The sequence below is a fragment of the Uloborus diversus genome, chromosome 3 (assembly GCF_026930045.1).
Source record: "Uloborus diversus isolate 005 chromosome 3, Udiv.v.3.1, whole genome shotgun sequence".
Classification (NCBI taxonomy): domain Eukaryota; kingdom Metazoa; phylum Arthropoda; class Arachnida; order Araneae; family Uloboridae; genus Uloborus; species Uloborus diversus.
In genome coordinates this window covers 76,013,289-76,157,467 of record NC_072733.1, presented here as the reverse complement: position 1 = coordinate 76,157,467, position 144,179 = coordinate 76,013,289, and the positions used below count along the sequence as shown (strand labels likewise).

The window sequence follows — 144,179 nt, the reverse complement described above, 5'->3', positions numbered from 1 at the left end:
GTGTGACAAATCAGAAATACAGCACTGTTTGTATGAAGAAGAACAAAATTTCATTTAATTACACTATTTAGCATTTAAACACAGAATTTTTGTTGGTTTGTATGTCATTGTTGAAAGTCCAAAAACCATTTCGGCAACAAATTTCCTGAAATCATCAGCATAATAAGAAGCATAACAAACATGAATGGCATATTATGTATGGAAGTTTATTATTTTTTTTAAACAACTTCATTAGTTGTGATAAAGCTGTCAAGCTAAGAAAACTTGGAAAATGATTTCTGGACATCCTTGTAAACTAAATATTGGAGATCATTCTATTATACAATTCTTTAAGCGAACAGTACAATACTATCCTGAGTTTTCTAGAACATCTGCATCAGGGCTATAATTCAGTTAGTAGTTGAGCTTTCTTCAAGTTGCAGAATATCTGGAAGAAACTTAAAAAACATTAAGGGCAAACAAATTTAAAAGCAGAAGTAAAATTCTTCAAATGTGCTAAATCATCAATACGGCTGAACACAATTGGCAGGAATGTTTTTTTAAACTAGTTCATAAAATTATAAATGGAAAATAAATAAACACACTTTAATTGAAATAGAGCTGTATTTCAACTACTTTGCATTAAGTGTGTTGTAAAATTTAAGTTCAAATAACAGGGTGTGTTTTAAAAACACTTGAAAAAGTAACACACATATTACAGGGGAATATTTTACCTAATTCATCAATTTATTTTGACTAGCATAGATTGCTTTTCATTTAATTACGTACACAAAAAGTATGTACATATTTGTTACAGCGCATCTCATCTTTGCTCTTAAGAAGAGAAATCATCAGTTTATGATGACTAAAAGTAATGAACGTTCGTGATTCTAAATTTTTTAGGAACCGTGAGAAAACTTGCTTGTTTTTTCTGCACCTCACTCAGGAATATCCACAACAAAATTGTAAAGGGAGGTGGGGCACGTTGGACAGTGGGGCATGTTGTACGGGTTCCAATTATTTGAATAATATTAATATTTTTATTTTATTTTTTGACCAACAAATAGCTCCTATGGGCCTACAAATCCTATAATGAAATCACATGGTACAGTTATATTGAACAAATTTTATTCCAGAAAGTGTTATTTCAGCAGTCCTGAGTACTTTTCAGAAAATTGTGAATTAATTTTTTTAATGGTTTTAGTCAAGATTGCGGAAAAAAATTGAACTCCTGTTTTAAACTTTTACCTGAATGCCACCACCTCATCAAAGTGCTTACTTGTGATTGTGATTGAAAAAATGTGAGTGCATACTAAAGAAATTTATTATAAACTGTTTTTGTTTGTTTTTAATATATAAATTTAAGTGAAGTAAAAATATAGAGAATGCAATATACTGATGCTTGAATTTAAATTCTTTAAAATAAAGCCACAGTTTTTAGTAAATTCGATATTTCAGCTGGCCACATGAATCAGTTTTGAAAGCCGTATGTTGGGCACCACTGTTTTAGAGCATTTGAATTCCCCTTTATTTCAATGTTCTATTTCCTGACAAAAGTATTGACTTTCTAAAGACTTCAACAAATTAAGATAAGCTCTGATAAATTGAATATTTATTTATTTATATATTTATTTTTATGAGTGGTTGAAAGGAACTCGGATGCAATTGAATTACTTTTTGAGTGGGTGAGGTAAAATCATAAACATGTAATAAATGAATATAAATAATGAAAGAAAATTTACTTTTAAAGTTGATGCATTATAATAATAATATAAGAAAATAAATAACTCTGATTTAAGGAAGCAGTTACTAAACACTTTATTTTGCATTGGTTGAAAACATCGGATAAATATCAAAATATCCAATAGCTTCGTAGAACAGCTGTGTTTCCGAACGCTCGTGGTGACACCGCGGTAGTTCTTAATTCAGCAGCAAACGCCGTTCCAGTCAAAGTGTAACTTTCGTGATGGGAAAGTCACGTGCGTTACAATAGAAAAATGAAACATGACCGGATTGGACGCCGTGGATTGTGGAAGTGTTGCGTGGTGGTAGAGTTCTTCATTTTTTGGGGATTTCGTTAGTTTGTTCGTCTTTCTGCTTGTTCCTGCTTTTATTTTTGTTATTTTGCTGCTGTGCGTGTAATGCATAGCATCTGTCTTTGATTTCCTTCTGGGGAGGAGTAAGTATGGCTAATAAACGAAAAAATGGCCCAGATAGGGTCATGGAGGAAAATGAAAGATAGGGCCGGATTCAAGTGAAACACTACCCAATCGCAAAAAAGACAATCGCAATCGACGAGATTTGCAATCGCTGTTGGCAGTCGAATTCAAGTGAAACAATTTGGACAATCGCAAGTGAGAAGTCGGGGTAGGAGCTACTGGTCGATGATAATCGCATGTACTTGGAGCGATTAACTGATGTCAACCAATGAGAGAATTAGGTTTGAGCTCCCTGGGTTTGAGATGGTTAAAATCGTGATGCAATATTTGTTTTGATGTTGAATTCATGTTCGCTCTCGTAATGGATATATTCCGTGCTATTTTTTTTTTCAACTTTCAGTTCTACAGTTGGAAAAGAAAGCAAACTGGATAAAAAATGTTGCCGTTTAAAAAATGCTCTATATGTTCCACATGCACATTGTATTTGTTTTGAATAACACGCATGATGTTTAAAGGAAAATTACGATTTGATAATCATCCGATGAAAATGAATCTAATGAGGATCAAAGATTTTCAAATAATTTTCTCACAACGACAATTGAATAATACTTAGAGAATTTTGAATTTAAACTGCCTATTGTAATATCTGTTTGATTTTAACATGTTTTTTTTTTTCCCTACGTTGAATACATTTGCACAAATAATAAGTAAAAATATGTTTACTTATGAAGCAAAATGAGAGTTTTTGTTAATAGTTTGGGTTATGTACAAGTTTAAATTCAAAAGTTGGAGCCAATTTCTAGAATAGTTACAAATAATCACATTGATAAGATACACCTAGTTTTGAAATGCTGATACACATTGTGCAGAGATAAGTTCTTTTTACTTCAACTAAACACATTTTTACTGTATTTTACTTATTTTAGTTCATCTAGATCATAATAGGTCTCTTTGATTTCGTTTAAACAGGGTGATTGCAGTATATCTTCTTTGTTATTAAGGGAAGTCAGTTGCTTTTTCATCAGTAAAATGTAAACTAATTTCTTGTTACCCTGAAGTAAGTGTAGCTTCAAAAAAGAAATTTTATTTAAATACAAAATTATAAAACTAATTACACCTACATGTACTGTAATACGAACAATGAAAGAACACAGTATGACCAGGGCCGGGCCCGAATCTATCAATTTTGAGGCCCCCTGTCAAAAATCAGCACGGCGGCTAACTGCCTACAAAATTTCTATGTAACTAAGGGCCGGGGGGCACTTTCAGTGGCATGCCCCCCTCCCCACACACACTGCAGGGTCTGCGAGTATGTAGATCCGGGCCTGATCAAGGTCGCACAGAGGGCAGGAAAGCAGGGGCAGGGCCGTCCAAAGAGACTGACCATGTTATCTTTCTTTTATTAAAAAAGACAGGAATGTGTTAGTATTTTAAATTAAATCTGTACTAATAATAAAGCTGAAAGTCTCTCTGTCTGGATCTCTGTGACTCGCATAGCACCTAGACCATTTGGCCAATTTTCAGGAAATTTAGCAAAGTTTGTAGCATGAGGGTGTGCACCTCGAAGCGATTTTTAAAAAATTCAATTTTGTTCTTTTTCTATTCCAATTTTCAGAAAATTTCTCCGAACAAATTATCACAATGTGGAATAGTAAATTACGAAATCATCATAACGCGGAACTGTAACATGGGCAAGCAAATTGGCGAGAAATTCACCATACATTATTTAAATATATACATAAAATAAATATGCGAACCAAATGACCTTTTAATTTTCTACTATGGGCAAAGCCGTGTGGGTACCACTAGTACTGAATAAAAGTAAAAAGAATACATTTTAATGCAGCTAAAGCTCAGTTTAGAGCTCGCTGTCATGTCTTCACTCCCGCCCGGCGGGGGATGCCCTGCTCATCCTTCTGTTTGGACAGTCATGTGCCAGGCAAAAACTTTGAAGCTGGCTCACAAGGGGCCTGCTAGCTCTGGAAATGGACACAAAGGGGTGTTTTTGGGCATTGTAGCATAACGAGAAATTTTTTATATGGAGGTGAAGGTTTACTTATAACCGTCAGGCCAATTTTAGGTTAGGAGATACAAGTTGGAAGCTTTGAAATTCTAGGAATTTGGAATCTTTTTCCCTCCAGACTATAGCTGTTTCAGGGATACGGAGTAATAGTGGAAATTGGTTTGCTTTTGGGGTAAAAGCGGGGCAGCTGAGAGCCAAGGCGAACCTGTTGTTAGTTTGGTCCCCAGCCCCCACTCTCCTCATAAAACTCTGAGCTGTGACCCCTAGTTTTCGACTAGGCTGCAATGGTCTCTCGTTGGCCATGCGTAAACAAGTCTGAGATTTAAAAATTCAAATGCATTGCTGTAATACAATTTTCCCATCACTGCCGCACGTAAAGGCATACATTGGCCTTAAACCAGCCATGTACTTCATGTAGTATTACAGAGCTACATGCTGTATAACCCGCCACAAGTCGAACCGCACCATGCTGCGGACACTCACCGGTGAGATAAATTTACTTTGTCTACCAGTTTGTTGGCGTTCTCAGCTCCAATGAGTTGATATCTGCCTCCAGCTCGGTTGTTCACACTATTCCAGACTGATGAGTTCTAATAAGAACCAAACTGCAGTCTTTCGATGTGATAAACGTCTGGTACAATTGCAGGTTATTCTCTCGTACATCAAGTGCCGGATCCAGGGCGAAGGAAGCATGTTGTAATATAACTAGATGCAAAACTTAGCTGCAGCCACCGACTGTGCAAATTTTGAAGTAAATGGGCAAAAACATAGCCATCGAGGATACAATGCTGTTTCCATCCTATCAGAGGCTACGGCAGAAGTTGTTTCTGCACATCTTGTCAGGGGCGGATCCAGACTATGGATTTGGGAGAGGAACTTTTCTAGCAAGTATGTGTATGGGGGTGGGGGAGTTATATGAAATTACTCATTAAAAAATAACCATAAATATTGAGTTTTACAACGTATCTACTGCTTCTTAATGCCTCTTATGAAAAAAATGTATTCATTACAAATTCTAAAAGTACAATTCTTAAATAATTAGTTTAAAAAGTTTGTTCATTTTTGTATTTGTATGTGCTTAAAGGAAATAATATTTGCATCAGTGGTTCAACCACAAAAGTTCTATAGAGGGTGCACTTTTAAAATTTTCACCATCTGATAGGGCGATTGTTGAAAAAAATATGTTGAAATTTTAGTCTTAAGGACGCAGTTTTAGACGGCCTCTGCACTGTCAAAAATGAAACGCTCAATTTTGACGATTTGGCAATCCTCGAGCACTATTTCGTTATTTTCGACGATCCTTTCGTAACCAAATCACGTGATATTTGACAAAACCAGAAATCTCAACTTTTTGACGACATTATTTCGTCCCGATTTCGTCATATTGCAGTGCATTCTGGGAGTTTTCGTTTCAGTCTTGTTCTCGCTCGTTAAATTATCCTAAAGGATTCATAAAAAAAGGTTAGTATTTATTAAAATTTGTATGTGCAATGTGATTTTTCTTTTATTTATTGTTACATTTTTGTTTAGTGTTGTGTTTATAGTTGTGTTTAAAACACATTAAAATTGAAAACGAACCGTTCGATTAGGTTTAGAATTCTGTGTGTGTCTCTCCTTTGAGTTACCTCCACGTTAGGCTTAACTAGCGTTGTTTTTTTATTTGCAAAAGGAAATGTTGGTTTATTGACATTAGTTTCCAAAAACGTACTTCCTCTATTTCGTTAAAAAAATGTCAAACATGACCACAGAATTTGTTAAAATTTAAACTTACAAAAAAATTCCACCGTAGCTAAACTAACGCAGATGATAAATACAACGCTTTTATAAAAGGAATAGAACTTTGAAACTTATAATTTCAACGTTGAATACATTGCATGGTTATGTGTTTTCATTCTTCTCCATGAATTTTACAAAAATAATTCTGTAAAACGAAGTGTATTTTTTAGTTTAATAGTTCAATTTTTTTTCACTGTGCATTTTTATTTTCTTAAACAAATATGTACCCATCCCCCAATAAGTATTGATATTTTTTCTTCTTCCACTCTACATGTAATGTTTTATTCAATGTTATAATTTATACAGCTGCTCCCAAAAGTGTTCGTACACTTATCATTTTCAATGAAATATTGCTCTACCCATTAGTAAAAATTAATATTTTGGAATGGGTAAACAATATTAAAAAACTACATGAAATATTTTAATAGCAAAATAAAATATGATTTTGAAGAAATTAATAATCAAAGTATCAAGAACTTTATAATACAAAAGTGTTCGTAGAAAATATTTTAAAATAATTGTTTAGCAATCTTTGAATAAAACCGATGAAACTCGAGGAAAAAAGCGCTTGATGCAATAAAAAATAAATGCAAACCGCTTATATCAGCTTTTGGATCCGAAATGATACCCTCTTTTTTTTTTTATGCTCGTAGACAGGACTTATAAATGCTTACCCCATGTTGTTTATATAATCTCTTTCCCTACGGCAGATGTTTCTAGCAATAAGTGCTTATGTTCATTATTTGTGGAGCCTTTTTTTTTTTACTTGCATAAAACATGAAGTAAAGTAAATATCAATTTAATACAAATCATTTTAAGTTAGAGAAGATATTAATTTCCGTAAAGAACTCTATCTTTGTACTTGATATTTCAGCAGAATATTTTCAATATTTTTTTTTCAATTTTTCTGCAAATTAAATAAATTAATGAAAATAGAGTTTTAATGTTTAACCTCGATTTAAAAAAAAAAATACATATATAGTAGCATGTTTTGAAAATAATAATGATAAGCATTTTTTGTTGTTTATTTCTACACTTAATACACTAAATTTATAAGTTTTTCTATGTCAATTTGTGTTACATGATTTGTGCTAATTATGAGTTCTTCTATTATACATAGTTTCTACGGCTAAAATTAATGCAGCATTAATTTTATTGCAATATTTGCCGTTTCAAGGTATTGTCAACAAAAAATGAGAAATCCGGGTCTACATGAAACCAGACTAAGAAGCATTTTATAGATGAACTACCAATCAATCCAAATGTAAATTACAGTTGTGATTTTTGCTGGATGCAAAGTAAAATATCTGAAATTTTAAAAGACACAAACAAGGAAAAGCACTATGTTATTGGGTTTCCCCTGTCTTTGGCAACTCTTCTCCCTTGGCGTGTTTTTTATTTACTGCGTGAAAATTACATATTTTAGAAATCAAGTATGCTTGGGGAAAAGATAATACTTCCTTGGTAATACTCCCTCCGTCTCAAACTAGTAGAGCGACGTTTGAATATTTTTGCACCAGTGATTAATTCTGACGATTTTATGATTTTGTTTGAATATTTTTTAAAGATTTCAAGGTACTATACTATCAATTAATCGAGTGTTGGAGCCTTTGGTTTTTGACTCTAATTTGGTAGTGGTTTAAAGAGGTAAGGCTCGGTAAGTAAATGTTGCTTATTGATAAAATAACACAATAAAATTTCTGAAAAAAGTAAAAATAAATCATAATCATCAGTTTCATTACTACTTAATTTGTTAGTATCTTAATAGAACTAATTTGTGGTGGAGGGAGTACTTCAGAAAACATTCGTCAAGAAAACTGCAAATCTGAAAACGAAAGTCGGGAGAAAACGGTGTATTTTGGCTGTCGGCTGAAATAAAAAATAAATTTAAAAAAAAATCACAGATCAACAATTGTCGCACCCTTGATTATTTTTATAGCTCGAAAAAAAAATGAAAATTCACTACTTGATATGCAAAGGAGTTAACTAGTTTAATAGCTAAGTAATGCTGATTGTCGATAAATTGAAGAAACTCTAATTCCAGAACGCTATTCAGAAATTAATTTCAGATACCAACTGAGAGAAATCATTGTCTGTCTGCCTAAATAAAAATTTTGCCCATCCGCTGTAAAAATAACTCACTCTTGCAATCTGCTTAGAAAAATAGCTGTCACCGTCGAAATAATCATATTTTGAAAAATATGAAAATGAAATCAGATGCTCCTTAAAGTCACAAGAGAATCGTAGCTTTTTAATTAAAGGGGAATAATTTTGTAAGAAATTGTGGAAAATTGCTTTATTTCAGAAAGAAGCTGCTGCATTTAATCGTGAAACTTGCCTCGAAATAGGAAAAAGATCAATGTGCAAGAGAGCATACACCCATGGACTTACACATTTACTTATTATACATATATTTTCTTTTTAAAACTCTTTTAGGATGGATCCAACATCATGGAGATAATCAGAGCCAAGACAGACGAAGATTTTTTCCCATAATTATAACAATATTCAGAGTGTTCGTATATTATACATTGATTTCATGTTACAAATGTTTGGAAATAATAATAAAAACTTAGGAGTAAAAAGCAAAGGTATATTTTCTAATTATTTAACAAACATTACACTAAATTAATTTTACCAAAAGATTTATTTCACATCTGCATTTTTTAAAGATTTATATTTTCAAATACCTTTTGCAATTTTGGCAGAGAATTGTTTTCAAGGTATGAAGTATGAAATGCATGCAATAATAAAGTTCCTGTATTAAACATAAATTTGGCCAAATAAACATTCTACATACAAGCAAAATTAATAAAACAAATAATTGATTGGAAAAAGGTAAGCTTTTTCTTAAGATTATCTAATTTTATTTTCTGTATCTAATTTTAGAACAAAGATATACTAACTTAAAGTTGTCCGTTTCATTGTACTTTTTCTTTGAAATTTGTGGTATTAAGTTGGATAAAAATCTTTTTTTTTTCTGGAATTTTTTTACGCAATGCAATGAAGAAGAAAATCTCCAGCAAATTTCTCCCGAGCATATATCGATGTAACTGCATAAAAGTGGCACATGATTTTTTTTTCCAGAACCCAATGTCTGCTGAGGAAGTAGCACTTTTATATTCCCAGTAGGGCAGGGCAATGTAGGAATTTCTACATCGTGATGCATCGCCATCCTTACATCGCGATGTAGTCCAAACAGTTTGAAATATTCTTCCCGCTTTAGGGGCACCCCCCTCCCTCATTAAGGGAGTTTTCCTTACAAAAATCCAGGCTTTTGTCAGATCTTTTTCTAATTTGGCACATAGGTCCTTTAATCACATGGGGTAGTACCCCATATGAATACTACCTCATGGGAAACTATCTTATGTGGATTTCCAGCATCAAAGGACATCTGGACCAAATCTGGAAAAGATCCGACGAAAACTGGATTTTTATAAGGAAAACTCCTGTGGGGTTTGGCCCACATAGCGGGACGAAAACTACAATATGGGAATTCCCGAGCAGCAAAAGACAAATGTACCAAATTTGGAACAGATCAGACGAAAACTGGGTTCTTATAAGACCCCCCCCCCCCCGACACACACATGGTTTCCCACTCCATAGCGGGACGAAAACGGGAATTCCCGAGCGTCAAAGGACATCTGTGACAATTTTGGAAGAGTCCTGATAAAACTGGTTTTTTTATAAGACCCCCCCCCCATTTGGTGGTTGTCTCCCATAGCGGCGCGAAAACTACTTTATGAGAATTCCTGAGCATCAATGAACGAACCTCTATGCCAAATTTTGGAAAAATCCGACAAAAAATGAATTTATTTCAAGGAAAACCCCCATCGGGGTCGCCCTCCCCTCCATAGAGTGACGAAAGCTAACCTCCGTGAATTCCTGAGCATCAAAGAACCTCTATGGCAAATTTAGAAAAGATCGGACAAAAACTTTTTTTTATATAAGGAGAACCCCCAATGCGGGGCTGCTCCCCCCCGAACCATGGAGGGTTTAAAACTACCATGTGTGAATTTCCGAGCATCAGAGGACCTCTGTTCCAAATTTGGAAAAGATCTGATAAAAATTGTTTTTTCATAAGAACCCCCCCCCCCGTATGGAGGTTGCCCCCCATAGTGGAACGAAAACCACCCTATGAGAATTCCTGAGCATCAAATAACGAAACTCTGTGCCAAATTCGGAAAGATCCAACAAAAACTGGAATTTTTTTGCAGGAAAACTACCATAGGGGTTGCCCCCCCCCCCCCAAAGAGGGACGAAAACTATCTTGCGTGAATCCCCGGGCATCAAAGAACCTTTGTGCCAAATTTTGGAAAAATCCGACAAAAAATAGATTTTTTTCAAGGACCCCCCCCCCCCCCCCCTCCTTTTAAAGTGATGAAAACAACCCTGCGTGATTCTTGAGCATCTAAAAACCTCTGGGGCAAATTTAAAAAAGATCGGACAAAAACTTTTTTTTTAATACGGAGAACCCCCAATGCGGGATTGTCTGCCCCCCCCCCCCCCACATAGAAAGACATAAACGACCTTGTGTGAATTCCCGAGCCTCCAATAACGAACCTCTGTGCCAAATTTGGAAAATATCCGACAAAAATTAGATTTTTTGAAGGAAAACCCCCATTGTGGGGGTTTAATTAGATAACATGGGAAGTTTAATCTGCAATGATTTGTTTTACCTTTTTTAAGAAGTTGTTTGTTTGCATTTTTACATAAATAAAAATTTGCTTGACATATTTTATGTGCCTCTTTTATCGACAATTACTTGTCTTTTTATGGGGGGGGGGGCGGCAGGCCCGTTATTTCATTTTTTCTCCAAATAGGGCAAAGAGTCTGTACTCAATAAAATTTTTACAGAAAACCAACTAAAACGACGGCCAGTCATGTGTAAAAACATGAATGTTCAAAAATCAAGACGGGAGGGGGGGGGCGTCAATTGACCCCCTGACCCCATAAATGACGGGCCTGTGAAAGTGACTATACACATTAAAATGGTAAACTACGGTGGCAAGATTCTGAAGTTACGATTTGATCACACGTACACGAATCTTATAAAATACAGTCGAACCTCGTTATAACGAACTTAAAGGGACCATTAAAATCGATTAAAAACGTGGTTCGCTTTATCCGGAAAACAATAAACAATAAGACAAGGATTGCAAAAAAGTTCATTTCAGCAGTTATTTGTTTTAAGCGTCTTCGAATTAACGAGGTTCGGCTGTATTCTGAAAAAAAAAAAAAAAAATGTGCTCCAAGATTTAAAAAAAAAAGAAATTTTCTTAAAAATTTACAAAATTAACGTCCTCATATATGACGAAATTAATTTGACGAAACTAATGCTCTCAAAACTACGAAAATGATTGTTAATTTGACGAAACTAGAATGAAGAAATATTTTGTTACATTTGACGAAATTCGCATCCTCAAACCACTAACAAAAGCAGTTTCTTCAATTTGACAAAATGTTCGCTCGGAGCATATCCCTGGAAGTGGTTTCGTCAAAAGCGAAGAAAATTTCCTCAAATTTGAAAGTCCATTTTTGAGAGTGTGGTGATGTTACGAAAAAGAAAGGTTTTGGGGCCGCCTGCGAAAAATAAAGTTTTAAAAACGCAATTATAGGCGATATTTATTGACGGTAGGGTCAGAGATGGGATTTTTTTGGGGGGCTGCCTCCGTTTTTTTGTAAAATAGATTTAAATCGAAAATCCCTCCGCTAAATTTTCTGAAATTGAATTTCCAAAAACGCAGTTACAGACTAAATTTGACAATACTTCGAGCAGTACGGTTCTGGGGCTTTTCCCAAAAATTGTTTCGAAATTGAAGTCCTAGAAAACGAAGTTTTTGAGCGATATTCGGTGATAAAGGAGTTAAACGCTTTCCCCATTAAATTTTTCAAAACCTTAATTTTTTAATGTTCAGATTTTCTACAGGAGCATTCGGACCTTTGTCCGGAAATTTTTCGTTATCGACATCTTAAAAAAATGACTGTAGACCATATTTGGTAACGTCAGGGGTTTGGCAATTTTTCAAAATTGAAGCGCCAAAAAAGCAATTTTAAACGATTCTCGATGTTATTAGAATGCGAGGTGTTAGGTAGTTCTCCCCTTTAAAATTTTCAAAATTGAAGTCCTGAAAACAAGATTTGAGACGCGCTTTAAAGGTATTGGCAGAGGAAGCGGACTTCCGACATTATGAAGACTTTCTTATTTTTAGACCGACTAAAAAAGGCGACTGTTTCCAAGGTACGTTCTATTGTTCTCTTTAATTATAGGAAATGTTTTACAAAAACATTCTACTCGGCCTTCTGGGGGATCACGGATCCTGTCGCCCTGTGTCCCCCCCCCTCCAGCCTCCACCTCTAATAGCGCCACTGAATTGCAGTAGCTTTAAATATAATGATCAATCCTTCACCAAATAAATGCAAAAAACAGTTTAAACAGGTTTGTCTGTTTAAACTGTTATTTAAACAGACTGTAACTGTTATTTATTTATTTTTATGCAGGGAAGAGGGGGAACATTCCCCAGTTCTCCTCTTTAGATCTGCTTTTGCAATTCTCTCCTATCTTTTTCTTGCGCCTTTCTTCAAGCTAAAGTTCTATATAACTGGAGAACTTCGCTGTAATACGTTGTGAAAATTTTTAAGTACACATGAGAATTTAGAGGAAGGGGAACGTTCCCCCAGTTCCCTTCCAGGGATCCGCCTCTGCTATTGTTTGATCGAATTTTCTGGAGCTTTTCCTCGAGTTTAAGTTCTATAAAACAGAAGATTTTTTTCTTCACTCTATTGTGAAAATTTTTAGGTATATATGGGGGTTTTGAGGGGAGGAGAAGGTTCCCCCAGTTCCCTCCATGGATCCGTTTCTGTTGTTGCGTAATTGCTTTTCCTGGTGCCTTAGTTCACGTTCTAAAGTGTGTGTTGGGGGGGGGGGACATTCCAGCAGTTCCTCTTTTTAGATCCGCTTTTGAAATTCTCTCCTTACTTTTTCTGGCGCCTTTCTTATAGTTCAAGTTCTGAAAAACGGAATTATTTTCCCGTACTCTCTTTTGAAAATTTTTAGGTACACTTGGGATTTTGGAGGGGGAACGTTCCCCTCCCGTGGATCCGCGCCTGCATCTTGTTCGAGCACTTGTCTATTTACTAAAAGGTCTAAATTACCTACGGAACCATTTCTTGAAGTGTATCTGGTTAATACAGTCGAATTTGCTTATAACGAGCCCTGTTTTAACGAGAACTTGGATTTAGCGAGGGAATCAAAAAGCTTTGGCTGGTACAATGTTAAGCCTATAAGAGCGTAACTCACCTTATCGAGCAAACCCCGCTTCAAGAGAGCAATATTTTTGTCAGTCATAAAATTTCTGTCAATTTCCACTGCAGAAAACATTATTCTATTTCTCGAAAAATTTCATTAACATTTTAAATTAAAAAAAAAAGACATAAATCCTGAGAAAAAGTGACACAGACTTTTTTTAAAAAATTTGTGGAGTTTAGGAGGATTTAGAAATTATATTTGTTGAAGCGAATGTTAAATCATTTCCGAGATATACTTCCAAGGATATTGTAGCTCTAAGCCTTAAGCCTTGGACATACTGTCAGACCGGCTTAATCGAATGTCGTCGGTTCCAAGAAATATTATTTGATTAAGCGGGGAAATTTTATTTATCTTTTTAAATTTACAACTTGTCTTAAAACAAAATAATAAAAAACAAGTTTTTAAGGGAAATAATTAGTGTTATTTCTTAAGTTTTAGAAATAAGCTAAATAATCAACAAAATAATTTCTTATATAAACAAGTATATTACAAGCACGTATGAAAATTATGAAAAGTAGCTTACAACTTCAGTAATGAAATCTTTATTTTTGGCACTTTTTTTTTTCAGAACAACATTGTTTTTTGAAAAATTCCATAATAGGCGATTGCTCGCTCAAGATCTTTTGGGAACACTTTCTGACACCCTTTTCCCCCTCCTTGTCTACCGTATCTTACATTAAACATTTGTCAATTTATCATCGTCTAAATTGCGTACAATATTTATTTGTGTTATTTAATCAGGTTATCGACTGCGCTATTTTTCTTAATGTAAAGATAGTTGGCAATAAATATTACTTTATAGTTTAACTCGATGCTTGCTTGCAACCGGCTCAACCAGTTAACCGATCACGTGCTTTAATCAACCAATCAACAGCTTAAAATGGTAACCGAAAGATGATAGAACGTTACGGTTAGTAACCCGTTACTCACCGGTTGACCGGTGAGGTTCGTCGAATGCAAACAATAAGTGTTCTTACTTAATTTTTTTCTAATGAATTCAAAATGTTTCTCATCAAAATTGTTTGTGAAAGCTGATTAATATTTTTCGATTATCCGGGGAAATTATTTGATTAAGCGGGGATCTTTAGTATTGCATCTATGGGGAAATATTCGGTTCCAGGAGGTTTTATTCGTATAAACGGGTGATTTGTTTATCCGTTACCCGATTAAGCGGGGCTTACAGTATTCAATAGTTTCTAAAGTGCAGAAAAAATTAGAACTATTTTAAGAAGCAGATGAAATTGGCGATGTTCTTCATATCACGAAATCCTTGAAAAAATAACAAGAAACAGAGAAATAAGACAGTTCAAAGAAAATAGCTAACTTTGGTGTTATATTGAAATATAAAAATAACTCAGTATGTATAAATTTTCATGATTTTTTCCACAAACCCTTTTTTTTTACGAGCACTCTGGTATATATAACAAGCAAATGCTGCAGTCTCTTTGCGCTTGTTTTTAGTGAGTTGGACTGTACTACATATATGGGAGCAAGCCCTTGCTACGGGCGGCAACTTCTGAAAGGCGGCAAAATTCACCATAATTATTTTCTTCAAATTTGTTCAAACTTGATATAAAACCTTGAAGGTAGACGGGTAAGGACTAGTGATGGGCATAATCGAATCACTCGAGAACTCTTATTGTCACGAATTCTTGGTTATTGATTGACTCAGCTGGAGTTCTCGATTTCAAAAGATCTGGATTATCAATCGCTCAAGTTCTCGATTTGGAAAGATATTGATTATCAAAAGGTCTCGATAATGCCCATCACTAGTGAGGGCATCAGTTTCAGCATTTGCCACAGACATATAAAAATAATAGAAAAATTAAACATCTGGCACTGCTCGCTTTTCACTATCACCCCCTCCCAAACCAGTATTAAACGACTGAATTCGAAATTTGCCCCCCTTGTCTGACTACGTTTTGCATATGCACCTTTGTGAAGTACTGCCATTATTTTTTTCCTCATTGGAAAAAAAAAACGGGATTTGGATCGTCATTTATTTTTTCATTTATTTACAGCGAAATGTTTCTGCCAATTACTTTTTTTGAAATCGTGGATATGCAGTATATATATGTTACTGCAAAACACCAAAATTAAAGAATGTCGACTTTTACTGACGATTCACCAGAAATATTAAGTATATCACCGATGCCTTTGGTATGTGTATGTTAATATGCACTGACTAGTGTCGACATTTACCAGATTTCAGACTTTCACAATTTACCTTTTAATGGGAGTACAATGCATGTCATAGTAGGAACTTATGCCGGGGCCATGTAGCTAAGTTTGATGCATTTTGTTATTGTACCATAATGCGTATAATGACTATGCAGAATATTATGCCATCAAGTATTAAGTCATAATTAAAATAAGTACTGCATTTGTGGATGAAAACAATGTTAAATTGAAGAAGTATCGCATATTTTAAGTAAATAAAACCAATTTTACTTCCAATGTAAAATGAAGGCTACTGCAAAAATGCTACGGTAAACAAAAAACGAGTCTTGCATTGAGTTGCCAATTTAGAATTGAAAATTTTCAACAATAACATTCCATTAATTCTAAAATCAACTTTGCATTCAAAACAGACGCCATTGATGTTTTTCTGCACTTGCGAGAGATTTTCCAGACTTACAAGAGCTCGAGAGCAATTGCAAATTTTGCGAGGGAATCGGGACTGAAGACAATCGCAATGTTACACTTGAATTCAAATTGGGGAAATAGCGATCGCAGCGGTGCATTGCGATCGGCCGTGTTTCACTTGAATCCCTGTCACTAAAAGAAACGAATATGTTTACGAGGCAAGTTTATCTCGAACGGATAAAATTCAAGCAGCGCTGGGAAATGGAGCAACTAAAAGTAAAATTGTCATTTTTGGAATAAATAAAGAATTACCGAAGAACAAGGGAATGAACTTCCATAATGAAATTGGCAAAATTGTTAAAAAAGAAGATGATGTTTATTTCACCAGAAATGGAAACATTATTGTTACAACAAGCAGTACTGATACCATTAAGAAGGTTAGTGAAACAAATTTATTCTTAGATATAGAAGTCGGTACAAGGTTAATAGAGGATGCAATAAGTACGAAATACGTGATTAGGAACATAGATGTAGACTTTTCAGTGGGTTTCATTGCTAAAGAACTTTCTGAAAGAGGTATGAAAGTCACTCAAGTCATCCGGTTCAAAAAAAAGGGGCTGAAACGCCTATACCTGTGGTCCTAGTAAAAGAGCTGGGCATCACAAACAGAGCTGAAATTAAAATAGGTTGGGTCAATTATAAAATCAGTAAATTCATAGAAAAGCCTCTTATTTGTAAAAATTGTAAAAAAAATAGGGCATCCTGCCAAATATTGTAAAGGAACGGTAAGGTGTGCTGACTGTGGGTTAGAACACGAAAATTGCTGCAATTTAACTACTTGCTTTCGATGCCAAGGCAACCACAATGCAGAAAATAAGAATTGCCCTGTGTTAATAAGATTTTCAGAAAATAAAGGGAATGAACGAGAAAAAAACACAACGTATGCAAATATGGTTAAAGAAGGTAAAAAGGAGGAGGAAAATAAAGATGCAATAATTAATAATTTAAAAAAAGAGCTGAAGGATAGAGAAAAAGAAATCGCGTATCTAAAACTTGAAATAAAAAATATTAAAGAGGAACTACAAATTGTTAAATATAGCTCAAAAAGCAATATCACATTAGAGAATGAAAAGTTGAATACTTCTGAAATTGCTATGATAATGCAGTACAGAGATATTATGGGAAGTAGAAGTTGTGATAAAATTCTTCCAAATGCGGGATCTATTCTGTCGGACTCTGAGAATATAGAGGGTTTTCCCTTTGATGGCGATCCTATGGATGCTGAGGATGTGGTCCACAATCCTGATTAGGGGGTTGTGTCCTTTTTTTTGGTCGTTTTCTCGGGTTGTTTTTTGTTATCACGGAACTGCCGCAGTTTGGCTAAAAATTTTATTTATTTGAAAAACCTTATTTCTTGGTTATCTCCCACTATTATTTGCCTCCAAGAGACTTGGAGCAATAATTGTGACATCCCTGTAATCAACGGGTATTATAGTTTTTCAAAAGAACGTTCTTCCCTCAGTAAAGGGGGAGGACTTTGTATATATGTTAGAAGCAATTTCTCAACCTGCGAAGTCAAGATTAACATCTTAAATTCTAATTTTGAAATTAATAGCATAAAAATTTTATATAACAAAAAATACTATCAAATCATCAATTGTTACAGACCGCCAGGAACCTTCACAGATGCTGATTTAAATATTTAAAAAAAAATACAAAAGGGAAGAAATCAGATTTTCACAGGGGACTTTAACGCCAGAAATACCATAACGGTTGACAGGAAATCTTTTCCCAGCTCTACCAAATTCTATGAGTGGATTCAAGATAACAACATTTGTATAATTAATAAAAACATTCCCACTCGTATAAACAAAAAAAAAAAAAAAAAAGACGATGGAATTCTTGATTTAACCGTAGTAAGTGCTGAACTGGTCAGAGAGTTATTTTGGTTTAGAATCGAAGAACACGGGAAAAGTGATCATTATCCTATCATACTTAGAAATACAGAAAAGAAAAATTGCACCAAAATCAAAAGATACGTTAATTGGAACAATTTTAAAGATAATATGAGTAAAATTATGAATAATATAGATTTCAATGGTTTAACTGTAACACTTATATTCAATTCACTCACCTTATTGATTCTAATGTTGAAAATGTTACTAAAGTGATTAAATATAACAATAATAACGCAAATGACAACTGGTGGAACAGGGAGTGTGCAAAAAAGAAAAACAAAAGAATCAAGCAAAAAACAGAGCCTATAGATCACAACAAGTTGCTGATTGGATTGAATATAAAAAAAAATTAGCGATCTTCAGAAAATGTATAATTGAAGCCAAAAGAAAATACTGGGAACACATAAATTACAAAATAAAACATCCTAAAAATGTTTATAAGTCTGTTAACAAGCTCAAAAACATTATGAATAGAACAGCCATCAATAATCTTGTTTTAATAAAAGACAATATTGAATATTTTGAAGAAGACAAACAAGTGGAGCTTTTTGCTAAACATTTTGAAAAGAAAATAGACACAACTAAAACAACTTATACAATGGAAAGGAAAATCAAAGGCAATACCCACATTTTTACAATAGAAGAATTACAAAAAGAGATTAAGGAACTTAAAAACACAACAGCTGGATCAGATAAAATTTCGAATAAAATTATTAGGAATTTACCAAAAAAAAAAAAAAAATTGAGATTTGTCTAAATATTTTCAACTATAGCCTTAAAGAAGGAAAGATTCCAGATAATTGGAAAACATCAATGATAATACCTATATGCAAACCTGGGAGAAACCCACAAGATATTGATAGTTACCGACCTATTGCCTTAACCCAATGTTTTTGCAAATTGATGGAAAAGCTCGTCTTGAAAAGGCTAACATGGTGGGAAGAAGAAAATAAAATATTCCCAAATTACATGCATGGATTCAGGAAAGGAAAAAGTGCCGAAGATTGTGTAGGGCAAATAATTAATTCATTAAAGTTTTTAAGAAAAGAAAAGAACACAGTTTTTCTTGTATGTATGGATATAAAAGGAGCATACGATAACATGAACAATGAAATCCTAGTAGAAAACTTAGGACATTGAAAATAGAACAGGACCTTATAAACTTAATTAAAGAGTGGCTGCTGAATAGGAAACTGGCAGTTAAATGGAGAAGTAAGATATCAACGGAAAGAAATGTCGATTTTGGACTGCCACAGGGGTCTATTTTATCGCCTTTTTTGTTTAATTGTTTTATGACTGATTTTTACTGTAGTAATGATATTTGCAAAGTATATATATATGCGGATGATATCTCCTGTATAATCTTCAACAAAGACAAAGACACTGCGACAACGGCCCTCAAAAATTTTATAACGGATATTGAGAAATGGTCAGAAATCAACAAGTTAACATTCTCAGCGGAAAAGAGCAGCATCCAAGACATGATAGCCACGAGAAATAAATATACAGATATCATAAAGATAAATGGAAAAACCATTCCTTGGAAAGTTCAACATAAATTACTGGGTGTCCATATTTATCACAACCTGTCATGGAGAAAACATACTAATGAAGTTGAAAGGAAAATCAATAAGAGCAGTAATGTCATTAAGTATTTGGGAAGCAGAACAGGTTTCAATAATGATAACCTTCTTAAAATCATCAATAAAGTAGTACTGCCGCAAATTGATTATGGAAATATATGTAGAATTAAAGACACTAAATATAACAGAAATAAACTAGATACTATCACAAATAAAGTTATCAGGAGCGCACTAAAACTTAATAACTTTCTCACCGAATGATGTTATTAGATATCTCACTAATATTGATATGTACGAGAATAGGTTGAAATGGAAAATCATAAAGTGGAAGCTGAAAATAATGTATAAGGAAGATAAACAAATCAACACTGAAACACATAATCAGATAAGTTCAACAGAGGTGGAAGAAGATGTTATGAACTTCTGTAACAGCTTTATGAACTTATATAAGACCAATCACTGGAAAGATAAAAAGCTGGAAAACAACCCACCATGGTTCAACAAAAAACTTAAAATAATCACGGATGAAAGAAGATTTCAACGAACACAAGTTAAAGAAGAAATAAAACAGGACTTTCTAGAATTTTTAAATGAAAATAAAGTTAAAGAAGTCTGGGCTACAGATGGTTCCAAAAACCGGAATTATGTCGGTTTTGGGATCGTGAATCAAAACAAAGATGTTAAGAGAAAAATTCAAATTCCTAGCTTTTGCTCTATTTTCACAGCTGAGCTTGCTGCCATCTACTATGCCACCAAATACTTAATTAATGCTGAGTCTCCCACTATTATTCTTACAGACAGCCTTAGTGTGATTAATGCTATTAGTAATGAAAAAAGGAATCAAGACCCCCTTGTTAGAGTTACAAGAATTTATCTAGAGAAATTAACCAATAAAAATGATATTACTTTTGTGTGGACCCCTAGCCACTCAGACATTGATTTAAATGAAGAAGCAGATGCACTTGCAAAAGAGGCAACAAATAATTCGATCATCCCGAGTTAAACATCACAACTTGGAAAGATGCATGTAGATTTTTAACAAGTAGACAAAATGAAGAACATCAGGAACAATGGAAGAAATCTAAATACTTTGAAAAGTTTAAAAATAGAAAAATTCCTTCCGTTAAAGCAAAACATACAATTAAAAATAGAAAGATGGAAATCTTCCTAAATAGATTAATTTGTGATAGTATTATCACTAAAAACAAGCTTTTCAAACTTAAGTCCTCTAATTCCCCAAATTGCGATAAATGTGGTGCGATGGAAACTGTGGATCATATTCTGCACTTTTGCAGTAATACAAATAGCCATAGAAAAAAGTTATTGGACTATATTTTCAAGAACAACATCAGTTATAACGGCAATTTTTTGGCTCATGATACGATCTTCTCCCCTGGGGTGGCCCAGGCTTTATGCTCTTTCTTTTTTTGACAGCTCTTTTGGTGTTGCATGCTTTCTTTCTTTTTTCCCTTTGTGTATGTTGGTTGTACTGCTCTCTCTTCGACTTTTCATTGCTTTTGTCATGCATATTGGTTCTATTTTTTCTCTCTCATTTGGTTAACTACTTGTTTGTCTTTGCTTGTATTAGAATTTTTAAGAACATTGTTTTAGTAAACTCCTTGGCGGTTGGACCTGGTTCTGGCTACTTCTGAGGAACTTTTTGAGGGACACATCACATATTAGTAGCAGAGGCAAGGCGTGAAATAAACACAGTCCTCTCTAATTTGTAGAAGTCGGAAGACTCGTATTCAAGTTCAAGCTGACCGGATTGGCCAATACAGACTTTGTGACGTTTGTGATCTCGCTAACCGCTTCTAGAGTCCCTATATGAAAACGTAGTTTTTCAGAGTTGTGACAAGAGCACAGCTATGCTCGGAAAGCGCAACCGGCTACAGGGTGAGGATAGGGTTGCCGCCGAGCTGCAAGATTGGCTCCTTGTTCGCTTTCGAGTTTCATTTAAAAAAATAGTCACAAGCGGGAGCGGAAAGAGTGGCTGAAACGGGTTTAGGATGTAAGAACGCGGATTCGAAAATGCATGCTCTCAATAAGTGAAACGCTCGATTTTGATTTAACATTAAAAAAAGACAAAATGGCCCTGTGTTAGCAGAATTAAAAGCAGATTTTTTTCTTAAACCTTATTCTCTTTAATACGATTGATTTAAAATTAATCAAAAGATTCCGAGACAACGAAAATTATATTATAGTTTTAATTGATTCAAAATGAATGAAGGAATAAAAACCGATTAAGAAAATGAAAACAAATAAATAAGTAACAAATAACGAACATAAAAAATTGCTTGTTTTTGCTACATTAAATTAAGCTTTATAAAGATTTTTTAACATAGAAATATTTCCTGTATTGTTATCAAAAACATTACTTTTTTTTTCAATAAAAGGAAGAAAATACAATTTTCTGATTTAAATGGAACAAAGTTTAGCATTAGCTTAAAAATTCCGAAAGGAAATATATGCCTGGAATGCCCACCTACGGGGGGAGGGGGTTGTGGGGTGCTGTTAGGGGTGTGGCACCCATGTATATGCAAAGGAAAGTTTGAAAGAGTAATACTAGAAATACGTAGAAGCTTAAAACAAGGTATCCTATCCAGGCCCAGAGTTATACATTTTGGGCCTCCCTGCAACAAAATCTGTGCAGCCCCTCCCCAGAGGCCATCAGTGTATATTTGTAACGTTAAATAAGTCTTAGTGCTAGGTTTTTTTCAATTTTTTTTCTTCAATTTCATAGGCCGTTGGACCCCTTAAGACGTGGGGCACCCCACACTGCGGGGATCCTATCTCGTACCCCCCCCCCACTCCAAAAAAATATTAAGAGGTCATTTTTATTTGAAACTACATGCAGATAGAAATATTCAGAAATAAATTAGGTAGTTAAGGGGGGGGGGTGTATTTTGACACATTATATTTTTCAACATTCGTATATGCATAAGAAACGGATGTCTCCATTGTTTTATATTTATTTCTTGAAAGTACACTATCTATTATTTCAAATTTTCAACAACATTTTAATACCAAAACAATACTAGAATGAAAGGTAGTTAGGTAGTAGACATTTTTTTAATGAAGCAAAATTAAAACAATTCAGAGCACCAAAAAAGGACTTGTACTTATTTTGAATTTTTATGAGAAAGCAAAAACTAAAAATTAAAAACAATTTATCATGAGGAAAACTCATTTATTTCATGCTAAGTCTTCACATCAATAGCATGATCTTATTGTTGTAATCTTGTTGTTGTTGTAAACAACATAGATCTCTGTTGTTGAATTTATTTTTTGGTGTTATTGTATCTATAAACTTTATTTAAAACACAAAATTTCCAGCATTTTCATCCGGAAAAAAAATCATTTTTTTAATGAAGCAATCAAAACCAGAGTACCAAGACAGGATTTAAAATTAAATGTTCGTGACTATTAAATTTATGTGGCAAAGAACAGTCTTAGTGTTTTCTGAAATGAAACGTAACTTCAAAATAGTTGATGTACAAAATGTGTTTATTATTACAAAATGTTTAAAAATCCTCACTTCAAAGTGTCGTTTCCCATAACTGTTAACAAAACATTAGTTTAATTAAAAACTTCAGTTACTAATGGGCTAATCTTCAAAAAGTGCAACTTTGCTGTCACATGCCTTTTACAGTTAAAACTAAGGAATAACTTATTACTTTTTAATTTCAGCAAAAATATATCCATTTAAATCTGCCGACAGTTTTTTTTTTTTTTTTTTTTGTAATAATTTTTGTTTCTTTTTTTTTTTTTTTTTTTGGTTCGCAGCATGTGAATTCTCACCTCCAAGTATTAGAATTTAATTGATTCAAAATAAATGAAGAGATAAAAAAAGGTAAGAAAATGAAAATAAATAAATGAACGACAGATAATACACATTAGAAATTGCTTGTTTTTGTTTCAGAAAGGCAAGCGTCATAAAGAGTTTTAAATCTAAAAATATTTCCTGTAACCATCTAAAAAGCAATATTACTAATTAAAATGGTTTGCTATTGAAAAATTGCATATTTAAGTTTACCCTGTACAATATTCTGATTTAAATGCGATTAAGTTAAACATTAAATTAAAAATTTGAAAGATAAATACTAGAACTAGGTAGATGGTTAAAACGAGGTAACCCCCCTCCCCCCTCCCAAAAAAAGAGAAAGAAAAGATACCAAGATCCTCTAAATATTTTAGTGGTTTAGTAGGCACTCCTGCTTAAAATATTAATTTGAGTCGTACTTCTTACTCTTTCCTTCCCCCTTGTCACAAAGTCACAATTTCACAACCCCATCCCCCTTAAACATCAGTTGTGTTGCAGTAATCCGCAAATACATCTTTATTGTCGATCAGGATTGTTGAATTCATTGAGGAAAGAGGAAGTGCGCGATCCTTTCGAATCAGTGTGAAATTTGTGAATGGTAAGTGCTCCCTGTTTTGCCATTAAAGTGCGTGTTTGAAATTCTGTAACTTTTGATTAGTTGAATATAATATACCAAAGTAGCATTTTAAATTGAAGGAAATTTAAAGTTCTACATTTTTGTTGCAGACAATTTTCATCATTATTGATCCTGGGAGGCACTAGGAGCAAATGTTTGAAAAAAAAAAAGACTTTTTCCGAAAATCATTAATTTTTTATAACATATACCCAGAAAATTATTGGAAATTTGACAAATATGTGTAGAAACAGTTTCATAGGAAGTTTGTTTAGCTTGAATTTTTATTTTAAACGCGTTTTTTCCACAGTTTCCGCCATTTTCTTGAGAACCCAAAATTTTCTTTCCCCTCCCTCCCACCTTTATCTCACCCCCAAGGACAGGGACTTTTAGTATGTTTACTTACTAACTACCCCTAACAATATTCCGAAGTCAAAAATTATCGCATATTCCATGCACGACTGAACTATCTCTCCATGACAGGTGGCCTAGGGAAGGCAATATCGCCGAGCCAAGGTTTGGTTTTCACGCTTGAAAGTTGTACCGTGGACCCTCTTCTCTCTACTTGTTTACTGAATTTTGGCCTGTTTACTGAATAGGATTACTAGGCCGTAGCAAAGCTCCTGCTGTTTGGGGGCCCCAATTGGCTAAAACTATTCTAGCAAATGGAAAAAATTGTAATGTTTGACTACAAGAGGACCTCGAAAACATATTTGGCTTAAAGCCCAAATATCATATTCGGGGCCCTTGGTCAATAGGTTTTGGGGCTCTAGGGACCCCAGAAAAATATTAGCATTTAGAACGAAATTTCATTTTTGGAAAATTTTTACAAAATTGAATGAAAACAAAGCTCAAAAATTTTCGAGCCCCTTCTGAATCCGGGCATCCTCGGGGGTCTTGCGGTACGTAGTTACGCCACTGAGTTATGTAGTTTATCGTTAGCCAACATTTGATGATCTGGATGCCGTCGGGCCACAATTACGGATCTACTCATTTTTTTTTTTTTTTTGGCCCAACTTGTCTAACGTAAATATTTTTTTCATATTCAATTTGAAATCCCTCTTGGGGCCTTTATGTTGAGGGAGCCCTCTTTTTTGCAACATTTGAGCAGTAAAAGATGAGATAGAGAGAAAAAAGGAAAGGAGCCGCATTTTTTAAAACTTTTTCTTTCCTTTCTTTCTTTTTTTTTTTGTCAAAAAGAGAACTTTTTTCTTACATATTTTCAATTTTAAGATTTCTCCAGGGCCCCCTCAGAACCTCTGGGCCCCTGGGCAACTGCCTACTTTGACAATTTAGTAATCTGGTCCTGTTGACAACAGCACCATACGTGAAAGTTATGAATGGAATGGTGAGAGGACAGCTAGATTTAATATACTAGTTAGAGTTCAAAACTATTGGTTAGGGTCTCGTGGGGTTAATGGGTCATAAAATCGTAGGTTTTCAACTTAGGTGAATAATAAATACAATAAATTCTTTAAACACTTAAAGTTTTTTTGTTTTTATTTTACATTGCATTATTCAAGAACACGGTACATTGAGTTTTAGAAAAACAAATATTGATTTAAGTAGTTTTATAACACCTGCTTTTCTCTTTGTATTTATGACCACTTCACCCCATGGGGTGGGGGAAAGTGGTCATAGCATGGGGTAAAGTGGTCATAGTTAAAAATAGATGCAAAACCATTACAAATAACTCTGATAATTGTATATTTCGGCTATTTTTATAGTTACAAGTATAATCACAAGCATATATGTGTATACACGTAAACATAAGTCGTGTAAACATTAGTAAACACGTTTATATATGAGTAGATACATGCATGCATCAGATACATGCATGCACGTGCCTACTCAAGTATATACGTGTATACACGAGTATATAAGCATGTATACGTGATTGCCTACATTAGTGTATACATGTCTACACGAGTATATACGTGTCACGTGTATGTATGGGTGTATACGCGTGTAAACGAACATCATATGCGTGTATGCACTTGTATCTTGAGTATATACGTGTACAGTAGACGTATACACGCATAGTGTACATACACACATATACGAGTATACACGAGTTAATTCGTGGACACACCCAGTGCATGTTTGTACGTGTCTACTCACACACACACACACACACACACACACACACACACACACACATATATATATATACAGTAAAACCTGTAAAGTTTACCACCCTTGTAAGTTGACCACCTCTCTACGTGGACCACTTTTGTCGGAAACGGAATTTTTCCTATCTCATATAGTGAAGGAAAACCTCTGTAAAGTTGACCACCTCTCTATCTTGACCACCTGTCTATCTTGACCACTAATGTACGCCAAATTTGGTTTGGAGTATTGTAAAAAACCCTTTGTAAGTTGACCACTTGGTTTATTTTTTTCAACTTTCTTCAGCAAATTATTTTATTTTATTATTTGTTTACTTATTTATTTATTTATTTATTTATTTTTCTTTTTGATAGCTTTCTAAGAATGTTTTTAATGCTTTGATGACAGACTAGCATTTTACTAACTAAACAGCAGCTTAAAGCTTATGCTGCTCTTGATTCTCAAAACTTGTTTTTCATTTGTTGCTCTACTTGAGATAGCTTTTTGTACTCTGTTCAATGAAAATAGGTGTCAGTAGTAAAGTTCAAAATCTTTTCTTTCAGTTGCAATATGCTGTGGCAACACAGGAATTGTGCAAAAAGAGCTGGCCTGGATCTATATACTTTGGGTCCCCCTGCAACAAAATATGTAGGCCCCTCCCTCCTGGCCAGCAGTGTCTATTTGTAAAGTGCATAAGTCTTAGTGCTAGTTTTTTTTTTCTATTTTTTTCTTCAATTTCTAGGGCCGTTAGCCCCTTTAAGGACGCGGGCACCTCGCACTGCGGGTACACAGGTCTGGGCCTGCTAATGAGTAAAGTTACATGTTTCTGGTCCAAGGGATTAAGAGATAGGACATTTTAACTTTTTCCTTTATGAACTGGGAGAGTCGAGCTTGTTACTCTTTCTGCTATACATAAAAAGGCTTCAAAAAGAAAGTTAGTTGAACTTGAGATTAATAAAAAGTATGAAATATTAAAATTAATTGAAAATGGAGAAAAACAGAGAAAATTAGCTGGTATATATGGAATTTCTAAACCTACAGTGTCTAATATAGTTAAAAACAAGAAAAAAATAGCAAAATTATTTGAATAGTATTTTTAATTATTGTTTCACTTTCAATAATGTTAAACACTGAAAGTGAGTTGAACAGAAAGAGTAAGGGTGAATTCCTCAAAAAATGAATACATGGTGCAAGAAATGACAAAAAAAAACCGCCCTTTATAAGTTGACCACCTGTCTAAGTTGACCGCCAAAGTGCTGCACCGCGAGTGGTCAACTTACACAGGTTTCACTGTATATATATATATATATATATATATATATATATATATATATATATATATATATATATATATATATATATATATATATATATATATATATATATATATATATATATATATATATATATATATATATATATATATATATATATATATATATATATATATTGTGAAGCACGAGTATATACGTATGTATACTGCAAACGCGATTATATATCTGTATAGACGTATATACGTATATTTACGTGTATATATACACGAGTATATAAGTTTATATACAATATACATGTGTGCCTACAGAGTGAATCCAAGCTCTTGGGCAAAAATCTGAGGGGTGTGAGAGGGTAGGATAAGAAGCAAAAAATTATAAGGAACTTACGTTCGCTGACGCGCTACATGCACACAAAGCCAGAAACTGATGGATGCAAAACAAGTAACAAATTTATTACACAAAGATAATTTTACCTAACAGTTTAGTTTTTAAGAAATATTTAGAGCAGTTGTTAAAAGTTTCGGCCTGTAGTAGCTCTAATACAAGCATCGCAACAAAGGCACAGGGACTGATGAAAGTTTTTCAAAAGTCTCGTTCTTGCAACAGAAAGTGCTTTGTGATTGCGACGCACATGTATTACATTTGCAGGCCGCACATTTCATCAATCGCTTTAAAACTTTTTTGAGACTTAAAATGTTATGTAAAATTGTCTTTGTGTAATAAATTTGTGACCTGTTTTGTATTTATCAGTTTCTGTCTTTGCGTGCATGTAGCGCGTCAGCATTGTGTTTGTGACCATATGTTCCTTACGATTCTTGCTTTTTATCCTCCCTTCTAACACCTTTTAATAATTAGCAAAAAAGTTTTAACTCACCCTGTATACTTGTATATCACATGCTTGTATCCTTGCATGTAAGTGTCTATTGGAGTACGTACGCGTATATACGTGTCTACCTGAGTATATAGGTGTTTATATATATACGAGTATAAGCGAGTATATACGTGTACAGTCGAATGTATATCTGTATAGATTACAAATACTTGCAGATAACCATTTACGTATTTATTGGTGCATTTATGTCAATACGTCTATGTACGTGCCTACGAGTATATGCGTATGCATACGCATATACTCGTATATTTAACCCCGTTTACTGTAAAAACAATATGGATTAAGTGAAATTAATATTTAATTTATATCTGCCTTATACTTAACGATTAAGTGACATTAGAAGAACAATATTCGTTAAGCCTAACATTATGACCACTTTACCCCATCTTACTTAAATTGCTCTAAAAAATTATCTAAAATAGATTCAGCTAACTGTTAATGAGTAAGAGTTCTTGAAACATGTAGGAAGCTTCCTATGCAGTCAATCTGTTCATAATTCTAACAAACAAAATTTCCCAAGGAAGTTAAAAGAGGTGTTTAGATTTTAAAACTTTTCATATTCACACAAAATATTTTTGTTTACCGAATAAAATGTTACCAGCAGTAAAATTTTGTATTCAAAATGTAGTTTCTAACTGCCCTCCTTTATAATAAAAATCTCACATTCATTCGAACATTTATTTCCAAGCTATAGCCATTTATTTGACGAATGACCACTTTACCCCATTGACCACTTTCCCCCACCAGACCCTAGGTGTAATTAATTCATTCAGCATAGTCTCTCGTTCTTAGCAAAAGTAATTTCAATAATAAAAAGAATCTATCGATTAACTGGCTAAAATTCATGAAGCAGATTTAGTTTTTGCGATAGTTCTTTTTAACATAAAATGTTTCTACTACTGACTAATCAGTTTCCAATGGTGGATAGGTAAATCAGAAAAGCAGTGGATTACCGATTATTCCTGGATTCTACCAATTACTGCTGATTAGCCAACGCATTAGTAATTTTAACCCTTTTAAGTTAAGATCAAAGACCTTGAAGAAATTAGGTATCCTTGTCCATAGGAACGAACTGAACACCTGTTGGAATCATCAGGACAAAAAGTTAAGTCCATGACAAAATATTTTTTATCAGGACAACTACGAAATCTGCCGTGGGGCGGACAAATGCTGAACCTAATTTTAGTGTCATTCCAACACTAATAAAAGGACTTGAATAAATAGGCTTCATTCAAAAGTGCCAAGTTCATAGGCTCGTTCGTTCACAAATAAAAGAACAAATTTGATTGTCCCAGTAGGTGATCACAGAGTACAAACCTGTATCGGTTCAAACTATCATGAACTTATCGATATTTTATCAAGAAAGTACCATTGAATTATACACTGTAGCGAATTTCGGAAACGTTTCTGGATGTATCGGAAACGTTTCCGAAATAGTAAAAATCCTTTATCCAATAGCGAACTTCTTATAATTCAGAAAGCTTTTTGTTAATTCAAGAAATCTAGAAGCGAAAGCGCTGTCGCAATGCTTCGAAACGTATTTCATCCTTCCAACACGGGCGCCAGTGAGTCGGAAATAACGAGAACTTTTTTTTTCTTATCTATAGTTGCTGCATTTAGCAACTGTTTAGCATTGGATTGCTTGTTATTTCATGTCTAGATAGTAGTAAAATGTGTCGAAACTAATTTTACGCCTTTGCATTTTGGATTGCCCTTGATTTTTTAGACGATGTACGCAGCTATTAAGTTAGTTAATAACGATTTGCTTCTTTACAAATTCCAGTGCGACCATGATTAGACATAAATTGTGTGCTCAATCGTGAATAGTTTCAATACCCGTGTTTATACTTTATGAAACGAAGCCCTTTGGATTACTTATACGGTTGTAATGGAGGTACTTAGATTTTATTCCGCTTGTTCACTTGTAAGTATTAATGAATATTTTAAAACATGTTGTTATATACATTTATATTTTTGTTGATTTGCATTTGATGAAACTCCAATTATAGCTGTTTTTGGGTTTATCGAATTTATTTAAAGTTTTCCTACATACCTATGTGCGCAGTGTACTATTTGTTGTAACCAATTGAAACTGATTAATTACGCAAAAGAAATAAGATTTATGTTTGGAAAGCAATCACAGAAAAGTTATTCTGAAATACTCGAAAATGGTTTGGATATACATACATTGGTCCAAAAAAAAAAAAAAAAAAAAATTATCTAGTATTGTAATATGATTCACAAAAAATGTGCCAGTATTATTTATCTTTTTTCTATTATAATTTATTCATTCATTTAAAAATATTTATACCATTGGAAAATGACATAGTTATCTATTAGTAAGCAACATAGTTATGCAATTAATTCATCTGCTTATTCATTTTGTTAAATGTTGTTTACAATAAAAAAATTGCTTGACATTGGTTGTTCCGTAAATAACATTTCCTTCGTGTATATACTAGTTTAATGTAGGATAGTCAGGAAGAATGAGTGAGTGGCAAAAATGGAACAGCTGCATTTACATGCCGAAATAAAAAGTAATATTATTTCATGTCATTGTTTTAAAAGTGATCATTTTTTAAATACTATGTTATTAATATGCAATGTACATATCGGGAGAAGACGAGGGACGTTCACCACGCAGACTGTGCCATTGACATTTTCAGGGGGTTGTTTTTTAGGGGGGAGGGACGCTTTATAGCATTTTATGGGTGCACCATCACTCTTATGGTGTGGGGGGTGGGGTTATCGTATATATGAAATGGAATAATGATGTAATAGAATTAAATCTTTTAATAAATAAAATATATATTGCATTTTGCGCACACTGTAAAAATAAAATCAGTAACCTATTTTAATTAAATGTTATAATATGCAAATTGTCAGGTTTGATAGTTCGTCTTTAAGGTTGCATGTTTTCATTCTCTTGTAAACAGTGTAGCTAGATTGTATGAAGTAAAAGAAACAAACTATCTCTTGTAATTAGGAACATAGTGCTTCAGAATTATCTAAATGACGATATCTCTTTAAATATCTGCATTAGCGAAACGCTTTAAATTAGTTAAATGTATTAATTTCTTTAACAAATAGATTCATATATGTATTTAAAAGTGCCTTCATTTTCTTCGTTTTACGAGCCTCAATTTTACCAAAAGCAAAAAAAAAAAAGACTTAATAAAATAAATAATTTTGTCTTTTTACAACTTTACACCATATTAAAGTATTTGACTTATAATTTATATGATACTTTGATTTATAATGTATATGATACTTTGATTTATAATGTATATGATACTTTGATTTATAATTTATATTGTACATGAAATATTATTTATCTCAGCAGAGCATCATTAGTACGATTTATTTTAGTTGCAATGTACCTGCCCTTAAGGGAAAGAACCTGCAAATATAACAAACAAGAATTATTTCTCAATAATATATTTTTGTATATATATGAAATACACAAGCAATGAATAGCAATGAGAAAAATAAAATTAAAAGTAGCAATTATTAGAATAAAGTTGAAAGGTTGAATTCGGAGCTCATCAGCCGTGGAAGATTCGATAAATATGGTCAAAAGACCAAAAGATATTAAACTACTTACTAAATAGAGAGTGTTTAAGCTCTAATATATGCATTACATTGGGCCATACGCACCATATGCTAAACTATATGCAATAAACAAGAGCTTAAACCTAAAATTAAAAGTAGGGGTTTTTTACCTCGACTAAATTAAGAAACAAGTCCCTATAATTTGTCTTCCTCAGGACAGTACCTACTGCATGCATACTAGTTTAATGTAGGACAGTCAGGAGGAATGAGTCAGTGGCAAAACTGGAACAGCTGCATTTACATGCCAAAATAAAAAGTAATATTATTTCATGTCATTGTTTTAAAAGTGAACATTTTTAAAAAACTATGTTATTAATATACAATGTACATATGGGGAGAAGACGAGGGGCGTTCACCACGCAGACTGTGCCATTGACATTTTCAGGGGTTGCTTTTTTAAGGGGGGAGGGCGCTTTATAGCATTTTATGGGTGCACCATCACTCTTATGGTGGGGGGGGGGATTCTCGTATATATAAAATGGAATAATCATGTAATAGATCTCAATGTTTTAATAAATAAAATATATATTGCGTTTTGCGCACACTGTAAAAATAAAATCAGTAACCTATTTTGAATAAATATTTATATTTGTGATGAGCTGGAAAAGGGCAAGAACAGAAGAATCAACCCGAATGGTTCCAGCAGGGGGACTTGGTGTCATATTTAAATTCATCAATTTCTCTGTTGGTACTTTTCGGTATACTTTGTTCGTCAGAGAAATTGACTTGAGGTGAACGAATTCCGGAACGCGAAGGGTAGGTAAGTCCTGTCAAATTTTATCCGAAGATAAAAGCTATCAAGTTTGATACAAGATATGTTTTTAAGTTCTGCATTAAAAAAGCAATATGTTGATAATTTTGTCTTGAAAATATTGAGAGAAAAACTGAAAATTAAGATTGTTTAACAAACAATACCACTTTTGAGAAAGTACCCCCCTCCCCTCCCCCGACGATTTTGTGATTAGGAATGAAGCTACTATATTATTTCATAAATTTTCAAAATTTTATAACTGCATATGTTATGCTGTTAACCATGCTATTTGTCATTAGAAATTCAGAAGAAAAAAAAAATCCACGAATGATTCTAAAATTGCTTGTTTTATTGCTCTTAGATATGAAAGAATTGAAACTGATATGGTATGCAATACTATCGTAAAGAATTATATTTTAGAAAAAAATCACGGAAAAAGGATTCTGAAATTCTCGGAAACGTTTTTGAAAACTGTTTGGAGAATTCCGAAATACTCGGAAACGTTTTTGAAACTTTCATGAACCACAGCTGCACAGAATACTCAGAAACGATTTCTAAAATTACGGAAAGAAGATTCCGAAATACTTAGAAATGTTTCTGAAAATTGCAGAAATAGAATTTCAAAATACTCAGAGACATTTCCGGAAATTACAGAAAGAGGATTCCGAAATACTCAGACACGTTTCTGGACATTACAGAAAGAAAATTCCGAAATACTCAGAAACGTTTTTGAAAATTTCATGAAACGCAGCTGCACGGTATACTCAGAAACGTTTCCGGATTTTTTTTACAGTGTATATACGGTCTAGGAAGATTGGGCGCCGGGAGCTTTAGGCGCGGAGCATTTTGGGCGCCGGGAACTTTGGGCGCTGAACACTTTGGGCGCCGGGAACTTTGGGCGCCGAGCATATTGTGCCCAATATTCCCGGCGTCCAAAATGCTCGGCACCCAATGTTCCCGGCGGCGAATTTTGAAATGCTCTCAATGCTTGCGTTCGACGAGCTCAACCGGTAACTACCGGTTAACCGACCACGTGACATCTAATGATCACGTGCTTCAATCAACTAATCAGCAGATTAATACGGTGGCCGGTAGCTGATAGAACGCAGCGGTTAGCAACCGGTTACTCAGTGGTCGACCGGTTAGGATCGTCGAACAAAACCAATTACATTACATTGGCGAAACGAGAAATAAAAACGAGCGCGTTCTATTAAACAGCATGGTAACCTGGATACATTAAAGCAATCCCGAGTAAAATGTAAATAGAGCCGCCCCTTTAAATTGTGAGGTAGAAATTGCAATGCGAAGTATTGCTGTTTAAGTTTTAGTTCGTTTTAATTTCACGATTGACTGTTTTTTGTGTTGTGAAATATTTCCGTTTTCGTAGGGTTTCTTCTTAATCTTAATTTACGTCTGTATTGTTGTTATGTTGGGAAAATTCTGCTCGCTGTAAACATTCGCAATAAACTCACATTGAAAGAGACGCAGAACAGATTTTAACATGATAGATAATACATGCTGTTTCAAAATGAGTTTCTTTGACTCTTGATTTTTTTTTATATTCTTGAGAATAGTAACTGAAATACGATCTGAGTGTGCTTCTCTTATGTTGTTGATGTTTTAATTTATCGGTTTTCTCTGAACAACGTTGAAGATTTTGGTTAGTTCATCAAGTTTTTTAACGATAAAAATGTCATGATAAAATCTGTAAAAAATACTACCATTTAATGATCTAAGAAATACATTTTATCTCAGGAAAGAATATAATCCTTTTCATTTAATTTATAATTTCAGCTTCATCTGTCTCAGTTTTTAGTTTATAAAAAAAAATAAAAAGGGGAAGGGATGAGTGGGAAGATATTGAGTCACTGCTCCTGTGCTCTGTGGGGCTAGAGAGAATTTGAGCGACCAGTGTCAGGCAGGTACCACGGTACTTGGAAATTTCTCACAGCCACACCACCATGCTCAGTTTTTAGAATGAAGCTAAACTAATCATTCCCTGCCCATTAAGCACATGTCACGATAATAAAAACAGCAGCTCTAAAGCATTTGACCTTATTTGTCATTTAAATTTTTAACAACGAGCGTACATTTTAAGCACAGGGATGTTTTTAATATCGACAGCCTCTGTGAGTCCGGGCCGCTATGCATTTGCCTCATATGCCCCCCTTGTCGTCGGCCCTGCCAATGAATGATGCAGTAAAAATATTTACGAAAAATGTCATGTTATTTAACAAGAAAAATAGTGTTTAATAACGAATAATTTTATTAAAATGAAATGTAAACTAAGTAAGCAAACATTTAAGCAGTAAGTGACGCCCCTAAACCAGTGCAAAAGAATTTACCATAGCTATTCAATAAATAAAAATTAAACTTACTTTTCCAAAAGGAACCCAAAAAAAATGTATTTAAAAAAAATTATGAACAAATCGCAGTAACAATGTTTGTTTCTGAATTGATTACTTTATTGACAAATAATTAAATGGATTAATAATAACCTACCATAAATAACAAGCACATATATGCATAACACTTTTTTTTTTGAAAAAAGGTTACTTTCGGTATTTTTTTTCCTTGAAGTGGTTTGCTTTCTGATTGGAATTGAATGGGAAAGTTTACTTTTGTTTTGTTGCAAAATAAACTTCAAATTATCCGGCATGCCGGAAAATTCGAATTTCCTGGCATGCTGGTCAACCTTGCTTTTTTCCTGCATGCCGGATAATGCGGGGTAATACGGTAATTATACAACCTTTGCACCCCCCCCCACCCCCATTTCCTGGAAAAAATTTAAATGACACGTTTGGCTACCACCAACTACTCGCAATCAGTTCATTGGCCCCGGGAACTATTCCATTTCGATTGTTTCATGCTACGAGCTTGTGTCGCTCCTTAACTGTACTAAATCATTATAGTCTAATAGGTGTGAGTTCATTTGTATGCTAATGATAATATATTAAGAGCTCTAAAAAGGTTTTTTTTTTTTTTTTGGCCTTGTTAATCTTGCCTGAATGAACTGATAATTGATAACAATTTGCAGATTGCACCAAAATCTTAATTATATTAAAATGTTCCCTACTAGGGGCTAATGGACCTATTGGTGCGTTAATTTTAATTTAGCTACCAGTCTGTTGGCACTCTAAGCATCAATGAGATGACATCTGCCTCCAGCTTAGTTATTGACTGTTCTGGACTGATGAGTCCATAACAATGACGAAACTGCAGTCTCTGGATGTCATAACCAGGCTGTCGGTATAAGGCATGTCTACCTTAGCCCTGGATAACTTACTGTTGAATATGATTGTTCCATATATGTTTTTCTACAACAATGTAATTGTCTTTAAAAGTTGTGCTGTAATTAAAGTCACTGAAATAAAGTACTTTTTGAATACATATCTGTGCATTAAAAACTTTTCAAAAACTAATTAAAAATTATTGCAAAATAAAAATCATCTTAGGATCCTGATTTTGCTTCATTAGTTTTTTAAAACGAAAACGTGGACACTTTAACCACTTTAATTTGATTTTATAAAAGTGGTTCATTATCTACATAGTTTAAAATTAATATGAAGTGTTGATGTTCAATATTTTTCACAGATCATCCTTTTTGTAACACCCAGCATTATGATTAATTTTGTTTATTTAAGGGTGTATTCAGGGGGCTTGTCATTGCTCCCCTCCAGCTTTTGGAAATAACGTATTTTGAATTTTTTCTCTATAATGCAATGGTATGTACCATCCCTCCTGGAGGAACCTTTCCTTTCTAAATTCTCACTGCGGGCTTACTTAAGGGTCATATCTAATGAGTGGGTTTTTAGTGTTTAAACAAAATCAGAAATTTTTCTAATACTATTCCAAAGCTTGCTTTATTGCATTTTTTTCTATTTTTTTGCGGAAAAATTAAACTACAGTAAACTCTCTATTATCCGCGAGTCATTTAATAAACAGGAACGTGTTTTTGCAGTAAGAAGCAGAAACAACAATGACTGTTTTTTGTCTAAAAATTGTAAATAAACTTATTTATTTTTGTTTCATTTATTTATTGTACTGTCCGACCATCACGAGAAAAGCCACTGCCGAAATGTCTGCGCCTATCTACTGCCCTAGCAACGAGGTGCGTCTCATTTTCCCAAGGGAAGCTTAATGTATGGAAAACCTGTATGACTGCATAAAGGCGAGCAGACGAGAGGCGAAATGGCCCCAGAAAGCCTTCCTGCTAACCCTTACAGAAAATGAACTAAGTCTGATTCTATGGCAGTAGACGGGCTCAGACTTGACGGTGGGAGCTTTTCTCGTGAAAGACAGACAATACTTTCTACATAGTACATACACTTGTTCTTTATTTGTGCAAAAATACTAAACTTTTTTACTTTACTGTACAAATTTTCAGTTTGAAGAAAGTATTGACGCATCAATGCAACTATATTTTTGTGGGAGGACAATTTTTACCTTATTGTCCCTCATTTTAGCCTTCTTGGGGTTTATCTGCGATTTTTATTATCCGCGGCACTTATGACACCCGACCCGCTGATAATCAGAAGTTTACTGTGTTATAAGTAGACGTTGTATTATTTTTTGAAGAATTATACCACCTCTGTGCTTTAACTGCAGTATTTATTTTTATTGTAGTTATTGCGAACATCATATGTTTCAAAACAATATAGAGTTCCCTACAGATGTTAAATACCTATCACATACAAAACATTTTTTTTTTTTTTGAATTTGAAAGTACCAGACTTTTGTAACACATTTTAAAGGTGTCAAAAAATATTAATTTAATAGGTGCGTATATATGAATGTGCATGCATGAGTACACGCATCTATTCTTTTGATTTTGCTGGGGTATAGTACCAATTTTTTTTTTTTTTTTTAATTTAATAAATGTCATTTTTTGCATTTGCTCATGAGGAGGAGCACTTAAAGCGCAACTTTCTCAATTAAACTAACTATCATTAGACTATATGAAAGATATAGAATTTTATTCATTATTTAGATTTCACTAGATATATATTTGGTAAAACTTTTCCCAAAACAAAAGTCTCGTTACAACATACTTTTGCAAAAGAAATGACTTTTTTATGGAGAGTTTGCAAAAGGGAAGTGTTCTTGATGCTGTATTACCCTGTGTTACTTCCATGGTGGTTTCAACTTAACAAAAGATCATTAACTTTCCCTTTTCAATGAACTCCCAAAGGAGAAGTATACTGCCGTGGGCAAGTTACGGGTAGCATATGAAGATTTTTAATGTTTTTGTATTTTTGTCACCTATTGTAGGTTAGCTTTAATTTACAAGCTTGCTTATTTCTTTCATGCTGAGAAAAAGTGCAAAAAAAAAAAAAAAAATCTTATTCCAACATTTTTCTATTGTTAGTATTGAATACAAAACAAGTTGCTTCAAATATCTCGAAAACTACTCTCTGCAGATACTGCCATTTACCTGCCCACTGCAGTATAAATGTTTGAAGGTGCACTGAATTTTATTAGTGCTAAACTCATCAGTAAAAACTTGAAATTGAAACAACCATCAAACAATTAATTTTTAGAAATATCTTGTTTTTTTTTAATGTTTATTTTTGAAAGGGGACACATCTGATCTTTCACGATACCATCTGGATGTGTCCAATTCTTTATGCATGATATTTAGTATTACGTAGCAAAATTCTGAAAAGAGGCCTAAATTTTATGCATAAGGATAACATTAGAAACACTATCACCTCACTATAATCCTAGATCACAAAAGCTTTAGTTTGTAGAAAAACAATCCAATTTTATTTATTAAATTTATATAGGTCTTGCATATTTATATTCTGACGGCATTGAAACTTCATTGACTCAACAGGCCTTTGTGAGCCCAAGAATCTCTTTTGTACAAAAATATTCTTATTTTTCTATGTCTTATACAAAAAGTGTACATTTTAAGTTGAAAATTTTGACAACTCATTATGCCCCTTTTCAAAATTAATACATTTGATTCAGTTATAATTAGGTTGCCAATGATATAAAAAATTTTAAATTTTGAAATAAGAAACAGATTTTAATTTAAATGGCATTAATTTTTACTATTTAAATTCAGGGACCTTTGGGAGTCACTGTAGACCCTTTCTCAGCTATTGATTGCCAGCCCTCCATAAATATTTCACTTATATTCCAAGCTTGGCCCACTATAGTTGGAGCAAACCTAACCTGGGAATATTGTGAAGGCTACGCAAATCCTAATCACAGCATTACAAAGCTGCCGGTTAGGTTTACCCCAGGCAGACATGGCCTCTTGTTGATCCTGTCGAAATTTAAACTTCCTATAAGCAGGCCTGTCATTTAGGAGGGTCAATTGCCTCACCCCTAGCTTTGAGAAATTAATGTTACATATAAGGGGTTGTAGTTTTTGCAATAAAATTTGCATTAAGTAAACTCCCTCTCCCACCCCTCAAACCCTGGAAAAATTCAAAATGACAAGCCTGCTTATACGAAGTGTTAGCAGTTCAGGAATACTAAGAAATTAAGAATTTCTGTACTTATTCATGTCTTGAGCAAACCAATGGGATTTTAGCCAATTGTAATAATTACTGTGAATAAGAAACAATTACCTTTTCACAGATTATAGGTAGTTCAAGTATTTGGTAAATATTCACTTCAAATTACTTCAGAGTTACCAGAAGATCAGTTTTTAGTGGCTGATTTATGGGTTTAAGGGGCCCGTTGAAATATATTTTTGGGGACCCCTTTGTCTATAATTATCATCATAATTGGCTGGATAACCCATTGTGAGCCTTGGCCTTCTTCAGAAGATCCCGCCAGGCTGTCCTCCTCTTTGTCGTTGACCTCCAATTTTTGATTTTAATATGAAATCAAAATCAGTGTCCACACAGTCGACCTATCTCATTTTTGGTCTACCCATTGGTCGCTGTCCAAATGGGACCCCACTGAAGACCATCAACGCAGCTCTATCATTTTCCATTCTCGAGCGATGACCAGCCTATCTCATTGTTTAGTTTGGTAAATTTCAAAGTACTGATATTTCTAAAAAGTTTATTAAGTCTTTGTCTATCATAGAACTAAGTAAAAAAAAAAAAAAGGCTGCGCTGCAATTTTGAATCATCTTTATAGCCTTATGGTCCTGGGAGCCCCTGGAACATGGTAGATCTGCCACTGCATCTTTAGAATTTTTTTTTTTTTTTACTTGTCTTGATGCCTAGATATTTTGGTCTAAACTTGGATTTTTTTAATGCAAAACCGAAATACATCATAGCTTCAGAACAACAGTAACATATCTAATCCCAGATATAACACTAAGATATCCTGCTGTTGCTTTGAGGGGACAACATAGGTTTTTTTTAAAGAAACACAACTGAGATTTTATTAGTATTTGAAATAAATTGATATGATATTCCGTTATCATTCTTTATTTTCAACTTTAACTTTTTAATCACCAGTAGGATTGCTGGAAAGGTAGGAAAAATTCTTAAAATTTTTTGACTGTTCCACAACCCAACTAGTTTTTAACTCATAAGTAAAATGCATTTTCATATTTTACGGAAAATATTAAAGGAATATCGTCTGCAATTTGAATTATGCCTAACTTCAACACAGAAGAATCAAACAGAAGTATATTTACGAATTAAAATACATTGAATCAATACTGAATTAAAAGAAATGTCAAATATATCCTACAAAAATCATATATTTTTTACTTTATATTAGTCAACAATATAACAACTTTTTAGTAACGCTAACAAAATTCGTGGTTGTTTCACAAAATAAGATTGCATGTGACAAAACATAAGTTTCAAGGATTTTAAATATAATACGAGTTAAAATCTGAAAGCCATAACGTATGAAGATGAAGCCAAGCCTTCACGGCTGCACACGGAGCATTTGTAAACAAAATTTATAAGTCTAAATACAAAATTTAACTATTGTAATATCCATCCACGACTTGCAACATTTAAAAACTTGATTCATATTGTGTTCAAAAATTTGTTTAATTAGACCAAGAATATCGTTCAGAGTTTAAAAAATACAGAACTTTATGACAATCGCGACTATTACAATGAACTTTGTTTTCAATATAGTGCCTAGAAAGAGTAGTGTGCCGACCGGCGCTTTTTTCCCCACGATTCTTGAAGACAAATTGTATGAAAACCGCTAGATGGCAGCGCGGTCGAGATGTACGTTCAATTTCGCGGAGTTTACATTAGTAGACGGGGCCGTGGTAGCCTGATCGGTAAGGCATTGGACTCGGGGCCGGAGGGCCTCGGGTTCGATCTTTGCTGGTCGAAGACCCACCGTCGTCATTAAAGGGGACTGGGCGACGTAAAATATGCTCGTGGTCTCAATGTCCTCCAAGTGAAACGATACCTCTGGGGGTGCTAGTACCAGGTAGCTATTAGCTCTTGGACTAGTTCTAAATTCTCATTAACTGCTCGATCCGGTGATGATGCTGCCATCTATCGGTATATAAAAACAATGGAGGCAAGGCACTTAGTATGCAGTCCTCGACATAAATGCAGTTGAAGTCAGTTGTGACTCTTGAATAGAATAGAATAGAATACATTAGTAGAAGCGGGATTTTATTACAATTTAGTTCCGCGTTTCTCTTTTTTACCTTTATTTCGTGAATATTTCATGAAACAGCGTTTAAGGCTTTTAATGGAGGCATCAAAGTTGAACATTTGAAGAAATAGAGCTTTATCTTGTTTCGTACCAGGGTGCAAAAGTGGGTACAAAACATGCAAGGAAAAAGTTACGCTTTTTAAAGCTCCAGCAGATGAAGAAAAACTAAAGTGGAACTCGTTAATTCCCAAGTTAGATAAAGTTTTTGATAAATATTGCTCAATTTGTGCTCTTCATTTCGAAAAACATTTTATTGAAACGCATTTTAAGCATATTATAAATGGTGAGGAAGTTTTGATTCCTCGGGGAAAAACTTTTTTGAAAGATGAGGCAATTCCGACAATTTTCCCAAGTCTGCCAACATACTTTACTAAAAAATTACCAAAGAAAGGTCCATCAGGAATTATGCAGTTAAGAAAAATGTTCCCTGTTTGAAAAAAATAAAATTTGATCTTTCCGCAGATGAAACTGAAATAATCACATATAAATCTATTATGAATGAAATTGTTCATATTAATTTGCCTAACGAATATTGGGTTTGTATGAAATTTAAAAAATCTCCAAATATTGTAGTTTTTGTATATAATGAAAATTATGTGGAAAATAATATTGACGATAAAAAGATCATTATTGAAGTAGACACAAAGACAAGGATGTTTTCAAAACAAAATTTTACACAGTTGACTGAAAATTTGATACTTATATTTTAAGGCAAATGTATTATCAATCGAGATGGCTTAGGGCGCAGTTTGTTGTTGTTTTTAATGCCACTTGTGAGACTCAAGCCACATTCGTGTAGCCAGCATGAGTTTAAAGCAGAATGGAGCGACTCCTAAATCAATGAGGCCCCTAAATGAGAAAGAGCCCGACTTGGGCACGATATATGGTAGCACCACCTCTACAGTTTATAGATCTGGAGAATAGGTTGGAAATCTCCAGCAACGTTACGCATGGTAACTGTTAGCGACCGACCATTCGACTTTCGGACAAACGGAATCAACGAGCACGTAAGTTATACTAAAAAAAATTTGTTTTTTAATTTTAGCCTTTTAAAATCCTGTACGAAATTGATAATTATTTTTGTTATCGTCCCCCGTTATCGAGATAAAAGGTATTTAAGTCTCCCGAAATTTTAAGAAAAGTGGCAAATTTAAACACTTGGCGAGGGATTGAAGGTACCTATTTCTCACAGACGATTTCCTCGTCTGCATGTGGCAGAACATCCATATCTACAGAGCGTGAGAAAGATGTATCTCCCCATCGAAAGTCGCTAAATTTGTAACAACGAGACTCGCTTTTCTTAAAGTTCCCATAGGCTTTAAAATCTCATATATCGACAACGGGAAAATATTTTTTGCGTCCAAAAACATGTATCACAATGTTCTTTTGATCGCTACGTATTTAGATTTTTTAATTGCAGCACTGTCATGTTGTTTCCTGATTAAGGGTAGGGAGATTCATAAGCTGCGTTTCTTTTTAAAAGAACATTTTAAAGCTATCATAAGCAATGTTAGAGAAAGGAGAGGGACGAGGAGGTTCCCCATTTGTTTTTAGTTTTTATGGATACATTTCTTTCGCTATTTTACATATGAGATAAAAGATAAGAATATACTTTTTTTTGACAATGATAACGTCAGATTCAAAAACACTTCTATTTCGATAATCATCAACAACAAATCCGTTTGCTGACAGGTTCTAAAGAACGTTATAAAAATAAGCAAACTAGCAGTTTGACGTTGATAAGTATTACCGAAAATGCAACAAATAATCAAGCCAGCTGTTTGCCAATTGCAGTTATTTGCAAATTAGTATGTTATATGTGATAGGAGCAAGTGACCCTATTATTTTTTTTAATGTAAGGAAAGTCCTTGAAAATTAAAAAAAAAAAAAAACATGTCGGAGTCGGTAAGTTTTCAAGCGACTCCGACTCTTCGACTCAGACTGAGAAGCCCTGATAATTTTAATTAGCTTAAGAATTTCGAAGCAGTTTTATTTTTAAAATAGCGGTACCCGCAGGACTTTGCCCGGAGGAGAAAATTAAAAGGTCATTTGATTAGCTTGTATATTTACAAATAATGGATGATGAATTTCTCGCCAATTGGCTATGTTCATTCGCTCTTCCCACGTTACGGTTCCACGTCATTATAATTTCGTAATTTGTTAATTTTTCTCCGGAAACTGTTCTTGAAATTGAAATAAAAAAAAAGAACAAAATCGAATTTAAAATCGCTTCGAGGTGCACACCCCCATGCTACAAACTAACTTTGTATCAAATTTCATGAAAATCGGCCGAACGGTCTAGCGTCACAGAGATCCAAACAGAAATCCGGACAGAGAGACTTTCAGCTTTATTATTAGTAGAGAAATAAGAGACGCGCAGTTATTGAATACTTAGGGGCCATTCATTCATTACGTAAGGATGATTTTGGCAATTTTTGATCCCCCTCCCCCCATGTAAGGGTACGTAAGATTTCCCCCCCCCCTATTACGTAAGATTCCATTTCGTTTTTCAAAATGATAAAATAACAAATCTTGGAATCGTTACATCACTGGAATCGTTATTAAAGTCACATTATTAAATTTAACTTTTTGCGTAAAGAAATAGTTACTGAAAAGTTAGAATCTAAACTGAATGTTTTTTCGACATTTTTTTTTTTTTTTGATGTAATATTAATTAAAAATAAAACATGCCATACATAATTCGACTCTTTTATTATATTTTACACTATTCATTCTTTGTAAAACAAATAAAAAACATCTTATCCTAACACGTTTCTTACCTTCCTCACGAAAATGGAACATAATCTGTGCCAAATCACTTGTTGACCGCGCAATTTCTAATGTGAAATACCGACTTGGAAAATATTACGTGAGAATGAGTTTGACCTCCCCCCCCCCCAAAGGTACGTAGAGGCTTTTCCAACCCCCCTCCCCCTCGGGACCCTTACATATTTAATGAATGGCCCCTTACAGTCTACTATTTTCATTGAAAATAAATTAGCATAAGGTAATTTTATATTCTTCAAAAAATAAATGAACACCCATGTAACAAATAGCATTTATTACAGAATTTGTCTTTTGCGCAGAAATAAGTTCAATCCGAAAAACGGGGCTTTTTATTTTAAACTGCGAAATCAGCATGCAATTGCTGATTTAAAACGAGTCTGATTGAGGAGCATAACGTACACCTCGAGCGCAGCGCCATCTGTTTTTTCCTCAGATCTGACCTCACTTTACCCCCGTCAATCGGCACACTACTCTTTCTAGGCACTATAGTTTTCAAACATAGGTTGCAAGCAGTGATGCTTGAGGCATAACATAAGCAGCATTGCGCTCCACAAAGAGCAGCACTGCGAAATTCTCGCCAACCATTTTAGCAGCTTTCGAATTTCGCCAATGCACTGTAATTGAGAGGGTTTCAAAATTCGCTTCCCAGCTCCTAAAATGCTCGGCGCCCAAACTTCCCGGCGCCCAAAGTTCTCGGCGCCCGAAGTTCCCGGCGCCCAAAGTTCCCGGCTCCCAAAGTTCCCGGCTCCCAAAGTTCCCGGCTCCCAAAGTTCCCGGCTCCCAAAGTTCCCGGCGCCCAAAGTGCTCGGCGCCCAATGTTCTTGGCGCCCAATCTTCCCATTTCGGTGTATATACGATTTGAAGCGTAGCGACTGTGGTAGCGACAAAAATATTTCCAATCTGTAAACAAACATCTTTCCGGTTTCCGCTGCCGTACAGACACGTGACATTCCGTGAAACAGGTCACGCGGACGGCTGACACCCTAGCTGTGGTTAGCTGTGGTTACTCGGCGTTCAGCCAGCCGGCAGCGGAGTCTCGGGCTATTTGTAGTGCCGGCCAGACTGATACTGAAAATACCCGTTGGCAACACTTCATTGTGCGTTAGGTTACTATGACAACTTTTGAAAGAAGTTCATCAAATTTATCTGATGCGATTAACTCTAATGACTATAACTAGATTATAACTAATTCTTGCTGTTGGAAAAACGTCCTTAACTAATTTATATCTATTTTTCTTTTCCATCATTCTGTCTATGTTAACTGTTCTAACAGGTACGTGTTTCATAAGTTTAAAAATGTTCAATGTATCTCGGCTAAGTTAACTTAGTATGTTTTTGTTTATTTATTTTTGTTAATTGTTTAAGTAGTACTAATTATTCGTGTTCAACAAAAGTATTTTTATTGCATTGCAATGCAGTGTAAAAGTACTTCACTACACTACAGTAAACTCTTGATCATCCATGGAATAGGGTGGCACGGTAACCGTGAATTAGCGAATTTCGCGTATTATCCTCATTGCGGAGAAAAAAGATTGCTTTAAAAAAAGCAATGACACTTACAACTAACTTTGTAGGTAAAAGCTGGATAAGAATTGCTCAATATTACAGCTAATGAAATTGCATATACCAGAACAAATTGTGCAAAAATATGAACTGAAACATATCAAGCCGCTGTTGGAAATTAAAAAAAACAATTACCCAAAAACTTATAGGTAGGGGTAGGAGTGCTCCTCACTATGGGTTGGGTAAACTTAGCCCCCCCCCCCCCAGAAAAATTGTGCACAATTAAATAAATTATTCAAAAATAACATTTTGTATTGATTGATTGAAAGTGAGTTTTAAGTGATTTCTGCCTAACATTTTGTATTTCAGATTTTAAAAAAACAATCAAAGAATTGGGGGCGTGAAACATATTTTAAACCGCGAGCACGTTGCACATCGCTAATTAAATATTATAAGTTTTCCATCTGTTAGCGTTGGCACTTGCAAGCTTTGAGAATGATCCTTTGGGGGCATTTTGACTGTTGCCCCTGTCACACCTTCGCTCCTAAACAATCACAACGATTCATTCAAACAACAAAACGGCATGTCCGCATCACTCCGATTTTTGCTTCATCGGCAGCAGCTTCCCTGGTCCTGGGAAAAATATCTTCACCCAATAGCAGTAAGAAGGGCAACAGTAGGAGGGAAATAATTTACGTACTTCACTTGTACGAAACAACTGCTCGGAGGGCAGAAAAAAGGGAGCCGAGGTGAATGAAAAAAGGATTCCTTTTCCTCCGTTCCTCTTTTGTCTTTAATCTTAAACGACTGTTATTATCTGGAAAAAGGATTTACAATTTTATGGATTTAACGCATCTCATGCATATTTTTATTTATTTATTTATTTATTTTTGTTTGGAATGAATATGAGCAGAACTCTCTAAATATATCTGATTATTTTGTTTTCGTGTAGCACAGACAACAGATCAGTTGGTTTTGAGTGTGGTGCTAATAAAAGTTCTAAATTTGTCCAAAACTTTTGCAAAACCTTCAGTTGGGTGCAGGGCTCGAGGTTTTTGAAAAAAAACTAGTAGCCAGCAAAAAAATCCCCCCCCCCCCCCCCCGCTTTCAAAGTCTTCAATTTTTAAGCTACATTTCTGTTACTTTAAAAAATAAATGAAAATCATATACTTACAACTTGAAATGACATAAATTGGCAGGCAATTAAATGTATGAAGCAAAAAAAAAAGGGATGCAAACAAGTTTTAAGTTTCTCTTGAATTCCTCCTCCAGTCATTGGTTTGTTTGTTGCTTTTTTTGTCATATGTCCTTGTGTATGTCTTGATTTTGTGGATTTGAAAAACCATTTGTCCATAGCTCTTTGCGGGTTAAAGTCTTGAATTGAAGGACCCTTCATGTGAACCATCAGAAGGTCCTTCAGTGTTGATGCTTCCATTGTGGACCGCATATTTGTTTTAATTAAGTTCATGTGTCTAAAACCACGTTCACAAGTTAGTGTTGAAGTTGGTAGAACAGCATTGATTTCAAAGAAGTGGCTAAGATGAGGAAATCGTTTGTAATTCAAAAGTATATTTTGTAGCAACTGTTCTATTTTTAATCCTTGTCCCAACAGTTTAAATTCATACCATTCTTTGAATTCATACCATTCTTTTAATAATGAATTCAGATTTATTTCATATGGAATTCCATTGTGGGAGAAAAGATGTTTTTGGAAGTGCTTGGCAAGAACTGATTTCTGTTTCCCCGAAATTTTCTAAATTTCCTATCGGCCAAGTAAATGTGTCAAACACTGAGGTAGCTTTTTTCAGTTCAGTATCATCATCTACAAATCGTTCCTGCTTCCTGCAGATAAATTATTCCACCATTGATTATTTTCTTCCTATCAGTCTCAAATATTGTGGTATCAGCATTACTTAGTTGAATGCCTAAGTAATTTCCATTCAATGTAACTGTGTCTTTAAAGTGATTTTCAAATGAGGCTGGGGTAGATTCTAATTCATGAAGTTCATTTAGAGCATGTTTAACATACAAATTAATTACGCAAACCAGACTGGGGAGAAAAAAAAACAGCATGGAAATAAAATGAACAGAAAAGCTGAAAACATAGTCGCCAGTTAAAAATATTTGGTCGCCAGTGGCGACTGGGCGACCGTGTATCTCGAGCCCTGGTTGGGTGAGATCTATTCAATTTTTTTCTTTGTTCTAATAGTTGACTAAATTAGTAACATAACATAACACTCCAAAGTCCCCCGTACCTACCACTATGTGTGGTTTAAACGGTTGGATGGGGCCCTGGAGACAGCTGTGTTAATCGGTGAGTTGATACATTGTATATGTCGTACATAATGCATAAAATACATGAAATCATATTCCAACAGACAGGAATTTTGCTTACACAATTTTAAAATCACATAAAGATTAATAATAATAATAATAAAACATACACACACATATACAAACATACATATAGATATAGATATATACACATTACACAGGGTACACAGCTATACACCATTGAATAGTGGTAGCAAATCAACAAAGTGACACAAACAGACAATACACTCAGCTACATTCACCAAAAACAAAGCCAACAATCATTAGATTGTACAATGTAATAGGAGACATGCAGAAGGACAGAATGTCTAAAGAGGCAACCATTAGATACTAAAGCTGTGGGTAAATAAAAATGCATGGGTAAAAGAAATTAGATTGAGCTCTGGTACAGGTAACCCTCGGTTGATAAAGAATGGAAGATTGCGTTAAGACGTGCGGTGCTATGCCGCAGTTTAAGTGCCTGCTTCAGGCATTGTTGATGGGAAGTGCCCGAAGGACAGCGGAGATGGTGGGCTTCTGTCAGTGGGCAGTCAAAGATGTAATGGAGGCTGTCCCCTATTTCTCCGCAAGAGCAGAGAGGAGAGTCGATAATGTTAAATCTATTCAAATATGAAGGAATGGGTCGTGACCTGTTGAGAAAATGGTGTGGCAACGGTGTGAGACGCGCGGGTAGAGCTTGATTGTTGGTAGCATATCGTGCAATCCTCTGCTCGTCTCCGCGTTGTCCCATCGGTATTGCCAATCCATACAAAGCTGAGTCGTTAATAGCCTCTTGAGGTGTGACGCGGGGTATGGGACACTTGCGTCTTCCTGAAGTCCGGTAGTGTCTGCCGCTAATTTGGCAAGACGATCAGCTTCGTCATTCCCTCTGTTGTTTGAATGGCCTTTTACCCAAAAGATGTTAAAATTTTTAGTAGAACTGAGTACCTGTTTTTGAATTGTTTGGACTAATTGATTTTTGCTAAAAGAATTTTTGAGGGCCAATAGAGATGATAGGCTGTCAGAGAAAATTTGGAATGGGTATTGAGGAAGGCTTTGGGTATAAGCAATTGCATTTTTGATGGCCAAAAGTTGTGCTTGGAAGACAGAGTTTCCCTCCCGAAGTCTCACTGAAGAGGAACTTGTAATTGTGTTACCCGGAAAGGAAACAAACGCAGAGCCCACATCAGTCATGGTTTTTGAACCATCTGTGTAAATTCTGCGGGGTAAAAGTTGGTTTGGATGGATCTCTTCAGTATGGATGAAGCTAGTGTCTATGAGTTGTTCGTAGGAGCATTTGAACCATTTTGGAGCGTCAGTTTCAAAGAGCGTACTTTGGAATTTGATTCCGTCAAGATGAATTGGTTTTTGTTTGATTAGAATGTTGAAGGACCACATATGTTGCCTTATTAGTAGTTCCAAAGGGGGGATCCTAGATAGTATGTAAAGGGCTTGATGTGAGGTTGTGGAATATGCACCTGTAAGAACAAGAAGGAAACGGCGTTGGATGGAATGGATTTTATTTACGAGGCGTACTCCTAGATAATTGCCCCATAGGCCAGCTGCATGCATGAGGGAGGATTCGACCACCGCCTTGTAAAGTAGACGTCTTTGATGAAAACTGATGCCCCAATTACCCCCCGCTAATCTTTGAAATTTGCTAAAAAGTGTTACTGATTTAGCTTTTAGGTAGTCGAGGTGAGCTGTCCATTTTAGGCGATTGTCGAGTACCACCCCCAAATATTTTAAGTTATTTTTTCTGATGATGTGGAAGTCTCCCATTAGAAGAGTGGGGGCTCTTTTGAGATTCCTTGGGACTTTAAGGTGCATATATGCTGATTTGGAATTGGAAGCAGTCAGGCCATGCTCGAGCAGCCAGGTGTTGACTAGTGAAAGAGTGTCGCGCGCAAAGGTTTGCAGATCATGCGTGCGCCTTGTTGAAACGAGAATTGCAATGTCGTCCGCAAAGGCCTGCACGTGGGTGTGATCCGGCCATGGAATTCAAAGTAGTGAAGCCACGACGAGATTCCACAGTTCTGTTGGATAGAGCATGAACCTGTGCTTGTTTGAATGAAAATTTTTCTGTGAGAGAGGAAACTGCGATATATATTTAAAATGCCCTCATCGCAGTGGGAATCGGCGAGGTAATACATGATCTTATCCCAAGGAAGATTGTCAAAAGCTGAAACAATGTCCAGGGAGATAATCACCATTTGATGCCCTCTTGCAATTCCTTCCTCTATTTTTGCAAATAGTGCGGCCAAGGCATGATTAACGGAACGCCGCGGGACGAAGCCAAATTGGTTTGGGTGGTGGAGGTTGTTAAGGGAAAGGTGGCTTTGGAGACGGAAAAGTAAGATTCTTTCAAAGATTTTTGAAAGCACTGGCAGAAGAATTATTGGCCTAAAGGAGGTAAAGAGGAAAGGATCCTTACCTGTTTTCAGGAAAAGTATCAATACTCCCTCTTTGAGAGGTTTTGGAAAAGTTCCTAGTGCTTGGCAGGCATTGAAGTAGTCTTTAAGGAAATTGGGGAAGGTGCGATGAATAGCAGTCCATATAATGTAGTCCAGGCCATCTTTACCGGGTGCTTTCTTGCGAGGGAGGAGCTAAACTGCATGTTCAACCTCCTCCCTCGTAAAAGGAGTGTAGGTTGAGGGTGAGATAGGGGGATTGACTGGAGGATCTGGTTGGTCTTCTGGGTAAAAATGGTTCAGGATCTTTTGATAAAAAGAATCTTCGGTATCAGTAGTGGCGGATGATTGATGCATATAAGTTGGGGAGAAAGCTTTGCCGAAGCAGATTTTGTAGGGTTTGCCAAACACATTTTTGCTGTGTGTGCAGAAGGTTTTCCAGGAAGAGGTTTTAGCTTGGCGTATTGCTCGTTTGTATTTGGCTAGTGCTTTTTTGTAAATGACTTTGAACTGATTCTCCAGTGAGGAACCCCTGTTGCGCTGGAGACGGCATCTCGCAACAGTGACACACTTTTTTAGAACAGTCAAACCTGTATGCCACCATTTTGCCGGTGAAGGTGTGGCGAAATTTTTCTTCTTGAAAGTTAGCTCTGCACAGTCCTGTATAGTGAGTGTGAGAGCTGTTGTGAATCGATCAAGGTCATCAAATGTGGTTAGGGTTGGAAGTAGGGCAATTATTGGTGGCAGTTTAACTTTGAGCAGTTTTTCAAATGGTATAGTAGTATATAAAGTTTTATAGCGGATGAACCGTGAGGTTGAAAAAGAGCTGTCGATATTAATAAAAATATAATTATGATCACTTTCTGATATGATATTGTTGACATCCCAGCTAATGTTGCTGCAAATATTTTTGGAAAAGGTTAGGTCTGGCCAACCATGACCATGTGCTGTTTGAAAGGTGGGAGGGGAGTGGGGAGAGTTCAACATGTTTAAATTCAAAGTAGCGGCAAAATCAAGGACGACCTCTCCCCTTGCCCCGTCTCTGGAATAACCGAAAGTTCTAGAAGGGGCATTGAAGTCCCCTCCGATGAGGATGGGGATGAGATTTATTGAGCTAATGAAACTCGAAAGCTCGAGAAGAAGTTCTTCAATTGGTTCGCCCGGGGACGAGTATGCTGAAAGCAAAATGAAGGGGGAGGTGTCCATTGAGACCTTTACTGCCACAAAGTCATATGACTGGAAGGCACTTATAGTTTTAAGTTTATCTGTGGGTAGGAAAATTGCCGCACGACCACTGGTTGACAAGATTCGGCTCCAGGAGGAAGGGATATTGCAAATTTGTTTCTTGACCAAGTATGGTTCCTGAGCCAAGAATGCATGAATTTCTTGTTCTGATAATAATTGTTGAAGTAAGGATGTAGGTGCAGCCACTCTTTGAAGGTTTATCTGAACAATCTTCAGAGAGGGAGTGGAGACTGAGGTGAATGAATTTGGGGAAACTGTTGAAAATTGTTTTAGATTTAAGTGGTTAAAAGATGAAGAATTTGCCAATCTAGTGGATGGAAGGGAAATCTCAGAGTTTCCATTTTGATATGTTTTATTCATATTTCGTTTGGCATCTAACTTTGTTAACAATATTCAAATAAAAAGGGCACTTAGAGTCGTTTGCTGCATGATCGGTAAAGTAGTTTGTGCGTTTGCATACATTGGAATTGATGCAATTCGTGCAAAATGGTCGGGTTGCATTGCAAGGTTCATTGCCATGGTCCTCAGAGCAATAGCAGCAACTGCGTTGCTTGTTGCAGTCCGAGGCGACATGGCCAAAAACCCTGGCAGGCATAACATCGTCGAATTCCGAGGAATTCTCAGATGCTGATGACCCGCCAGGAAAGGCTTAGTTTGGGGGAGGACATAATAAAGTGGTAGGCGCTTGGGGAACACTGGAAACCCAGTTATTAGTGCCGTTTTTCCCTGAAAGTTTAAAACACGGGGAGACCTCCTCGTGTTCGGGAATGTCAAAATCGTTGTAGAGAATATCTTGTAGGACTGGGCCGTCAAAGTCAGGTGTGACACTGTAGAGGATTATTCTTGGTAATCTGAGTCTCGGTGCTTGCACGCTAATTTTGTCCTTTAGGACTGGGACTTCTGCGAGGTTCTCCTGTAGAGAGGAAAAATCATTTTGTGTTGGCAGGTCAATAGCCACTCCCCCTTTAGCCACGTACCTGACCCTTGAAACTTTGATACCGTCCTTCAATGGATCGAAGTTAGTCTCCAAGAGCTTCCTGAGGTTTTTAGATGATGTGCAATTGGGGTCGGTGGGGTACACTAACATGGTGTGTACATTTCTTTTGGCTGCCGAAGCATAGGACGGGGGGTCATTAAAGGGGGGAGAGGCAGGATTTTTAACGGGTTGGAGAGGAGAAGGCAAAAGGATGGTGGGGGAATCAACTATTAGCTTTGTCTGTGTGCCAGCTGTGGTATACGTGATCTCTGGTTGGTCACACTGGGAATTACTCTCAGTCAAATTGACCTCAGGGCGTAAGTTTATGACATTATTTGCATCGTTGGGCAAACTTCCAGTGGGGGAAGCAGTTAATTGGTTCTGTTGGCTATCCTTAAGCTTAAATTGTAGTTGCGCAAGGGCAGATTTGACTTGCTCTCGTAGTCCAATCTTCAAGAAGATGTGACGGTTTCGATCCTTGGCCGAGATAATGGTGTCAAAGAAATCCAATATACCGTCTACTGAGTTTTCGTATGTTATGAAATTTATTGGGGGTTGGGTGGTCTTATGAAAATGGTCTTCAAAAGGACCAATGTAATTCTCACTAAAATCTGTGGAATTTGAAGATTGCAAGGAGAGTGAGGGTGTAAGTGGTGTACTGTTGGTGGGGGGTTGGGAGGTTGGGTGAGGAAGTTTACCCAAGGAGGTCATCTTAGAGTCCAGTTTCTGTAACACCCAATGAGGGGGAGAATGCCTTTGTACGACCTCGTGTGTATTTTCCATCGTATTTAAACGATAAGTATTTAACGAATATTTCAGATGCTAATCAATGAAAAGAGGAGTGACTTCAAAAAAAAAAAAGGTTGTCTTGAAATCTGAGCTGAGTGAATGTCTACTTGATAGGGTTCAAAGAGCTTCTAATTTTGTATACTAATTGGACAAGACTATTTAAGCTAATAATTCCGGAAATTATGATTTAGTCCAAGGAAAAAAAAAGAGTACTGAAATCTCTCTTAATTCTGAGTAAAATGAATATTTACATGACATTTCAACAGTTTTTGAATTTTTAAGACGCATTAAAATATAGCATAAAAAATTAATTACGATAATTTAATTAACCAGGGAAATCCAGGCATAATGCATTTAAAATTTTTTTAGCGTCGCTCTGCTTGAGGCACCTTAAATCCAAAAAAAAAAAGGTAATTATATGGAGTAAATGTTAAAATATAGATATATATGTATAATAAAACACATTGGTGAAAAGTAACTGTGTAAAATAAGTAAGATGTACGGAAATATACTTTGCAGTATACAGCAAATGTTAATTGAAATATATATATATAAAAAAAAAATTATATATATAAAAAAAAATAATAATATTAAATTCCAATAGTGAAAAATAATTACGTAAAACCAGTAAAATGTACATAGATATACTTTGCAGAATGCAGTGAATGTTAATAAACCGTAAAGCAATGTTGATAAATCACTATTAAAATTTTTATACATACAGTTCCTTGGATGGAGAGCAGTAATTAGCCCACATGTGAGCGACAGTTCAGGTGATGATAGCAGGAATGACGAATGGGGCTTATATGTGTAGCGGGGCAACTAGAGCACGTTCCCTAGTCAGGGAAAGTCCATAAAAGTCTGATATGGTGACTCTGAAGTGTGAGATGGAGTAAACACTCTGGGCACATGAGAATACACAATGTTCACTGAAAGTAAATGATGCACTGTGAGGAAGATCCCTTGGATAGACAATGCAGAAATACTCTGCGGGTGGTCCCCTGGAAGGTGTTGGGTTCGCTGAGGCGTGAGTGTTCACTGTGGATGCTGGATGTTTACATTAAATGTTCCCCCTGGCATTCATCTCCTACGCTGTTGAGGGATCCCGCAGAAGCGGGGGTGCTTGCACGGCGGGGTCGAAGGTCGCACGGGGTGTTTCTAGCTCTGCAAAAACCGGGTAGTCTCAGCGATAGTTTAAGGTGTCCTTCTGTTTAGGCCCCTGGCACTAGGGCAAAATAACCAGTATCCTCTTAGAACTTGCAAAATAAGCTTTCCATTGATAGGTCGTCCGTGGTGGTGCGATGGCAAGAAGTGGATCAAGGTGGCCCGCGATGTTTTCCAATTCTTTATTCAGTCAGACAATGTGCTAAAACAGGGCGGGGACATGTTCAAAGATGAAATTAACTGATTGCAAATGAATGGATGATCCAAAATCCGTGTGCAGCTATTCTACGGGAAGGGTTCAACAAGATCTTTGAATTGGTATAAAATATGACTCTCTAGCTGCTATATTTCTGTAGCTATGGCAAATGGAGTGCGGAGCGTGTGGAAGCACGTCTGATTCGGAGGAAGCCCGAGGCTGAACCCGACTAAATTAATAAGTATTGTTCATAAAATAGGCTGTATTTGCTTTATTTCTATGCTAAAGTATTCTATCACGGAACAAACTTGAATTATTTCAGTTTGACCGGGTACATTGCTTTAAGTCCTCAAAGTCATAGCGGCTACATTAACCTCAAAAATAACCAAATTATTGATTTTTATTTATTTAGAAACTTTAGATTGTTTCAAAAACTATGGGAGTTTCAATGCTCTAGCTTAATTATTAAAAAAATTATTGGCATAGGTGTGCGTTTTCTTGATGAACTTTTTTTTTGAGCAATCACGAATTGCTTATTGTTTATCCTTGACCAATGAATGACATCCGTCCTTTGATTTTATTTTTCTATGCTTATAATGCAGATGTCCATGTGCTTCAGAATCGAATTAATTTATAAACAACCTTTCTCGACTTCACACAATCCTTTTTACACGAAAACAGCATTCAGCACATAACATGCAACATCCAGCTCCTGACATTCATTTGAATTTTGACGTCTTGAATTCAAATTAGGGTTGCGATAAAAGCCATTAGAGTAGAAACGAGAAACAAAATGAGTAGGGTCCTATTGCAATTTGCGATTACAAAAAACATGATTTGAGAATTCAAGATCTCAAAATTCAAACTTTTTTGTTGTTGTTGTGTGTGTGTGTTTCCATTTTATTGGAATAGCTCATAAGGATTTTTCTATATCAAAGACACAGCTTCAAAGTAATATGTTTTGCAGTCAGTACAATATTGTATAAGCACTTTATAAATTACTTAAGTGTTGAGAGTTTTTTATATCCTTATAAACAAAATTTACTATGGAAGTTTTATAATTTTTTACATAATTAATGACAGAAAAATTTCAATTAATAGGATAAACAAACTAATGCACAGCCTCTCAGAAATGATTATTATGATCATTTCGCAAAAAAAGTTTCTGAAATATGTGTAAAAACAAAAAAAAAAATTTTTTTTTTTTTTTTTTATAAAATTGAAATATTCTTAAGTGTTATGATTTTTTTAATGGCATTAAAAAAATTATTGATTAATCAGTAAAGTATACCAAGATTTCAAAAGAAAAAAAAAATACATATGTTATTTAAATGCAAAAAAAAACAAAATTGAACTATATGGTGATACAACTCCTAGGTATTGAATGTGATTTTGTACAATAAAAAATAAAAAGTAATTCTAATTTTGAAAGAGAAGAATATATTAGCAATTAAGGAAACCATTTGTTTCTAGAAAAAATATTATTACTAATTTTGTAATTTGATACAAGGAAGCATGGCTAAATCAAAATTGATGCTGCTGCATTATCAATTTGATCGCTGTTGGTATCAAGAATCAAGAGTGTAATAGTTGTTTGATTAATGCTGTGTGTTGTTTATTACTAGTTGCATAACTTGGGTGTCTTTAAATTTAGATTGTTTACCTTGAAATTTAAAAAAATATTCATGTGAATTATTTTTTCAAACCACCAATTTCAACTTCAAGGCTTGAAGAGAAGTATCGAAATATAGAAACTACAAAAGGACTATATTTTGTTGCTCAGCACTTGCACAGCCAGAAATACCTTCTGAAGGGGTTTTTGTGATCAAAAATACCTTCTGGAGAGGATTTTTGGATCAAAAATATCTTCTGAAGGGGGTGTTTTGATCCAAACAGGCCCGAACTGATGTGATATACCTCACCCTTGGCGACTTTTTCCTGTTGGGGCCAAGAAAACGATGTATGACGACATATGTCATACATCGTTCTTAGCGATGTTTTTTTAGCGCCAACAGGAAAAAATCAGATAAAAAAACATGATCAAAGCACTTCAGAACACAATATACATAAAAACAACATAAAACCACAACAAAAAACATCACGAATATACGCTTCAAAAATGCCAGAAACTAGAAAGTTTTTGTTCACAAAGAACAATTACTAGAAAGTATTTAAAATGCTTAAATTGACAAATTAATGTAACAGCTCACCAATGAAATATGTACCAATAGAAATAAAAGCTATTTTCCAACATGCATTTCATCAAACAAAAACTTTTCTCATACTCTGCTAATAAAGAGCAAAGCAATTCAAATTGCGATATTTAAAGCGGAAAACATCCCCAAAATCAATAACTATTTCAGCCAAAAAAGCACTTAGTTACTCAAATTTGGATGTATGAAAAGTAGAAATGTCTCAACAGAACATCCTAAACATAAACAATACAAAAATACAATAATTTATTTGCTATCCAGACATGCTTTCAAAATACCTATTATATTTTACATAATATATAACACTTTTATATTTTTATAAAATGCTGGAGTCAACTTTTTTTCATAAATTCATTACCTAAAGGAGGCACGTTAATAGAATATGTCTAAATAATTTGTGGCATGGATATGAATTAACTTTTAGAACAAAATAACCATACTATTTTTGTAAAATTAATTTACATACAATAAAAATAGAGTTAAAAACTACGAGAACCCATCAAGGATTTGTAAAAACAAAGAATTTCGGAAGTGAGAGTTTTTTTTTTTTTTGAATTCTAAAATAAAGAACTTACCTTTTTAGATGGTATAAATCCTCACACTCAGTCTGAAACAAAACATCATATATGACAATGGCATGTTACAGATACACACCACTTTGGAGTTAACTTTTAATTAACATTCAAGTTTGAACTGGCATTTTCTAATGTTTTCACTTCAAAACACAACTACTAAATTTAAACTAACACAAAATATGCTTTCCTGTAAGGTATATTATACGAAACAACACGTATCTCTCCTGCCTGAAACCGAGTAGACAACCCAAGTAAACAAATTTGAACAGATCTAAGATTGCCTTCGGATTGCCTAACGCAGGTTAGTTTCGCCAGGGATGCCATGCTTAAAAAATTATCGCCTCATTGGTGAGAAAAATATTTCAATTTTATACAAAAGATCGGATGTCGCCAACTGGGGGGGGGGGGGTATATTATATCTGTACCAACAGGCCTTTCATATGCATAAACTATACTGTATTAGAATTTGCATTTATGTTAAAACCAATGAATCTGGAGGGTGAACACCCACTCCCCTCGCTGCGCCACTGTTGCTCAGCATTACTAACTATATTTCTCTTCATTTTATCTGTAAATATTATTGTGAAAAGTTTACATATCAGTCCCACCCACTAAATTAAGGGACGAGCTGCCACTGGGGAGGGGTCGCATTCCCCCTAGACTTAATAAAATTCCTAAAAAATGTTGCACCTTCTAAACTTCTAAAAATTGTACTAAAATTTTGTTAGTGTTCCTAAAAAAAAGTAAAACTTTAGAATTGTCTTTTTGGGAAAATTGAACGGACCTTTCAAAAAGTAATTTATTGCAGAAACAAACTTTTCACTAGATATCTAATCTGAGACATTTCACAAAATAAATCATTATAAAAACAGACCCTTCACAATATTTTTCATTTCTAAACAGGCCTGACACAAAATTATTTCTGTGAAAAACAAATCATTTAATCTTTAAAACAGATCACTGCTCTCCCTAAAAGAAACATAACATACCTGTAAAATTTTATGCATTTTAGCTGTTTTTTATGCACCTGTCTTGACTGTTTCAAAGTCTGTTTGCATCTGCTTCCGTAAAACTTGTTCTATTTAATTTACTATGTAATTTCACCACTTGGACTTTGATAATTTTAATCTTACCATTAGTTTGAATCAGTGGTTGGAAGTAGCGCACTACAAGTAGCGACGCTACTGTAGTAGCTACATTTTTTAGTAGTTTATTGTAGTGCACTACTTTTTAGAAAAAGTAGAGTAGTGAGTAGTTCAATACAAAAAAAGGAGTTTGTTGCGATTTCAAGAAACTACTTTTAAATAAAATTCAAAAAAAAAAAAAAAGATTTTAAACGAACCTGATCGGTGCATGTCTTACGCGAGTAAAACTTACTCCAATCAGATTAGCAAAACTCTGAAAAATAAAAGCTGACCTCAGACAGATTATTTTGACGCCATCCATTTTATCTCCTCGTTTGGCACTCTCTCTCTCTCTATTAGTTTGTCATCGAAACTTTCACAATTCCCCAATATTCGCCTCAAATAGATCATTTTAGATATCAATGAGATTATTGTGCCAATATCCACATTATATGAAAGCTACTGTAAATGTTACAGAAGAGGATGATATTTATCAAAATGAATAATGTTAATGGATTAAATTTTTGCACGGAAAGCAGGACGAGGGGTCATTGTTTTAAGCTATTCAAATCTCAGGCTAACCTGGATATAAGGAAAAACTACTACTTTGGTAGGGTTGTGTGCACTTGGAACAGCTTACCGGAAGAGGTGGTAACAAGCAAGGGGGTGGATAGCTTTAAGAGGGCCATTGATCTTCATTGAGGACTTATAAATTGACTAGGACCAGCCTAGCTGGGCCAAAAGCCTGTTGCTGGTTGTCACATTTGCATTTGTATTTGTATTGAACTGCCTTAACTAGCTAACAATAAATATTAAAGTGTTACAGAAATTTATGATAACTGAAATTTTTCCGTTCAATGAAAGCTTTGCCCGTTAAATAAAAAGCTTTCGGTATCACTGTCACTTCATATACAGTCGAATCTCAACTAACGTGAGGAATACGTTCCAAGACTTGTCGCGTAGGTTGAAATTTCGAGTTGCGAAAGGGGTATCTATACAATTTTTTAATGAATATACATATTATTTTAGACAGTTGAAAACCCCCCTCAAACTGTTTTAGCCCATTTCTTAACTTCAAGTTACCGAATTTAAACATAGAGAACTGAAATTTTATTGTACTTAAAAAAAAAAAGCTGTGATTATTTTCGACGCACTGCATTTTTTAGTTCAAGCATATAGAAAATCTTTACATTCTTTAGTTTTCAGAAACTTTCTATTTTTTCTTCCATTTACAAGCTTTAGATTAACAGCTGCCTATGTGAAATTATGTTTCATCAACTTCAGATTTAGAATGAAAAAAGATGCGGCGTGGCAATTTATACATTAACAATTGCAGTGTTTCAACTAGTATGGTGTGGCGAATTTTCACTTTCAGTAATGCTAAAGAGAAATCCATTCACAAAACTAATACTTAGTACCAGTGCTCGAAATTAGCGGTTGTTAGTCGTATTTTGCAACTGTAAATTTCATTTTGACGACCACGATTTGAAACATAGTCGTCACTGTGACGCCTAGCTTTCCCCCCTACTAAGCTTTCACTTTCGGAAGATTTGTCTCCAAAAACATCTGCGTGCGTTGCGATCGCGGAAAATTTCCTGGAAGTATCGCTTTCAGTGGGAAAAGCTTGAACAATCCCCCCCCCCCACCTTCGCCTGCGAACTGTAGCAGCCAGTGTCATTGCAAGCACACCCCTCCATTCCTCCTCTTTCTAGAGTAATCTTTTCTCCCCTTTGTTCCCTTAGTGTTGTTTACCCCCGATCACCCCCCCCCCCCCAAAACCGGACTCATCTCAGGGTTGTTTGAGCAGATAGTCTGATCTTTTTCATGTTTCAAGTTCGACCCCCCGTTGTAACACGAACGCACGGCAAGCACGAGGATTCCTTTTTTTCCCCACAGGATTTCGCTCATCTTTTTTTCTTTCTTTTTTTTTAATCATTGCTACCATCATTTTTTATTTGTTGAAAATACGAGTAAACGTAACTTAAAGTCATATTTTACGCCACTAAATACTAGCGGAAATAAACGGCCAAGGATTGCCGATGAAGTCGAAATAGAAAAAAATAATGACGAAATAGATGCGACTTCTAAATGTACACGGAAAAGTGTCAACGCTGCAACTTTCATCAAGTGGCAAAAGCAGTTTCCGTGGTTGGAAAGAAAGGGTGAAGACCTGATGGTATGTAAAATCTGTAAAGATTTTGGAAAAAAAGAAGATACTGGATTCATCGATGGTTGTCCTACTGCAAGATTCGAAACAATAAGTAGTTTTCTTGTTGATTAGTGCAGGCGGTGCATTCGTTTTTTTTATTTCTATTATTATTTTTAAAGATATTTATTAAATTGCGCTTAACTGTTTTTCAAAACACATCATAAATGCAATTTTCAATACTGAACACGTTCTTCTCGGAATAATAGTTCCGGTGTTTGATATTGCAATCCTTTTGCATCTTGCCAATATTATAATACTTTTAAAATATAGAAGTTATTTTTACATATGCTACGATTAGGTTAGCTTTTTTTCTTTTTTATTTTAATTTATAACATATTATTTTTTCAATACATGCGGCATGTCCAATTGCCAAATAATATTAAATATATTAATATTATTTGGCAATTGGACACATGCCACTTCAGATTAACTTGTTTTCTGCATTTGTTTTTCTTTTTGATGAATAAATTTATTTTCGAAATCATTCCAACACTAAACTTTTACTTTGTGGAAAATTGCGTATCGTGTTCGAGATTGCAATCCTTTTGCATCTTGTCAATGTTTTAATACTTTTAAAATCTAGAAGTTATTTTTACATATGCTACCTTTAGGTTAGCTTATTTTCTTTTTTATTTTAATTTATAATATATTATTTTTTTCAAAACATGCGGACAATGAGCACGTGCTTTGTGAGAAATTTATTCTCGTTTTGGACCTTTCAATCCTTTTGCATCTCGTAAGTAAATATATTAATATTTTGACAATTAGTCGCATGATACTCAGATTAACTTATTTTCTGCGTTTGTTTTTCTTTTTAATGAATAAATTTATTTCCGAAATCATTCCAACACTAAACTTGCACTTTGTGGAAAATTTGCGTATCGTGTTCAAGACTGCAATCCTTTTGCATCTTGTCAATATTTTTAATACTTTTAAAATCTAGAATTTTTTTTTTTTTTTTTTGGTTTTATGTCACTAAATTAAGTTAATAGTAATTATGGTACTTGTATAAACTTAGCAGGTGATTCCAAAATGCATTATTTTAATGCATTGTACATATATATCAGCTTGTTTTCATGCATATTATAGTTTAGTATAAATTTCAGCATGTTATTGAACGCATTTGCAAATTGCAACCAAGTAAAGCATAACGGCACCTAAGAAAAAAATATTGGTTGCCAATGGCACCTAAGTAGCTGATGCTAATTTCGACCTCTGCTTAGTACCTAATAAAGAAGGTGATACCTAAGCAATGTGATTCCGATCCGAAAATTTTGGTGTTGCAGGGTGAAGAATTCGTTTCAGCTCCAAAATTCGTTACTCGAGAAAAACTCGCTATATATCCATTTCGCGTAAATCGATTCAAATTGTAGCCCGAGTCTAATGTTTAAAATTGCATATAGAAGAAAAGTATTAATTTTTAGTTACAGGTATGTTTCATATTTCGGAAAACTATTAATATTTTAATTATAAATAATACAGTCGACGCTCGATATAACGACCATCTCCGTCCTAGAGAAAAAGGTCTTTATAACGAGTGGTCGTTATAAGAGGTATAAATTTAAAAAATGTACACCGTCATCATGCATGCCCAAGTAAATGCCCAAATGTTTTTTATCATAGGAATTTTTAGAAAAGTAGTGTGCAAAATATTATGACAGAATATTAAACAAGTTTTAAAGTAGAAAATATAGGGAGGAAAATGTTACACACTTTCAGATCTACTACTACTACCACAACAATTTCTGAAGATAAAACCAGAAACAGAAGTCTGCTTTTTTAGCAGACGTGATTTTTGCAAAACATTATTTTCTGTTTCAGATATAGGTGATAAATTGTGTTTCTCTTGCTTTCCAAAGAAACATTTAAAAGTCCCCCGAGAACCCCAAATCTTTAAAAATAGTAGATTCAAACACCAAACTACCAATACATCTGTCAACTCCCTTTTCTTAGGAATCTGGAATTTTCTCGAATTTTCCTCCCATTATTTTTTCTGTGCTAGCTGTGGTGAATGGTAATCCCCCCCTCCCCCACCCCCTCTTAAAGTTAGATTTGACATTGAAAACTTCAGGCAGATGTCCGTAAACAATAATCAATGTCATTTTAAGCTACAAATTTGTTTTATTGGAAAGAACACAAGAAATAGCGTCCGCTAATTCGGTCGCTGTATTGGATTAGACGGTACAGAACGGTCGTTATAATGAAAGCAAATTAACATAGAGTTTATAGGAACAAAGTTGGGACTTCTACCACTGGTCGTTATAATGGGACGGTCTTTATAATGTGTGGTCGTTATAATGAGCGTCGACTGTAGTACCATTTGGGATATTTTTCCTATTTCTTAATTTTCAACCCCTGGCACACAAAGGAAGGGGGTTATAAGTTTGATGTGTCTGTGTATCTGTCTGTGGCACTCTAGCGCCTAAATGGATGGACCGATTTTGGAAAAAAAATTTGTTCGAAAGAAGAATTGATCGAGAGTGTTCTTAGCTAGGTTGCGTTTTCGGATGATTTTAATTAACGAAGATATTAATTAAAAACCTCTAAAATGTTATTCATGATTTTTTCAGTGAAAACATATTTAAAACTTTTTAAATTTAGTACCAAAAGAGTTTTTTTCTGCGTTTGATAGAATGTGTTTGGAACTTCCATGTTGTATAGAATTCGAATTATAGCGCCTTTTTAAAGCAGATTTTAAATATGGCTAGCCTTTATTCACGCGATTGGTAACAAAATTCATTGTTGGCCGACAACATAGAGTAAAGAAATTACACAGAGAGGCCCCGCTATACTAAGAAATTGAAGCTGAAAGTTGCACCGCTGTATCCCAAGATCCTTAGCTTCTTGAGATACATCTTGATTCAAAACACTCCATTACTGAATTTCAATTGGTTGTTAATTTAAACTTAGATATCGTTGCAAGTTTATGAAGCACGTTTTTGAAATTGCATTAAAACATGAATTAAAATGCAAACCAATCCACCAGCTACTTTATACGGTCCCTTTGCGAGATTGGTAAAAACTATTCTCGCGAAGCGATCATGTTATCATAACCCTGCTCATCATTGCACCACTGTATCCCATAATTCCGGCTTCAATTTCATCTTTTTTTTACCATAGACGGGACCTCTCAATGTATATTTCTATACTCTATAGCCGACAAGGAAATTAAAAGCAATGATTTAAAATTTTTATCTCTTGCCAGTTTCTATTTGTTAACAAATAACATTCTTGTAATTGATTTTCAATTGTACAAGGCTTTTAAAAGGATTTTCAATTTCCCTCTTGATTCTACATTTGCGACTCAGTCGGGGATTTTTAAAATTTTTAATTTTAGTTACTTGTTTCTTTTTTACTGATTAAGTGTCGATATATTGACATAATAAAAGTCAATTTTTAAACATTGCTATTGAAGCTCAAAATTAATTAATTAGTTCCTACAAAATATAAGTTCTTATAAAATTAACTCCTATAATGAAAAATGAAGTTTTTCTCTTATGTTTAAAAGATGTTTTTCATCATCTAAATCAATTTTGTGTATATGTACGACTATGCAAAATTTAAATCAAATTATGACTGCAACTATCTACATTTTCAAGTAGCCGAGTTGCACTTCTTGAATTAAATATTCACTGTCGGGAAAGGATTAAAAATTTGACGGTTGAATTCTTTCAACTTTTAAATCTTTTCTTGCAGCAAATATTCGTAAAAATAGTATAAAATGTTTGGATTGACAAATTGGTTTCATAAAGGGAAGAAAGAAAACATAAATCTTAATTCTAAGTCCAAATGAGCCTATTTATTAATTTAAAGAACTTTTAGAATTTTTCAATCAATCCTCAAACGGTGTGTATGCTTTCTATTTATTTATTTTTTAAAAAAGTAGCGAAGTAGAGACTACATTTCAAAAGTAGTTTGTAGTTGCTACATTTTGAAAAAAGTAGTTGTAGTTTACTACATTTGTATTAAAGTAGTTGTAGTTGTAGTTTGCTACAAACAAAATGTAGTTTTTCCAACCAATGGTTTGAATCTTACTTAATTTTCTTACGTATGTACAGTCGAATCCCGACTTACTCAGGGATACATTCCTAGATTCCTCGCCTAAGTTGAAATTTCGCGTTGTGGAAAAGCGTTGTGTATATGATTTTTTTATTAACATACCCAATCATTTTAGACATTTTTAAACACCTTTTAAACTGTTTTAGACCATTTTTTAACTAAATATTACCGTTTTTACATAAAGAGCTGAATTTTTTTCGTATTTTAAAAAAAGCTGCAGTATTCAATGTAAAATACTGTTACGATGCACAAAATCAATGATCAATGGGAGAGATAGACAAAAAAATAAATCAGTGCGATACATAAAGTATGTAGTAAATAATAAAGCACTGCACTGTAGGAGTACTTTTTCAGTAGATACAATAAGTTACATTTATAACTTAAAAATTGAAGATGATGATTTATGCTGCGCAGTCTGATCTTAATTCTAATATGTTTTTAAATCAGTAACCTAGCATGGTTTTTACTGTATTTTAGTGAATAGCACCAAAAATTTTCAGAGTGGGACTACGACAAAATTTAAAGAAGTATGCTATTTTAAAACTAATGGAATAAAAAAATGTTTAACTTACAAATCAGAGATGAAAGATCATGAAATTATCTTTAAAATGAGCTATTGTGCAACTTTGTAGCTCAAAAAAGAAAAAAGCCTTAAGGGCAATTCCATGGTGTCAGGTGTAAAAAATGAAGAAAAATTTATCAGTTTTAATTCCATTTACCAAATATTAACTGATCCAAAATGATTAAATTTATTTACCTGATACTTACTTCATCCCACTGAATGAAATTTCATGTTAGTTTTTCAAAATGGATTTCTAAAGTATAAATTAAAAAAATTTAAAGAATTGGTTTCGGATGCAAACGCACAAATAGTAAAATTGATTGTTCACTTAAAAATTATTAAAAGTCTGTGAATTGGCTTACATTTTCATTTAAAAACAGCTTAATTCTTAAGTATACTTTTGATTGAAGCATATTTCAGTTTCCAAATGACATTATAAAGAAAAAAAATATTTAAAAAATATCGTTAGCTTGGTGTCAGATGTAAATTTTCGGTGTCGGACGTAAATTGTTCATGTTGGATGTAAATATAGAATAATGATTACAGTCATAAATATGTAAATTATATACTGAAGCAAAATTTACCAAGTAAATTTAGAAGTAGGGTTGGTTGGGGGAAGTGGGTCACTGGGGTAAGTGGGTCACCCTCCTAAAACTGAAAATAGCATAAGGTTTTTATGCTTTTTTACATTGATCATGTAATGGTTCATCACAGTGATTGCTTTTGCATTTTTTTTTTGGGGGGGGGGGGGCTTTTGTGGAATTTTTTTCTAAGTCAGAGAATTTAGTCAAAAAAAAAAAAATAAATAAATAAATAAATAAATAAAATAAATAAATAAATAAAAATCTGAAAAATATTTTTTGCCTAGTTTAAGCAACATTTTTCGAAGTGTTTCCTGGTTAGCTTTTATTGATTTTTTTTATGATCATTAAACCTTCATGTACAGTTTAACTTAAAGTGCATACTGCAACTAGAATTTTTGGATGAAATATTATTAATAACTTTTAGAGGAGGGGTCCCACTAACCCTGTGAAATTTCGCTATAAGAGGTCCCCACCCTAAGGGGTAAGTGGTTCCCCCATAACAGTGTGGATTTGAAAATCGAAAGCAACTCTGTTGAAATATTTGTATCAGTGAAATACAAGACAACTATGATGATTTAGTAGGAAGTGATAGTTCAGCTACAAAAACTGCTAAAGCTGTTGATTAGTTATTTGGGAAACTTATTTTAAAGAAAACCATTAAGATTTATGTAGGACTAATGTTGATAATGGTTCTTCCTTTGCCAACTTTGCATAGACATAGTCATTTAGTGTTTCCAATTTCTTTTTCAACTTATAGTTTTGGCTAATTTGCTTAAATTGATCTTAATCAATTGTATTACATTCATTCAACACACCTTTATATACACAAACTGTTCTCATAAAGGGTACTACTTACCCCATTCAACCCTATATGTATATACATTAAATTCACTAAGTTGTTTTTTATGCATGTTTTGCTTTAACTTTGAAATTAAAGGCAAAAATAAGAAAAACACAGTTGAAAACATATGCTGTTTAAAGAAATGTAACAGTGTCGGACGTAAATGGTGTAGGACGTAAATTTTTTTTACGTCCGACACCTTGATTTTAATAAAAAATATTCACTTGCTACAAAATTAAAATAAATTACATCAATGAGATTGAAAATCTTGCTTTGTACCCAAAAGTACATGTATTTAGCTTTAAAATTATTGGCTCAGCATAATTAATTTCACATTTTGGTGTCGGACGTAAAACACTTAATGTACCCCAGAGGAATTCTTTTACAAATCAAAATGAATTATATTTTGACACATTTTTGCAACATCACCAGCAACACAGTGTATCTTTAAATGGTTATTCATCACAATTCATAATATTGGTATGTAATTTTTGGAAAAAATAGAACGTCTTTGACAGTCACCAAATATGGTTTGAAAATACTCAAGATGTTGACATTAGTTTAACTTCCTGTAACTTATTTATAACTGAAGTCATCAAATGTTAGAAAGGCATTTCAAAATATACAACTCTTTACCTTTAAAATGATTCCTTATTTGTTTAGAAATTTTAATTTCGAAAATTTGATAATCTGGTTGACCTTATCATGGAATTGCCCTTAAGTTATAACTAGTGATGTGCCGGATCGTTAAAAGTTAAGATCTGCGGATGCGGATCACTAGTGTCTAGATCCGTGAGAACCTCTTGTGGGTTAGTACACGCCAGAAACTGAAAGCAGATAAATTTTAAATCGTGGAGCAACAAAGAAATTGGTATTAATCACAAGCATTAAGGTGTAACATTGTATATATACTCAAAATTTACTTTTATGTAAACAAGATTATAACTCCTACTTGGAAATTCCTAACAAATAATAAAAGCAGAAAATTTCATTCTTCTGATTAGTGCCAATATTTAAATGCACATGTAAGATCTCACTGTTAAAATTGCGAAAAACACTAAGTTGGTTTTTAATTAATATCTTCATGAATTCATAGGTGTCCACCAAGGGAAGGTCAGACTGCAGCATTGAAAATTTTAGGAGGGTTGTTTTCAGGGGTATTTTTCTCTGTTGTATTTGTGGGAGAGGTGGACACCCCTGGGTAATTACAGTGTTACAAAGGCGGAGACCAAGCTAAGAACACTTTCGATCAAGTCAACTTTTGATCGTAAAAAAGAATGAACAAAATCGGTTCATTTGGGGGCTAAGACTTCACAAACACACACAAATATGCATGTCAAACTTATTATCTCTTTCCTTATTGCGTCAGGGTTTAAAAATTAACTTTTTTAATTTCTGAAATGATACCTTATTTAACTAAATGAAGACACCTAATTTACATAAAATTTAAGAGTGTTTCATACTTATCTATATATAGAATTCAAATATGCGTTGAAATTTAAGAATATAGAAGATTTGTTTAAGATCCCTAAAAAACAGATAAGGATACAAACCTTTATTTTCCCTAGGATATCCAGCACATCACTAGTCAGGATTTTTTAAAGCCAATTTTTTGCAGAAATTATCCTACAATATTTGCTGCAACTGTTGATTCTTTTCTGAGCCTACTCTGAACATTTGGGATGCAATCATTATAATACATTACAAAAAAAAAAAAAAAAAAAAACCCTGAATTTTTGAGAGACACAATGTCAAAATTTAAAATTGTGAAAAAATATTTATACCTTGAATATATGTGTTGTTACATATCAATGTAAGGCGCATGCAGTTTTCTTTAAAATGAGCTGTTATGCAACTCTGAAGCTCCCATAGAACTTGAGTTAGGTATAACATTTTAAAACACTGCCGGCAAAATAGTATTTTTTAACAAACTCAGACATTAATTACTGATCCATTGTGTAAGATAGATTTTTTTAAAAAAATTATGTATATTTGAGGTGTCAGAGAATAGTAGGATTTTGGAAAGTTTCTTGAAAAAACTAAACAATCAGCTAGAGAATGTTGTTTATTTTATTGCTTGATTTAAAATGGAATGACCCACTCACCTGTCAAAAAATAATTAATCTGTACGAACAAAATCAACAGCAATTTTCATAGGGCTATGGTGCAAGATCTTTTATTCACTCTTATCAATAATTATAAATGAATGCTAAGGATTAAAAATGATGTTTTGTTTGCAGAATGACGAAGAATGTACTCGCAAAACTGCTGGTAATCCTCTATACAGGAGGGAAAGCAATGTTTCACTTCTGTGGCGTTAATCACTTAACTTTTGATCTATTTATAAAGTTTGACTAACATTGCATCAAAAATATCTAAGGCGTGTGATGATCCTTCAATACTTTTCCTTCGGTGAGTTCCAATAGTTCAGCAAGTTTCACAAAACTCAATGTGCGGTGAATACAGCAGCTATCTTTGTTTTGACTTTTTACATATGTACAAAAGGTTTACACCAGAAAAATCATGGCATTAATTTATCGTACGTTCACGTTTTAGCAGCCGCTTTTTTGCGTTCGGTAAGAAAGGGCAGGGACTAGCGAGTTTTGTTGCGTACGTAAAAGTGACGGGGTGGGCGTTGCATGCGTTAAATTTTTACTTATTGGGCAGAGACTAGGTCTCCATGTGTTTTCACGTCTATATAATGCTGTAGGTTTGAGAGCTCTCCCTCTCCCTTAATTTTTTTTGTGTGTGATGTCTGCACGTTAGTGTCGTCCATTCCAGTTCAACGAAACTGGCATAATTATATTGAGTGTCCTATTTCGTGAAGATGCATCTTTTCTAAAGTAATTCGAAATAAGTTGTTAGCCATTTTTTGATGAGATGTTGTTTGTGTTAGTATAATGTTATATTTTTAATGCTCCTGTTGAACTGGATTCAATGTAAGTCAAATACATTGTCTATTAGCTCATTCAATATGCTAAAATAAAAGGATATATTTTTCTTCTGGACTTTGTTCGTCATGTTCTTATTTCAACTGCTACTCTGCTAAATATTTCCAAGGTCTGAAATGCTTCCTTCAGGCCTACACGCATCTGGTCAAAGCTATATTTTGAAGAAGTTATTGTTCAAATCAAAAACATTGAAAATTACATGCTTTGACCGGAACCCCCCCCCCTCCAATTGCTGTTTTTATGCCTATCACACTGGTTGCTATCTTTTCTAGATAAATTTTGCTTCTCCATATACTAGTGCATCACTTTATTCCCCCTGCAAGCTATTTATTTTTTTCCTCTTTGCAAATTGCACCCCTAGGCCAGGGCCTAGGTTGGCTTAATGGGTAATCCGGGCTTGAGCCTGGTATATAGAGCAAAGAAAAACATATGCATACACATTCATTTGGTAAATCTTTAAAACGATTCAAATGAAAGGCAGTGATGTTGGTTAAACTTGAATATCATGAAAAGTGCTTTTGTTTTTGCTGAAACTAGTTTATCCTCTCATTTCATTCAAAGGTTCATTTTCATTGATTCTTTGTTTTTTGTTTTTCAGGTTCATTTTGTTATTATTGAAGGAATTTTAATGTACTTTATCCATCAACGAGAAAAGTTCACATAAAGATGCAATTTTATTCCTGTGGTAAATTGCACTTCGAATTTATATAATTAGCAACCTCTTCTTAAAGATTGTACGTTTAAAATTACCAGAGCGAAATAAAAGAATGACATGAAATTCAAAGCATTCACAAAATTCTCTAGAAAACTGGTTAAAGCATCTTTTGAAAAAAGAAAATTATCAGTTCAAATGAGCAAAAATGAGAATTTTGATTCATCAGAACAAAAACCCAAGAAAGCTGACATTAAAACAAATGAAATAAAATTTAATTGAGGTAAAAACTAGGGGTGACCCCTACCCAAGAGCAAGGGCGCACCCCCTTTATTACCTCAAAGACCCCCAAATTGGGGACCCACTCCCCAAAAAAGAGATCCCCCTTGAAACACCTCCCCCCTAAAAATTTCAGTGCCACAGTCTGTACCATGGCTTCCTCTAGATAAGTACCCTTGCAAAAAAGAAAAAAAAATGTAGAAAAAAACCAAGCACTTTAAAATGTGGCATCAATTAAGACAATATTCAAAAGAAAATCAGATCTGGGCTTGCACAGCTACAACCATTTGTCTTGCTTAGAAAACAAATTAATGTAGAATGCATTTCTAACAAAAAATAATGTTTTATTTAAGTTTTTAATTTATTGAAAGAAAGAAAAATAATTGGGAAAAATGAATTGATTTACTTTGGAAGATTTGTACTAATTATCAAGGATAGTGATTGAACACTCGCCTTGAGCAAAGCATGACAGTGTGAACTCTGGAATTAAAAAAAAAAATGGCTATGATCCTGCGATACTAGCTCCATTCCTTCTACCCCCCCCCCTCCAAACAATCAGCCTCAAAGATACTGCAGGGGCATTATGTATGCGTCGCAGAATGCACAAATCAGCAACAGGCTGTACTACTTTGGGAGTGAATGTGGAACAGGTTTGTTCATTGGAATTTTTTTTTTTTGGCCACTAGAGGGCGCCTGTGATGCAGGGAGTGTTATTGCTGCTAATTTGATAAGTGTTTTCTTACTATAATTTTTCATTATTACTATCTAGTTTTAGGTTTTTTTACTTCACTTTATCATGTAATTTAGTTTTATTGTGTTTTGGGGGCTCATTTTTGCTGTTATTGTATTCTTGAAGTGTTTTTGCATTTTTTGGAGCTAAGCCTAACATGTGGTGATCTCCTGGTTTTTGATCTTGTGTGCTTTATTGAGTGTAGCAACTCTGTTTATTTACTGCTGTTTTTAGTATTTATTCTGTGTTTTTTTGCATTTTTATCTTTCTGTTTTGCCTTTTGGAACATATTCACTGAGTAGAAATGGGTGTTATATGCATTATGAAAGAGGTAAAGAGTGGGAAGGGGGACAGGTGGATCTCTTGTGATTTATGTCATATGTTCTGCCTGTATAAGGGGGAAAATGAGTCTGTTTTTGAGGAGGATTATATTTGCACTAAATGTGCTGAACTCTCAGACTTAAGACTTAAGATGCTAGTTTTGGAAGCCCAGTTAGCATTAGGGTGTAGGCCAGTTGCAGAGGGTAAAAATGTTCCAGAGATTCAGGGGGAAGTTTCAAATGAGGAGTTAAATTGGGAAACTAAGGGTGTAATTTTGGGGGACTCTATGGTAAGGGAGGTGGGTAACACAGTTGGGAGAGTAAAGCGTAAGGTGGCTAGGTGTTTACCAGGGGCTCGGGTAAAAGACGTTAATATGGTTGCTGAAAAGAAGGGAGTATTGCATAAGGAGGACATGGTTACTTTGTGGGTGGGAACAAATGATGTAGGTCACAGTAAAAATGAGGAGTTTTCTAGGGAATGGGAATCCCTGTTGGATAAAGCAACCAGCTTTTCGACGAATGTCCAAGTGGTTGGTTTGCTTCCCAGGTATGGAGTGCATAGGAGCTGGCTAAATCAACGTGCGAGGTGTATGAACTTGCTACTGAAGTCAATTTGCGAAAAGCGCAGTATCAGGTTCATTGATGTATGGAGTCATTGTAAACGGGATTGGATTGCTAGGGATGGCCTGCATCTGAGCTCTACAGGGGTCAAAATGGTTAGTGGATTAATTTTAATGGCTTCGGAGTCAAAAAACTAAGTTGGAATGGGGGGCATGGTTCAAGCATCAGGTATCGAGAGAATGAAATTTTTTTGGGTATTGCTAGAAATGGAAATAAAGTGACGAACAAGAGTAGTAATGTTAACAATTGTAATTAAGGAAATTTCAGGGTGTTAAATAAAAGCAACTTAGGCATGCTTAAAGTTTTCTATACCAATGCTCGCAGTATTAGGAACAAGATGGATGAATTGAAAAGCATAGTTATGGATGAGAAGTTGGATGTTATTGGAATTACAGAGACATGGGCTACCGAATCTGATGCAGAGTTATTACATATTGCTGGGTATAATTTGTTCAGACAGGATAGAGTAGGTAAAAGAGGTGGTGGGGTTTTATTTTATGTTAGAGACAATTTTATTTGCAATGAATTGGTCATAAATGATAAGCCTACTGATATTGATATGGTTTGGCTGGAGTTGATGAGCAGTAAGGGCAAAAAGCTACGCTTTGGAAACATTTATAGGCCACCTAATTCAAACCAGGGACAAGATGAACAGATGTACCGTATTATTAGTGACATGTCCAGTAAGGGATCCGTTATCATAATGGGGGATTTCAATTTTCCGGGTATTGATTGGAATAATTTTTACCCTGGTAATGGCAAAGAAGAGGAATTTTTAAAAGTAATTGGTGACTGTTTCTTAGATCAAGTTGTAACTCAGGGAACTCGAGAGGAGGCGATTTTGGATCTAGTTTTTTGTGACATAGGTAGTTTTGTTCAGGGGTTGAGTGTAGGGGAGCATATTGGAGATAGTGATCATAACAGCATTAGGTTCCGGGTTAAATTTGAAGTGTGCAAAGATGATAATTTTAGGTTTGTGCCCAATTTCAGAAACACTGATTTTGTTGCACTTAGGCAGAGCTTGAAAGAGGTTTTTTCGTCAGGGTTGGAAAATAGCGACGTAGATCAGCAGTGGACGGAATTTAAGGATAAACTTGCTAAAACCGTTGGGGACTATGCTCCATTTAGGAGAAAAGGTGTTAGTACCAAAATTTGGCCCATGTGGTTCTCCAGGGAGACTTAAGAAGCTCTTAATTATAAGCAAGCCACTTTTCGTAAGTTTAAAGAAACTGGTCAGAGTGCGGAGAGGCTCCAGTATGGTAAGGCAAGGCGAAATTTTAAGTATTTGGTACAGATTCAGAAAAGGGAATTGGAGCAAAGGCTGGCAGATGACATTAATGGGAACCCTAAGAGGTTTTTTGCTTACGCTAATTCTGGGAAAGCTCGAAACAGTCAAATTGGGCCTTTGGTTGATGAGTATGGAAATTTAATCCAAAACGATAGGGATATTGCAAATGTTCTAAATAACTTTTTTTCCAGTGTGTTTAACGATAACTGTATCTCAACAGTTGACACTAACAAGACACAAGCTATTATACAGCTTGAGGATTTGGTATTTTCCAGGGAGGAGGTTTTATTTCATTTGAAAAAGATTAAAGCAACTAAAGCTCCGGGACCAGATAATATTTATCCAAAAATTTAAGTTGAATGTGCAGAGGAATTAGTGGATGTTATTTTGAATATTTTCAATGCTTCTTATAACTCGGGGATGGTGCCAGAGGACTGGAAGCTGGCTAACATAACGCCACTCTTCAAGAAGGGGTCTAAAGGTATTGCTGGGAATTATAGACCTGTAAGTTTGACTTCGGTGATTTGTAAGATTTTCGAAACTTTGATCAAAATTAAGATCATGATGTTCTTAGAGACTAATAGTCTGTTGACTAGTTTGCAGTATGGTTTCAGGAAAGGTAAATCCTTTACTACTAATTTATTGCATTTCTACGACAAGGTTACCTCAGCTTTAGATAACAAAAAATGTGTGGATGTTGTTTATATTGATTTTCAAAAAGCTTTTGACAAGGTACCGCATGTTGCTCTTCTCAGCAAGTTAGCTGACATTGGAATAGGAGGAAAAACTTTACTTTGGGTTAGAAATTGGCTTACTGGTAGGAAGCAAAGAGTAGTTGTGAGAGGAAATCATTCTAATTGGAGTGATGTTTTAAGTGGGGTTCCTCAGGGATCAGTTTTAGGGCCTCTTTTGTTTATTATATTTATGAATGACATCAATGAAAATATTTCTGGAAGCATGAATTGTTTTGCTGACGATGTAAAAGTTATGGGGATTGTCGAAAATGAAGAACAAGTAAAACAGCTGCAAGAGGATTTAGATCATATTACTAAGTGGGCAGATAAATGGGGTATGGCAGTTAATGTAGGGAAATGTCAAGTGCTACACTTAGGTCATGGAAATAAGCGTATGAGATATCGTTTACAGGGTTCAGTCATAAATCAGGCAGAAAATGTTATGGATCTGGGTGTCTTTATAAATCAGGACTTCAAGTTTAGTCAACAGTGCAGTATTGCTAGTAACAAAGCCAACAAAATGCTTGGGTTCATCAATAGATTTATTTCAAACGAATCTAAGAAAGTTCTTCTGCCTTTATATAGGAGTTTAGTAAGACCTCATTTGGAGTATGCTGTTCAGTTTTGGTCGCCTTATCTGAAGAAAGATATTTTTGTATTGGAAAGGGTTCAAAGAAGGGTAACTAAATTAGTAAGGGGACTCTCAGATTTAGATTATGATACCAGACTTAATAGGCTTAACATGTACAGCCTGGAGCAAAGGAGAGTCAGAGGGGACATGATTCAGTTATTTAAATTTATCAAAATGAAAGATGTAAATGGATTAAATTTTTGCGGGAAAAGCAGAACAAGGGGTCATTGTTTTAAGCTATTTAAATCTCAGGGGCAATTCCACCGTTACGGACGTAACAATCACAGACTTTAAACACTCATAATTTCAATTTGGTTTCATAAAAAGCTACAATTTTTTTTTCTGTTGTATAGTTGGGTGTTATTAATGTTATCAAAAATTTGGGTGCAGATCGCTTTATTAGAAAAAGTAACAAAAATTAAAAACTGCCTGTTACGAACGTAACTCAGAAAACAGCAAAATGTATACATTGTCATACAATTGCCAATATTCCTGTGAATTATTCATAGATTTCTAAAATTTTCTTTGAAATACTTGTTCTAGAGATTTTAAGCTTTCAAAAACCATAAAGTTTTCATGGATACTGTTTGTAAAATTTATGATAGAAATTTATATATTTGTTACGGACGTAACAAAAAAGTGTTACGGACGTAACATGTCTGATATACTAATTACACAAAGCAAATAAAAGCTTATGTATACTAATAATTTTTGTTAAGAGTGCATTGGTCTAGATTAACACATTATTTTGACCATTTAAGTTACACTTTAATAGTTTTTAAAGATTTGGGGAGGTAGGGAGCAGCCCCCGTCCATATACCACCATGTAAATAAATAAAAAATATAAATTGGTGCGTCATAAAAAGTGAAATTATCCAAGGTGAAATTAAGCAAAACAAAAGTGGAATTATTCAGTTGCAAATAAATTTTTCAAATTTTTAACATGAACATGGAGGGAGAGCGGGGGGGGGGGGGGGGGGGGCTTCAACAAGGAAGAACTTTTACAGTTTAAGAATTTTCGATGATTTTTCTCTATCTCTCAACAAATATATTAACTGCCAAATTTCTTTTAAAGTTTAACGGTTGCCTTTGATTTCGATCGCTTTTTAATAGAATTGGCACGTTTTTGCCAAAGGTGGAAAAAAAACTGTCGAAACTGACATTGGAAAAATGCATTTTGGCCAACATTTGCCTAAGTAATCTAAATCTTGCTTCAAAACTAAATTTGCCTTATCTGAGGATCAGATGTAGCTAGTTTAATATTTAGTATTTTTAACTCTAATCTAATTATGCTTTTTAATTTAAGTTTTAAAACTATAAAATATTCAACACATCAATGAAACAGTATCTAAATATTATTTTTTTGTGGAGAGTAAATAACAATAAAAAGTAACTCAGTAACTTTGGTTTAAACTATTAAACAGGACAAATTCTTATCTCTAAGTTAGTTTTTAAATAAGAAGTAATATCAATTTGGCTATGCTTTCAGAATGATAGAAGTTTGAAGAGAAAAACTATAATTAATATCTGTAATATAAATTTAAAAAAAAAACCTTTATTGATAAAAATTACGCACAAAATGCTTTGGATTTCATCGTGTTAAATGATCAAGGAATTTTCACAAAAATCTACTGGGAGAACACTATTTTTTTTTTTTTTTGTGTCATAGTGCATTGATGAAGCAAAGTTTAAGAAATTAAGGAACCCTCTAGAATATTTTAATGCATGTTATTAAGCATTAATTGCTAATCTAGAACTATTAACACCAATTGAATTAGGATTTGGAGGACAAAAAAAAATTTACATTGAGAGGAACACCTCAGAGCAACAGTAGGATATCTTGTCTTATTCCTAGGATTACATGTCTTAATGTTGCTCTGAGGCGACAATGTGTATTTCAATAATTTTAAAAAATGAAATTAAATATCCACTAATATTTATAAAATTTTGAAAATCACAGTATCAGAAGTTTTGTTATATCATATTACATGTCATACCCTATATTTTCATTGCCTATCCTGTATTTTTTTTCTTTTTAATTGAAAATATACATGTGTTATGGATGTAACGTACTGCTTTTTGTTACGTCCGTAACAAAAAATGTTACGTCTGTAACGCCATTTTTTTAAAAACTAAAGAAATTCTAATGTTTTAAACTATGGTAAACAATTACTCTGATGAATTGCTAAAAGGACAAAAAAGGATTTCTTTCAATTTTGATTTTTTAGGAAGCAACAACAACTTTTGCTAAATTTTTGTTACGGACGTAACATTGAACTTCATTTTTTTAAAATTTTAATTGCCTAATTTCATTTTGAAAAAAAATAAAAATAAATGCATGTTATTATAGTATTATGTTAATAATTTAAGCTGTACTGCAATTAATTTTGTTTATTTTTATTTTGCTATTAGAAATAAGCGTTTGAAAATGGGGTATTTTTTTCTGATTGTTTTGAAGACCCGACTATTGTACTTCCAACTAGGAAAAAAATTTATTATTTAATTTTTATTAAAAAAGCAATGCAATATTCTGAAAATACACATTGCAAGCTTTACAATGATGTATAATATAGCAAAATAACTGCAATATGAAATTTTGACCTACTGGTTTCACTTTTCATGGAATTGCCCTCAGGCTAACTTGGAAATCAGGAAAAACTACTACTTTAGCAGGGTTGTGGGCACTTGAAATAGCTTACCGGAAGAGGCGGTAATGAGCAAGGGAGTGGATAGCTTTAAGAGGGCCATTGATCTTCATTGGGGACTAATTAATTGACTAGGACCAGCCTAGCTGGGCCCAGAGCCTGTTGCTGGTCGTCACATTTGTATTTGTATTTGAAATCCATTGGAAATGGGTTTATTTAGAAAGTGGTTGCTTTTAAATGCTCCTCTGATCTGTCAAATGATCGGATGAGCCTATGAAAAGAAACAAAATCTAACCAAACGCATTTCCAACCATTGCGATGCATTTTCGATCTTTCTCCTACGTAAATCCGATTGTTTGTACTACGTGGGAACTGACTACTGTAAATTTCAAGTCCTGTTTCTGATTTTAATACCTCTTGATATTTTTAATTATTCATTCAGACAAATCATATGTAAAATCATTACTAAAAGCTGACGTTTTTTTTCAACCGAATATCTTTTCTGAAAATCTCAAAAATGTAAAAATTTTGCAAAAAAAAAAAAAAAAAAAGAGAAAGGAACACTTAATTGTGGAACACCAATGAAACAGTTTCATAACAGATTATTTATTCAAAATTTTATTGGATATTCTTTTTAACACTAACATTTGGGATTTCAGAATCGATTTTTATTCTACTTTATAGTGTGTTAAAGATTTTAAGCAATACTTTTGTTGTGTTCAAATAATATGTACCTAATTCAGTAATGTTTGATTGTAAATCATTTAATTCTCTATAGGTGCCAAGTAATGAGTACTAGTCAAATATTTCAAGTATTAGAAGGCCATACCAGTGATATCACTGGATGTGATTTCATGGGAGATTATTTAGCTACTTGTTCCAGTGACAAAACTATTAAAATTTGGGTCTATGGTTCAAATGGACATTTTATGGAGGCAGAATTTTCACCACTTTTAGAACATACTTATGGCGTTAATTGTGTTCGCTTCTCTCCATTTGGAACCCTCTTAGCATCTTGTTCAACTGATGGAAAAGTTATTCTTTGGAGTGTATGGGTAAGATTTTCCATTAAGCATTTTTCATCCTATTGTACATTTATGTATTGTAAAAAATCTTTTATCCTTGAAGTTTGTGATAGTTTGATCCAGATACTACTTACCTCCCTGAGTAAACTTTTTTTCATGAATTCCCCTCCCCCCCAAGTCCAAAAATAGGAACAGAATAACTAACAATGCAGTAAATAGTAATGTATGTGAATATTAATAGCTATATAGATGAAAACATTTCTTCTATATTGCATTTTGCTACTGCTAATATTAGCCCTAACATTGAAAAGTAATTTTAAGGATGTATTTCCAAACACCCTACTTGATATAGTACTTTTGACTAATTTTGACCCTTTATATACAAATACAAATGTGATGACCAGCAACAGGCTCTGGGCCCAGCTAGGCTGGTCCTAGTCAATTAATTAGTCCCCAATGAAGATCAATGGCCCTCTTAAAGCTATCCACCCCCTTGCTCATTACCGCCTCTTCCGGTAAGCTATTCCAAGTGTCCGTGACCCTGCTAAAGTAGTAGTTTTTCCTAATTTCCAAGTTAGCCTGAAATTTAACTAACTTAAAACAATGACCCTTGTCCTGCTTTCCCCGCAAAAATTTAATCCATTTACATCTTTCATTTTGATGGATTTAAATAACTGAATCATGCCCCCTCTGACTCTCCTTTGCTCCAGGCTATACATGTTAAGCCCATTAAGTCTGGTGTCATAATCTAAATCTGAGAGTCCCCTTACTAATTTAGTTACTCTTCTTTGAACCCTTTCCAATACAAAAATATCTTTCTTCAGATAAGGCGACCAAAACTGAACAGCGTACTCCAAATGAGGTCTTACTAAACTCCTATATAAAGGAAGAAGAACCTTCTTAGATTTGTTTGAAATAGATCTATTGATAAACCCAAGCATTTTGTTGGCTTTGTTACTAGCAATACTGCACTGTTGACTAAACTTGAAGTCCTGATTTATTAAGATACCCAGATCCATAACATTTTCTGCCTGATTTATGACTGAACCCTGTAAACGATATCTCATACGCTTATTTCCATGACCTAAGTGTAGCACTTGACATTTCCCTACATTAACTGCCATACCCCATTTATCTGCCCACTTAGTAATATGATCTAAATCCTCTTGAAGCTGTTTTACTTGTTCTTCATTTTCGACAATCCCCATAACTTTTACATCATCAGCAAAACAATTCATGCTTTCAGAAATATTTTCATTAATGTCATTCATAAATATAATAAACAAAAGAGGCCCTAAAGCTGATCCCTGAGGAACCCCACTTAAAACTTCACTCCTATTAGAATGATTTCCTCTCACAACTACTTTTTCCTTCCTACCAGTGAGCCAATTTCTAACCCAAAGTAATGTATTTCCTCCTATTCCTATGTCAGCTAACTTGCTGAGAAGAGCAACATGCGGTACCTTGTCAAAAGCTTTTTGAAAATCAATATAAACAATATCCACACATTTTTTGTTATCTAAAGCTGAGGTAACCTTGTCGTAGAAATGCAATAAATTAGTAGTACAGGATTTACCTTTCCTGAAACCATACTGCAAACTAGTCAACAGACTATTAGACTCTAAGAACTTCATGATCTTAATTTTGATCAAAGTTTCGAAAATCTTACAAATCACTGAAGTCAAACTTACAGGTCTGTATTTCCCAGCATTACCTTTAGACCCCTTCTTGAAGAGTGGCGTTAAATGCCACCAAGTTGCATATCAGCTGCAACAAACACAAAAAACACAAGCAAAAGCCTATGCCTTTTGTGTAGTAAGTTTTGAGCCAACAGTTTCGACTATTATTTCTATTCAACAACATATCATTTAACACTTATTATTCAACTTCTCTCCTGTAGATAAAAGTACTTAGGTGATTTCTGGAATTAAAGTTGAATTTATTTCTGATGAACTTGTACATGTTGGTTGCTGTCATTTTTTTCAAACTTGGTATAATGTTTTTTTCGTGAATGTAAGTTCAAATTCTATATGTGAAAACACTTTTGTTGTAGAAAATATAGAATATCAATATAAAATTTGGATTTATATGTTTGTTGCATTAATGCTAAATTTGTCAATTTCTTCTCTAATATGAAAATCTGAAAATATTCATCTAACCAGGAAACCACTCGATCAAAGAAATTTGACACCAACATTATCAATTCCTATCATTGAAGCTTGTTGTCTCTAATAAGTTATACACAGGGCCATCGCTAGGTCAAAAAACTGGGGGGGGGGGGGGGGGGGCGTAATGCATTTGATGGCTCCTTAATTGTTGTTTCAAACGCACGTTCCAATGTGCAGAGAGGAAAAGAGAGAGAGTAGATTTAGCTTCTGGTTTAGCAGGGAGTCATATTACTAGACCTTAGTGCTAGCAATATAAACTAATTCGTAAGGTTAATATTCAATCTGAAACAGGTGGTGTCAGAGAGTTACCTCCTAGCATTTTTTCGAAATTGAAGGTATAAAAATGCAGTTTTAGATTTTATTTTAGGGTGGGGGAAGAGGAGAGGAGGTGTTGGATAGCCTCTCCCATTAAGTTTTCCAAATTTAAGTTCCCAAAACACAATTATAAGTTATTTTTGATTATGTTCAAGAGAGGGGGGGTTCGGAAATCTCTCTACTGACAATGTCCGGAATCTTGAAAAAATTTTCAAGTGGGTAATTCTTTGGTATCGCGCAATTACAGATTAGAACAATTTATAAGTTTTTATTGGAATTAGCCTAAGTTATTATTTTTTTAATTTATCATATTATTTGTGTATAACAAGTGTATCCACAGTAAACAAAATTTGCATTTGATAGTTCACAAACAATTCATACATTTTTTAGAAATTTTTCAATGCTTGGTAAAGGATTTACAGAAAAAAGAAAAAATTAAAAGTGATGCTTAGTCAAACTTAAATTACTGTGAATCTAAATCATGATTTTTTTTCCTGTGGTTCGATTGACTACTACATGTTATATTATAAAAAATATTTGTTGCTGAGAATATACTCATTAGTTAATATTTTTATTTGCCATTTAAATAGAAATAACGGAATTACATCAATGGTAACAAAATTGCATCTTATTAAACTTAAACTTTTTAAATTCATAATTTTATTTTTAATAAGAAGATAAAGCATAAATATTGCTCACATTTTACTTTATGTCTGTGGGGTAAAAAGTACTAAAAACTGCTAAAAATCACATAAAACACTGAATAACTTTTTCTAATTAAAATATCAATGTAAATTATAGCCTATAGCCTTTCTCAATAAATGGACTATTCCACACAAAAATAATTTTTCAATTCGAACCAGTTGTTCCTAAGAGAAGAGCGTTCAAACAAACTCTTCAGCTTTATATTATTAACATAGATAAAATGCAATATAAGGTATCACCAAATTAGACGGGATTGTGGTTTGACATATTTATTTATATACTTTAGCTCTTCATTATAAAGTGTAGGGGGAGCACCAAAAAAAATTCAATGCTTAGTGCCTTCAAAAGTCATAGTCAGATTCTGCCTTTGATTGCTCAAGTGTTTAATAACACTGTTAGATATGCATATTAAAAATGGATCTAATAAGATTTATCAGCAAAGAACATTTTTCTTTAATTGAAGAATAATATGATGTACATGCTAAGAGCAAGAGGCACCACATTATTATTATTTTTTTTGGAAACATATCAGAGTAATTGATTAAAAAAAAAAAAAAGAATGCCAAGCACTGCCAATCTAGATTAGGTACATAGCATTTTCTGCATTAGCACAGAGAAAATAAATCTTTTACAGCAAATCATATACATTCTTGCTAACAATTTTATTGCTTCAAGATACCACTGATGAGTTCAAGGAATTTAAGTTACACAGAGAGAACTAAAAGTGGGGAAAATAGACATCAATTTTGATGGTGTGGAAAACTGATTCCAGAAACTAAAAAAAAAAAAAAATCCCATAAAAAATGTGGTTTATTTAAAGAAGGGGAGAAAACAATTCTTATTTTTGTCTGTAGGAAGATTAAATTAAGAAAAAAGATAAAATCAAAGCTCATCATAATTTTTTTTTCTTGAGAAAAAATAATTACTATTAAGTAAAATGATCTGCAGATGTGAATTTAAATTATGAACTTAAACGTAAATGCACTTAACTTATTCTTACAGACTACACAATTTGCATCAAAAAAGTATTTGTTTAATTAAGATTTTGTCTTTGCATGTTGTGGCGTATTCGTAATGATTGTGTTACGAGTCGCCAAGTAACAACACAGTTTTCAAGGACTAGAAATTTTTTAGTGCAATCGGGACTATTAGAATATACAAGTATTTACACTATTTACAGTCGTATTCAGCAAAATGAACATACACAGTTCTTCGGCGATACTTTGCCTTAAGCAGAGTACTTCGTAGGAAAATGTGAACAGTTGGTAAACAAATGATGATATGGCAAAACAACGATTGTGCCTCTTGAACACAATTCCGCACTTGTAGAAATTTTGTCTTGTACCCCAGGTACCCGAGACCACTGAGGTTTTTTTTTCAATCCACAAAAATTTTCTTGGCACCGGAGCCAACCAGCGTGCCCGTGCCAAGTTTAATTTTTTTTTAATATGTGGACTTCTTGGTGTTGCGATCTTAGCTTACTCAGGAAGAGATTTGATTTGCTTGACCACAGGCACCAAAAAGTCTACACCCTTCCACTGCACTCGGCATCACGGCACAAGATCACACGCGACCGTGAATATTGGCCTTCAAAAGATGCGACACCGCCAAAGGACCTAAGGGTGTCCCAGCCTATTCACTACTCAGACTGGACGGCATCGTAGTTCAATCATGGTGACCTCTCAAGGTCGGCCAGCAGTAGGGACAAGTGGAAAGGAGCACGTCATAATGTATGCTTATTGTAATATTTTATGAATGTTTGAATTTCTTTTTATGATTCATAGTTCTTCAGACATTCAATGTTAATTTTAAAGCCTCCCTCCTCCTTTTTTTCCAGGATGGAATGAAAGTGTGTGAAATGAAACATTCAAGTGGCTCACCTATTCGTGTTTGTTCATTTTCGCCTACTGGTGCAATGCTTGCAACTGGTGGTGATGACGAAAAAGTATTCTTATGGGATGTTGCAACTAAGTCAGCAATTAGGTATTCTATTAAGACATTATCAGATGTTATTGTTTTTTTTTTTTTTCTACAACTGCTTTTTACTTTGCTTAGAGTTCTTGAAAGACATGAAGCTATGATTATGGCTTTGGCATTTTCCCCAGATGGTGCATTCTTGCTTTCATGTTCAACAGCTGGTGATATTTTGTTATGGGATGCTCGCTATGGTCATGGAAAATGTTTAACATCCGTAACTGATGCACATGATTTAGGGGTCCTTTGCTGTGATTTCAGCCCACAATATGAGGCAGTTTGTGAGTATATTTTGAATATTGATGGTTGATTTCTTTCCATTAAAATGATATGCCTTAATAATAATATGCCTTATATATTTGCTGAACTTATCATGCACTATTTATTTATGCACCAATATTCATTCATCCTAAATACAAGAATTATTTTTAGGGGAGCATTCATGTACTTTATTCATATACTAATGAAGCGTAAGGGGTTACTTAGAATATTGTCAGTTAGAATAACTTTGAACCATATAGGTTAGCTTTGCACCACTTTATGTTTTTTATTTATTAGCATAGAAGAAATTGTACACACTTACAAAAGAGGTTGATTACAGTTTTAATACTAAACACTGCTACTTTTGTAATTCGATAATATCAAGTTACTGTCTAGAAGCTATTGAATGCCATTTTTCCGGTTCAAAGTTATACTACTTTCGTTAAAATAATTCATTATGCATCATATTTTTGACATAGTATAACATTACCTTGAGTGGCAGGATAACTTTGAATCAAGCTGATAGATCATTTGAAGAAAGTGGTTTTATAATGATTATTTCTTTCTTTTCGGTAACTATACAAATACATATTCGACAACCAGCAACAAGCTCTGCGCCTAGCTAGATGGGTTCTATGCAATTTATTAGTCCCCAATAAAGGTCAATGGCCCTCTTTAACCCATTAAACGCCAAAGCTCCCATTGCGGGAACATCTACTTTAATTTTTTTTTCTCTAAAGAAATTTGAGTTATTTATTAAAAAAACATTCCACGTGAATTTTAACAAAACGGAGTATATTATAAAAAAAAATTCAGTAAAAAATTTGAATTTTATACATTTTTCTACATTTTTTCAAAAAATGGAACTTTGCATTTTTTACAATAATGTAAAAAACTAAAAAAATCTAAATTATTGGATTCTTAATTTGTTTCAATTGCTCTGCATATTTAAAGCAAATATTCCAACAAATAACATACGAAAAACCCGGAATGAAACGATTAGTTTAAAGCCATGCTAGAAGCGCTTAAAGTTTTTGCTCCCGGAGTGGGAGCTTTGGCGGGGACCGGTAGCATTCTTCCTCTTTTATGTGTGAGGGCTTACAATAAAGAAAGGAATGCTGCTAGGCAGAAAGGGGCAACCTACGTCACGAAGCACGTGTACTTCTTTCGGGTCTTTCAAAAAAGGATTCTTACTATGTTTTGTTAATGTTTCCACTATTCTCAAGATAGTTTGACTGATAACAGAAAATATACTGAAAGACTGCCCATTCAGTAAAAGTACGTTATTAGTAACAAGTGAAAGAGGGTGTTTCGAATCCATTCAAACTGTGAGAACATCAGTGTGTAAAATGGAAGGATAACAAAATAGTATGTTTAGCTTCGAATTTTGAGACAGAAGCTCCCTTAGTAATTGTCAAAAGATGGTGTTTTGAAGAAAAAAGAGAATGGATTTGCCTCAACCGCATTTAATTTCCTCATATAATAAAAATATGGGTGGTATGATCTCTTAGATCAATCTCTAAGTACGTACAGGCCTCATATCAAAAGAAAAAGATGGTGGTGGCCTTTTTTTTACAAACACACGAAATATGTCTGTAGTAATAGACTGGAGAATGCAAAAAGAGTTCCAGGGGGAAATGACGTAACTAACATTTTTAAGGTATATAACTACAGTTTCAATGAAAAGTTCAAAGGAAGATTACGTAAATCCCCAGTCAGGGCCTTGCGAACCAGTAAACTCTACTGTAAGTTTTGATGAAGTAAAATATTTTATTATAAACGCGGAAAAACAATCTTGATGTAAATAGTGTAAAAAGAACACTAACCAAGCGGTAAAAAATGCAATGTAATACTGCATCAATACTGCACCAGATTTTTTTCAAAAAAAAAAAAATGTTGATGATCAATAAATTGAGTAAGTTTTTTTCCTTTTTATTTATAGTTTGTTTACTTTTAGTGCTTCTCTTTTTGCTTGAAATGCAAATGAAATATATAAAAGAACAATAATATAATATTTGAGACGCGACTCTTTTAAAACGAGATCGAAAAAGGAGTAGAAAGGAAACCGAACGCGGTAGAAACGCAGTTGAGGCAGCGGATGTTTTCCCCCTTCAAAGCGCCAAAGCTCCCACTACGGGAACAACCTATAATTTCTAAACGGTTGCAGTTTTTTTGAAAATTTCAACTGCACTGTACTATTAATATGTATCTTTTATGAAAATAGTAAATTTTTCTAGATTTTTTAATGTAGTTTATATAGCGGCGTTCAGGGGCGGACTGGCCACGTGTGAGATGTGGAAAATTCCACATGGGCCGTCCTTAACTCGGGCCGTTTTCTGTGCATTCAATGTGTACGTGCCGTTTTTCTCAATTTTATTTTAAAAAAAAGTTTTCAGCTAGGCCGGCCGTTCTGGTGTCGAGGGCTGCAGCCAGAACTGCTCTTTTTTGGGTGGGGGGGGGGGGGGGCGGAGGGAGAGGAGGACAGCCACTCCTTTTCCAACGGTCACTCTCAGGACGTTACTGTGTTCTTGCCTAACTATTACCGTATCTTGTTACGTAGGGGACAATGTCTTTGTTGGGTGGTCTTCGTCCGAAGCGAAGCCTTCAGGGTCCATGGGTGTCTCTCGTATCTGTTCGGGATTGATGTTTCCTGGAATTCTGGTAAGGAGTTTTATTGGGGGTGGGGATCTAAGAATAGAATGAATAGGAGCAAAACGTCTGCTAAAAAGCTTTTTTTTTTCCTTTTCATCCTTCGTTTTTTTTTTCTTCTGTTTCCCAGCACTTTGCAATAGATAGATCCACGACTTTCTCAACCAATTAGATAATTTTGAGAACTCCACAATTTTGTCTCCGAGGAAAAAAACAAGTCATTTGTTATACACCGTGTTGACTGCTCAATGGGATTGCATGCGTTTTAAACTCAAGGGTGACAAGAATTTTTTTTAGGTAAGTTTAATATTTTTAATCATCATGTGTTTTTTTAATTTTTTTTTTTTTTTTGTCATCAGCACTTTAAATAATAAGAACTTGAACTGTCAGTTATAATTATAACAAATTGACGGTGTTACACAAAAATGGGTCAACCCACCAAGCAGTACTTTTGAGTAAATTGAGTTCTAAACTGATCTTCATAGATGGCATATTAATGGAAATCGTCTTTGTATCCCCGTAGTGTATCAGTTTATCTGCCAACCTATGTGAATAACTCATTATTTTTTTGAAAATTTTTGTTGGATAACTCATTTTTGTATAACACCGTCCAATTCATCTATTTTCGTTTAGCAAAGATAAAATTTATAAAAGAACAAACAGTATAAATATTTAAAACAGTGATTTCCAACATTTTTTTATCCGTCGCCCCCTTACCTTTTTCCTTGAAAAAAGCAAATTTTAGAGGAACGTAAAATCGATATTAGGTATTTTTTGCATACAGTGAAACCTGTGTAAGTTGACCACTCGCGGTGCAGTACTTTGGTGGTCAACTTATAAAGGGCAGTAATGATTTTTTGAAATATTTTTTGTCATTTCTCGCACCGTGTATTCATTTTTCGAGGAATTCACCCTTATTACTCTTTCTGTTCAACTAACTTTCATTGTTTAACATTATTGAAAGTGAAACCATAATTAAAAATACTATTCAAATAGTTTTATTATTTTTTCCTTGTTTTAAACTATATTAGACGTCGTAGTTTTAGAAATTCCATGTGTGCCAGCTAATTTTCTCTGACTTTCTCCTTTTTGAATTCATTTTAATATTTCATACTTCTTATTAATTTCAAATTCAAAACTTTCTTTTTGAAGCCTTTTTATGTAACACTTACAGCCCAAAGAGCAACAAGCTCGACTCTCTCAGTTCATAAAGGCAAAATTAAAATGTCCTATATCTTAATCCCTTACACTCGAAATAAGCCAGAAGGGCTCTTTAGCAAGCCCAGATCTGCGTACCCGCAGTGCGGGGGGGGGGGGGGGGATCACTTCCTCTAGGGAGCTGACGGCCCTAGAAATTGAAGGGAAAAAACTAGCATTGAGACTTATTAACTTTACAAATAGACACTGGGCCACTAGGGAGATGCCCTACCCATTTTGTTGCAGAGGGCCCAAAATGTACAGATCCGGGCCTTAGCGCAATTCCAGAATTGCCACAACCTATTGCAACTGAAAGAAAACACTTTGTACTTTTCTACTGACACCTATTTTTATTGAACAAAGTTCAAAAAACTATCTCAAATAGAACAACAAATGAAAACAAGTTTGGAGAATAAAGAGCAGCATAAGCTTTATGCTGCTGTTTAGTTAGTAAATTGCTAGTCCGTCATCAAAGCATTAAAAACATTCTTGGAAAGCTATCAAATAATTATACAATAATAATAAATTAATGAATAATAAAATTAAATAATTTACTGAAGAAAGTAAAAAAAAAAAAAAAACCAAGTGATAAACTTACAAAGGTTTTTTTTTACAATGCTCCAAACCAAATTTGGCGTACATTAGTAGTCAAGATAGACAGGTGGTCAAGTTACAGAAGTTTTCCTTCATTATATAAGATAGGACTAATTCTGTTCCTGACAAAAGAGGTCAACATAGACAGGTGGTCAACTTACAAGGGTGGTCAACTCTACAGGTTTTACTGTACTTAATTTTAATTTAAAGCCTAAATACTGTACCAATTTTATCCAATTATTGTTACACACATTTTTTATGTCTTTTTTTCAAGAGTAATTAATTTTTTAAGGGAGATAATAAACTAAGATTATTAATATACTTCTCAAAGACAGCAGAACATTTTTCTCTCTCTCCCCCCCCCCCCCCTTTTTTTGGTATGAAATTTAGGATTTGGAAGAATAATAAACTTGTGCAGTTTAAACTTGAAGAAAAAAAAAAGAGAGAGAGAGAAGGGTTTGTTCCGGTATCCAGAACCTGCCCTGAGTACAATTCGTATGCTTGTCCAAGATATGAGGATGTGCATGGCCCTCCTGAACTTAATTCATTTCTTTTTTACACTCATGATTTTTTGTTTAACCCTTTCTCAAGAAAATTTAGAAGCTCTCATGTTGATGTCTTTAGAGAAGGACATTTTAAATAGATTCAGAGGATACCATTGATGCTGTTGCTCAACAAAGTAGACTTTTTTTTGTAAGAAAGATTAATGTTGTAGAAATGTGTTTTTTTTCTCGCGATTTCTTTTATTTTTATCTTTAGTACCAAGTAGTCTTTAACGGATATTCATAATCTATTACTTTTAAGGAAAACAATATAAGTTACATGCTTTGAAAGAAATCTTTTGATAAAATTAAAAAGGAATGTTGAAAAATTTAAGTAATTATTATGTCTTAAATACTGTAAAATTTTGTTTCCCTATCTTTTAAAGGAATACACTGAGTTATAGAAGAAGAAAAAATTAGGTTCTTTAACCATATTTTAAGTATTTAATAATATTTCATCAAATTATCTTTATTTTTGAAGTTTTTTTTTCCTGTTAACTGATTTGTAATGCTTGTTTATAGATATTTCTTTCTTAGCTAGATTGATAAGTGTAATTGCTTTAAGTGTTTTTGCCCATTTTAATCATAAATAATGTATCTATTTTTACTTATATTTTTAATGTTACAATCTTAAAAGCAAATCTAAAATTTCCGAATCTAAAATGCAGTATTCCCAGAAACTATTAGTTTTTAATTTATTAGTAGCACTACCATATTGCAACTAGTACGAAAAGTACATTTTTAAAAATCTTATCATCATATACTTTTCAATTTTAATGTTATTACTCAGTGTCAAATTGATAAATGCAATGTTGAAATTCGTTAAATAGCATACTTTCAAATTTCGGATAAAATTTTTCCGGATAAAATGATAAGATTTAGCACTAATTTGAAATTTACAAAGTTATAAAATTTTTCAGTTTGATGAAATTAGGGCCTTGTATGAAAACATTTTCACTGATTCTTGAAGAGTAATATTAATTTTGTCATTTTTAGTTTATTACTCGAGTAACTTTTTTCAAATATTATTTCGTTTTCATTAATTTTGCTTAATTTATGTCATTAAAAAGGTTTAAGTCGGACCATTTCTGTGTTGTGCTTTCTTTTGTTACTCGATTATTATTTATTTTCAGCAAGCATGTAAACTCGTACAATAGAAGTATAAATTGTTATATTTTTGGTTTAAGCGGTTGAGTTTCACTTTGTTGAACATCTTCGTAGGTTAAACTCTAGTTGAACATATTTACTTACGAAAAAGAATACGCACATCTTATTGCTTTTCCCAATACATTTCTTCGTTTTCACTTTAAATCTTGGAAGCTGATAAATAAATTGTTCTTACTTGAAAACGTTGTGTCAGTGGAATATTATTATTAAAGGCAAGTTAATATGTAGCATAGGCCACATATATACCATAAAGCACAAGCACTGCCAGAACTTGCTTTCTGTGGAGAGGGGAGGGGAGTTTGGTCATAACCATCTTTACATGCATATAAACTACCGTATTAAAATTATTGGCAATATAAATCTACGTTAAAACCAAGGGCCTTGCGAGGAGACCGCAATCCCCACACCCCAAGTGTATATCCCATGATTTTCACTTTAGTTCTTAGAACCTGACAAATAAATTTCACTCACTAGATAACATTTTGAGAGATACCTTTGAAAATCAGTTTTCTCACTGAGACAAATGGCGACTTTTTCGGGCGAAATTCTTCTTTTTTTTTTTTTTGTAGATTAATTCGGGCTTATCCGATATTTCCGATCAGTTCTCACTGTCTCATGATCTGTGATGTATTCATTCTGAACGGATATATTACATTTGGTTTACATGAAAATTTTCATTAGTTTGAATACGTACAATACAATTTTAAGAAAAGACTTTAAAAAAAAAAAAAGTTTTTTTCTGAAGGGTAAATAGTACCGCTCATGGCCATATGAGGTAGTGAGAAGCAAGGGATGCAAGAGGAAAATTTGAAAATTTGGAGATAACCAGTACAAATGGTAGGTGGACCCCTCCTCTGTCTTGGGGCAAGAGATAGTACCAGCAGCCCTGGTAGGTGCCGCTGTACAGCATGATTTAGAAAAAAATTCAATGAAAGCCTACCTAAGATGTAATCTTTATACGAATTTTACTCAAAACTTGAAAATGTCTGCTTACACCCCTTTGCTTCTCACTGCCTCAAATGTATTACGTTTTGTTTTAAATAAGATTTTTATTCACTTTTACATAAACGAAATACTCTTAAATGCGGCTTTTCAAAGAAGCCACACAGTTTTCACAGTGGTTTTTTTATTGCGTAGAGCAATTTAAGCTTGCAAATATTTTTGAGAAAGTTAGATCCTTGAAATATCATCTGTATATTATGGGCGTTTGCTGTATGCTTAGTTTAAATCAATCTGCCCACTAGTTTGCTTGAAATGAAAAGTTAAATAAGGATTTCTGAAAAAAAAAAAAAAAAATCTAGGTATTTCAGCGGGGGGAGAGAGGTGAGGGCTGCTGGGGGGGGGGGAGGAACCTTTTTTTTTTTTTGAAAAAACACACTAGAAACTTTTTAGGTTTGGAAAACTACAGCCAAACGTTTTTGGATGGGGCCGGCATGAATTTTTTTTCCACATTAAAAGTTTAGGGCCTGTCCGCCCCTGGCGGCGTTTAATGGGTTAAGCTATCAACCCCCTTGCTCACCACAACATCTTCCGTTAAGTGCCCACAACTCTACTAAAGTAGTAGTTTTTCCTAATTTCCAGGTTAGCCTGTTATTTGAATAGCTTAAAACAATGACCTCTTGTTCTGCTTTCTGTGCAAATATTTAACCCATTAACATCTTCCATTTTGATAAATTTAAACAACTGAATCATTTCTCATCTGACTCTCCTTTGCTTCAGGCTATACATATTAAAGCCTGTAGATGCAGTAATACTATTAAAATTTGAGCTGGGCAGTTAAAATATAGAAAACCAAAATTACCCTGAATTACTGAATTTTTGTGCAGGAAAAAAAGCAAATTTGTAATCTTATGAACAGTCATTATTTAAGACTACTTTCATTACACTCGAAGGAATATTTTTTCAGTTAAATTTTATATTGTGTATAATTTTTTTTTAAGTTGTTGAATGCAGTGCAGGGTTCCTGTGGTCCCCCAAAAGCCCATTTAAAGGCCCTAGTTGAAGGTATTGTCTGTAGGGGCCCCTCTTAAGACAATATTTAGTATTCAAAAGCCCTAAAAATTAACCCAAGGCCCTATTTTTTTGTGTTTGGGTCAATCTATGTTAAAGCAGCAGAAAAAAAATATATCTTTTCATGACCATTTTTGCTTTTCATATAACTTTCGAAAATTTTACTCTTGGACTTCTTAAATTTGCATATTGTCGCCTCAGAGCAACAGTAGTGTTATTTCTTAGTGTTATTTCTAAATCTTAGTGTTATTTCTGGGATTAGATATCTTACTGTTGCTCTGAGGCAACAATATAATTTTAAAAAATCTATAATTCATAATGGATGAGTAATTAATTATTGAAATTCGTTGAAAAGTGCTTCTTTTCTTTAACTTGCCACTATTACAGAGTTATAGCGTGATTCGCCAGTAATTGACCATTTAGTGGAAGTTTCTACAAGTTCTACTTAATTTCTCTGGAAAAAACAGAAAATTGTGAAGACTATACATGTTTGTATGTAATATTCACCTAAAGGTTGCCTCTGATTGACTGTTGGGTGGATGATCTCATCACAGATGCATCGTTACTTTGATTAAGATTACATGACTGACGACATACATAGTTCAAAAAGTCATCTAAAGTTGCCCGAATTGATGACATTTAACGATATTGCACCAAAATAATTCGCCAAAAATGATGCCAACTTAGCGATATCTCTTTAATATCTCGCCAAGCCTGACTTCAAACAAATATGGCGTTATCACTATGTAAGCCGCTGCAGGACTCGAATCTAGCCCCCATAGGGTGCTGGTATAATGCCTAAATATTGAACCATAACTATTAAATTCCAATTATAAATATAATATTTAATAATATATATAAGGTGGTCCATAAGTAACTTTCCCTATATACGTAGTCCTAGTGGCCCATCTGCTGAAGCAATTGAGCTAAAATTTTTGATATGGTTATTTGAAGGTATGCACTTGAGATTATGATGAGTTTAAACAATGCAGGGATCAAGGTTAAGCTTTCAGTGAACAGAACTTGGGGGCGGCATAACGGCCACCCCAAAGTGCAAGGGGTAGTGTCAACTCTTCTGGATATCTGATGTGCGGAATGGTGCCTTCATGTTTTGTGTGTGCCATCTTTTAAGAGTGAATTATCCTGTAGCATGACTTTTTTTAAAGTTATTTTACTAAAACTTTTTCAGTATTTTGGCATGAATTCAAGGTGGGACTAGATTGGTCATTTTGATAATATTTAGAACTTTAACAAAACTTGTTTTGAATTTTTCCTATGAATATTTTGGGGAGTTTTTTCTTGTCAAAATTGTTATGGGAATGTGTATTGTGATATATACAATTGTTTTTTTTTTCCTGTTAACTTATTAATAAAATTGTTTTTGACTTAAAATGTATCTGTAATTCTTTTCCCCCAGACAGATTATTCCACAAATTTTCAGTTGGACTTGCTTTCCACCTGCTTCAGTTCTTTGAACTTCATTTTAATTAAGATATCCGAATAGTCCAACAACCCCCTTTTCAAAAACTTTTGGATCTACCCCTGGAGGGCAGATCAAATATAAACTGGAATTTGACTCTAACACTACTGTTAGTAAAAAGTCTGAGGTGGTGCTTGACCAATATGTTGGTGGGGATGTCTGAAGAATGGTTTTAGACACTTTGGAGATTTGGGCTGCTTCAGTACTCCATGAATGAGCAAGAAGTGCACATGTCTGTAGCCCAATGCACCATTACTAATTTTCTTGCAAAAGAAGGCACCAAAAATTCTGAAATTTTGAGAGAACTTCATGCACTGTTTGTGAAAAAAACTTTGCTCATTCATAGGGTAAAAAAATATGGCAGAAAAAGAAGCAGTAAGGAACCACAGACAAAAATCACTGTGGACAATGTTGTTGCCATTCATGATATTATTGAAGGACAACTAATGCAAGCTCAATAACTCCCATTTTGGATGAAGCACAAACTGCATATTGCAACAAGCTTGGACGATAAGCATTCAGTTGTCCTAGTGACTATATAAAAGATTAGAATATTTGATATACTTTTCATAACTCTCATTCTTAGACAGTAGTAGAACAAATCACTAAACACCATGTGCAAATCATTGCTTGAGGAAAAAACCTTTAAAACACAGAGTGAAAAGAGTTTCTTCAGCTGTACTCAAATTTGCTTACAAGCAAATTTCGTCACTCGACGAACGTTCCAGCGCCATTTATGGTTTTTCAATATGCTGATCAATTTGCATAAGTCAAAAGTAGGTATTCCTGTCAATTTTAGACACTGGGGTTCATTCCGTCTGCTGAAGAATCCTACTGAACGAACATCCAGCCTGGCCAGACACGTGGATGCCATCTTGTCCTCAGGTGGTATCCTCCATTTTGGACCGACATCCGATTCGACTAACACAAGCCTTCAAACTGCCCTATTCAGCCCAACATCAGCAAAAATCAACTTAACTTATAAAAATGGGACCAAGTTTGCCCCCTGACATTTAAGAATATTTTTGTAATATGTTATTTTTAGAGGAGGAAGCAACAGTGCCTAATCTTTAATTTTTCCCAGGTCGAACAAAGACTTGATACTGTTGCTCTGTTCATCTACCTTCAACACTCTTTATCAAGCTTTATTTAGTTATTTATTTTTAAACGTAGAAAGTGGGATAATTCATAAAAACAATCATAAGTTTAATACTGAGAAATTCTTTACGTTCTTATTATTTTGAATTGGAATGGATTCTGTAAGTTGCAAGCTTTAAACTGCAAGTTTTAAAATGTCTCTGGTTACATCAGAGTACCCCCAGAAAATTTTCGAAATTAAAGTTCTAAAAACTCTCTTTTGGTTTATCTTGCGGGGTGTTAGGAAAAGGAGATGTATGTGTGAAGGAGAGGGGCTGCCTGGAAGAAATTTTCAAAATTGAAGTAAAATATTGTACTTTTTTGTATATATAGGGAAAAGTGGAGTTTGGTTTATCCCTCCCCCGGAACTTTTTTTTAAATTGAAGCTAGTTTTAGGCTATCTTTGGTATTAGAAGATTGAGGCTCTCTGAGAATCTTTCTGTAACTAAAGCCCTAAACTGCAATTTTAGGCTATCTTTAGGGATGTTAAAGGAATTGAGAGGAATCTAGGGATTTCTTCCAAAATATTTCGACACTGAAGCACAATTCAGGACATGTTTGGTAATGATAGAGGAAACGGATTGGAGAAGAGGTTCCCTTCTGAGTATTTTTTCAAAACTGAAGTGGATTTTAAGCTATCTTTGGGAAGGAAGAGTTCTGGGATCCTTCTCTGAAAGCTCTTTGAAATTAAAAAACAGAATTTCAGGTTGTCTTTGGAGAAGTTAAGTGATAAAAACTACAAGAGGGGCTCCCTTTGAAAATTTTCAGAGCTGAAATCTTAAAGGCGCAATTTCAGACTATCTTTGGTTGTAACATTAGACAAAAAGTGGTGAATCAGAGACCCTCCTGCAAAAATGTTTAGAAATTGATGTCCGAAAAGTGCATTTTTTTAGGTTATCTTCAACGACGTCAGGAGATGGGTCGGAATTTGGATGCTGCCCCAGAAGTTTTGTGACATTGAAGTTTCAAAAACGTTATTTTAAGCTATAGGTTGATGGAATAAAAGGGGACGGGGGTGCTCTCTTGGTAGTTTTTTGAAACTGAAAGTTTAAAAATGCATTTCCATCAGGGGTGTTCATCATCCCCAAGAGCAAATGTGCATTATCCTCAAATTCCACAAAGATCCCCCCTCCCAAGAATGAAAGCCACCCCAAAAAGAGAAAAACACCCCCCCCCCTAAAAATTTTAATAGTGCAGCCTATGGCATGACCCTTGTGGGAATCCCTGCTTTTAGACCTAGACGTTAGAAGATAGAAAAGGGTGTAGGGGCTTTCCCGGGGATTTTTCGGCGTAGCAAACTCTAAATAGCAATTTAATATTATCCTTGGTGATGTTAGGAAAAAAAGTAAGAAATAAGGGAGCTCTTTTTTTCTCTTTTTTTAGGTATTTTGGAGCTATCTTTAGAGACATTAGACAAGTGAGAGGGAGATCATCTACCGAAAATTGTTTAGATTTTTAATCCAAAAACTGCCATTTGAGACTATGATTGACCAAAGTATTGTAAAAGAAGCAAAAAAGGAGCTCTCTTCTGGAAATTTTTGGATATCAAAGTCCTAAAAATGCCACTAAACTAAAGTTCTAAATGCAGAATTTTAGGATTTCTTTGGTCTCGTCAAAGGGGTCTTGATCCCACTTGAATCCCGTTCTGCAAAATAACCCGAACTGAATTTCAAGCTTGCTTACAGTACTTGTACATAGATGCATAACTATCAAAAATTAGCACAATCAGTTTTGGTAAGGCTGTCTGTTCAAAACAGCGAGAACATATTCAGCCTCCCAATATTTTTTTAAAAGCAAAATAAATTTATGCACTTACATATTGTTACGAGTTTGCCTTTATGTAAGGTATTGAATGCTTTTAAAAAAAATTCAATTATTATTATCTTATGTTGATTTCTCATGATTTGATATATTTTAGATGAGAATGGCTGTCTCTGTGGCACTTATACGATTGCTACTTGTGGCAATGATGATCTTGTGAAAGTTTGGTACATCAAAACTGGTTACACAAAAAGTGTATCATTAATAATGAAATTGGAAGGACATTCTGGAAATGTGATGTGTTGCCGATTTTCTCCCGATGGAAGGATACTTGCTTCAACGTGAGATCTTTAATTCCTTGATTTTTAAGACTTAAATGTTTAGTGTTTTGATTCATCATTTTGATTTTACTTTTTCTTCACTAGTGCTGGAGATAGAAGCATAACTTTATGGAATCCAGTTAAGTAAAATAGTGTGAAATTCCTAATGTAATTTGTTTAACGTTATTTTTTATCATAAAAAGATGGAATCAGTGGATTTTCAAACATGTTAGCAATTTTTCTAAATTCATTTGGTTTTTTATGTGTATTTTAGCATCTGGGGTAAATGTTCGGGGGGTTGCAATTAGTTTAAAGATCTTCTGTAACTAGGCTTTAAAAGGGACTTCAGATGCAAACTTTTTTAGTTCTGATTCCTTCCACTTTAAATACATGCTTTGAACGTGGAAAAAACAACATTGTGATGCTCAAAACATGCAAAATAAATTGCATGCAAAATGCTTCCTAACTATAAGGAACTCTTTAGAATTGTAAAAAGTTGTATGTCTCAGTATATAAATTATCCAAGTATTCCGAAGCACACAAGTCACATTGAAGAAGAGCTTGCATTTGAGTGTATGTGGAATTCAGCAAAAACATTTTCGTTCTTCAAATGTTGTTCTTTACACATTAAATTTTCACACAAAATTGAATAATAAATCCTCATATAATTTCCTGACAATCCTAGATATAATAATAATGGTTATTATTGTATTAGTAATTTATTAATGGCAAGACAAATTTATTAAAAGTGCAAAGCTACATAGTCTATAAGAATCCATAGTCATTTTGACAAAAATGTGATCACTTTGGGACAGATGCAGTTTGATAACTAACCGATTAATAACAATAACCGAAAAGAATCCAGGAGACACAAAATGATTGTTTATCAATAATTCCAAGCATTTATTTTTGGAACTGCAAATTAAAATTATAATGTTTCAACTAAAGGCAATTATAAATTATAAATTAGCAGAATGAAATAGCTCTTTTTTTCATTGATTAAACATAAAACCATCCGTTCGATTTGACAAAATCTTTTTTGCACACTTTAAAAGCAAGACCTTCTGCTTTTTGCCACATTAACAGACTATGTATGCACATCCTTTTCCCTGACATTTGTAAACCACGGTTTCAAAGCAGATTCAACTTCACCATCCTTTCCAGCATGGTTTCACTTGATGTTTAATAAGTTTTCATTTAGCTTCACTTTGTTTTCAATATCATCACGATTTTTTAGTAACTTACAAAGTAATGGCTGAGAAACGTTTATTTGTTTTGCAGCATTTCTTTGACTCATCACTGTTAAACTGTCAAAGCATTTTAAAATGTCAATTCTTTCCTGGACAGTGAAATTATTGCGCTTTATTTTGAACCATTTAGAGTGAAGTTTTTAGTGTAACTGAGCAGGGAGAAAAATTCTACTGCTTTACTTCTGCTTTAAATTTTTAAGAAGGGGACTTGTTTTCCCAGAAGCTACTTCTCAGGGTTTGCCTTCTTATTTCTTTTGATTGAGGAACAGAAACGAGGGAAAAAAATTGACTTTATGAAAAAGTGCTAACAATAAGCGAAGACACTGATTACAGTGTTCGACTTTTTTAACACATGTTAATATACAAGTGTTTCGGGACTTCGTGATTATGATAACATTAAGCCAATAATAACATTAACCCTGATCACAATAAGCAGCACCTACGGTATTTATTTATTTATTTATTTATTTGTCTAAGAGTCTTGATAAATTGATCAAAAACTTTATTTTAAAGAATATTTCTTTCTTTTCAATTTTCTCAATGTATTAAAAGATAAAAATTAATATTATCTTTCAGAATTTTTTTTTTTTTTTTGTAAAGTTATAGTAAGGCATTGTTTAATTTCACTTGTTGATGATCTTTTTCGTTTTATCCAGAGATAAAAATTTGTTTTAACAATGGATAAATAATTGTAAAATTTCCGAATCCTTTATTAAACAATTTCTTGTATTTTTCAGTCTCTTTTTTTTCTGGAGTTATCTTATTTTCTATGTTAAGTAGGCAGATCCAAAAGTTCATCAATTTTAAAAGATCCTTTTATAGTGTCCTCCCCTTTCAAAATCTTTATCTTTTGTTATATTTTTCTTGAATCCGCATGACTGTGTTTTGATTGACTATGTATTATTTTGATTATATTTATACATTCTGGTCATGTATTTTCTTAGTGTTAAATTGACATAAAGGTAAATTACAAAATGATATTTTCCTAGTTATCTCGTAAGATCTCCCTTTACTGAAATATTTGGCGAGTTCAATAGATTGACAATTATTATTTTAAACCTTCACATATCTTAGGTTTTCATTCCCCGTTGTTTTTTAGACCATCCAATAGTAGAGTAAATGCAGAAATGAACTGCTAATGTTTTGGAAAGCAATTTTGAAAGAATTAAAGTTTTTTTTTTTTTTGCTAGCAGGTGTTTCTTAAGCTAATATTTTTTGGTCTACAAAATTTAAATCTATTTCAAAGATTAAAATCGATTTCATTGAAGATCTTTAATATTTGAGTTGAATTTTCCTTACTTCTACCTCATATTGTTTTGGGAACATAATAATATTGATTATGTCGTTCTTCAAAAATTGCGTGCTTTTCTTGAAATCTCAATCTTTTTACATCCTGTAAACATTTCAGTTACAATGTGTGTATAAAAAGTATTGGGAAACGTTTCGGAAAAATATATTTATTTCAGATATTTCTATAATACCTTAAAATTCATCAAAGTACATCCTTGAGCGTTGACACACTTGTGCCATCAGCTTTTCCATGACTCAAAGGCTCTATGGTTGCTGGATTCCAAAAGGCCCTTAATGGGACACATGCAAACTTCTTTGACAGCTTTTAGGGACCCATGGCAGTGCTCTTTAAGGGAGGATTTCGCTTTTGGGATTAGAAAATAATCTGCTGCTTCCATGTTGGGTACTGTAAGGGAGTTGGGAATCTTTGGGATTCCTTATTTCGTTAGGTAGTCAGTTGGAGCACTAGCACTGATTGAGTCAGTTACCATGGTTGGTATGCATTGTCATCTTATCATGAACAATATGATCTGTAATCATGCGCTCACCTAACCGGCAGTCTGAGTTCAGCACTCCACGAACACAATGCACGTTACCATCTGCTCTTGACGTCAACTGCGGTTGATCGCATGGTTTGTCCTCCACATTCTCTTGGTCATCTTTGAAGAGCTTGTGCCACTAAATACTGCAGTTTGTGACATGCTTTCATCCTTGAACACTTAGCAAATTATGCCCCAATGTGTTCCTACCCGATTTCCCTAGTCAAACACAAAATTTGATGGCGTACCTCTGTACCTCTTTTTTGCATTTGTGAAGCATATTGCTAGAGGTAAATTTTTATGACCCACAAGTTTCATATCTTGCTATTTATTTAATTAAAAACCCAGTATGTTTAAAATTCTTTTGTTATTGCTTGGTGCTTTTATTTTACTTCTACTGCATACTGTTAATCTGTTTAGCACAAAAAAAAAAGCATATTACACAACCTCTATTCTTTTTCTTCGTTTTGCACTCTTTGTGATTGAAAAGAAAATGTCACTGTGAAAAGTCTTAAGTTATTTCTGTTTTTTAACTTAAAATAAGTTTTTCTAACAGAGTTAGAGCAATTTTTTCTGTAATGCTATACAATCAAGTATTAAAATATTAGAGACTGGAAAGTGCAAATGAAGCACTATAAATAATTGTATTTGTTCTTTACTTCTTAAAAATACCTAAATAACTGTTTGGAACTGTCCAATTTATTTCTTATCAAGAGTAAACCATTATTTGTCAGAATGCATTTCTTGCTGTTGAAAAAAAAAAATGCTGCAAAAATTTTAATGCATAAAATGCATTAAAATTTTTGGAAGCTGAAGACTTTACTTGTGGCTAGAGTCCCTATGTAGAAGCTACGCTTCAGAGTCACGCAATACGCGACCCTCCGCTCATTGGTCAAAGCCTCCAGTTTACCCCCCGGAGGCAATAAAGATTTTTCTCCCGTAGACTTAACATAGAGCGTCTGAGAAGCTATAAAAAATATGTAGAATCCGATGAAATACAGCACTGAACAACTCTTGCAATTTGTTATCAATATATGGATGTTTAATCTATATGCATGTGCAATTTTTTTCTGGAAAAATCCCTTTCTTTATTTATAAATCTTATTTTTTGTGTTCCGGTAGTGAAGAATCCACACTGTTTATAGGGCATAGTGGGAGAAAGTTTTCATATGGTAAAGTGGTCACACGTCAAATAAATGGCTATAGCTTGGAAATAAATATTCGGATGAATGTGAAAATTTTATTTTAGAGTAGGGCAGTTAGAAACTACATTTTGAGTACAAAATTTTGCAACTGGAAAAATGTTACTCGGTTTAAAAAAATATTTTGTGAAATGTGAAAAATTTTAAAATCTAAATACCTCTTTTAACTTCCTTGAGAAATTTTATTTGTTAGAATTATGAACAGATTGACTACACAGGAAGCTTCTTACATGTCTGAAGAACTCTTACTCATTAGTGGTCATAAAAACATAGGGAAAAGAAAGTGCTATAAAACTACTAAAATCAATATTTCTTTTCCTAAAATTCAATGTACCATGTTCTTTAAGAATGCAATATAAAATAACATTAAAAAGGTTGAAGTGTTTAAAGAATTTATTGTATTTATTATTCACCTCTCTAAGTTGAAAACCTACGATTTTATGACCACTTTACTCCACCAGACCCTACTTAATTTTTGCTCAATATCCTATACAACCTGCTTATTTAGGTGCTATACAATATCTATGCATTCATTTTGTCATTATCACTTAATTATACCACTGTAAACGCAGTCTGTTCTAAATTTTGCTTTTATATTTGTTTTTGTGTACGCTTAGCTTGGCAAACTTTTGAATGCATTTGCTGACAGCAATGCTTGCCAAGGTTTTGCAGCATGCAAAGAGGATTTAAATTTACGTTTTGTTACTTTCTTATGAATATGCATAACTATCAAGTAAAAGTGACTAGACATTCTGAATTTTAACTTTAGATATGTAGTTGCTATTAATGTCAATAATTGAATCAAAATTTTGACACATTGCATAATTTGTAGTTTTTTATGAAATAGTTAATTGATTTGAACTAAAATGTAGAAATATCATGCATACTTTTCACACTTGTTTATAGGCATATTGAATTATATTCTGTGAGAGTTTTAATTTTATTCGAATTAATATAATGAATTGTTTTGCTGTCCAGTCAGATGTACTGCAGTATTTTTTTTTTCCTGCAATTTGAAATGTAGTCTCTTTGAAATGGCTTCAAGAAACCACAAAATGAAAAGACAAGGGCTTTTGTCGGATGTCTTTTGATCCACAAGTCCACTTATTTTGCCTTCAAAAAGGCATTCCTTGAAACCATGAGACTCAGATATGCAATAATCTGCAATTTTTTTTTTTCAATTACTTTGTTATTTCTTAGTTTTACTTTTTCTGCACAAAGGTATTTATTGAACTTTAAAACTACCTTACTTAACATTTTATTCACATTTAAGTTCCCCAAATTAATTACTTAATTGTTCACATTTATAATAACATCAGCAAACTGTATTTTGTATTCTTTCTTTCTTTTTTTTTCTTTTTTTTTTTAATTAAGAAAAAAGTCTCTTATTTTTTAAAATAGAGTCAGACACCTCTTTTTTTTTTTAAATTTCTTTAATGCTTTTTTTTTAAGTGCCGATATACAATTTCAGACTTTATAGTTAGTTTAAAGCATGTTTTTTCTGAGGAAGGTGCAGGGAATGAATTTTCTTTCTGACAAATTCCAAGTTTTCACTGTCAAGGATTGTAATCGGGTTTTGAAAGATTTCTTAAACGCTCTTGCTTCTCGTTTTCTATATTAATGCTTTAAAGTTGATTAATTCATTTCTCAAAGTAGTAATTTTTATTTACACTAAATATCCATGAAAAAAATTCGAATGTTGGGTAATATTTTGAATGTTACACCATAATACATGGAGGAATCATATAAAATATTTTAACAATACTGCAAAAATGTGCAATTTTGTTGTCAAATAAAGGTACTAGTAAAAATAGTTTTAAAAAGATCATTAAATTTTTACGCAAACAGAATAAAAATTAAAAACATTCCAAATGAACTCATTTAAATATAACTTTGGTATACGAAATGCTTAAGAAAGTATAATCATTCATATTACCCTATCTAAGCCTTTAAATTTTCATAATATTTCTAAAATGTGGGAGGGGGGGCTGTATTTACGCATCGAATGGTGTTTTGTATAGTAATCTAACGGCTCATGTATTGGTTCTGCAAAAGTTTAAAAAAAAAACGAACAGGAAGAATGAAGTGAACGATTACTCGCCAATCTTGCACGCGCTAGGCCATAAAGCAACCCCTCTTGGTAAAGTCGCTCTTTGTATTGCGCAACTCTGAAGCGTAGCTGTAGCTTCTAAATAGGGACTCTACTTTTGGCTATCTTTGTTTTTGGGGGAATTCGGATGCTTTTCTGTAAAAAAATTTTGAAGCTGAAGTACTAAAAAAATATTTAGGCTGTCTTTGGTGATGTGAAGGTAACTTCACGAAAAAAATCCTGAAACTAGTTTCTTAGAAAGGAAAATTTAGTACATCTTTAACAAACTGAGGGCAAGGCATTTTGAGGTTCTTTACCAAAAATTTTGCAAAGTTGAATCGTTTTAAAAATGCTGTTTCAGGATATCTTGGAATTACTTAATGAGGAAAGATAAAGGTTCTCCCCGGAAAATTGTTTGGAACTGATAAAGCCTTAAAAACTCAATAGTTGGAGTCTCAGTAACACAAATTTAGGCCCTCTCTCTGAAGTTGAAAGAAGAAGGGAGCAGGTTTGCGAGTTCACCCCTGGAAATTTTTTGCAACCGAAATCTAAAAATTAAAATTATAAGCTATCGTTGGTGATTTTATTGTTGGAGTGATCTCTACAGGAATTTTTTTGAATTAAAATCTTAAAAACATTCAGGTGATCTTTGGTGATGATAAAAGTGTGGGAGCGGTCACCCTTCCTTGCCCACCTGAGTCGCCGCCACTGATACAGAAAACTGATGTGAGCAAATGATGATGCATTATCTTTTCTCTTCCCGTGCTCTTCTTTGTCTATCAATATCAATGATTTGTTGAACCAAAGCTATATTTATTTTAATGGATTTTAATTTGTAAAAGAATGTTTAACTTTTAAAATGTTTTTGTTTGCCTATTTTTTCCCGATATAGTCCTAATTACCCCCTTAATAAAACCTCAAAATGCAGAATTTTATATCTATTTTTAGAAAGTTTTTTCAGAGGAAAACACTCCAGACCCCCTGAATTTGGAGATATTCTTATTTAAAAAGGGTCACTGCACCACTTTCTTGATACCCATCCCTTTCAAGGTCAAAACAAATTCCACCCATCCTTGCCAGCATCTTTGAATCGCCGCATCGCTTCGGCTCAAATGACAAGCGGTTCTCCGATTTGACCAATTGGCTTCTTTCAATCTATTGATACAACCTTTTTTAAACTCTGACAGTTGCACATAATGAGCACGAACCACGTGGCGAGGCATTTTTAAGTTGTTGAAAGGTAATCTGAATCGCAATCAATCCGAAAGTTGTAACAACTGTTGTAGAGCTGCTCTTCATATACATGTGCTGGATGCGCAGTTTCGATGCGCTGGAGATCAAACTATCATTAGGCATTCATTAGACACCAAATTTTAATCATTTGTATATCTGATCAAAACATTCATGTATACAAAATTTCAAAGCAATCGGATGATTGCTTCTTAGTGCGTCAATTTTTTTGCTATAGAGTGTATATACGAGGTATAAAAATTGTACAGGGTGTGATTGAAAAGTAACTGAACTTTTACTGGAACAACAATTTTACTGAACATTTTGACAAATGCACTTAATATTCTTTGGATCTCTTGGACTTCGATACGCCAGTGGTAGCTGTCCTTCCCCTGTTCAAAGCATTTTTTAAATGTGTGTTCCAAGATAGCATTTAGATTGTTGGTTACACTTTTTTGATGTCCTCTATTGACTAGAGACGCCTTCTCTTGAGGTTCCTTTTGTTGAGCAGGAACAAAAAAAAGTCAGAGAGAGACATGTCTGAGCTGTAGAGGGGTGAAGAAGCACAGTGATGCCATGCTTGGCCAGATAGGAGGTGCAGACGAAAGCTGTGTGAGCGGCAAAAGTTTGGTTACATTTTAGTTGCACTCTGTATAACATGTCAGATACAAACTAACAGATTCCAGCACCAGAAAGGAATTATTTATATTATAAAGCAGTGCTAAAAGTGCAAGTTCGTGAAAAATATTGAAAAGAAGTTTTGAAATTACAATGAGCCTGTTCTTTCAGTGCAGAAAGCTGTGAGTAAATGAATGCAAAGTCATGTATTTCATTCAAAAGTTCACATATTCTTGCATTAAAAAAAGGTTCCTTTTAACCAGTAGTGGGAAGGGGGGGGGGCTGCACCAGGTGACACTCAAAGAAAATTTCATAGTTTATAAAAAATATAAATACTTTAATTCTGAAAATTTCAATCAATTCATCTTAAATTATATTTAGTCTAACAAATTGAACAAAAATAGTGCCCAATATTGCAGAGGGAGGGGGAAGTTGCATATGGCGTCTAGAACAATTTTGCATAAAATTTATTCACAGTCTATATTTGTCTTCCAAACTATTGTTATACCCAAAAAATAGGAATGAGTTTCTGAAATTTGTATAAATTTCATATTTACATAAAATAAGTTTATATATATATATATTTGGGGGGGGGGGGTCGTTGACACTACACGTTACCGACATGTGACTGACCCCTGTTTCAGGAACTCCCCTGCTTGTAACACCAAAATACATGTCTGCATTTTTTGTTACTATTTTGCTCTTTAAATTTGCTTTTTTTTCTGGCAAGTGACTATATAATAAACTTGCTAGTTTATCAATATATTTTTCGTCAATAACTAAAAACATTTGGGATTTTCTTACATGTTTTGGGAGAAATGAAGGTCAAACTCTTGGCTCTTTCATTGTTAAGCGAAATTGGATTGACGCACTGCTAATTTAAGATTAATTTAACAAGTCGAAATTAAAACGACAGCAACCCTGGACCAATGTCTGTACATTGAAGCAGTATCGTTGCATCAGTTTAGAGAAAAATTTGAAACCGGTTTAATGATGTGGGATGCACACTGGTTTTTGACGATGCATTGATGCACCGCCCACCCCTACTTACGATGCGATTGTGCCTGCTTATCAAGGATGAATCATTCTTCAATAGGCTTTATCTTTCCTAACCTAATAGGGGAACTCTGCTTCTACACAAAGTTTTGTTACTCAGTCACACATACACCAAATAATGATTCTGTTCCTTTACATTTGCTTCACCTTAGCCAAATATATACTGTTGTTTTTTGTGTGTATATGTATGTATGTATGTATATATATATATATATATTTTTTTTTCTTTTCAGAATTCTGGGCAACTATTAGAAAAGCTAGAAAAGCATACCAGGTTTTAAACATTTTTTTATTTTTTCTATTAGAGGCACTAATATTTTTGTCTTTTTCTATCATTCTTTTGCAAAACAAATCAATATAAACAATGCAGTAAAAATATATCTATTTGATATAAAATGACCTTTAAATGCGTAAAATCAGCAGAGGTGAATGGAACTAATGTGAGTGTGTGTTAAAAATGTGCAACACTTTTCTGCTCATAAGTGTATAAGAGGAAAATGATCAGCAATTGCAAAAAGACTGAAATCAAAAGATACAAATGACACTAAAATTGCATCAACAATTCCAACATTTTCGGAAACAACAAAAGATGTTGCTATTCCATATCAATATGCAACATTTTTAAGACACTTAATTTTTGAATGACGGGTAAAAAAAATAGTGCTGATTTTAGCTTGATCATTATTTATTGTTATAAAAGAATACAAGTAGCTGCAAACAATGCTATAGATTTTAACTACATTTGTGTTGAGTTATGATGAAGATATAATCTGTGAATTAAGTGTGATTTCAGAGCACATCTAAAATGTCTTCTGCTAGGCATAATTTAAATTGAAAGGTGAGAAAAAATTAACAGTTGTCTTTGTTTTTTTTAAATTATATTTATTATTTTTAATTTACCCAAATAAACAATGAGCAGCCACATTTCCAGTTCAATGCTTCAAAATGATAGAATGCTTAATCTAAATATTTTAAAGTTTTTAAAACCACAGCAAAGTTCTTGCATTGTACTGGAAAAGGTTCAAAATAGGGCTTTTGGTAACAAAAAATCACCTTGTGAAGTTGGTAACTCTGGACCTATCAAATGGGTCAACTGCAATTTCTCATTTTATAGAAAAAATCTTTTTTTCTGAATTAATAGATTTATGATATGAATAAAATCAAGAGTCTTGGCATTATATTTTAAGGCACACACGGACAGTAAGGCACTATGCATATTCTTATATGACACTGTCTTTTGATGTCCTAAAGCCATTATGATTCAGCTTGTTTCTGTTAGAAAAAATATTCACTATTTCAGAAATGAACAAATAATTTAAGATATATAGGGAAATTTGGGACAAAGGGAAATAGTTAAGTTTACTTCCCTTTTTCAAAATGAACAAATTGGAAATTTGTTATGAAAGTTATAGCACATAAAGAAAGAATAATGTATTTTTTAATAAAACAAACAATAAAGTATTATTTTTCATTTTCGACTGTAAATTTGACCTTTATTAATAGGTGGAAATTTTTCACTTATTGTTTTTCATTGGGCAAAGTGAAAAATAGGAATTTGTCCAGTGAAATATTTACCTTTTTTTTTTTTTTTTGAAAATACTTTTTTATCAAATAAGGAATAGATAAATGAATGAATTAGCAAATAAATAAATAATGAAACAATAATCAAATAAACAAATTAATTAATATAAAATGAGTGAATATAGTAAATGGATAAAATAGTAAGTAAATGAAGGATTAATTAAGTGAATAAGTAAATGAAAAAAATGTATGTGAATTAATATGTGAGTACATAAATGATTTAATAAACTAATGAATAAATTTTTAAAAAAGGATCAAAAAGGGAAATTATATTCAAGCCAGATGTAGTTGAGTCAACAGGGCCTGAAATACTGTGTTCAAAATGTTTTTAATATTTATTGAGCTCTATCAATCACGGCAATTTTCATACTTTTCTTCACCTCACTTCCTAACTTTAGGTTAATAATTTTCATACTGCCATATCTGATGCTTCAATTCATAAGTGACCAGAAGTGCATCAGAATTGTTGAGTTCAACAAAAATCAATTTTGAATAGTTCTATCCTCTAGACAACTGAAAGAGAATTAAATGTTACCCTCATATTTGTTTTAAAAAATTCCATTCAAAATATGCTTAAAATTTCTTGGGGATTACATCATGCTCACACACACACACACAATGGATGAGAGAGGAAATTTACTCTCAAGAAATATAAATTTAGAGATCATTCTGAGCTGCCAAGCAAGACAAATCTGTAATAGCATATATTACAATGTATATACCTGTTTGTTAAAAAATATTATCCAAAGAGTTGATTTCAAGCAGTAACTGCTTGTTTTACCCGATGAAATGATTATCTGCTCAAAAGGATATGAAATAATTAATTATGAAGTTTATAAGTGTAATAAACTATTTTTTGAACATTAGTTATATTGCTTTACAGGAACCCTTTGCCCTTAAATTTTTTGACAATAATATTTTTCAAGAAATGAAAGGGAAAATGGTGGACGCTTTAAAAACTGAGGGAGACCATAAGCCATCGAAGGGTACCCTAGTAGGTAAACCCAGATTCAGTTTTTAAAAGGGCTGCATGACTTTACATAAAATAGCACAGTAAAAATCTTAAATAGAAATTCAGAGTTTGAATATGTAAGAAAAAGAGGTGATAAAATAGAAATGCATCTAATCTTAAGAGACAAGTGTAATGAGACTGAAGTGCTCACCAATGAGAGGGAGGGACAGGGAGGGGGGGTTCATGGCGCAGACTGGTGGCATTAAAATTTTTAGCAATGGTTGTTTTTAGAGGTTCATTTTATCTTGTGGATTAAGGGCAGTGGTACTGCTTTTAAAGGACACTATAATGGGAAGAAGGTTTCACTATCATCGTTCGTAGAGGGGCATTTCTAATTAAGACAGACATGCCGATCGCTACGGATTATCCGTAGTTACTACGGAAAAAATTTTAAAAAGTAAGTTAACTACGAATTACGGAAAAGGCCCTTTTTTCTACGGAAAATTTTTGTGACATCAACAAACGCTAAATGCAATGAAAAAAAAAAAAAATTGGCGATCGCCAAAGCGAGCGAGTACTGACGATTATGGAAGTCTGCAGTCGCTGACAATGGGAGATGGAGAAATGGCGACGGTAGAAAGCAAAAGAATCCGGTTCTAACCGGAAATTCTCCCCACCACGTTGGGTGATATTTGCAGCAACCCTGTTCGTTCGCTTGCTCCTTGCTTCGCACGTGTGTTTTTTGTCTCTGGTGTTTCTTTTCTCTGATTTGTTTATTTTCTTTAATGGATGGAAACACTCGATCGACGTCCCCTCTTCCAGAGAGTCGGGCTAAAAAAAAAGTTGTCAGAAATTCACAGACGTTTACACCAATGAGTTTCCTTGCTTGGAAAAATCTAAAATATCGGAAAATGGCGTTTTGTACGATTTGTACAAAAAACTTCAGTTTGGCGCACGGCGGCCGCGACGATTGTCGGCGGCACGTTTCAGCGAAGTCGCATGTTGAAAACTCCAAGGCGGTGCAGAACACTAAAGAAGTCTCCACTTTCTTCAGAAAAAAAGATGAAAACTTGGAAGTCATCAAAGCAGAGTGTCTTTTCACTCGTTTTTTGATGGAGCATAATTTGCCCATTGCTACTGCAGACCATTCTAAACAGCTGTTTAAGGAAATGTTCCCAGACTTTTTTTTTCTTTTTTCTTCAAGTTGTTGAAATTTTTCAGAATGATTTTTGTTAGAAAAAAAAAACAACCGAAGGAGGAATTAGTCAGCACAGCATGTTTAACTATCTTCTGTTTGGCTTGCAACAGATTTCTAGAATTCATGGACTCAGATTAAAAAGTTAAATTATTTCATCTATTTTTTTCCTTTAAAGACTTTGCTTTAAATGTGTTTTAAAATATCTTGAAAAAATAAGCTGTATATAAGTAACAGTCATCCTCATGTGAAAAAGGTATGTCATTTAAAAAATTTATATTAACTTTTGTTATTAGTTCTGTACATATGAATAAATATTTTGAAAATTGCTTTAAGCTTTTTTGCCATAGCACACAAAATTATTTAAGTGGATTCATAGTATTTAATATTAGATTCATGGATGCTCTTGATACAAAAAGGAAATCATACTTGCATTAAGCAGTGAAGAAATTCAAATTATTATCCAGTGTATATTTAATTCCATATTTCCTCTTATAATCTTGATGAACAAGTTTACTTGGTATAATACATATAACCTTTTAATTTTCGACGTCGCTATATGTTTGACTTTCGACTTTTGTGTTAGCGTTTGTCGGGCATTGTTAACTACTGATAAGCACTGAAAACTACTGAAAATTTTTTGAACTTCTACTGAAAGCTTGAATAAGAGAGTGGCATCTCTGATTAAGATCTGTAAATAATATAGCAAGGCATGGATTGGCATGGATAGAAGAGTACAACAAATCTCATAAAGAAGGTGAGAAACAAAAGCAGTTCATGTTGCTGCTTGTGAAGCAATTAAGAAGTTAATATTCATATTTGCATTGTACTGCCAATTGCCCTAAAGGAGCGATAGGCAACCCGTCAATCGTGATCGACTGGTTGATCTTGAGCCTTTTTTCAGTCGATCGCAATAATATTCTGTACTATGTTTTTTGTCATTAAAAAAGTCGAAAAAAATACATTTCTGGAGAAAAACAATAGGCTCAACTTCATCAAAAGATATTTGAATATTCTTACAAACTTTTTTTAAATCGTTGCAAGTGCCAATTTTTAAGTTTCCAGAAAAAAAAATTTGTTTGCCCTTTGTTCTTGAAAAATCACAAAAGTTAGATTCAGATAAAATTTGGTACGAATGTTTTACGAATTTTAAAAGAAAGTATACTGCTTTGAGTGAAATTTTACCATTGGGTTTTACCACAGCAAGGAGGAGGGCCAGTCTCCCATACAAAGTAAGTTGATCTTAGTGTTGTGTAAAGTAAGTTGATCTTTAAGTTGACCTTAGTGTTCACCATACTTGAAAAGTAGATTGGCAGTTAGTTTAGGGGTTGCCTATCCCTGTCCTAAAATGTCCCTCTTACTCATTTTTGCAATTCTTTTAACTTAGTGTGTTTCTGATTTTATAGATTTGATTAATTTTAAGTTGTAGGAAATGCTTTATAAGTACAATTTTTACTGAAGTTAGATAAACTTGGATTTTTTCCTGAAATTCAGAAGTTTCTAGCTGTGGTATCGACCCTTAAAAAAAATTCGTCTTTAAAAATTTGTTTTAAATTTGTCTTTAAAAACTTTTAAAAAATACCATACCTCTTTTTTGTAGACTAGAGCAAAATCATGGGGTGCCCCATTGACAAAAAAAAAAAAAAAAAATTGCAAAAATTGTCTTCATATAAGGACCACCCTAATGGTCAGTTTCGGAATTGTCTTTTGAATTTTCAATTACAATTCTATTGATTGACATGTTTTGCAGAAGACTTAGAACAAACACATTTTAAAATTCATTTTATTTGCTTTTTTTTTTCTTTTTGTTACAGGTATGTTACATGCTGTGCTTTCTGGAAGTCTTTTCTTGTTTCTGGCTCAAATGATAAAACTGTTGTGATATGGTCTTTAAATAAACAAGAACTAATGAACACAGCTTTAAAGATGTCCTCTGGAGATGAACAAAATTGTGTCTTCATTGGGGAAAAACATCAAAATATAACTTCTTGGTCTGTTGATGATGTAGCTAATTGGTTAAAGTCTCTCAAGCTTGAAGGACTAACAGAAACATTCCAAAGCAATGCTATAGATGGAAAAGAGCTTTTATACTTAACACATGAAAATTTACTTACAGCTCTGAAAGTTGGTTAGTGTTATGACTTGTTTTTCTGTTATTTTTCTTTTAAATGTGTATAATGTGTTTAAAAGTGTTGCCTCAGAGGTTTTGTTGTATATTGATGCAAGGTATGTTGTGATGCACCATGAGATGATTTTAATACTGTGTTTGAAATATAAAATGGTTTCACATATTTTTCCATGGCTTTTTTTGAACAAAATAAGCCAGAAAACAAAGCATTAAAAAAAAAAATTTTACTGGCAGAAAAAATTGTTATCTTTTTCAAATTTTAAAAAGCTCAAGAAAAAATTGGAAGAAACATTTTCTTAAATGATATTATCTACAACAAATCTAACATAAGGTATGTGCATGTAAGAAATTTTATTTATTTATTTATTTTTTTAGTAAGAATAAAATGGTTTGAAATTAAAACCCATTTTAGAATATTTTTAACAAAAATGGAATAAACTAGAATACAGTGGAACCTCGATTTTACTTGTCGGGCCTGTGTTAAAAAACGTTCCAAGCAAGAAAACATAAAATCGGGGCTGTGTTAAAAATCTAAGCATATTAATTAAATATTGACTCTTATCCAATGAAGTAGTTGGAATCTTTACTTGTTTTTTGTTATTCAATACAATTTCATCATAGACCAATCTGTACTAAATTTGCTTTTTTGTTGGCAGTCACAAATAAAAATAGTTTTTCAGTTTTAAGCTTAGAATCGCTTGATCAGCTGTGGAGACAACCTCTATTATTTCTTCTTCATTATTTTGTCCATCTCTAGTGATTTTAAAAGGAGGAGTTTAAAGGCCTTCTCCAGAGCATTTTGCAAAATTTAGGTTTTAAAAACACGATTGTTATGTAGTATGTACCTAGTATTAGGGAAAAGAATGGATTCAATGACTCCTCTGTTAATTTTTGAAAACAAGTTCCAAAAAGTGCAATTTCAGAAAACATTTTTTGATGTTTGGCACAGAGGATTTCGAGACATTTCCCCGGAGTTATCACAAAACGTAATTTCTAAAACGCAATTTTAGAATTTCTCTATCAATGGAAAAGAATAGGTTTGGGACCTCATTGGCTAAATCTATATTTTATTTGTTTAAAATAAGCATGATGTGACAGCCCCCCTCCCCCCATGCAGGTGTAAATCAGATATGCAGTAAGGGGTAAGGTAAAAAACAATTGCCTCTCCTTGAAAAACTACCGGATCCGCCCTTGCTAGTTTAAACTTTTTTTTTTCTCCTTTGAAACTTTGATTCAATCTCCTGTTTTTCTTTTCATAAGGTTGGTAATTCTTCTAATGTTAACTATTAACTTAGCTTAATTATTTTTTGCTATCAGGCTACAGGAAATTGAATTCATTGTTATGGGAGATAGATATATATATATATTTGAAATTTATTCTTTGCTTTTCATTACTATAATTCCAAGTTCAAATTGTGATTATTTTCTATTTCAGAAAGTTTGGGTCATCGAAATAAAATTTTACGAGGAATTCAGAGTCTGAAGAATCCCTTATGGCAGCATGTCATGCCTGAAAATGATGATGAAATGGTCCTAAGTGAGTTTTACTGTCCTATAACTCATGATGTGATGAGGTGCCCAGTTGTTGCTGCAGGTAATAATGAGATTAAAAGTTGCATGTTGGGATGGGCTCTACATCGCACATATAATACTTTTTTAACTCAATAGAATGTTTTCTTCTGTCTTTATATGACCTGTTTTGAATCACAGAATGTATCTTTAAAAAACAGGAGTTCAAAAAATATGTACTTGTTACAAAAAAGAAAAAAAGGTCAAGCATGAAACAAAACCTTCGAGAAAGTTCCAATTACAAAAACATCATTTTCAAAAATTTCAACTTCTAAATCGCATTTTTTTAATAAAAATAGCATTTATAAAGACTGGCCACAGTGGCCAAAAACCAGAAATTATTAGATATTTAGAAGTGTTGGAAAACTTGAAATAGTTTGGGAAAGAATCAGGAAAAAATAAATCAAAGACATTTTCAAATATTGATTGGCAACAGTCCTGCATTTCTGGCCTGTTCCTGAAAAATCGTCCAGAACTTGGTGAGTAACTTAATTCTATTGTCTTTCAATCAAAGTTGTTTTTGATTTGGGGGGGGGGGAGTAAAAGAAAGAAAACAAAATACAGTTTTACTGTGGAAGTATGCTAGTGCTCTCGTAAAAAGCGCAAGTCCGCAATTTTTGAATTGAATTGATTCTAAAAAACGATTATATCTTTTATCAAAAGATAGCTAGGGGGAGGGTAATTTATTGAGATATGTTGGAAACAAGAGTCGTAAAAACACACTTGTAGACAATTTGAAGTTTGAGGGGAGGGTTTGGAATTTCTCCCTTAGGTATTTTTGAAAGAAGCTAAAGTCTTTTAAACATTTAGGCTGTCTTAAGTGATGCAAGAATTGGGGATGGGAAGGGAAAATGCTCTTTGGTGATTTTAGGATTTTAGGCGAAGGGTTTCAGGTGTTCTAACCTAAGTTTTTTGAACCTAAAGTATTAAGAACTCAATTTAAGCTATCTTTGCATGTCTTAAAAGGGGACGGATTTGGGGGCTCTCTTCCAAGAGTCTCACAAACGCAAATATAAGCCACCTTGGTGAATTTAGGAGAAGGTGTTCAGAGTTATCTTTTGAAACTTTTTCAATTGGTTGAAAATGAAATTTTGATAACTTGAAAATGAAAAGTGAACATGTGTGATTGCGTCAGAATGACTGCAGTTTAACATCAGGAATGAGCAGCACAAGCGTAGCATAAGGGGCACTGAGGGCGCGTGCCCCCCCCCCCCCCAACTGATGGCACCAGAATTATTCCGAAATTAGAATGAAAATCGCATCAAGAATATTATTTGGAACTTTTTTCATTTAATTTATCATATTAATTGAAATCAATGAAAAAAGATTGAAATTAATTTTTTTGATACGATTTTCTTTAACCCATTGGCCTAACATCGAAGGGAAAGGGGGCACAAGGGAATCCTGGCCCTCTGAAAAAAATCTGGGCATTTAATGTTTGGCATCTGAATTGCTCCAAAGTTAGAAAGAAAAGTATACTTCAAAATCATCAAAATCTTTAGAAATATTATTTCAATTTATTTTATCTTACCCTGTGATGTACTATTGATATTGTTGATTCCTTATACTACCAGTCTTGGAAAGGTTATTGCGAATATAAAATATTGAACAATATGAAACAATAGATATGAAGAAAGAGCAAAAAAGTAGTGATCTTGCTCTTTAATTAACTATTACTACTCTGCTCACTGACACCTTTTGAAGTTTCACCGGGGTAATTACAAATATAGTTAAAAATTGCATTACGGAATGGGCTGATGCAGAAACTTATTTATTATTTGTTGTAACCTTAATGACTTTTTCAATAAGTCTATACAGAACAAGTGTAATTATTTTCAGTTAAAAAAAATGTCTGATGTTTGAAATAAATACAACCAGGAATTTTGCATCCCACATTATCACAATATCAGAATTGTTTGATCTTCTATATGCTTGTTGCACTTTAAAAATAATAATTTGGAACTGTGTTGAATCATAAAATTATGCTAAATTGTTTGCATTATCATTTTTGAGACATAAATTTCAAAATTCTAGGTTTGCTACTAACTTAGCTGAGTTTTTTTTTTTAACTTGAAACTATATCTGTAAAATCTGTTTTATTGTAAGAGAGAGAAAGAAAAGATATACTCTCTCTTTAGCTTAGTGTCAGGTAATGTACTGAAAGATGTAATTTTTTTAGAATAAAGTAAGGAATTTTTGCTAATTTCTCAATCATTACTTACAAATCGGTAATTTTGATTTCTTTTTCTTTTCTCCCAGCATTTGTCAGCCATAACCATGCCAAATGAATACTAAATAAGATAACAATTGAAAAAATATTATAATGCATGAAAAGGCAAAATATATTCATTTACTCTTGGTTTGTGTTGATAATCTGAATACATTATTTGAAAAAGTACAAAATATTGCATCCAAATATCAGGAAAAATGTAGACAAAGACCAAAGACCATTTATAAATAATTTTGGCAGATGAAAAGTCAAGAGTGGCCAGAAATCCAACAATGGCTAATAAAATAGCTATTTTCTGTATCTTCTTAAAAATGTGTGCTTTATTTACATTGGTTTTTCACTTCAATCATATTGTAGCACAAAGCTTATTTCATCATTTTTCATTTCAGAGCACTTATCCTAGTTAAACTTATAGAATTTTTTTTTCATTACCCTCTTGTGATCTCCCAATGGGGGGGGGGGAGGCTGACTACTAGATCCAATGAGATAGTTAATTTTGCTCGCGAACAGTAACTTTGTTAAGCACACTATGGTCCAGTGAAGTTTTTAGATATAGTATTTGCTCCTCCTTTTCCCTCAATGGATGATTTCAGTTTTGAGACAAAATTTCTGATTTTTCTTTTTTCTGTTCATGAAGCCGGAGTAAAATTGAAAAGGTTTAAGAAACAGATAGTATATATATTTAACAAATTATAAGATTTAGTTCAGTGCCAGGGCTCCTTATTTGGTCATTTTGCAATTTTACTCCTTTTCTTTCATCATAGTTATAAATCGAAGCAAAGATTATCATAATCTCATAATCATTCTGATACATTCTATGTATTGTCACAATAGGATTTCATGGTAACTGGTAACTAAGAAAAAGTTGAATAAATTGTAAACACAATTCATCAAAATAGTAAGAGCCACTGTTTTTCTTATAAAAAATGTAAGCACAAGGTAAATTAAGTATTTAAACCTGAAAAATTCATACTATATACCTCTTGCTTTTCTGAACAAATTCACTTACAACTTCTTCCGATTGTTAATATTTTGTTCAAAGTCTGTTTAAATATATAAATGAAAAAAAGTTCTTGAGGTATTCCTATCATATGAAACATTGCTCCCCAAGCTGATCATTTCAAATTTCACTAAGAACATTCAGGTTTCTCAATGCATAGTATGTTTAAAAACAACAAAATACATGCCTATACATAAGTACCCCCCCGCTTAATATAAGTATGTGGGTGGGTGGGGGTGGAAAAAACTCCTCCTGTCTTCCTAAAATTTGAACCCTGTGCCTCCTGGAAAATTTTGGTCATGCTACGCCTATTTTGCTAAGCGGGGATATAAAGAGAGGTAGGAAAAAGAGATGATTAAAAATTAAGTTGTATTATATATGAATGCATTCAGGTTTGAAACAATGTACGGGATAGGGTTTCTGATTGCAGAAGGTGTGTGTTTTGCGGATATCTATTGGCAGACCCAGATAATATAGGCAAAAGGGAGAAGGCTGTGTGCAGAAAATTTGCTAAGTTTGCAGACAGTTTTGATATTTTTTAAACAAATTTTTGTTACAAAGAGAGCTTCTTCTTTATTTTGTGTGTGCTTCAACTTTTGTGATACCCTTTATGCAAAATTTTGATGCTTTGCAATACTTATATTCCATATTTTATTAATGTGAGTTTTTTTCTTACCTAATGTTATGTTAAATTTCTAGCTATTGATGCTTATGTATATGATATAGCACACATATCAGCATATGTTTGCTCTCTTTTAATTTGCTTGTTGGCTTTTGTATATTTTTGGAATACATTTCAATGCTTCATATTTTAGTATGTGTTTTTTACTTTTAGATACATTTCTTATTTTTCATTTAACAGATGGCTACAGTTATGAAATGTCTGCAATTCAGGAATGGTTGGATAATGGAAATGAAACAAGTCCAATGACTAATGAAATACTTACTCACAAACATCTCACTCCCAATCATGTGCTTTTACAGCTTATACAGAAATATAGAATATAAATTTTGTTATATTTGTAAAAATTTATTTTTATAAGTGATTGATTGTTATTTTTTGTGGTTTTTGTTTTCTTCTTTTTTTTTTTTTTTTTTTTTTTTTGAATCTTTTATGGTAGATGTCATATTACTTATTTATATGGTATTAGAGTTTTAAATTGTAAAATTTTATGTTACTATTCATTTCTGCTAATGAGCAAACCTTCCTGAAGACTTGTTAATTTTTTAAGAAAATGTATCTGTTTGAATTTATTGTCAGTGACTTAGAGCATTTTTTGAATGAGTCATTGCTAATTGTATTTTCAGATTTTAATTGTTAATATTTTGAATACATTGCTGCATGCAAAGGATGATTTTGTTCCCTTTCGTTTGATCTCCTTTTGTTTCAGATACATATTGCACGATTTTGAAACAGCTCACAAAAAAATGTCTTGTGACATTTGTGAGTAGAACCTCGACGTTCATCATATTTAATTTTATATATATTGCATACCTTTTCTTTAACAGAAAATTGTACAGTATGTAGAAAATTAAACATATATGTGTTGTGATTTTTGTGCATACTGTATTTGTATTTTATTTTATAATACCAACAATGTATGTTTTTAGTCTTGATTTTTTTGAAATCAAAATTAAAAATTAAAAAAAGAAAGAAAATCAGGAATCGTTAACATTTCCACATTATGAAAATAAAATCTTTGTTCTCTTGAATAATTTTTTTATTTAAGGAAAATGTTGTTTCATAAATTTCGAATTGAAAAAACTTCTGATGTTTTTCTGAAATTCTCAGAAGAGCTCTTAATGATGAATCTATTAAAGTACCTCTTTTTGTCTCGAAATGTTCAATTATTGTGTTGAGTAATATAAGCCACTTTTTATGGTTTAATAAAGAAAGTTAACACAATCGCCTATGGATAATATCACTGGAATGGATTCAACAAAAATATTTTAAAACATGTAACCATTCTAGTAACATGTAACCATTCCATTATCCACCCTTCTAGTTGTAAAATTTATTATCTATCTGAAACAAAGAGGATGCATATAGAACTAATTTCTAGAATTTAGCTATTTTTTTTCTAAAAATAAACGCAATAACAATTTGCCCAGTTAATTTGTGTGAAAAAAACTTTTAAAATTTGAAGTAGAGGAAGAGGGTACAGTGAGACACAAAAATTCAATCATAATTTTTTCATTAAAAAACAGAGAAACTTTTTTTTAGATGGTACAATATTTGTCACTGTATTTGGTATTATAAAATTGAATCTAGAAAAAAATATTTAAAAAAAAATATTACTAAAAAAAAATACAATTTCGTCTCACTGTTCCCCTGGTAAGTGGGAACAGTGAGACATATATTTTTTGAATTAGCAAACATCTAAATTTACCTCCAAAAATATGAATGATTGTTGTTGTTTGTTTTGGTATGAGCTATTGCCTTTGACAAGGTAAATTTCATGTTGTCTTGGCACACAGTAGTCGCATCTACCACATATTGGTTTAGGACTGAAGTAGAATGAGTTAGATGATTTTGGATTAATTAAATGACCTAAAGTGTCGTCTTGTGATGTAACATTAGATAAGGATAGAGTGCTTTCACTGTAGCCTTTGACTATAACCAGTACAAGTTTCTTTCCTGTCCGTTTCAGAAAATTTCCGAATTAGCTTATCTGACTTCCTTTTTTCTGGGTATTGTGAAATTTTGAAATATGAAAAAATATTTTTACACTTAGCATATTGCAATGAAACAATAAAAAAATTTAATATAAATAGAATAAGTATGAAATGGAAATATTTAAGTGGGATTGAATTGCAATAAAAGTCACAATTCCATTCAGGCATCCTTATTTTGTTGATGTAGGGCTTTCAAAAATTTTTAATTATTATTTGCTGACTAGTTCTAAGTAAATGTAATTCAATATATAATTTCTAATATAAAAGTCATGGGAGCAGTGAGTAGCAAATTAATTCTGTCTCACTGTTCCTGTCTCATTGTTCCCTCAATGCAAAGTATAAACTCGATAGCAGTCATTCTCAAAGAGAATTAACAACATGATTCTACTGCTAAAATGAATGTTAACCCGGGAGAACTCGCGGTACTTTTCGTCACACAAACGCTCGGGGGGGGGGGGGAGCCGTAAGCCCGGAGTGGTTATTTCAGTAAATTAAGTTTGCAAAATAGAAAAAAAATGTGTTTTCAACACTGAATTATAAATAGATAAACAGCCTCTAAAATATGTTTTAAAAAATAAGGTTTAAGAAAGTTTAATGATACATGAATCTAAATCTTCTAAGTATTACTCATGATCGCTTTACTGTTCCGTGTCATTTTCTTCTTCATCATCTTCATTAAGGGAATTCTCATCAGTTGAAACCTTAACCAACAAGGTCTGCAACCTCTTCATTCCATCTTTGTAGCTTAAATAGCGATGCATTTCACAACCTCTTCCTTTACATTCACAATCTGAAATAAAAAGCGTGAGCGCTCGCTCCGGGCCTCTGAGGCCCGAATCGGAATTTTCTGGGGAAAAGGGGGAATGTACATTCCTGAAAAGCATGTGGTCACTATGTAAGTCACCTCAAACGCAGCTATTGTGAACCTCATTCATTTCCGTTGAAGGGGTGATTTTTGGCAGCGTAGTTTTGTAATGATCTGGCCTGAGAGGCCCAGTGCGAGTTCTCCCGGGTTAATAAATATGCTAATGTGAGATTAATAAGGCCGGTCTCTGTAAAGTTTACCTAACGTTTTAGAAATGGCAAAACAAACAATGGAGATATTTTTCTTGGATGGGTTCAAACCATGATGACATTGTTATTTTTCTTACATGGTACTTGAAAGCAAACTTTTTCTATAATGTTGTTCAGAGTATGTTGACTTGACTTTTTAAAAGTTTTACAGGCTTGAAATATCCAAACAGAAAATTTATTTTTGTTGTCTTACTATTCTTCCTGTCTCACTGTACCTACTTCTCCCCTATGCAACTTTTATTAAGGGGAATAAAAGTGCTGTTTTTCTTCTAGTAGGGGTGTCGTCATCTTTTGATCAAAAAATAAATAACGAAATAAAATTTAAATACGTTAATAGTTCTTAATGTATTAAGAAGAATTCTTAGTAGTAACCAAAACTACTTTTCCTTAATTTTAAGAGAGATTTATTTGAAACACAATTAACTTTAAATGGTAACTTCAAAACTCTTCTGCAGGAATGGGATAAATTAAAAGTAAAAGACTTCAGACTCATTGATGAAAATTTCTGCACCTCTGCATTTCAGCAAACGGCGGTCACTTTGAAACGAATTAAATTTATTTATGTATACGAGTGTACTCTTATTATTTGCTATATTTTGTTACTTTCTTAATCTATATATATATAAATGGATGTATGTTTGTGTGTGTGTGGGTATGTGTGTATGTTCCTTATACAAATCCAGTTTTCGTCGGATTTCTTCCAAATTTGGTACAAAGGTAAATTGTTGCTCATTAATTCATATAGGCGGGTTTTTGGAATTTTAAAAAGACCCAAAGAGGTCTAATTTCATATTTTGTGTCATAGAATTGTTCTTTTCTGCACGAAGGAATTTTTGTATAGTTATGGATTTAGCCTAAATGAAAAGCCCGTAAAAAACTGCCCTAGATGAAGTTTCTTCAAAGATTAACTTTAATCGTTAAGTTTGTGAACCTTGGTTCAAACCAAATGAAAACGGTTATCAGCATATAACCACCAGGAGCTATTTCAAATGCAATCAATACAAAATGTATCCTGAACGATGCCCATTAATGCCGCTTAGCAATGAGCGTTAAAGCATGTTTGGCGAGAACGCCGTAGGTGTAAGAAATGATGCTGTGTACATCGTTTCTTGACCTACCAAGCCTCAGGGATCCGTTGATGCTACTCATGGTGTCTACTTAATTTGAATGCTACCGTTAAGTTTTAATTTTTAAATATTGTTTACTTATAAAATCCACAACAGTAAGGGTTGCGTGTAATTTTTGATCAGTGTTTTTCCCATTAATAGCAGAGAAAGTACAAACATGAATAAGGTAATAATATTGCATTCAATATTGACGTACAATCTTCGACTGTGTCAGCATTAGAATACTTTTATTAAAACCTCATCTATTTCGTTCTTGCAACAGAAATTTAATTTAATGTTCTATGATCCTTATGAAACCAATTTGCAATGTATAAATTTTCTTAATACTATTCCTTGATTTACATCGAATCTTTAAGTAATTCGGTTCAACTATAACCGATAACTTAATTCGGTTTAATAGAAGTCACTCCAAGCTGTCAAAAAACTGAAGTAAAAGTACTAATAAAGCAAATAAATTGCAAAATAATCATAGTAATACATAAAAGCGCATTCGGAATTTATCTTTTAAAGGGGAGGGATGTGGTCAAGGCTTTCCCTACATGTATCTATATATATATAAATGGATGTATGTTTGTGTGTGTGTGTATGTTCCTTCTATAAATCCAGTTTTCGTCGGATTTCTTCCAAATTTGTCGCAAAGGTAAATTGTTAATTAGGAATTTATATAGGCGGGGTTTTGGAATTTTAAAATGACCCAAGGTGGTCTAAATTCATATTTTGAGTCATAAAATTGCTCTTTTCTACTCGAACGAATTTGTATGAATTTAGTCTAAATGAAAAGCCCGTAAAAAACTGCCCTAGATGAAGTTTCTTCAAAGATTAACTACTATCTTTAAATTCAAAAACTTTGATTCAATGGTTTGCAACTTATAACCACCAGGAAATATTTTAAATGAAATCAAAACTAAAGGTATTCTCAAAGCTAGCCGTTAATGTCGATTCGCGATAAGCGTAAAGTATGTATGGCAAGAAGTCTGAACGAAATTGAAGTGCTGCTGTTTAGCGTTTTTTTTTCCTGCAGTGCAGCAATGCATTGCGAACTCCGACAGTTCTACTTACTTTGCATGCTTTCTTTTGGTATTTCCGTTGCAGTAATGGTAGAACGAAGTTATAGATCAGTATTTCCCACATGACCAGCCCAGAAAATACCAAAATCAGCTCGGTATCAATAATACATTCATTATTCATATACAAGCTTCAACTCTTCAACAATTTAACGTTGAATGGTCCTCAAAACCAATATGCATATGTTTTTTATACTATTCTGATTTACGTCGGATCTTTACCTAATTCGGTTCAACTAAGTTTAATCGCTGAATCTTAACAAAGAAAAAGAGTAAAAAATACAAATTTCACAAATAAATTGCAAAATAATTATATTTGAGCGTAGGAATTTGTAGCGTATCTGGAATTTGTTTTCCAATGGGGAGGGAGGGGATGGTTATGACGTTTATTACATGCACATAAACTACCCTACTAAGATTACCAATGCATCCTAAAATTAAAGGTTGTGCACCTTTTTTACCCGCAAAACCACACGGAAATATAATTCGTCGGAATTCATACAGTTTGGGAAGGTTGGAGTTGTAAGTTGGGAAAAAATGCAAATAAATATTAATTTAAATTTAAACTGTTTTTAACTGCAAAAAATTGGTAATATGAATGGAAAATTATCAATGTAATAGCTTAAACTCTCTTTAACAGTATAGGGATAAGGTGAAATACTTTGTATCTCATGTGTAACGATAATGGACGATGAAGTGCTGTAAATGTTTTTGAAATGTAACTATTTTCGATACAGATAGCTTTATGTTACTTGCTTAAGGTTGGTTTCACTCACAAATGAAATTCTTCTTGCTGCTGGGAGGGGGACTAAGAACAATATTTCGGAGAAAGTTTTGAATTAAATTTATGGATTAGAAAAATTTGAATCATTTAAGTTTTAAATTTTTGAACTACGTTTCGAAACGTGAAATACATTTCATTTGCTTTTAAGCTGTGGATAAGGAGAACAAAATATGCAACAAGATTCTGTAAAATGCAAGCAAAAGATTTGTCTGTTATCCAGAGTTAAGTATAAACAGGACATTTATTTTTCAAAAAATTTCATGGGCTGCAAATAATTAAAAAACAAAATCTAACACGGATAGTGACCAAAATGCGCACGCTTACTTCTTTCACTATAACGCAGTTTAATTGAAGGTTTTTAAAAAGTGTGTTCAATAAGTTCACGTGCACCCATTCCCATTTTTAATGTTTTACATAACTTAAAATAATGACAGTAATGTAGTCAGTGGACACACTCCCACCTCTCACAACGACTGTGTCTCTATAAATTAAAATTTTGATGTTCTCAAAAGAATACTCTGTCTAAAGCAACAAACTTAAATACATGCTCTCTCTACCTGCACCAGTGTGCGATATCATGTATAACATTTGCGGCAAGTATTACGTTTTAAAAATTTGAACTAGAACTTAAATCTCGACAAATTTCAAATCGTTACAAGACATTAATATTACTGTCTAACTGTCATTTTTACCTACAAAAATAGAAATTTGACGTCAATATAAGAAAATAAAATGTAGCTGACGTGCGCCTTTTCAGGCAAGTTACACTTATCCAATTTTATTCTATGGCATGGTACTAAATAACCTTGGAAATGATAACTTACGATGTTTAAACGAAAAGCCGAAGGGCTAAATTTCGTAAGTCAGTCAACAATGTTACATGCTTATACAAGCAGAGATAATATCACACAATGGAAGGTGCAGAATCAAATGTTAATGTGAAGAAATGAACATTGGAAACTTGTTAAAAATCTTACCAAAAATTTATTGGTCTATAGTAACTAAAATAAATAAACTAACAAAAATAAGTTCATAAGAATAAACCCTGGCCATAAGTGGAGGTGGAGTTCGCAACTCCCCAACACCTATCGGACCTAACTCACAAGAGGCTGACGAACACAAAAGAAGAGAGAGAGAGAACGATTGGAATCGTTCACTATTTATACTTGTCTCATTTGCATATGATTGGGCATCAAAGGATGCCAACCTAAAACTGAAACTTTACACGTGCCGAAAGAGTTGAGAAGTTAATCTAATTTGAATAAAGTAAATTTTATATTACATTACATTAGGAATGAGAACGCGGATAATTATCGTTTACCGATGTCCATCAGGAAAGAGCAAGCAGACACATTTTGTATAGTTTTTTTATACTAAGCAAACTTTTTCTGCGAAATGTGCTTGCCTGAAAACATACAAAATAACCTATCACTTGATACCTTCATTCGAAAAACACCGCCAAAAAATCCGTAAAACGGAGTGTTATCGTCTATAACAACACTGACTGAATTCTTTATTTTCTGTACGGTGGACTATCTGTTTAGCTTTTGAACATTGAGGATGGTTTTAATTAATCTGAAAATATTATGACTGTATCCAAGAAGACTATTTTGTATATATTTGTACCTGACAATAGGAATTGACTTTTTTTTGGTAAGCTCACGACTCTTTCTAAGGAAACATTCAATGATTTATTTCCGAATAAAATGTACGTGAAAAGTACTGTTGCATTTTTTTTTTTAGTCTTGGGGAAGCAAAACCTACAAAGGCAGCACAACGCTTTTGTTTTGAAGCATCACATAAAAGGTTGTTCCACAAGACGTGCAAAAGACAATCATTTGTCTTTGTATTAAGACAATTTATGTACCGCCCGTCTGATTCAACCTCAGACAATGTAACAGTGGACACTACAGAGCCCAAACAATATTCCTCATACTTTTTCGCCTTAAGTTGATGTTATTTTTTCGGCAAATGATTGATTTTCTATGTTATTTAAAGTATTTTGAAGATTTGAGTCTAGAAAGCGGTGTGAATGTATTTTTTTACGCTCATTTAGATAGAATTCATTCATTTGATAATCCAAAAGATATGTTGCATTGAAAAGCACCCGGGCAACGCTGGGTAGTAAGCTAGTTTTTTATAAAGTTATAAGTTACATAAAAAAATTATTTGTCCATTTTTGTTTCTTTTTGCTGCATAACCCTGTATAAATATCTGATTATTTTAGGCACTAGAAAATTGCCAGTCTAGGTATGACGGGTGAAAATTGCATCTATATTTGAACGAAGCTATTGCCTGTTTGGTGATATCTTGATTATTGAAATTTTAACCCTAACTCCAGTTTATTAATCCTAAACTCCAAGTAGATAGTAGTAATTGTTGACCGCTTTTTCGTTTCTTCATTCTCCTAAAATGAGTCTTATCAGTAAAACATTTGAGTTATCGGATCCCTTTCAGCCTTGTCAAAATAAAGCATTTCCCTACATGTCAAACATTACCAAAAAATATTATCAAATTATCATGCCATGGTGCGAGTTTCATTGTTGATGTCGTCAGGAGCGTTCCCCAATCATTGAATTTGCCATTATATATATGAGGAATTGTAAACAACCCTAAAACAGTTCTAACCCATTTCTTAACTTCATATTACCCTTTTTTACATATAGAACTTAATTTTTAGTTTTTCAAACAAAAAAGCTGTTATTCAACATAAAATACTGTTTTGATGCACAAAATCAACAGGAGAGAGAGGCATAAAAATGATGCAGTAGAGTATAAAAATAAGTAGTAATACTAAAATGCAGCACTGTAATATCACTGTACAGTAGATATTGTAATTATTTTCAACACACTTGAATCGTTCAAGAATATGGAAAATTTTTACGTTTTCTTTAGTTGTCAGAACCTTTCCTTTTTCATTCCATTTTCAAACTTTAGCTAAACAGCGTGCACAGGTAAATTTATATTTCATCAATTTCATACTTAGAATGAAAAAAAAAGATAATAATAAAGAAATAAACGAAAGATGTGGAGCTGTTATTTGTTTCACTTATAAAGTGATATTTAGGGCCTCATGCCGATGAAACGCTTGCAGCTCGCAACTCCTGTCTTGACCTCATTTTGCGATTATTTCCATGCCAATGAAATGGTCACCACTCGGTGCCATCGTAGATCGCATCCCTCGCATGCGAGCAGTGTGTAAAACAGTACACGATGTAACAACAGTATGTGTACAAAGGTAAATAATGAAGGTTATAATAGCTCAAGTATTTCAAAATGATTGCAAACATATCTTTTATGCTCGTTTTACAATACAGAAAAAAACTGACACAAAGCAACAGCAGATAAGGTAATAATTTTACGCTGTACACATATATTAGAGATTTGCGAGAGAGAATGTTATAACTCTGAAGTGTAATACACGAAATTTTAAGTTGGATAAACTTATACCAATATATGAAAAAACGGTGAAAATAAAAACATTTATTTTTTTAACAATTCATAGCGTCTTGTTAATACACGTATGCATTGTTTTTTTTTTTTTTTTTTTTTTGATTTTTGGGTTTGAGAATAAATGCATAATTATTTTTGCTGCCCATAATAAATACTTTTTCTGTTGTGTTGGCCCAATTGAGAAGTACTTCCTCCGTGGAATTCTCGGTAAAAATGGCCAAGCATGATTCATATGAGCATGATGAAATCTAAACTTTAAAAAAAAAATTGAGCTTCATGCAACAAATGATTTAATACCAATAATAATGAAGTTATTCAACTTTTCCCTTAAATCATATCAACAGAAACATTAAAAGACGAAACATTTTTATGAATTTTAATTTTTGATAGATGTTTATGTTGAAACATATTTTGAACTACAATTCTTTTCCCACAAAATGATATTGGAATTTTTTTAATAAAATATTTTAAAATAAAAACAACATTCAAAAATTTAAATTGAGGAAAAAAATATAAATTTTAACGTACTTGACTTGTGTCGAATTCTTCTCCTCTGACCCTCTTGTGTATCTATCTACGATAAGAGCAAGCAGTTTTTCTTCTTGAGGAGTCATAACTATGATTCTTTCTCTTCCACCTCCTGTTGTCTATTTTTGATTTTATTCTTGATTTTCTTTTATTTTTATACATTTTAACTTTAAACAGTGCTTCAAATCGAACCATTTATTTCGGATTTAGGGGACAGATCTCTGAACACCTATGCCATGTGATGATACCATAGACGCCACTTCTTCCTAATCTTTTTTTTTTTTTTTTTGTCAAAAACCGTGGGGCACCTGAGACCCAGATACCAAGTGGCATTTATCTTCAAATGCCTCAATTAATGCATCTATTTCTGCTGTTGAATAATTAGTGGAGCGATTCATGATGGACGAAGCACGTGGAATTGTATATATTTTGGTTCCAACTGCAGCAGGAGGGAGATTGATTTACTCTGATTGGTTGAAAATTATCAGTTATTGCTTAACTGCTCCTAGAAACCAGCAGCAGGTTGGGAACTGACGTCATCGGTTGCTGCCTTGGAGATTCGTTTCGTCGGCATTGCAAACTGCGGTCCAAATTTCTTGCATCGCAGATTGCTGTAATTTGTGGTGTATGATGAGTCGTTTCGTCGGCATGGTGATGCTAAAGGGAAAGTCCATTCACGAAGCCAAAAACGAAGGCGATCTTAAGCCCCGCAATTCCCTCCCGAAAAATTTTGTGTTGCAGGCAAAAAATTCTCGTTAACTCTAAAATTTGTTTCTTGTTAAAAACTCACGTTATAGCCAGTTCATTTACTGTGGAATTGTGTTGTCGCCTGAGTCAATTGTATTGCTCCCCCCCCCTTCACCCCCAGCAGTAAAAGTCAGTTTGTCCAACCATTATTAAAAATGATTAAAACTACTTGAGCAAATGTAATATAGTAAAATGATCATGTTTAAAAAAAATATGATTCAGAAATACCAATTTTGATGTAATAAAAATAGTTCCTCAAAATCTCATTTTTCTCCTTCAATGCTCCTTCATTTTCTTTTCTAAAATTTGCACCGAACTTCATGTAGATTCTAAACCAAGCACATAACTATGACAAATACACTCATGCTTGACAAGAATTTGAGCGAAAAACGTAATAGGCATGTTATTGACAAAATGACCATACGAGCGTGGAAAGATGATTTGGGTAACTCTTGACATTGCATCGTCCACTAATGAGCCTTTTTGCACCAAACTCTGTGGACTCTATACTCGAAAATTAAACCAAATTTTAAGGAAGAATGATAAGAATGCTGATTGTTTAAGCAGGAGATGTAAGTAAATGGTACTGAGTATGAAACAAATTAAATAATCTTTAATTAAATTTAAAATTGTTTGACTTTATTTTAAGCACGATCAAAAATGTTTATATTTTTGTAGGAAAAAGTTCATTTTACATAGAATTAATTAGGCTACTACGATTTTTCTTACTCATTGTTTTTATTCTGAATCAGTATCAATAAAATTTTGCTTTTTAATTTCTTATAATCATACTACATTCATGTTTCGGAAACGGATGCTGATTTCCACACGATCGGAAATATCGCGAATCTGCACCAGAATGTGTCAGTACCTGTTTGTTTGGTCGATTCCCCACCTCCTCCTAAATGACGGGCCCAATTGCACTAAAGTTTGAAAATTTTGTTTTTAGGAGGGAGGGTTTGAGAGGTTTTAAAGGAAAATTTTCTAAAAATTTTCTCCGCGTGTGGATCTCTGATTGGTCTGTCTACCACGCTACTTTGATATGTCTATTTATCGAAGTAGCACTGTATTCTAATGGCATACAGGGTTCATTATGAAAGTAATGCGCATTTTCTGGGAAAAATGGATTTGTTGATCGCACTTGTACAAATGTTTAAAATACTGTCCTCCTGCATCAATTCACTTCCGGAGACAGACGTGTTTGCCACGCTTCAATAGCACCCTGAAACTCATTGACTAGAATATCTCTCAGAAACGTTGTAACATGGTTTTGGATGTTTTCCATGCTATCCCAATGTTTTTCTTTCAGCATTCTCTTGAGTCGGGGATAAGAAAATTCACATGGAGCCAAGTCGGGAATGTAAGGGAGTTAGGGGACCACCGGGGTGTTGCACCGGGCCAGGAAGATGGTAACGATGTAGGCCGTGTGATCGTTGTTCAAGCATACACTCCACCGCGCATTATTACAAAAGTCGAAAGCACACTTCACGCGGAGGCACATCTTTCCGCTCACACTGCTTGGAGCAAACTGACGACCAGCTGCGTTCACTGGCGCTGAACACAGAGATGCAAAAATTTTGGCGAATCCATTCTGTTTGTTCCTGCGAGTGATTTCACAAGTCCCTGGCAAGTCAGAGCTTTCAGCCAATCAGATTCTTTAACTGCTCCTGTATTTAACGTTTGTACTCATCGGCCGAAAGAACACATCTTCAGCGACGGAGCTTGTTCCCTGGTTGCTAGATTATAGGGGTGCTAAATTTGCTTTGTATATAAATGAATTTTCGTTTTACAAAAGCTGGGGGTGGGGGGCGCGTAGTGATAGACTATCATAAAAAACCACACACACAATATGTAGCATGCAGCTCTTGGTATTAATTTGAAATTTGAGGTCTTAAATTCAAACTATGTTTTTCGTAATCACGAATTACGATAGGACCCTACTTGTTGAGTTTCTTGTTTTTACAAAGCGCACCTATCCCAATTATGATTGCAAGAAAAAACATATATCAAGACGTCAGAACTCAAATTAATGCCGATGCCTGGATGCGGCATGTTATGTGCTAGAAGCTGTCTTTGTCTAAAGTTTGTGTCAGGAGCGCGTTCAGAGGGGGGGGGGGGGGGTCCCCCCACCTTTAAGTGATCAAAGATAGCCAGAAACTGGGTTTTGAGGACTTATAATTTAAAAAATTCGCCCCTGAACGCCCCCTCCCCATTTTGCTCAAATATAACACATATGATCCTCCTCCGTTCCAGAAATCGTCCCCCTCCAAAACCAGAAGTTGGATCAGTCCTTGGATCGTGTAAAGTTGAGAGGGCCGGGTATACATAAAGTCGATTCCGGGGTACATAGTGCCACCGCCCAGGAGGAAGGACTTGGACGCCACAGAGATCTGTGGACCTCAAAAGTGATCCAAACACCAAATTCAGTCAAGTGAGGACAGTTAGCAATTTGGGCTTGCTCAAAGAAAAAAAATCATAAAAGGAGCTAAATGTAGACTGAAGTTTTGCACGAGTTTAATATGAATAAAGAAAGGGAATAATGGACAAAAAGAGAGAAAACAGGAAGATGGCACTTTGTCAATGTTTTTTTGTAGTAACCAAGCTTGCTGTAACAGAATCATTCCATTCTGCTGGGAATTTTACAAATGAAAGTCCAGTCCCTCCTCCCACCTTCGATAGAGAAGCAGCAAAAAGAAAAGAAACTGCTTGGCAAATCATCTTTCTACAATAAAACCATAAAATAGGCTTCATGGTATTGGAGATTCTGGCGCTATTGTTGGAATACGTGGCAACAGGTCGATTTCTCCTTTCAACTTTCCCGTTAAAATTTTTGCTTCGAGAAAGTTTACCAGTGATCCATTTGATGACTAAACGGGTTGAAATCTAGGTAGGTTTAAATTACGGAGAAGAAAAATTGGTTAACCAGTTTTCAACCGGAAATTGTGTGGTGGCATTCCTAGGTAGATCCAGAGAATTCAAAAATTCAGTCGTTCAAAATATTTATTGTTGAAATGAATGAATTTGATCAAAATTTATGAGTGGATTATTTAAGAATTAGTAGATTAAAAAAATCAAGATAAAATAGAAAGCAAGTAAGAAATACTTGCACGTTTTTAAGGTGATATGAAGATTTATTATTTTTCTGTTAACAATGATAATAATATCCAAACGATACACTGCACAATTATAACGCAATACACGTATACTTATAAAATTCATGTACGAAAAATTAAAATACAGTCAAGTCCGCTTATTAGAACATCGGTTAAAAGGATATCCCGCTTAATATAATACTTTTTCAATGTATCAAACGGATGTAATGTGTTATTTTGATTCCGTTTAATGAAATATCCCGCTTATTAAAATATTTTTTTTGTGGCCAAATGGCAGTTCCATTAAGCGGGTTCGACTGTAGGAAGGTTATGCCGTGAACATCAACACAAATGACGTGGAATATGATGTTCAATGTAGCAATTGGATCACAACGTCATCTACTGATGTCTGTGCAACGTAGATGTCAAACGATGTTAGAGAGTTGTATCGATGAATTAACTTACACCGCCATCTACAAGAAATTAAAAGAACTAACCAATCAATACCTACTATTAGTATGTTATAAACATTTAATTTGCAATACGTTGGACCAATTTAGATTTCAGCATGAAATTTGATTGAATTCGGTTCGGTAGTTTCGGAGTTTCTCCTGAACATACATCGTGACACAAGATTTTTATATGTAAAGAGAAGATATGTATATATATGTATCAGTTGCGTCACTACGGGAGGTTTGGTTCCCCCCCCCCCATGTGTCTCCAGTGTGGGGGTGACACCTTAAAAAAAATTTCGAAATTCTGAAATATATAAGAACTTCAATTCTGAAAATTTTCCAAATATTTTAGCAGCATCACTGCAGGGGGAGGGGGGTCAGAACCCAAAACTGGTTTATGAAGTTATGAAAAACTTCTTCTCTTCTGCTTCCCCCCCCCCCAATGTCTCAAATTATATTTTGTTCATGAAAAGAGGCTTGACACCTTTCTAGTCGGTAATAGACAAATGGATTTTAGAGTTTATGAAAAATATAAATACAGTTAACTTTCGGTAACTCGAAGTCCCAAGGGACCGACCAAAACGCTCCAGTTATTGATAGTTCGAGTTATGGAAAGTTTCCGCAACAGTCTCAAGAGTTTCGGACCCATTGAAAACTTCGAGTTATGGAGATTCGACTGTACCACAATTCTTAAATGTTTTTCCAATATTGTAATTATAATGAATCCATTAAATGCAGTAGCATCGCTACAAGTGGTGGATTTACCATGTCGCAATTGCAAGGGCTCCCCAAAACAGTAGGGTCCTCAAAGCGGCTACAAAAATACACATGATTAATGTTTTGTACAATACTGGGATAGAGAAAGAGCTCCTCACAAATGTTTTACGACGGGACCCCGAACCTGTAAATTCACCAGTACTGATCACTACGGATGGCGTTTGAGTCGGATGACGCTCTTCTGAGAGGTGACACCAAAATGGGTTTAAGAGTTTATGAGAAATATAAATACAGTGCCCTTCGTTACATCGCGCATTGGGATATATCGCACTTTTCCTGTCTCCCGAAAACTTATGTTAAAAAAAAAAATGCTGCGTTTCATTTGACCATGGGTGGAGTTAGGGGGAGGGTAAGGAAAATTTATCCCCCCCCCCTCAAAAAAAAAGGAAAGAAAGTTCTGAGTTTCCCAAAAGAAAGTTACTCATATGAGTATTAATTGATTTTAAAGTAAATTTCCCTTCTTAAATCATTACAATGTAAGGTAAAAACCACCAGTAGTTTACACTTTAAGGATTTATTTTTTCTGTTTGTTAACAAAGCTGGGAGAAAATGCATCCTAGGGGAAACTTTTAAAAAGTAAGAAATGCATCAACTACTCCCCTATTATAAAGCAGCAAGAATTAGATTAATGAAATGAATGCGAAAATTTTATGATTTTTTAAATAAAAAAAGACATAGTATCAGTAGTTGACACCAAACAAACACGATCACGGGAGCGTCCCGCCCCGCCAAGGAAGCCAAACGTCAGCATCCAAAAGAAGCAAATCCACCGCCAAAGACGAAAGAAAATAAAAGCGACCAAGAACAAGATTACACGACAGAACAAGTTGAGGTTTTTTGGGTTTTTCACCCCTCTGTCTCTCAGCGCCATGAGAACCCCCGGAGTTGATTTTTGGTACACTCAATCTCTAGTGGCCCCTGACGCCGTAAACCAAAATACAAGCCCCTGGACCATCAGGGGGAGGAGGTACTAAAGTTATAAAATCGCTGTTCAAAAAAGTTTTCGCTTTCTTTGACAGGGCTACAGCCCAGACGAAAAAAGGAATCAAGCTGAAATTTCGCACACACATTCTTGTGCCCTACTGATGTGCCATTTGACCCCCCCTCCCCTTCCCCCTCGTTTTAACCCCCCAAATTGTACCTTCCAGGGGTTCTATCACAGCTCCCCGGGAGGCTACGGTAATGATTTTTTGTATACATATTCTTGGGGGGGGGGGGGGGGCCATTGAGTACATAACAAAAATTCAACCCCCAGGGACATCATGGGCCGGAGTAATTGAAGTTTGAAAATCACTAATTTTCCCTAAATTCTTATGTGTACTCTCAGCTCATAGGGTTTGTTTATCTCGGACTGCAATTGCAAGCTTAGAACAGATCTAACAGTTATTCCAAAGTTGTCTTAGGAAATGAAATTCAATCAAGACTAAAACATATCCAACAGTTGCAACTAGGCGTTAAATCGCGGATATCACAAATTTGCCACAGCGACTGCGCATGCGCGCAGACTTAGCTCATTGGGCTTTCTGTTTTCGGATTCTCTGTTGTTTGTTTATATTTAAGTAGAGAAACAAATTAATGAATGAGATTAGAATGCTGCCCCCCCAAAGTTTTGCCGATACGAAATTTCCTTCCCCCTGTTTTTCAGTTTTAAGATATTTATGGAGGGAAGAAATTTAAAATGTCGGCGCGAAACTGGGGTTAAACCATTACAATATTTTACGTGACAAATTATATGAAACTGTACGCATATGAATACGGCACATATAACTTTTTAATTGAAAGCGAAAAATAGCACTTTTTTATTGGTTTGCTTATTTTCTAAATTAATGGATTTTACACAAACAACACATAATGAATTGAAAATATATGAAATACGTGTGTGGATATCCGTGCTTTGCAGTAATTTGTTAGCTTAAAAAAATTTTGCAATTAATTTAAGCAAGACTTAGACAAGCTTAGTCCGCGCGCAACATGCGCATTCGCTATGGCAAATTTGGGATATCCGCGATTTGACATCGAGTAAAGTTGTATAGATCTTCTGACACATTCAAATTTAAAATATTTAATGGCTTAGTTTTTTTTTTTGCTTGGTGATAACATGCGTTATTTCGTTTTTTAAATGAACTTTTAAACAAAACTAGGTATTAAACAAGACAAAGACTTCTATCAAGAAAAAGATAAATCACCAAACAATTAAAATTATCCCATAAAACGTAAAATAATCCACGATTTAAGAAAAAATGTAACTAAACAAAAAGTGAAAAGCTAGATTAAAATAGCCCTTAGGCTGTAAAACATTTAAAGAAATCTTCATGAAAATGTTGAATAATCTGTCAAATAAAGAAACTGTAATAGAATTTATTGCGAAGTTGTAAAATACTCGAAAAAAATATAATTTAAAATATAGTATTTTATTATTCAAGAAGTTTTCTTTGCAACAGAGAGGATACAAGGATTGCAATAAAATTTAAACCACCCAATTCTCGCAAAATGAACATAGAATCTTAATAGTCAGAAAATAACTTGACGTAAAATTAGGCTAGCCATTATTGTTCCTTAAAAACAAAAAACAGCGTTGTTTCAATTGAAAATTTTCTGACTTGAAGTTCTCAATTCTAAAAATACAGACAAAGTAATAATATCAATGCAAAAAGATGTGATATCTCATCAAAAACAACCCTGTTGTAAAACTTTCCCCGCCAAGAAAACCTTTAAAATTTCCGCACAAAAAAGAAAACCTGCATCCTAAACCCAAAAACCCTCAGCCTTAAAAAGTTACGATATCTAGTTTGCCCGCCAAGTATCTGCCAAACTATCATCCTCCCTCTTCTCCTTTTTCATCACAGCTACTTCCATTAGAACCTCCTCCCACCTTCAACTCCTCAGAAATATGGATAGGTTCTAATGGAAGTAGCTGTGATGAAAAAGGAGAAGAGGGAGGACGATAGTTTGGCAGATATTTGGCGGGCAAACTAGATATCATAACTTTTTAGGGCTGAGGGTTTTTGGGTTTAGGATGCAGGTTTTCTTTTTTGTGCGGAAAAGTTAAAGGTTTTCTTGGCGGGGAAATTTTTACAACAGGGTTGTTTTTGATGAGATAATATCTACTACACTGTTAAAAATTTTCCGGAAAATTTACGGTAATTGTTACTGGCATCCATGTTGCCAGTAACTATTACCGTGAAAATCAAATGTTACTGTAAAATTTTACGGTTTCCTCGGTAGGCCACAGCAACCAGTTGGCGCTGGGATCGCTTATTCCTCCGGTATAAATTACCGTAAAAATCAGCGATGCGTCGGCGATGCAATTTTACAGTAACAATTACCAGAAAATCTTCCTGAATTTTTAACAGTGTAGTTGACGCTCTTTATTTTCAGTAGTTGACACGTGCTTAGAAATAGGAAAACAGAAAATGCTTCAACAAATGAATTCGTTCCTACTTTGTTGGAAGACAGGAATCGCACTGCCTGGTTTTAGGGAGCCCTAGTGGCTTGCTCCTCCAACTTTGAGTTACTTCTAAAAGGGAAGCAATTTTGCCATACTTCTGTTATTTTTTTCGTTGAACCTCGATAGAAAATTTAAAGAAAGAGGCGTGGGGGTGGTAGTTTTAAGGTTTTGCCTCGTTTCAGCAAAATTGAAGATCCGGTACTGCAGGAATGTAAAGATTAAAGTTATAGAAACTACTCAAATTAAATGCTGATATCATAAGTTATAGTTATGCTAAATCAGATTACGAGAAGTTGACTACATAAAAGTTCGATTTTGGGACTGAGTAAATATTTCTCACTGTATTTATTTTTAAAGGGTCATCGATATGGCACAATACAGGTTCCCACAGTCGTAGTCCCATTTATCCACTTTATACCCCTTTATATTTCCAGTCTTCAAAATTTTTGTATTTGCTGAAATAAAGGCTTCACTTTTCGAAGTTTTTCGAGGTAGCGGAAGATATATATCCAATTTATTTTACAGGAAGAAATTTAAGCAAAATGCATATTTACCTCATGAGTTGACATCCCATGTCAACTACCACCCAATGTTATGTCATTTCGAATTTCAATAGTTGACACGGTGCCCAACAGAGCCATTTTTTTATGATTTTAAATACAGGGTGGTTATAAAGTAACGGTGTTCAGAGCCATCTGGCAAGTGAAATATTGGACGAAACATTGCCAAATTTCATGAGCGTACATAGCAGACCATGGGATTCCCATTTCTACAATAAAAAATAGTACCAAAAATCACCACCAGGGGGAAATTTGGAGCTGCATAAGTGTATTACTTGCGAATACTGAAGAACTAAATGCCAAAAAATGCAGCACACATCATGTATTTTGCTACAAATGATTGTTGTTTACAAATGAGGTTCAATAAAACCAACAAGAAATTTCAATTTGTAACAAGAGAAGAATTTTACCAAAAGTCGTCAAGAAGAAATTTTGGCACGGCAGCAAGGATTTCTTTCTGAATAATATTCATTTAAGATGAGGCATCACTCCATGTTGGGCTTTAGGTACTGAATGTATGACGGCAACATTTCTTTAATAGCAGTTTTATTAGTTATGCATTTCCTACGGTATGGAGACCGAGGTCGCCCAATCTTTCACCTTGTGATTTTTAACCATGGGGATTTCGTAACGGTGTTGTGTATCTGCGACATGTTCCCGATATCTCAACTTTCGAAACAAGAAAAATGTTACAGGTAGGCGAAATTAATCCCCCCCCCCGCCCCAGAGGTGTGGAAAATATTGTGCATTGTATGCACTACCTGGAAAATCTCGATGTTGGTCATATTGAACCTTACTTGTTGGTAAAAGTCATATTTGGCGGATAAAATTGATGCATATTTTATCAGTTACCATTTAATCCTCCAATAGTCACAGTGATACACTTTTTAAACTCCAAAATTTCCCCTGGTGGCGATTTTTGGTATTGATTTTTTTTATTTCAGGAAGCGAAATCCCTTGGTCTACTGTGTATGCCCATGAAATTTGACAATGTTTCGTCCAATACTTCACTCGCTAGAGAACTCTGAACACCTCACGTTATTTTATAACCACCCTGTAGATCAGTACACACTTCAGTTTCCTAAGGAAAAATTTAAATGCCTTTTTTTTAATCAAAACTATAAAATGGCATTTGGCTTTGCAATGCTAACCTTTCGGTTTATTCTTATCAAAATCAGTAAGGAAATTACACTAAACATTGGGAAACATACACCGTTGTCATCAGACGCTCACGGTCACTTTGTCGCTAAACTTGGCGCCCCGATCGTTTGAATTGCTCGCAGTAGAATTGCTCTCAGTGTGCTACACATACAGATAAATTTTGATTTTTTGGCAGCCGTGATTCCCTTGTTAATTCATGGTGTTTTCATAAGTGTCAACTACTAGTGCAGTGTCAACAATTACTGGTGGTTTTTCTGTGTCAACCACAGGAAATCTTTACAGCTGAAGTCAGTCAGTCTTCCTAATAGTGCTCCAGTCCTGAATAGTATCGAATAATTTAAATCATGTGAAATACATGGTTCGATCCAAAAGTAATGAGCCTTCGTTTAAAAAGACAGATTCATTCAGCTGATCGGTACAACTGACTAATAGTTTTAAAAATAGGCTCCTCCTGCAACAGTGTACTGCTGTAGGCGGTTTTTCCATAACTCAAAGTTACCCCTGAAGTCCTGTTCCGGGATATCTGCAATGGTTGCCTTGACATGTGCTTGAATGTCCTCGATGGTGTCGAAACGTTTTCTTTTCAGCGCTGATTTTAATAGTGGAAACAAGAAGAAGTCAGGAGGAAACAAGCCCGAACCGCAGAAAGGCTAGGGTACCACGGGAAGTGTTGACTCGGATCTTCTTCAGTTAGAACTGCCGGTACAAGTTTCACGCGGACTTTCCGCGTGTGCAACTTCTCCGTAACAATGCGTTGCACAGTTGTCTCTGATAAGTCCAGGGCTTTTGCTACTTGATAGAGACTCAAACAACAGTCCGTGTTCAAAAATTCACACACTCGTTGCAAATTCCCGTCAGTACGGACCGCGGACGGGCGTCCAGACTGGGGTTCATCTGTCACCACTTCCCAGCCTTGCGAAAGGCCTCGTGCCACTTTTCTTCTTGCAAATGGGACAGACACTCAGTCTTAAACGCCTGTTGAAGCATTGCGAACGTTTGGGAAGGAAAACCGGAAGCAAAATTTTACCTCTTTGCGTTGCTCTGACGAACTTTCCATATCGCCGTGTCATGCACCACCGTATAGGGATTACTGTTAAAGCTGATGGCACCGCTCCGAAAGCTGGGAGGCAACTGACCTGCATTGAACTGTAAAGTCAACAATCCCCCCCCCCCCCCACCGTCGCTGTCAAGCGGAGCGAGCTGCAGGGTGTGAATGCATCAGTTCAACGTGAAGCTCATTACTTTTGGATCGGACCATGTATGTATGCTGTTTATCAATACACAAACATTCTTACTAAGAATTTTAAACAGAAGTTCAACTGGAAAACATCGCAAACGTTTTCAAATAGTTCAAAGATACATTCAAGATTTTAACCCTAATGCACTTCCAACAATCTTCAAGCCCAATTCAATCAATCCTAGTTCTTCCCTATCAACAATAACAATATTCAGATATAATATGACCCGTCTTTGCCACAACACACGGTAAAGGAAGCAGTTGAGTTAGTAGGCGCTACAATGTAGACAATTTTTTCCACAGTTCTAGTTTAGAAATCAGCAGTAGTGAAAACAGCTTCTTTGATTGCAAAATGTATATTGAAAAAGTTGGAAGTCATCTATCTCCTGAAAATGAAAATTGCCTGGTATAATTGGAAATAAAGCATGAAAATGCATACGTTCATACTTTACAAAGCCATGGAGACATCTTTCCTTCTTTAATCAAATGATAGACCTGGCTTAAAGGGCAAGGGAGAATTTTGGGATGCATCCTCCGAAAGACAGAAAAATTCTCTTTTTTACCAAAATGAACCATATATATCCATACCGCATCCTCCCCCGCCCCCGAAATTTAACCATATTCCCCTCGAAAACTTTTTTTGCCTACAGAGCATGTGAACTGTTGTTTGTTCTTGTTGCTTGTTCTTATTCAATTACTTAAAATTCTCCATCGTGTTTTGTTTTGAATTCATATGCATACAATAGATGGCAGCACTATTGAAGAGTTTGGGTCTCGAGTCTCAGTAGATAAGTCTATTTACGATTAAAATAATAATTTTGTCAATCTGTTTCAAAATTCATACAGAACCGGATCTAGAAGGGACTAAGCCAGGGCCATAACCCCAGGCTTCAATTTCTTGGGGGTGGTAAATTCACTCTATTTCTGTAATTCTGTTGGGGTTTTTTTGTTCAAATTCACTATAAAAACCACGGTTGCGGAGTCGGAGGTAAAGTGATTGATCCCGGTTCCGACTCCAAGTCCAACTCCGGGAATTTTAGAGCCTTCGATTCCGATTCCTTTTCCAAAATCATTCAGGCTTTGACTCTGCAGCCCTATTTAAAACTGAAGATAGGAAAGGGCGGAGAGTTTTTGTATTTGCATAATTTTACGTAATAAGGAGTATATTTCCTTTTTATAAAAAATCAGCAATTTCAAAGTATATTTGTTGACGAGTTGGAAATACAGTGCCTCGAAAATATTAACTCCAAGAAAAACTTTTTTTTTTTGAGTTTCCCGGCTATGTAAACATTAATGAAAAACATAAAGTTGTTTTGCTTATTTTGTCAAATAGTAAACCTTACAAACAGTGAACAGTATAAAGTTCCCCCCATAGCCGGAGCTAATGCAAAATGGCAAGTAAATACCGAACAGTTCAGTTTCAGCATCCAGAGACTGCAGTTTCGTCCTTGCTTTAGGCTCATCAATCTGAAATAGCCGTAACAGAGCTGCACGAAATAGCGTTGTATAAAAGCGGATTATATCTTCACACTCTTAGCTTATATTTTAGCATATCAGTAAGAGAGTCGCAAACATGATAGATGCCGCAATGTATGTTCTCTTTGTATACCTACTAAATTTTATTCAGATAAATATTTACTGAGCAGTATGGTGTTTGGTTTCAACTTAATTTTATGATGGTTTTTTTTAATACATTTTTAAGAAATCCATTATGCTTTAGGAACAAATTTCTGAACATGTTCCTGGATGAATAAATTATTTGGCCCCGTGGTCCCGCTGTTGAAATATAAGGCCTTAGACTCTGTCGAAATTTTGTCATACAGGGACAATCCTCACACCTTAAGACCGATGGCACACCTTCCACAAAAATTACGGAGCACTTCTGAAAACGAGAGTCCCTTAGAAAGGAGAAAAAGATCATCGAAAACACCTCGCTAAACATTTCAATAGAGCTGTCTGCGACATGGTCTGAGCCCCCCCCCCCCCCCAGCAGGCATCCCATTTGCCAAAATCAGTATTCTAGCTTGTTCATAATATGAACGAATCTATATTGCCAAATGTAATTTTTTATTTGTTTTGTTATTTATATGCATTGATTCATTAATAGAACTGCTTGACTGCGACAACCGAAAAAGACATTATTTTGATATCTGTGAAAGTAATTTGAATTTCTGACTTTTACATTTATTAATATGTGTTTATTTTTCATCACTACTTTGAGCGTTCATGGGCCTTGCAAAGCACTTAAATATTAAAAGTGCAAGAAATTTATCGATTTTAAGTAAGAGAATTTATGCATTTTTCCTCAATTTCACAGTTAAAAAGAACGAAATCGAAATTCAGAATGTTTTTTAAACTTAATTTCATGGAAATCTGTCGAATGATCTTGGTCTTAAACCTCGTTAAAAATATTTTTTCCCCGCAAAAATTGGTTACTTTTCTGGTTGTATTTCAGTTAAGACGCAATATTAGATACTTTAGTTTATAATGATATTTATCAGTGGTGTTCCCATAGAATAAACTCTATATACGCCGTATGCTCTGAAATATTTTTTAGACATATAGCGTATACCCTCAAGCTTCAAAAATTTTCATATTACGTATGACATATTATGTATATTATCGCATACACATATTGTGCATAGTTGATTACTGGGAGTATACCCTCAGAAAATTTGATGAGAACATCACTGATATTTATAACCGTGTCCAGATTTCCATAAAGGGAGGGGTTTCAAAGCTTCTAAATCTTTACCCGAGCGACCCCCCCCCCCCCCCCACCATTTCCTACAAAATGTAGGGAGTTCAATTCCTAGCAAACTTTAGTTTTATGTAATATTGCAGATTCCAATATGGCATTTCTTTTCCTGTAAGGACTGCTGTACCCCTCCCTACCCCCCCCCCCCCACCTCTATTCCAAAGATAATTCTGGCTGCACAAGTGACCACAGTATACCTTCATTTTACAACTTCTTTTTAATCAAACCTCATCTTTAACCTAAAAAAAAAACTCTCATCTTTAACCTAAATGATATGACTCAGAGATTGTATTTGATAGATTTTTCGATTTGATTTATTTCTCCCTTACATCATTTCGAAATTGAAGTTCCAAAAACGCAATTGTAGATAATCATCAGTAATGTCAGGGAAAAAGGAGATACTAGGGCTCTCCACTGGAAACCTTTTGAAATTAAAGTCCTAGACAGCGTTCTTCAATGATGGTACCGGAAGAGGTTCAGAGATTCTTCCCCCTAAATCTTCAGAAATTGTAGCACTAAAAATTAATTTTTCATCCTTCTTTTAGAAAGTTAAGAATCATTTTTGACGGGAAGTTTTACAGTACATTTTTGATCTATTATTTGAGCCCAGTTGTTGAACACACGTAACTTGACATAACTTTTATAGATCGTGCAAAGCCGCTAGTAGATAAATAAATCAAGTAGTTTGCCGCCTTTAAAATTAAAGTGAGTTTGTAGTTAAATTCGAAACTGGTTTTTGCATATCCAAACACTGATACACACTTTGAACTCTTTTTTAACATTAAAGTAGCGCATCTTGTGGCACTGAAACATGCATCAATATTTTCCAAAGACTTTTAAATCGCATAATTTGCCGCCTCTCAAATTAAACTGAATTTCTAGTTGAATTCCGAACTATGTTTTGCATATTCAAACACTGGTACAAACTCTAAATTATTATTATTTTTTTAACAATAAAGCTGCTTACCTTATGGCACTGAAACAGATACTAAAAATTAAAAAAAAAAAAGTTTCAAGTTTGAAATTTGCCGCCCCTAAAATCTGCCGACGAAGACGGCCGCCTAGGTCGCCTACCCCTAGAGCCGGGCCTGCTTATTTTTGCATCGATGGGAGGGGTTTAACCCCTAAAACCCTCTTCGTGGACGCGATCCTCGAGGGTGTCATATCCCCCCCTCCCCATAAAGCAACAAAAAAGCTAAAATTACGCTTCCGGCTTTCACATTTGAAAAATTTTATATGACCCCACAAAAACCACCACTGTCTCGTCCTCCTTTATGAAAGAAAATCATATTTTACGAAACAACGATGCGTAAATTGTCGATATAAAAGTTTGTAAATTAAATGAACAAAAACATTAAATATAAATATGATATAATTTTTTAATAGCAATTTTAACTATAATTGCAGTTATTGGCTTGAAAACAAGCCTAAAATATTTAAATGAATCCGTTCATTTTCTTAAAAAAAAAAAAAAAAAAAAAAAAAAAGAGCTCACCTCTAAAAAAAGAAAAAATGATTTTGAGGCAGATTTTAATTGACAGCAGGCAGATTCAAATTGGTATTTTTAGTTTCCATCATTCAACAGATGGCAGCAGTGTATTGAAAAAATGAACTAATCTTAAAACATAGCTTTAAAAATACAGTGGCGGAGGAAAAAAAAAAAAAAAAACTCTGCATCACACATGCGAATAATAGTGGAAAAGTATGCAAATAATGTGCTTCAAGCTTCAAGCTTCGTGTGTTATGTTTTATGCAATGATGGGATTGTTTTCATAAAATACCGTAGTAGGATTCATCTTTATCATATTTTGTAAGGATAAATTAATTATTTCCTCTTAATTATTTCGAAAAATGAAAAAAAAAAAAAAAATGTGATAAGTACAATATTTAAGAGAACTTGGCAATCATGTTACCTAACTTACCAGGAAATCACACGATAGTGCAATAATGATTTTTTTTTTATTTTTAAATTAGTAGCAATCGAAAAAGCATTGTAAAACATGTTTTCTGGTTCTGGACGCATAAATCATTTGCCCTCGTGTCTCTGCTATCAAAATATGAGTTAAAGTCAGCCGAAATTTTAAGAAATATTGCCAAGGTTAGCGAGTTTCAGTGAGTAATAGAAAATATCTTTCACACGATTTGTAGTTGAATGCAGACGGTGAAATTGCGTGATATATTTCTTGCCAAATCTTTGAATTGGGCATAAAATTTCAGCAGACTTAATATCTCGATAACGGGAGGACGGTGGCAGGTAATTTTTGCGCCAAAAAACATGTCTCAAGACGCTCTTTCCATTGCTACCTATTTAAACTTTTTATAAAAACTATAGTAAACACTATTATTGTAGTTCCCTGGTTAGAAGTGTATGTGCTTATCGGAAATTCTCCAATATTTGGTAGATCCTCCAAGAGCTGCGAGGAGTGTTTTGCAACAGTCGTGCATTGAATATACCGCCCTCTGAATGTAGGGGAGACCGGGGTTAGTTGTGCCAGGGGCAAGTTGTGTCAACGAGCTTCCTGACTGAACCAATAAGTTGCGGCATCTG

General features: G+C 34.0%; 1 protein-coding gene across 2 annotated transcripts; it reads left to right on the top strand.

Moving 5' to 3' along the window:
- Positions 1-44,982: 44,982 nt before the first annotated feature.
- On the top strand, positions 44,983-118,364 carry LOC129218119 (WD repeat, SAM and U-box domain-containing protein 1-like). 2 transcript variants are annotated; one of them, XM_054852326.1, is made up of 10 exons: positions 44,983-45,114; positions 78,235-78,511; positions 83,507-83,640; positions 83,725-83,924; positions 96,599-96,782; positions 96,867-96,900; positions 106,269-106,309; positions 111,578-111,891; positions 113,327-113,485; positions 117,553-118,364. In XM_054852326.1, the coding sequence occupies exons 2-10, from the start codon at positions 78,245-78,247 to the stop codon at positions 117,696-117,698; spliced, it is 1,479 nt and encodes a 492-aa protein (XP_054708301.1). In that variant the 5' UTR covers positions 44,983-45,114; positions 78,235-78,244; the 3' UTR covers positions 117,699-118,364. The 2 variants fall into 2 exon arrangements, with proteins under 2 accessions (XP_054708301.1, XP_054708300.1); XM_054852325.1 differs by having other exon boundaries at positions 83,507-83,652.
- Positions 118,365-144,179: the final 25,815 nt, after the last annotated feature.

Bases quoted from the DNA above. Each gene is read 5' to 3' on its own strand.
- LOC129218119 (XM_054852325.1), top strand. From the start codon at position 78,245: ATGAGTACTAGTCAAATATTTCAAGTATTAGAAGGCCATACCAGTGAT. The intron at 83,653-83,724 runs GTATTCTATTAA...TACTTTGCTTAG, and splicing joins GCAACTAAGTCAGCAATTAG to AGTTCTTGAAAGACATGAAG. The intron at 113,486-117,552 runs GTAATAATGAGA...TTCATTTAACAG, and splicing joins GTGCCCAGTTGTTGCTGCAG to ATGGCTACAGTTATGAAATG.